The 144179-nt window shown below is 38.0% G+C and overlaps 3 protein-coding genes across 5 annotated transcripts; 2 read left to right on the top strand and 1 right to left on the bottom strand.

Moving 5' to 3' along the window:
* Positions 1-65653: 65653 nt before the first annotated feature.
* On the bottom strand, positions 65654-69867 carry SERP1 (stress associated endoplasmic reticulum protein 1). The gene is made up of 3 exons (XM_043595137.1): positions 69204-69867; positions 68847-68922; positions 65654-67650 (listed from the first exon to the last, which is right to left on the bottom strand). Exons 1-3 carry the CDS (start codon positions 69285-69287, stop codon positions 67610-67612), a joined length of 201 nt encoding a protein of 66 aa, XP_043451072.1. The 5' UTR covers positions 69288-69867; the 3' UTR covers positions 65654-67609.
* A 12-nt stretch (positions 69868-69879) lies between these two features.
* EIF2A (eukaryotic translation initiation factor 2A) lies at positions 69880-101779 on the top strand. Of its 3 annotated transcripts, none has more exons than XM_043595134.1 (14): positions 69880-70015; positions 79980-80049; positions 83826-83900; positions 87011-87129; positions 88131-88230; positions 88587-88669; positions 90235-90308; positions 90445-90589; positions 90783-90899; positions 93226-93797; positions 97426-97539; positions 98804-98932; positions 99730-99795; positions 100397-101779. In XM_043595134.1, the coding sequence occupies exons 1-14, from the start codon at positions 69964-69966 to the stop codon at positions 100460-100462; spliced, it is 1782 nt and encodes a 593-aa protein (XP_043451069.1). In that variant the 5' UTR covers positions 69880-69963; the 3' UTR covers positions 100463-101779. The 3 variants fall into 3 exon arrangements, with proteins under 3 accessions (XP_043451069.1, XP_043451070.1, XP_043451071.1); XM_043595135.1 differs by lacking the exon at positions 69880-70015 and adding an exon at positions 80822-81047 and having other exon boundaries at positions 79995-80049; XM_043595136.1 differs by lacking the exons at positions 69880-70015; positions 79980-80049 and having other exon boundaries at positions 83820-83900; positions 87039-87129.
* Positions 101780-114034: 12255 nt separating this feature from the next.
* Positions 114035-137154, top strand: SELENOT (selenoprotein T). Its single transcript, XM_043595133.1, has 6 exons — positions 114035-114376; positions 131029-131139; positions 131713-131839; positions 133859-133946; positions 135730-135883; positions 136406-137154. Exons 1-5 carry the CDS (start codon positions 114240-114242, stop codon positions 135852-135854), a joined length of 588 nt encoding a protein of 195 aa, XP_043451068.1. The 5' UTR covers positions 114035-114239; the 3' UTR covers positions 135855-135883; positions 136406-137154.
* The last annotated feature ends 7025 nt before the right edge of the window (positions 137155-144179 follow it).

Below are 144179 nucleotides of genomic sequence, written 5' to 3'. Positions count from 1 at the left end.
AGGCTTCTTTCTTCCCTGTAAGTCCCCTGCCTACGCAAAATAATCTCTTCTCCCACCCCTTCCTGCCTCAAGCCTAGTAACCCATGTTTCTATCTTCTAGCAATACTAACCTAATGGCTTATTATTTAGTGACATATATTTGCACCCTTTCAACATTCTAGGATGCAACTCTGTTACATGTACTTCTATGCCAAGTCACAGAATTTCTATAGCGAGATCTGTTCTTTGAATGTATGTATTCCTTTGTCAATGGAGAATATCACTGTACAAGTGCTATTTAATGATTTCCTTAGTGGGCTACAGTTGGTATGGCATGCTATGTTCACAGATGAAAAATGGTAAGTGAGGCACATACACAAAGCAAGCTACAGGTCATAGACATTTTTTTTTTTTTTTTTTAACAATCATCATAAATAAAAGTAAGACAGCCTTTCAGGATTGGTAATGGTAAAGTAAAAAGTTGGTATTTTGCACTGATACAGTCTACTTGGTCATAAAATTTGTTCAACATAATGAGTTAGCTTTATTATTTTTTTCTTCTCCTTACCAGGAAAACTGATAGATTAGGCAGTTTTGAGAATTCTTCCATGATGTGTTGTCATAGATTGAGCTATAAAACAGCATCTAACTTTATGGACTAAGACATTGCCCACAGAAGCCAAAGTTATCCCTTTGAAAGAAGGAAGAAAGAGGTGTGGTAACTTAGATCATAAAAATAACTGAATTTTAAAACAAGGCAAATGCCACACTTCTACTTACCCATATAAAAAGTTTTTACCTTTTCATTTTTCTATATAACAACTGTAAAGTAGTCTTGCCTACTGCAATCCAACTGTTTTCCAGATCACAGTTCTTATCCTCATTTCACAGGCAAGCAACGCATCTAGAGATAGGTCATACCTGAGGAAGTCCATGGACAACAAGGGAATATTTTCCCCACACTTGGCGTGAAATAATTTATCAGGTCAGTGTCTTATTCCAGTATTTCTACTAAAGAAGATAACATATAATTTAATCAGAAAAAAGGACTATGTGTAACTTTGTCAATCCCCTAAAGGTTTTGTTTTTGAGAAGTTTGGGTTTTATTTTTTGTTTTATAGAAACACCGTTGGAATGCACTTTAGTTCTATTTCAATTCAGGTGCTGCACCCTGTAATAGATGTTTGCAGATAGATAAATGGGACATGATTTGTGCACTCCAGGAGCTATGGTCCATGTAGAAGTAAAAACTAAAGTGCCATTGTTTATTCAAAGTGTATGTCATAGTTTGTGAACGTCATATAATCTGTTGAATGAAAGGTTCATGTAAATCAACAATAATATTGCCCTGCCACATGACATTGCCAGGAAGCAACTTTACATCACCAAAAAGCTTTAACATCAAACAGTACTTTTAGAAAGAGGGGACTTGGTGAAAAGCCTCCTATCTCTATAATTGAGCCTGTGAGGTGTCCCCTAAAAAAAAGGAACTAATCTGAGAGAGAAGTTTACACATTTTTTAATACTCTTAAGTTTGTAGATAACGGAACTGATTTAAATCAAACTTAACTAGAATAGAATTTGTGTGTCAATGAGTTATATTATCTATTGTCTTATAAGCAACACACTCATTATCTTGGCTGACAAAACCAGCTACCATTCAGTGAACCAAGTTAAGAATAACTCAGGTGCCTGATGCCAAAAATAAATCTGATAGAGCTGGAATCCAGAAACAACTATGTATTGAGTAAATGATAAAAGTAACATTTCAAATTAGTAGGAAAAGAATGGATTATTCAACGAATAATATTGAGACAACATAACCATTTGGGGAGAGAAAATAGATCTCTAGCTCACAAAAATTAATTCCAGCTAGACAAGCTAGACAAGTCTATTGCTTTTTGGTCACATATCCCTTGTAGAAATCTCTCTGAAAATTCAGATAAGCAAAAAGTTTTCTAAGATTATGAAGAGATGCCCAAACTCAGCAAAATAAGGGAAATGCACAATAAAAAGAAGCTATCTCAGATCTAGTTGGCAAATATTTAAAATCTCTATAAATCACAAGCCTGCAAGAGTGTGGGAAAACAGATAAATTGGCACAGCTACCTTTAAAGGCAGTCGACTGGTATCCATTAAAATGTAAAATTCACATGCCCTGTCGCTCAACATTTCCAGTTTATAATGAAACACACTCCCATTCTGTGTTCACAGGGTGGCCTGTACAAAGATGTCACTTGTAACTTTGTAATAGAATAAAATTGGAAAAAACAAAATACCCATCAAGAGGCTGGAACAGTATAAAATACTGGGCATCAATAAAAAAAAAAGAGCAAGATTCATACACCTACTGACATGGAAAGATCTCTTAGATACAATACATTTTTTTCAAAGTTTGGGGAAAAAACGGATAACACATGCAATACATATGATACCATTGATTTTAAAACACATACCACATCTATTCACACACACAAATACTGTATAGTGTACTTCCTAAGTACCTATTTGTATATTATAAAAATGTATAGAGAAGGTCTGGAAGGATACTAACCAAACTGTTAATAGTAGTTTGGTGGAGTGCATTAGCTTTAACTGTAATATTCAATGTTTTTGAGTATGCATTCATGTATTGTTTGTGTAATGACAAATTAATAAATTAGAAATAAAATTAAATAGAAAGTGTTTCCTTCTTGTCTCTTCTGCTAATGTCCTCCCTGGTGCCCTGGGTCTCACCGTTTTCAGCCTTCTCCCCTCCCCCTTTCCCTCTCTATTTTTCTTCTCCTTCACCCTCTCCTCGGACTTCATCACATCAGCCAGTGTTTATACAGGCTTAATATGTAAATAAATGATAAATGAGTAAGCCTCCACCTGCTTTTTCAGCTGCCTATTCTGCCTTTCCACTTCTTCCACTTCCACTCGCTGCTTGTCGCTCACAGTCTGACCTGGTAGGAGTTCTCCCTGTGCCCCAAAACCATTTTTCACAAGGTCACCAATGATCACTGTATTGCTAATTCCTTCCAGTAAGTTTCGTTTCTTACCTTATTGAACTGTTTTACCTAATTTTAGTTTATTATCATTTGTTTAGCAAAAAGGTTTCTACCTCTTCATTTCCCTCCTTTTCATTTTTTTAGGGGCTACTCTTGTTAAAAATATATATATATGTATATATATGGCGGAATTTACAGCCTTGTGTTTACAATATACATATATATATGGCTGAATTTCCTAGTTTTCTTTTAATAGATTAATCCATTTTTTTATATTATTATTACAGGCATATTTGATGTATTTCTGCCATCTTATTTTATGTTTTCTCTTTAGAATCCCTTCTAGGTTTCCCCCCACTTTCTCCCTTTTCCTGGCTTTTATTCAATTGATTGTTTTCTTATTCATATTTTACCCTTCTGATTGTTGGGATGTTATACATCCCACATCTGTTCTTCCAGTTGTTTATCTTCTAAATTTTTTTTATCATTTTGCTGTGGAAATTTCTAGTCATACACAAAAGTACACAGTATAAGGGACTTCTGTGTATCTATCACCCAGCTTAAACAATTATCCACTTGTGACCAATCTTGTATTATTTATACTCGCACCGGTTTTTCCCAACATCCTCTGGATTCTTTTGAAAGAAATTCAAGATATCATAGCACCTTCTCCATTCCTATTATATTTCAGCACGTATTTCTAAAAGATAGGAATTCTTTAAAAACCAGCCATAATACTACTTTAAAAAATAACCATAATTCCTTAATATCATTAAAAATCTAGTTTATGTCTACATTCCCCTGCTTGTCTTAAAATTTTTTATAGTGCATTTGTTTGAAATCCGATCAAAATAACGTCCATACAGTGCAACTGGTTGGTATGCCTCTGAAGTCTCTTTTCATCTATAAACTCTCTAACCCCCTCTTTTTTCCCTTGAATTCTTTAAAAATTAGGGTTGTTTGTCCTGTAGCTTTTCCAAAGTCTGAACTTTCCTGGTTGTGTTCTTGTGGAATCATCTGTCCCCTAGAGTTCCTGTAAATTAGTTAGCTCTAGAAGCTTAATCATTTTCAGGTTCATATTTTGTCCAGATTAATTCGTAAGTGATGGTGTATGTTTCCATCACATGTTGCCTGGTTGTCCCTATTTTGGGATTTGGGCAGCAGTTAATAATCACTGTCTAGACTCATTAGCCTATAAATTCTATCATTCCTTCTCACTCATTAGTGAAATTACTTCTCTAAAGAGGAACTCGCCCTTATCATCTGTTCAGTTACCTTGAGGTACAGTTCATATGAGGAAGGCAGGGACTTAATTCTTTCCTTTCATATCTCGATTTTCAAAATAATAAGCTGAATTCCTACAAAGGAATAAAAATAAATGAAGAGTGATTAAGGAAGATTTTCTCTGATATTTATTCCAAGAAGAGGGAGGGGAATGAAGTAAGTTGATTTAGGATGCTGTATTTCAGTGTTAGTAGGGAGAGGCCAGGAAACAATGACTCCCAAAAAGTTGGTAGATAGACTTGTCTGTTTACAGCTGAGTCTGGGCGTAACTTCTGAGTCAAGAGTACCTTGAGGGAATGTGGGGAGGAAGCCATACTCCAGGCACAGTGGAGGCTGGCTGGGAGCAGCATCAGCAGACAGGAAAATCAGGACAGGGAACCCTGAGAAACCAGAGAATGAAGAGTTACACAAATGAACAGTGGACTTTTGTGTGCCCACTTTCTACCACATGGATAGTGGAGATACTACCCTTCCAAATCAGGAGGTTTCCTAAGAAACACAGCATGGGATGAGTGATAATTAGCTTATGTAGCATTATGTCTAAGCAATGCAATAAAGATCAGCAACACTGGTACCCATGTGTCCTATTGCCTTTGTTAACCATGTCTTGACTCTCCATGGGAATCAGCTTATCGTTTTAATGGTATTGCTCTGGACACAAGAAGAGGTTTCAGTGTTGGGACATCAGCTTAAGAATCTAGGTGGTTGACACAAGAACCTAGGTCTGTATGGCCTCCTAGGGACCACTCCTCCATCCACCTTTCTCAGGCCCATTGTCCCATTCTTCTCCATTCTATCCTGCCCCCAGTTGACTGTCCATGTTAAGCACTCACTGAGAAAAATTGAAAAGAAGCTCCTGGTCAGGAATACCAGCCTCTTTTTATTTTTTTAAATGCTTATTTATTTATTTATTTATTTTGAGAGAGAAAGAGAGAGGGAGAGAGAGACACACACAGAGAGAGAGAGAGAGACAGCGAGAGCATGCATGCAAGTGAGGGAGGGCCAGAGAGAGGGAGACAAAGGGTCCCAAGCAGGCTCTGCACTGTCAGCACAGAGTCCCACGAGGGGCTCCAACACACAAACCATGAGATCATGACCTGAACTGAAATCAAGAGTCAGATGCTCAACTGACTGAGCCACCCAAGTGCCCCTCTCAGCCTCTTTTTAAATGGGACTCTTGAAGGCTACCCTGTCCTGTTCTCCAGACAGAACCCATCCCTGTTCAGCATTAGGTAATGGCCATGATGACAGCTGACTCATCTGGGAGTGCAGCTTTCTTGGAAGTTTCCTTTCTCAGATAATCACACCTTGCGAGAAAAAGCAACTGGTTAATACAAGCTTCTACCCCTGAATATTCCAAAATGTTGGCTCAAGGTAGACAGTCTTAGAAGGAGGACAAGAAAGGACATTGTGGTCCTGGGACCAGTCTGTGGGACTTAAAATGAACTATCTAGGAAATGTGGCACAGAACGTTGCCAATGCCTAGAGCCAGAAGCTGAGTGGTGTGAAACTAAATGAGAATCCCCCTTTGCCCTTTGATAGCTGGGAAACTTCAAACCAGGTCTCCCTCAAAGGTAGTTCTGTGAGAACAGAGACTTCTTTTTTATTCACAGTTGTATTCCTGGTACTTAGTACTGTTATAAAATGGATGAAGGGATGGATGGATGGATGGATGGAGGGTTCACACTTATGTTACACATACTTTATTCTTGAGTTTTCTCAACTGTAAATGTAACCTGAGATAACCATATCATAGCCTTCTTGTGAGGATTAAACAAGATAAAGCATGTATATCACTTAACTGGGATCTGGCCCACTGCATGCATGCAGTAAATGCTTGCTCTTGGTTTTCTTTGTACCTCTTTCTGGGCATGATTGAGGCCATGCTCTTTCCTCATCACTTTTTGACAAAAAGGTCTAGGAAAAGACGGGGTGATTTTTAAGGCATGGGAATACCACCTATGATAATTCAAGTCACCTCCAAAATCAGGTCACCTCCCCTCCCCCCCCTTAACCCATCCTCACAACTATCCTCTGATAAGGTTTGGAAAAGCAAGTATTTTTGCTCATTTGACGGATAAGGAAACAGGTTTAGAGAATCCTGAGAGCTTGTAATCTGCCAAAAACCTCAGATCTGATTAGTGGTAGAACTAGATTCCAGGCTGTGGGGTGCCATATCCCGTTTTTCTCCCTGTTGTACTCAAATGGGTTAGAGGTCACAAGAAAAAAGGAATTCCTTTTCTGGAACAAATTAAATTGAAGCTGTACACAAATTATTCCTATTCATTGATTCATCTATTTTATTTCATTGAGGCAGCTCTGTGATTCAAAAGATGGCCATATGGGATGGGTGAAGTGAGGACAATATGTGACAATATATCCTCCTTGGAATGAAGAAAGGTGAGGTAAGACTCCATTCATAGAATACCAACCAGACTGCATTCAGTTTACTGATATCTGATTTCTGCAACCTCAGTGCAGGGGAGGAGTGCTTTTTGTTTGTTAGAAATGTGCATTCCCTTAAGTACCACATGATCATTGAAAGATTCCAATAAAGAAGATTTTTGTGTTTTGTTTTTTTTTTTTAGAGAGGCAAACCCTCTCCTACCTACTCATTCTCAACCCTGCTCTGCAATCTCTGCTAACAGTTTTCTCTCCATATAATTCAGATATACATGCACACATACATTGTGTGGGTTTTTTTATTTAATTGGTATCATACCAAACATATTCTTCTTCAACTTGCTTTCTATAAATCTACGATAATCAATGGACATCCTTGTGTAACAGCACAGAGCTCATCTTTATTCATTTAAATGGTTGTGTAGTGGGGCACCTGGGTGGCTCAGTCGGTTGAGCGTCCGACTTTGGCTCAGGTCATGATCTCACAGCCTGTGGGTTCAAGCCCCGCATCGGGCTCTGTGCTGACAGCTCAGAGCCTGGATCCTGCTTCGGATTCTGTGTCTCCCTCGCTCTCTGCCCCTCCCCCACTCATGCTCTGTCTCTATCTCAAAAATAAACATTTAAAAATTCTAAAAAAATAAAAATAAAAAAATAAATGGTTGTGTAGTATTCTATAATAAACCATACCATAACACTTCCCTATTAATAGACGATTGGCACTTGATTTTTTCCTATAACCAAAATTGCTTATTCATATACCTTTGTCCAATTGCGTGAGAATTTCCCCAGGGTAAGAACGGTATTAGCCAACATTTCTTGAGTCCTTTGTCTTCACGCCATGTAGATAGGAAAAGAGGATGGTTGAGCTGTGGGTATGAAGTCATTTCACTATATAAAAGTGGAGAGCTAAGGCGCACACAAAGTAAAACCAGAATTTGGTCTTTTTGAGGTTTTTGGTTTTGTTTTGCAACTACATAAGCATGCACTTGTGTTACTACTCTACAGTTCTTGGCTTCTCAGGAATCCTTTCCTGTTGACACTATGTCACCTTCTAAAAAGTCTTCTAAAATACTTGCCTGGGATTTATTACAGGCTGATAATGGGAGAATACTTGTCATTTGTTCTATCTAATTTCTTCTTGTTTGGGCTGTACATCTGCATGCTACATAAAATCATGTAGAGGGGCGCCTGGGTGGCTCAGTCGGTTAAGCGTCTGACTTCGGGTCAGGTCATGATCTCGCGGTCCGTGAGTTCGAGCCCCGCGTCAGGCTCTGTGCTGACAGCTCAGAGCCTGGAGCCTGTTTCAGATTCTGTGTCTCCCTCTCTCTGACCCTCCCCCGTTCATGCTCTGTCTCTCTCTGTCTCAAAAATAAATAAAGGTTAAAAAAAAAAATCATGTAGAATTAAAACAATGAGATAAATTTTAACCTGTGAAAAGCAAAGAATTTTATATACAGTAATCTTCAAACCTAGCAAAAATGTGCTAAATAATCACCTTCATTTATTTGTGATGGGAGTCCTTCACAATTATTTCTAAATTATTTTAATTATTTATTATTTTAATAATTCAAAATTATTTTAATTTTTTAAATCAAGATACAAGTGACATATAACATTATATTGGTTTCAGGTATATGATATAATGATTCAGTATCTGTATATATTGAAAAATAATCATCACAATAAGTGTAGTTAACATTTGTCACCTTAGTTACACATATTTTTCTTGTGCTAACTTTTAAGATCTACTCTCTTAGTAACTCTCAAATGTGCAATACAGTATTATTAGCTGTAGTTATCTAATATGTAATTAGAACAAATTTTCAGTTCCCCAGCTCCAAAACCCAAATTATATTTATCTTCCAAATATATTAGTATTCTAATGATAAGATATCAAAATGTTACATTTCTTTTATTTGAACCCCATGTACTCCTTTATCCCACTTAGCTCAGATAATCACACACACTTAGCTATAAAACTACCTGCCTTGGGGGGAAAAATTGAGTGGGATAAAAAAGGAAAAATGGTTAAAGTCTAGGGGTTCCAAGGAAACTATCCAAAGCAGGGAACCATTATTTTAAATAACCTCTTATTTTAATATCTTTTAATCCACTTTATTGAGGTTTAATCTGTACGGTAAAATGCATCGTTTTAAATAAGTTGTTTGATGAGTTTTGACAAAGGTGCAAGTCATGTAACCACAACCACAGTCAAGACGAAGAACCATCTATCACCTCAAAAATTTCCTCCTGCCCCTCTGCAGTTGAGTCCTACCTGTCCCCTGCCCTAAGCTGGCTTTTTGGACACTTTAGATTTCCCCTTTCTTGAATTTCATATACATAGGATCATGCCAAATTAATCTTTTGGACTTGGCTTCTTGTGCCCAGTGCAATGTTTTTAGAGATTCATACATGTTGCTCCATCAGTAATTTATTTCTTTGTACTTCTGAGTGGTATTCCACTGTGGGATGTTCCACGATTTATCCATTTAATGTTGAATATTTGGAATATTTCCTATTGGGGGCGATTATGAATAAAGCTGCATGAAAATTCATGAACAAGTCTTTCAATGGACATATTTTTTTTAAGTTATTCATTTATTTTTGAGAGAGAGGTTGTGTGTGTGTGTGTGTGTGTGTGTGTGAGAGAGAGAGAGAGAGAGAGAGAGAGGCGGGCAGAGAGAAAGAGGGAGAGAGAGAATCCCAAGTAGGTTCTGCACTGTCAGCACAGAGCCCAACACAGGGCTCGATCTTAGGAACTGTGACATCATGACCGGAGTAAATTCCAGAGTTGGACACTTAACTCACTAAGCCACTCAGGCAGCCCTGGATGAATATATTGTTTTCATTTCTCTTGGGTAAATGCCTAGGAATGGTTCCTATGGTAAATTTTTAGTCAACTTGATTTTTTAAGCTGCTGAAATGTTTTCCAAAATGTTTATATATTATACTTTCTCACCGAGGGTTCCAGTTGCTGCACATCCTTGCCAGGACTTGGTATTACTACTCTTTAATTTTAGACTTCAAAGGAGTAAGTAGCGGTGTTTCATTGTGATTTTAAGTTGCATTTCCCTTATAACTAATGATGTTGATTGAGCATCTTTTCATGTGCTTGTTGGCCAATGATATATCTTCTTTCATGAAGTATGAAAGATTCTTCAAATCTTTTGCCCATTTTTAATTAGGTTGTTTGATTTTTTTTTATTATCTAATCGTACGATGTCTTTGTATATGCTGTATACAATCTGTTATCACATACAGGTATTGCAAATATTTTCTTGCAATCTGTGACTTGCATTCTGTGAGCAGAATGCTTTAATTTGATGGAGTACAATTTACCAAAACTTTTATGTTTCCCCTTCTTGGAGTCTAATCTAAAAAGAAATACTTGCCTATCCCAAGGTCATGAAGATTTTCTCCCTGTTCTCTTCTAGAAATGTTATATATTTAGCTTTTACATTTAGACCTATGATCCATTTTGAGTTAATTTTTGTATATAGTATGAGGTAAGAGGTTGAATTCATCCTTTTGGTATATGGATCCACTTGAAAATATTATCCTTTCCCTATTGAATCACCTTGGCACTTTTGTCAAAAATTGATTGACAATAGATGAAAAAACCTTACACTGTAAATGTAACCTCTATTTCTATCAATTCTGCTCCATGATCTGCATGTCTCTCCTTGTTCCAATACTACACTGTCTTGATTTCTGCAGCTTTATATTTCTGTAGCTTAATAGCAAGTTTTGAAATAGAATAGTTTAAGTCCTCAAATTTGTTTTTCTTCCTCAAAATTGTTTTGCCTATCTTGTGGTCTTTGCATTTCTATTTAAAATATAGGATCCGCAGGGCACCTGGGTAGCTCAGTCAGTTAAGTGTCCTACTTCAGCTCAGGTCATAATCTCACTGTTTGTGAGTTTGAGCCCCGCATCAGGCTCTGTACTGACACCTCAGAGCCTGGAGCCTGCTTTGGATTCTGTGTCTGCCTCTCTCTCTGCCCCTCCCCTAGTCATGCTCTGTCTCTTCCTCTCTCTCAAAAATAAATAAATGTAAAAAAAATTAAAAAGTTAATTAATTAAAGAAAAGAAAATATACAATCCAGTTGTCAGTTTCTAAAAAAAAAAGTTCTGGTAAAACTTTGATAGGGATTGTGTTATATCTATAGATCAATTTGGAAAGAATTGCCATCTGAATAATATGTAGTCTTCTAATCTATGAACATTTCTCTCCATTGATTTAGATTTTTAATTCTCTCACCAATGTTTTATAATTTTCAGTATACAATTCATGCACTTCCCTTGTTAAACTTATTCCTAATCATTTTATTCTTTCTGAGATGTTGTTGTGAGTGGAATTTTTTTCAAGATCATTTTCAAATTGTGCTTTACTAGTATATAGAAATGCAATTAATTTTCATTTATTGATCTTATATTCTGTAACCTTACTGAGTTCATCTATTATTAGTTCAGCCAGTGTGTGTGTGTGTGTGTGTGTGTGTGTGTGTTTGGGAGGGGTAGTGTGTTTCTTAGGATTTTCTACATACAGGATTATGTCATCTATGAACACAGTTTTACTTTTTTATTCCCATTAGGAATATCTTTAGTTAATTAATTAATATTATTAATTAATGTTATTTTCTTTACCACACTGACCAGAACTTGTAGTAAAATGTTGAACAAGACTTCTTTTCTTTGTTTCCAATCTTAGCAGAAAATCATTCAGTTTTTTAGCATTAAGTATATTGTTAACTGCAGGGGTTTTTTTTTAAAGATTATTTTTATCCTGTATTTTTATATTTTATCTTTTAAAAAATTATCAAAGTGAAAAACCCTTTATATTTATGTACTTATTTTTCTCCTGATTAAGGGTCATGTTTTCCTGCTTTTTCACATGCCTAGTAATATTTGACCAGATGCTAGGCATCGTAAGCTTTTCATTCTTGACTCCTAGATTTTGTTGACTTCCTTAAAAGAGTGTCAGACTTTGTTCTGACAGTTAAGCAAATTGAAAATAAGCTTGATCTTTTTTAGGCTGATTTTCGAGCTTTTTAAAGGACAGGCCTAGAGTAGCCTTAACTCTGGAACTAGTTTAGCCCCACTTCTAAGGTATGACCCTGTGATCTCTGGAGAGGGCCCAGATGTTCAATGAGGATTTTATACTGTAGCTGGCTGGAATTCAGAATGAGTTCTCAGATATTCATCTTTCAGCTCCATGGTGACTCTTTGCCTGGTCTTGTGTAATTTTGCTCTACATGTGTGCAATTTGGGATTGAGCAATATACTCAATAGGACCTCTATTCAATTTTCTGGACCTGTAGCTCCATTTAGCTCCCTTGTTTTCAGCACTTTGCTCTATTTCCACCTCCTCAGCTTTTCTAGACTCCAATCTCAGTCTTCTCGGTTCACTCATACTTTTGTGCCCTATTTGAGTTCTCCCTTCCTGTGCAGTGGTCTGGAAATTTCCTCTATGTAGAAAGTTAGGGCGACCATGGTACTCACCTCATTTATTTTCCTTTTGTCAGGGGTCACAGGTCTGAAATCTTTTGTCTAGTATTTGGGAACAGTTGTTTCATCTATATTACGTCTTGTTTTCTACTTGTTTATGACAGAAGGTTAAATCTGATCTTAGTTAATCTGCCATTGCCACAGGTAGAAATTCAAATTTTTTTAATATTGAAAATTTACAAACTTATCCAAAACTAAAACCTGCCTAGGCCTGTGACTCAAATTTATCAGCTATCAAGATGAATAAGTTCTGAGAACCTAATAATCTACAGCACGGTGACTATAGTTAATAATACAGTATTGTATACAGTATTATATACAGTATCTGCTGAGAGCAGATCTTAACCATGCTCACCACAAGAAAGGAAGGAAGGAGGGAGGGAAGGAAGGAAGGAAGGAAAGAAGGAAGGAAAGAAGGAAGGAAGGAGAAGAAGAAGAAGAAGAGGAAGAAGGAGAAGAAGAAAAAGAAGGAGAAGGAGGAGGAAGGGAGGAAGGAAGGAAAGAAGGAAGGAAGATTCACTATGTAAGGTGATGGATATGTTAATTATCTTGATCTTGGTAATCATTCCACAATTTATAGGTATATCAAATCATCGTGTTACACAAATATATACAATTACATATATGTTATATGTACAAAATATGTGTACATATATGTATATAAATGTTAATTATTCCTCAATGAAGTTTGGTAAATAAGTCATAAAATGTATCAGTTATCAAGATTTTGCCTTCCATTCTATAGTGGACTGAATGGTGGCCCTCAGAAGATATGCCCACATCCTAATCCCCAACCTGTGGTTAATGTTGTCTCAAATGGCAAAAGAGTGCATTATATAGCAAATGGTGTGATTAAGTTAAGGATACTGAGAGAAGGCGCATATTCTGAATTATCCAGGTGGACTCGAAATGCTATCACGTGTATCCTTGTAAGAAAGAGACAGAGGAAGTCGTGACATAGAAGAGGCTGGAATATAACCATGGAGGCAAAGGTTAAGGTGATGTAGCCACAGGCCAAGGAATACCTGGGGTCAGCAGAAGCTGGAAGAGACAAGGAATGAATTTTCCCCTAGAGTCTTTGGAGGAAATCTAGCCCTACCAATACCTTATTTGGACTTTTGGCCTCCAAGGCTGAAAGAAAATAAATTTCTGTTGTTTTAAGCCACTCAGTTTGTGGTAATTTGTTATGGCAGCCACAGGAAACTAATGCGCATTCCTTTTACTTTTGTTTCCTTGCTGAAGTATTTTAAAGCAAATCTTAGCGCAAATGTTATTATTTAATCTTTTCTTCTCTCCTCCCTTCCCCACCTCCTGTAAATTGGAGTTAATTCTAGAGGCTTGCTTAGATTCAAGTTACACATTATTGGCAAGAAGCTTCCTATATGGTGTTCTGTGCCTCATAGGGATCATGTTAGCAGGCACGCAGTATCCGATTTGTTACTTAATGCATTTTCAATGAGGCCCAGCTTTCGAATAATTTACAAATCCCTGCTTAAAGACAATGTCCAAACTAATTTCAAACCCACATTTAAAATGTGTCTTCTAATGCAGCCACAAAATTAGTGTTTCAAATAATACTTGGTCTGAACATATTTTGCGGCTCCTGTTCACACTTCACAAAATCATCTCCAGCCTTTCTTGCTTCTAATTCCAGATTAAATGCCTCCAAATATTTGTCTCCAGCTATCATTTAATAACTACCCAAGCTGCTGGGGCTCCTGGGTGGTTCAGTCGCTTAAGCATCTGACTTCGGCTCAGGTCATGATCTCGCAGTTTGTGGGTTCAAGTCCTGCATCGGGGTCTGTGCTGACAGCTCAGAGCCTGGAGCCTGCTTTGGATTCTGTGTCTCCCTCTCTCTCTCTGCCCCTTCACTGCTCATGCTCTGTCTCTTCCTCTCAAAAATAAATAAACATTAAAAATAATAGCTGCTCAAGATGCAAGGCACTCCAGAAGGGTCAAGCAAAACAAGAATAAAATAGATAACTATTAAATAACTCCATTTTTCTAAGAGTCCCACTGCAATTTTCAAGCATGGGATCTTCACTTTTCCTCCTGAATTATATCATAATGAAACCACAGAAACCGTATTTCTTTTTTCTGGTCACTGTCTCTCTCCTGGGCACTTCCGTTTTGCTTCAAAACTCCCTGGATTCTCCCTGGAAACTGAATATCCAAGAGTTTCTTCTTTCTCTAACCTTCCCTCTAGAATGCTTCACTGCCAACCACCAACCTAACATGGGGGGTCCACAGTTTGTTCTCTCCTCCAATACCTGAGGACCAGGTGTGATTATTTCACAACAGAAGTTCTTTTGTGTTAGAAGGAAAGTGTCCTGGATGAAAAAGTCATGGGGATGAAAGGTGCAGCATATAGTCACTGGCATTGTAACAGCGTTGTATGGTGACAGATGGTAGCTGCACTTGTGGAGAGCATGGTGTAGTGTATAGACTTGTTGAATTGCTACGTTGTCGTGCACCAGAAACCGATGTAACATGTGTGTCAAACTATAGTCAAATGAAAAAAAAAAAGAAAGTGTGCTGAACTAAAAGTCAAAGAGCGTAGAGGTCCAAGACCCGGTCCTGGCTCTGTGTGGCTTTTCACAGAGGGGAAGGGGAAGTCAAAGGGGAAGTCACCACATGAGGGAGGGTAGCCTTTCCCACCATGTGGGATGACTTCAGGTACTGAAGAAAAGTAATATTGAGCCACACAGAAAGCCATTCAAATTTCAATTCACTTCTCATTTGCATGATGAGGTCACCTCAAGTTTGCGTTGTTCTGCCTTCGACGTCTCTTTTAGCATTAGCTATTCTTTTTGTGTGTGGTAAAATACACACTATAAAGCTGGCCGTGTTAACCATTGCAACTGTGACAGAAATGACATTCACACTGCTTGCTACAATCACCACCATCCATCCCCAGAACCGTTTTCATCTTGAAAAACTGAAACTCTGTTCCCATTGAACAGTAACTCCCCATTCTTCCCTCCCCTCTACCCCTGGCCACCACCAGTGTACTTTCTGTCCCCATGAATTTGACTAATTTAAGTACTCCATGTAAGTGGACATAATGGTATTTGTGGCATTAGCCTAATGCCCTCAAAGTTCACTCAGGTTGTAGCCTGCGTCAGCATTTCTTCTTAACTATGAATAATATCCCGTTGTATGCGTATACCGTATTTTGCTTATCCTTTCGTCCATCAGTGGATACAGTGGATACATCCAGTATCCAGATACTCCAGCCGCTTCCGGTTTTTGTCTATTGCGAATAACACTGCTATGAACGTGGTCATGACACTGACTATTCTTTCCTTTTAATAAATAGATGGTGAGGCTCAGGCCTGTTTTCAGTAGGCTTCTAAGCATCTCGCTGGAATTTAATACCGTTTAAGAGCATTGTCTTGTCTTTATTGTGTTCGTTTTTTCTGGTTTTATTTTTATGGCATGTGTATTAGTTTATAAGGGCTGCCATAACAACGAACCACAAACTGGGTGACTAGAAAAAAAATTAATTGCTTTACAGTTTTGGAGGCTAGAAATCCAGAATCCAGGTGTTGGCGTAGCCATGCTCCATCTGGGACTCTGGGTAAAATTCTTCCTTGCCTTTTAACAGCTTCTTGTAGTGACCCAGAAATCCTTGACATTCCCTGGTTTACAGCTGCATCAGCCTGGCCTCTGCTTCCCACAGCACATGGCCATCTTCACATTGTCTTCCTCTCATGCATGTCTGTGTGTCCAAATTTCCCCTTTTTATAAAGGATACCATCAGACTGGATTAGGACGCCACCCTAACTACCCCATTTTAACTTGATTATCTCTCTAATGATCCTATTTCTAAATAATGTGATATTCTGAGGAAATAGGGGTTAGAGCTTCATTATATCTTTGGGAGGATGGCCACAATTTAATCCATAACAGCAAGCAATATTGGTGATATAACAACAGAATCTAAATCTCATAGTGATCAGATATCCGTTATTTACTAAAGATGAACAAGCTCTCCTTTAAGAGGCAGAAAATGCATGTGATGGCTTTTCTCTTGAATTTCCATTTTCCATTTCACTCCCCCCACAAAATTATAACCTAATGCTGTGGTTTTTAACTGCTGGTGATTTTGTGCCACAAGGGACTTTTGGCAATATCTAGACACAGTTTTGGTTGTCATCACTTAGGAAGTTAGGGGATATGCGACTGGTGTCTAGTTGGTAGAGGCCAGAAATGCTGCTATTTATTCTTAAGAGCACAGGAGAGCAAGCCCCGAAACAACAGCAGACAATTAACTGCCCCATAATGTATTGTGGTTAAGAAACCCTGGCTCCATGTAATATACTGTTAAGCCTGAAAGTCTTTGTAACTCTGCTTAATGCAATAAAAATATGCTTATAAGAATTAAAATACATTGTTGCTATAGGCTGAATATTTGTGTCCCCCTAAAATTCATATTTGCAACCCTAACTCCAGTGTGTTGGCAATTGGCCTTTGGGAAGTGATTAGGTCATAAGAGTGGAACCCTCATGAATGGGATTCATATTCTTTTGAAAAAATATTTCAGACAGATTTCTCATCCCTTCCACAATGTAAGGAGACAATAAGAAGATGGCCGTCTATGAACCAGGAAGGGGGTCATCACCAGACTCTCTCAATCTGCCAGCACCTTGATCTTGGACTTCCCAGCCTCCAGCACTGTGAGAAACAAATTTCTGTTGTTTGTAAGCCATCTAGTCTAAGGTATTTTTGTTCTGCAGGCTGAACAGACTAAAACAATTTTTATTACACATGACCATAGATTTCTATGTGTTAAATTTTTTTCTATTATTAGTATATCATTATATCAGTAAACAATTGATATAAAAAAACAAAAATATTGAAAAATCATGATTAATTTAGACTTAAAAAGCTCTACTGGGAACTCTTACCTTAATAAGAGAAATATGGCTGAGAATTTTTAAATTGATTAATGTATCCATGGATGAATATTGTTTTCTTGTTGAATGAGACAGATTTAGCATTAACTCCACTTTTCTTTTTCATTTTTATAGATGTCAGCTCTGACAAACCTTGTTGACATAAATAGATGGGAATGGGAGTTTTATTATGGCAACATCGATCCTTGAATTCATGAATTCTATCCCCAAATCCACATAGTGATCTCTCCTCAGACATTATTTCTAGTGATCAACATGTTGAAAATTCAATTAGGTCTTTCTTCAATTTTGTCGAAATAAAAACTGAGAAACTCCTGGTTGCAAAAGGACTTGTTACCCAACCAATACCTAAACCGATGTTTCAGATTGTCTGTTTAGACCCCAGAGGTTTTTATTCCCCAGAGCAAGGCCATGGCAGAGTAAGAATGGGACAGGGAAGAAAGAGGAGGAAAGATCATGTTCTCAGACTTGTGTTTGTAAAGAATACCTGTGGAAGTTGAGGATCTGGAAATTAATTGCCTTAAAACTATCATTGCTTCGTTCCCTTTGTAAAGTCTTCACTTACCACTTTGAAGTCCTAATATAAGTCACTAATATAAGATGTCTTTTAAAAATATGCTTATGTAAAACACACACACGCAAAAATGAATCAACTTAAAAATATATCTTAACCACAAAATGAATCTGTAGTACATGCAATGAAAATTTTAGTGGTGAGCAAATGACTGAAGCATAGGGAATCGTGCCATGGTGGATAAAGCACAGACTTTGACATCAAATAAGTACAAATTTGAATTTTAGAGACCTCACACAAGTCACTTTACCACTCCGAGCCTCAGTTTCCTTGTCTGTAAAATGGCAACGATACCTCTCTCATAGGTTGTTTCTAAGGGCTGAATAAAATGCTACATAGAAAAATGTTCTGTAGCCTATAAAAGAAAGTTATAAAGCCTGTTTAAAGTGATTTTAGAGTGTTTCCTCTCCTCCCCACCATCAATATTAATTGAATTAATAACAAACATCTCAGTAGAGGCGCATCCGCCCTTGAGCCTGAGTCCTGGGCTGAGTAATCCAGATTCAAGAGTTGGATTCTAATGTCAGAAAAAAAATGACCCAAAAGTTAAATCCATGGTTTCTTATTAGCATTTTTAAGACATTTATTTATTTGTTTGTTTATTTATTTATTTATTTATTTTGAAAGAGAGAGCATACAAGTGTGGGTGGGGCAGAGAGAGAATTCCCAGCAGACTCCTCACTGTCAGCACAGAGCATGATGTGGGGTTCCATCTTTTGAACCGTGAGATCATTACCTGAACCGAAATCAAGAGACTCATGTTTAACCCACTGAGCTACTGAGGGGCCCCTTTTCCCTTGCTAAATATAACAATTGTGTCCTTAAACCATAAAGCTTCAGTGAATACTAAGGTTGCAGGAGAAATATACTTCAGGTGTAAGTGCATGTCTGGGAAGCTCATACATCTAACCATCCCTTTACGCCTTCTGTCCCGGGTGACAATTGCTCGCTCCATGCCAGGTGTCTCATCTCACAGCTGCCATGCACATTTGAGGTTATTATGTGATGTTTATGATATTAAGCACATGTAATATACAGAATTGTTCCTCATGGACTGAAGGCTGAAAGGAGAAAGTTTCCAATGAAAAACAGTCTTGTGGCTCCAAAGCTTTGCGCAAATTAAAAGAGCAAAATGTTTGAATATGTCTAACATACAAATGAATGCGTGTACCCATAAGTTTCTAGAAAAATCAGCAGAGAGCTATTAAACGGGAAATAATTAAGGATTTTCAGAGCATCTAAATCAAGATACACAGAGACTATAAAATGTACTGTTTATGAACTTCTTTCCTTGGTTACAATGTTCTTATATTTAAAAATGGGATATTTTTTGTTTATTTAGTTTTAATTTAAAAGATGGGACTTTTAAAAATGTTGTGCTGTGAGACAACATATTAGCAACAGATCTGATATTTTACCACATAAAAGATCTTGTTTTAAGTGCATTTATTTTGAGAGAGAGGGGAGAGAGAGAGCTTGAGTGGAGGAAGGGCAGTGAGAGAGGGAGAGAGAGAGAAAATGCCAAGCACGCTCCTCACTATCAGCACAGAGCCCAATGAGGGGCCGGAACTCATGAACCGTGAGATCATGACCTGAGCCAAAACCAAGAGTCAGAGGCTTAACTGAAAGCCACCCAGGCGCCCCAACCACATATAAGATCTTTACCCCCAAACAATACTGCAGCTATTAAGCTATAGGGTAAAATAATCCCAAAATGCTATTTTTAAGTTTTTTATGTCACATTTTATAACAATATATAAAATGCAAACATTTTACTTAATCTTAGTATGCATTATTCTTAGCAAAATGCAATGATTTAATTTGTTTCCACTCGTATTATTCTTCCTGTTGGAAACTTTTTTCATGCAATAAGTAATTTATATCATTTCTTGCAATTTTAATGTGTTCAGGAGACATTGTTTAAGCTGCCTTCTTTAATCCAAGCCCATGTTGTCTCCCTTGAGTTCTTGTGGATATTCAATCAAAATACATTCTAATTTTAAAAGTGTTCTGAGGTCAGATAAGTTCAATGTATGTTAAATTAAACATTTAAGATCTGCTGGTGTTCAAAATATTTGGCTAGATATGGAATGGCACAGAAATATTAACAATCGTCTCCTGAAAAACTATAGAATATCATTAATATTAATTTTGTTTTTAAAGGTAATATGTATGTATATTAAAAAATCAGAAAATATCCTCCAAATTGTTAGCAATAGTTACTTGGGGTTTTGAAGCTGAGAATGAGAGGGGTGTGAAAGAATTTTCAGATTTTTATACACATTTTTATTAAATTTATTTATTCATTCATTCATTCATCTGTCCATTCATTCATTCATGTATGTGTATTTTTTTAAATTTTTTTCTAATGTTATTTATTTTTGAGAGACAGAGCATGAGCGGGGGAAGGGCAGAGAGAGAGGGAGACACAGAATCCGAAGCAGGCTCGAGACTCTGAGCTGTTAGCACAGAGCCCGCCGTGGGGCTTAAACTCACAAATCATGAGATCATGACCTGAGCCCAAGTCGGATGCTTAACCAACTGAGCCACCCAGGCACCCCTATCTTATTTTTGAGAGAGAGTGCAAGCAGGGGAGGGGCAGAGAGAGAGGGGACAGGGGATCAGAAGTGGGCTATGCGCTGCCACCAACAGCAACGAGCCCCCAACATCAGGCTTGAACTCATGAACCACAAATCATAACCTGAGACAAAGTGAGACATTCAACAAACGGAGCCACCCAGGCGCCCCTATTGAATTTATTTATAATGTGCATTCTTCTTCTAACTTACAAAGATTTTATTTTTAATTATAATCAACTGTGAATGGAGTTTTAGCAGTAACAAAACTAAGTCAATTGTGATACTTTTGAAAGCAGGGTCTCTACCCCACCAATGTATTTGAAATCTTGCCTGATTCAGCCATGAAGTGCTGAATGCCTCATTCAGCCATGAGACCATCTCCTCCAGGATCTACCCCAAATTCAGAATCCAGGAACTGCCCGCATCCCCAAGGGTTAAATACTGTAGGCATTCAAGGCTCATAGAATTAGAACTTTGTTAGCATCTACTGTGTGTTTCCGCCAAAGTGCCATACAGAACTCCAGAGCAAGATTTTCAGAAGTGAATCTCAGCTTCCACTCACTCAAAATGAAAGAAAGATCATTTCATTCAACTTAAAAATGTTTAGATAATTCTTAACTTCTAGGGTTCTGGTTTGAATTGCTTATTTTCCCACTTTAGATTTGGTTTCTTTAAAACACTGTTTCTGCTCTGTAAAATCGGTTCTACAGACTCTCTGTTCTCCACGTTTCTTGGTAAAGTGCCTCCCAAACTTGTTTGATCACAAGAATCACCTGAGATGTTTGTTAAAAATAAGATTCCAAGGTCCCATCCCAGACTTGCTTGGTTAGGAACTCGGAGGTAATTGTAAATCACCCAGGTGATTTTTATGATCAGGTAAATGTGAAAAACATTGCCTTAGTTAAATGAATATCTAACCGAGTCTTAAACTTTTGCAACCAGGTGAGTCCCAGAAATGCTCTAGGCCAGTGGCTCTCAACCTTAGAACCTCAGAAGCACCCGGAGCATTTGTTAAACCACAATGGCTGAGGTCCGTTCCCACTTTCTGATACAGTAAATCTGGGATGGGACTGAAGAATTTGCCTTCCTAATAAATTCCAATATGATGCTGCTGCTGGCCCACGGATGACTCTTTGAGAACCACTCAAGTCCAGTTGCTTTCCACCTTTTTAACCACAAGCCACAACAGGAGAAACATTTTACATTGGAACCCATACACATGTTCTTCTGAAAAGTTTCACAGAACAATACTGAATTCCTGCTATGAGTAATGCACTCTGATATTTTATATCTTATTTTATTCCACTCCTTAAAAATCCACTAAATTGGGGGTGCCTGAGTGGCTCAGTCGGTTAAGTGTCTGACTTCAGCTCGGGTCATGATCTCACAGTTCATGAGTTTGAGCCCTACGTCTGTGCTGAGCTGTCAGCACAGAGCCTGGAACCTGCTTTGGATTCTGTGTCTCCCTTTCTCTCTGCCCCTCCCCTGTTTGTGCTCTTTCTCTCTCAAAACTAAATAAATAAACAAGTAAAATAAAATAAAAAATCCACTAAATTGATTGTACATTCCAACAATAGTTTGCAATCAGCAATTTGAAAAAACAATACTAAATCTTACCTAATCTTTGAAAGGTTTAGATCAGTAATCACACTTTTTTGATCACATGCTTTAAGAATAAAACATTTTTGAACAGGCACTCCCAAAATTTGTACATTTATGAATTATATACTTGTACTTTCATGACCCATATATAAAATATTAGTGAAGCTTAATATTTTTCTTTACATTTGAGGTGGTAAAAATGTAAATAAAGGTTATAACACTTCTTCTGGCTCTCTAGTATATCACCTTTGCACATGCTCCGTCTTGAGACTCAGACACCCAGAAACTCCCAAGGCCACACACCCGGCTTCCAGTGAGGCAATTTTTTGTTAAAAGCTCTTTCTTAAAAAGTAGGTAAAAACTTGTTAAATAGCAAGACAGTGTTGGCTTTCTTTTTTGCTCCATTTTTAAAGCTCTCCACGTGATATAGGAAAAAAATGTGAAAACCATCCCATTTTTGTGAAAAGGCTACCATCTTTCATATGATGTAGTTTCACAAAAACATCAAATATGATAAATGGTGGTGATTCACAGTACCTGTGAGATGGGCTTTTCTAAAACAGACTGGTCCCACTATCTCCCCTATTTTCTAGTTACAATGACAACTGTGGCAGACAGTTTGCTAGACATTTCATCTGAATGAACAATGAGACCCTCGTGGAGAAGTTTTGCCCATAGCTGGAATCTGCCCCTAATTTTATTGAGTCCAGTTCCTAGTAAATAAGGAGAAGTAAGCTACAGACACTGAGCCATTTCCCCCTCTTTGTGGTGAGTTGTAGTGACTGAAACTTTTAGATCCCTTAAGAGGCAGGAAGCAAGGTCTGCTGTTAGAACTACGTTCCCAGAAGGGAAATTTTATCTTTGTTCCTGTCATAGACCATCTTCACAAGGCTCTAATTAGGTAGCGTGTAACCCACTATGGTTCTCACACGCATGTGCCATCGATTTGATTGGCAATAAGTTTCAGAATAATGATATGGCCACTAGAATTAATTATAACTTTCAAGTATGATGGAATGAGCAACCCCTAACTTAAAAAAAAAAAAGAAAGATAGACATAAAACCACCTGACTGCTGAGAATAGTAAATATCTCACCCCTTTAGACACTTCTAAAGTTACAAAGAGGGAACTTAAAAAAAAAAAAAAACTCAAGAGAATTCTTTACATGAGGTGGGTAAATCTTTCAAGTTCAGTGGAAAAAAAACTCTTCACTTAAAAACTAAACTTTGAAGTTTGCAAATAAAAGCAGACCCGATTCCCAGTTCAGAAAGGAGATGCTTGAAAGTTAATCAGCCTTTGAAAGAGCTCTGTGGGATTGCTGACCCGGATACCCTCCGTGCACCGGGACTAGAAGAAGGATCAAAAAGGTGCTGGCCCCAAGACAGACAGTGGGACTAGGCTCCCATTCTGTGTTTCAGCTCAGCCTTCAGCCCCTCAGTGTTTCACTCTGTGTAGCCTGTGTCTGCCTCTCTTTCTTCCTCTTTCTCTTCTTTTTCTGCTGTTTTATTTCTACTTCATCTCACCCATCCTCCAACTGGCCATAATGTAGCCCAGAAATATAAATATGTATACTCTTGTTAAACTTAGTTAAAATATAAATGTTTCCCAATGTCAATTTTTAAAGTCATGGATTGAACACCTGATGATTCTCTTCGAAAAATTATGTGTGTTATGAATTTGCATGTGGTCTTTGATCTGTGAGGTTGTATTCCCTAAGAGACGATGGCTTAATCACAAGAGGAGAAAATTTTCTGTGCCCTAATTTAAATTTCAGAATCACTCACATCCCCTATAGAGCAGAAGACACGGGGAATTGGTTTTGTTTTGTCTCCACCTGGTGGTTGGAAATCAGAACACAAGTCATTAATGGAACTGGAAAAAATAAGTCGTTTCAATTCCTTTTTTAAGTATATGAAATCAAATTCTGTAAGTAGAAAATGTTTTCAAACTGGAAAAAAATCGATTGTTATGAAACCTAAGAAAGACTGATATATTCCTTTCTTTCTTTAATTTCATTCTTTATAGGAACCAAGAACGGAGAAGTCTTCTTAATTTTCAAAAGTCTTATGTTACTTTCTACCAGAATCTGATATTCTCTCAAACCACCTATATCTTCATCTAAAAAGTGCCCCTGATGCAGTTATGTTTTTTAATGGAGATTCAAAATTTGTAACTGAAAAACACACAGCATTGAAAGTCCTACTGTTGTATGAGTCTCTGTTGTTGTTGTTCTTGTTGTTGTTGTTAAAAACACAAACAAATGAACAAATCCAGCCCCACAGAACACCATCAATTTTTGAATGCAGTGAACATATACTGCAGAGTGAGAATCATGCTGATTTCCCCCTCATCCCTTTATTCTTTTCTTCTGATACTGCATTATTTTCTTTCATTCTACAGATATGTTGAATGAATACTATGTTATATATAGGCCTTATATCTATATGAGGGTCTATAGAACCTTCTCATAGAACCTTATAATACTCCCTCATATCACAAATATAAATGAATAATTAATTGTCTAATTACATTCAATTCTTATAACTCTTCATAGTTAGGGTCTATGAGTACTGAATTAGTGAGCACTGACCGCTGTTCCTAGGGGAAGTAAAGAGTTAGGTTCCTGCAAGACTCTGGCCACATTTTCATCAACTGATCAATTTATAAGATTGTTTTCTGTGTGTTTCCTTTCAAGACACCTTTTTTTTTTATTTTTTTTTTAATGTTTATTTATTTTTGAGACAGAGAGAGACAGAGCATGAATGGAAGAGGGTCAGAGAGAGGGAGACACAGAATCCGAAAGAGGCTCCAGGCTCCAAGCTGTCAGCACAGAGCCCGACGCGGGGCTCGAACTCACGGACCACGAGATCACGACCTGAGCCGAAGTCGGCCGCTTAACCACTGAGCCACCCAGGCACCCCTCAAGACCCTTTATTTAATGTGCATCGTCGATTCACCAATATTGAACCCACGGGCAACTCCTGCCTGAGTGAAGTCCATCTAACACACGCATTTTCTCCACAGGGCACATCACAGCCTTCTTACGCTTAGGAGCACTAGACAGCACCTCAGCACTGCACTTGAGGTCCACTTTTTTTTTTTTTTGAAGTACACTTTAAACAGCAAAGTCACCCACGAAAAGCACAAAAATGCAAAAATAGTGGCACTAACAGACCATGAAGAAGACACTTGTTTAGAGAATGGGAACTGAAACAAGGCAGCAGTCACCTTGTTCGACTTCAACTGGGAAAATATGTGACACACAACACAAATGTTTTGATGCTCTGCCTACGTCTATTCATAACCATGAAAGTATGGGAAGTACTGATTTGGGGGTTACAGATAGATTTTAGGAAGTAGGCTGTTATGGACTAAACTGAGACATCCCCAAATTTATAGGATGAAGGCCAAACTCCCAGTGTGACTATATTTAGAGATAGGGCCTTTAAGAAGGTAATTCAGATTAATGAGGTCATAAGGGTGGGGCCCTAACCCAATAGGACTGGTGTCCTTATGAGAAGAGGAAGAGATACCTTCTCTCTGTGTTTGCAGGTACATAGAGAAAGGTCATGTGAGGGGACATAATGAGAAATCAGTCTGCAAGCAATGAAAAGTGACTTGGCCAGAAACGGAATTTACCTGCACTCTGATTCCGAACTTGTCGCCTCCAGAACTGTGAGAAAATACGTTTCTATTTAGACCACCCATCTGTAGTATTTTGTTATGGCCCTTGCAGACCATCCATAGACAAATTTGCAAATACAGAATCCATGAGGTTTGACCCTTTCTGAGGACTCTCTTTATTTCTGAGAATTGATTATATATATATTTTTTTAATGTCAGCCTCCCTGCTGAACTGTAAGCCACGTGAAGACAGGAACTGTGGATCTGCCTCGTCACTGTGATTTCCTCAAAGCACAGTGCCTCACCTGTAGTAGATACAGAAAAACTATCATGAACAAATAAGTGCCAGGTACTATAGTTTCATTTCCAATGTCTTTCCTTGCCTTCCTATTGTTCTTGTTATTTTAATATACTATCATATTTTTCATTTTCCTACTTTTTTCATATTTTATTATGGTAGAGAAACCAGAACAGGTCATACAGACTGATGGCATCCTGTGTTCGTTTTATTCCAGGCAGCAGCTGTGACATGGTTGTCATTGACGATGCATTAATGAACTTGGTCATGGCTGTCTATGTTATCTTCCCTTCTGTTGAGTTGCGTGCATTGTCCTATTGGATGCGTTAAGCTTTATTGCCTTTTAAAATGTCTTCAGAATGCTTACACTGTGATTCAATATTGAAACACAAAGTCTTCGTATACAAAGGAAGGGCCGGTAGTGAAGTTGTGGGACTTAAGTTTGATATTTTTGTAAAGCAAATATTTGTTTTTGGACGCATTCCTGCAGCTCTATATTTTCTTGCCAAGCAACAAACGCTTTACGAGGACCTAAGAACGGAAGATAATCCGTGAGCAGATGAAGAGGAGTTACATTCTGTTAAGGAATTCCCTGTCAGGATTGCTTGTCACCTTGTTACCCAACAATTGGTGTACAACCAGCAGCGTCAGCAGCATCTGGGAGCCTATGAGAAATACAAAATGTCAGCTCCATCCCAGATCTACTGTATCAGAATCTGCATTTTAACACGACTCCCAGGTGATTCATGTGCCCAGGCAAGTTTGGGAGGCGCTGGCATAGCACAGGCCAGGCTGTGCACCTGAAAGAACTTGGAGATCTTGCCAAATCCCGCTGACTAGAGGAAAGAATTGTCAAAGTAATGAGAGATTCGTGTGACCAATTATTGCATAAGGACTTCAGCTGTGCCACAGTTTAATCGGCAGCATTCATTTTCGTTCTCAGTGATTCATAAAACAACGGTCCATCCTACAATCGGCGGCATCTTCGATTTGATGGAATTACAGTAGTACTGGTTCAAGACCTTATTTTTGCTCTAAATTATCGTGGTCACAGGTGTGGAGACCCAAGAGGAGCTAATTTGTCACACTTTACAGTCACGCAAGCACCAAACTCTCAAATCAATAATGTTTTTCAGTTTCAGCTCCTGGAAAAGCCCCGATTAAAGCATGGGGGGGGGGGGGGGGAGCAGAGAGAGAGCGCGCGCGACAAAGGGCCATTCTCTGGGAAGACAAAAGGTCATACGCCACATCTTCAGAAGTGATCGAAGCACATGAAAGTAATGTTTCTGTGACTAAAGATTGTTGGGGATTTGAAAAAAAAAAAAGGAAATATGCACGAACAGTCTTCATTTTGAGAGGTGAGTCTTTTTAAAATTTTCATTTAGAAAATGTTATGATATTCCTCATTCATTCTTCCCTCTGGTCCACAAGGGGGGATGGTAAGTAAAATGAACAGAAATTCATTGGGCAGAAATGCAATAATTGGCTTAATATTAACAATGGCTGTTTTTCTTAACAATTTCTGAGTTTCTTAACAATTTCAAACATAAGTAAATACAAAATGTATGCAAATGTACTCATTTCAAGCCCTCAGATACTTTACTTGATGTTATAGAGGTTAATTTAAAGCTGGGGGCTCTGAAACTGACAACCAAGGTTCATAGCCCAGCACCAGCACTTTCTCACTGTGTGACTTGGGGAAAGTTAGTTAACCTATCTATGATTCAGTTTCCTCATTTGAAAATAGAAAAAATAAAAGTTGTTGTTAAGACAAATGAGTAAAGCCCGTAGAATAGTGTCTCATATATACTAAGTGGCCAATAACTATGAGATGTGGTTTTTCTGATAATATTGTTAGCCTTGAGCCTTTCTTCTCAAAGTATGGCCCCTAGACTAACAGCATTAACATCACCTGGGAATTTGTCAGAAATGCAAATTCCCCAGCCCAACTCAGAAACTCAATCAGAAACTCCAGGAGCAGGGCCTGGCATTCCTTTGTTTCAACCTGACCTTCTGGCTAAAATTTGAGAACAGATGCCGCGGGGGATGAGCCCTTTAATAGTGATGATCTGAAGTTTAGGTTGCTAGCTCTTCAGCTTCCTGCTTTTTAGCTGTTTAGCAACATGGAAAGAGCCAGCCGAGACACCAAGTCAATTTTTAATCTTGTTCAGGCCTACTCTCAAGGCTTGATAACACCGCACTTCAATTAGAATGAGCAAGTGATTGAAAGGCAGAGTGTAGTAGAGATCAGGCTGCATGAAGAAGAGAAGCTGAGTCAACAGGAAACCAAAGTCCCCAAAGTACTTAAAGCTCAGCTAAAAGAGAAGATCGGATGGTAAGATTATAATAATAACATGTGCGTACGAGGCACCTACCGCAGTGAATGGTCACGTAAGAAGGCAAAATGAGCCAGAGCAAAGATGAAATGGCCAGAAATGTCAAGGCAGCTAAATTGGGAAATACAACACCTCACTGGCTCGCAGTGAGACACTGAGGCCTCCTGTGGATTTTGTCTAGTTATTCTCTGGGGACAGGTGCCTTTAAAATCTAGGTTATTGATGATCAAGACACTGACAGGGTCTGTGGCGAACTACTAAGCCTTCTGCATTTGGTACCTTCTGGGGTTGGATTCCTTTCTGGAAATTTGTAGCTAGTTTCCTTGGTTATTGGACTGGGGTTGCTCAGGCCTTGGCTTGCATTCTTTTTAATGCATCTGATTTTTATTTGCTCCCCTTATCAACGATGAAGGATGGCCACTGGAAGTGCTTTACAGTAGCAAAATATTGTTTACTGAACTCCAGACGTAGTTGAGAAATTGATTAGAAACTCAAAAACTCCTCAGAGGATTTTTAAGATGCTTGCCTGACTGAATTGATCACACAACGCTTTGCAAACATGTGGTATTACATAAAATCTCAACTAGAAAGAAATAGTACCTCTAGTAAGTGTCCGTGTGGGATGCTGCTCTTTATCCTGTTCTCAGCTGATGACCTGTCTCAGCTTAGCCAAGTGGTTCATATTTAGTTAAACAGTAAGCACAGAAGAAGTGGGGACTTTACAAGGTTGGTAACACAGATGATCAGAGGGTCATAAAGTCTAACCCAATGTACTGGTATGGAAAGGCTTCTAAGACAGAAGAGCTGCTTCGAACAAATACACAAATAACTGCAATGGCCTATAATCCCTTTTCTGTTTATTTTCCTTCAAATATATCTTGTCCCCAAACACAAAAATATTCCTTAAAGCGAAAATAAATCCAAAAAGTCAAAAGGTAGAAACGACTCAAGTGCCAATCACTGGATAAGTAGATAAACTAAATGTGATATAGGCACACAATAGAACATTATTCAGCCTTAAAAAGGAAGGAGAGGGGCACCTGGGTGGCTCAGTCAGTTGAGCATCTGACTTCGGCTCGCGTCATGATCTCATGGTTTGTGGGTTCAAGCCCAGCATCGGGCTCTGTGCTGACAGCTCAGAGCCTGGAGCCTGCTTTGGATTCTGTGCCTCCCTCTCTCTCTCTGCCCCTCCCCCGTTCACACTCTGTCTCTCGCTCTCCCTCAAAAATAAATAAATCATAAAAGAAAAAAAGGAAGGAGATTCTGACACATGCTATAGTATGGATGATCCTTGAGGACTTGTGCTAAATAAGCCAATCACAAAAAAGGCAAATGCTATGTGATTCCACTTATATGAGGAATCTAAAGTTGTCAAATTCATAAAAACAAAGTAGAGTAGGGGTTGCCAAGGTCTGAGAAGATGAGAAAATGAGGGGTTATTGCTTAATAACCCAAATTGTAAAAATTCTGGAGATCCGTTTCATAGCAATGTGAATGTCCTTAATACTACTAAACTGTGCGCTTAAAAATGGCTTAGATAGTGAATTTATGCCATGTGTTCTTTACTACAATAAAAAGAAAAGTAGGCTTCCCCTGGGAAAAAATGGCTAAAATGGTAAATTATATGTATTTTACCACAATTAAAAATAAAAACAAAAGGTAGAAAATAATAGAAATAGGGGCGCCTGGGTGGCACAGTCGGTTAAGCGTCCGACTTCAGCCAGGTCACGATCTCGCGGCCCGTGAGTTCAAGCCCCGCGTCGGGCTCTGGGCTGATGGCTCAGAGCCTGGAGCCTGTTTCCGATTCTGTGTCTCCCTCTCTCTCTGCCCCTCGCCCGTTCATGCTCTGTCTCTCTCTGTCCCAAAAATAAATAAACGTTGAAAAAAAAAATCTTTAAAAAAAAAAAAGAAAGAAAATAATAGAAATAATCCAAAAGGTCAAAGTGCCACCTAAGAACGCTGTACATTTTCTTCATACCTGGATCCCCAAAGAGTCCTATGAGACAGTGGCTTTTAATGAAATAATGAGAAAAAAAAACCTGAAGCTGAGAAAGAGTGGTTAATCTGACTGAGGTCACCTAAAATATAACGAACCTCCCTCAGCAACTGCTTTCGTAAATGCTGAACTAAACAACACTCTGGTTTTTTGTTTTTTTTCTTTTTGCTTATTGATTTTGAGAGAGAGCAAGGGGGGGAGGGGCAGAGAGAGGGCGAATCCCAGCAGGCTCCGCGCTGTCAGCACAGAACCCTATGCTCTTCCAATGGAAAAAGAGACAAGTTTAAAAAGAAAAATGTCCATGTCCATTCAGGGACACCACTGCTGCCCTGCAGACAGGGAGCTGCTGTGCCTCTCACCCTGCATACAGCTACAGTGTGGACGTGTGGACACGTGTGCAAGAGCATCCGGAGGAATGGCGAACAGCTGCCGCCTATTTGATCTGAGAAAGGAACAGAAGGGGTGAGTTCAAATTTCATCAGAGAGATTTGGGGTGAATGTTTACAAGAAATTTCTGTCTCCAGAATTAACCAGTGAAAGGTTCCAGAGGGAGGTGGTGGAATTCTCCAGAACAGAGTTTTGGCAATGTTGGTGCAACCTCATGCCAGGTGAAAAGGGAAAAAGTGCTCATCAAGGGCTCTTTTAGCTCTATTAATTCTTTTGTTAACTAAGATGATTCACCTCCTCCCGGGCTTAGGGCTTACGGTGAGGTCAGCAAGAGCCCCTGTAGTTACCAATCTACCTGCTAACAGGGAAGAAGAGATAAAATCAGGGTCATGAAAAACAACTAGTGTGTGTGTGTGTGTGTGTGTGTGTGTGTTACACAAGAGTGGAGCCAGGCCTAAGACTAGGCTAGAGTAAAAATGCGTTTAATTTCCCCATCTTGACTTTAGGTTTTATGTATATCCATAGTTCCAAATTTCCTACAATGAACACGTATTACCACTGTGCTGAGGAAAAAAAGACCTCCTTCCCCATCTGCAGCAATGCTCGTCTTATCGTTAATAAGGAAGCAGAGGTTAACCTGACCCCTGTCAAAGTTGACGACAAGTCCTAGACTATTTTGTATCCTTCCCATTGTCAAAATTATTTTAATGCCATGTTAAATAAACATAAGGCTAAATCTCTACTTCATACCATGTATGAAGATCAATTTCAGTTACATTAAAAAATAAGTGTTTAAAAACACACATAAAGAATACTAAGAAAAACACAGTAATATTTGTAAACCTTTTTTAACATGGCACCAATACCAAAAATCATACAGAAATAACTGGCACATCTATACTCATAAAAATGAAAAGCCACTGGGGCACCTGGGTGGCTCGGTTAGTTAAGTACCCAACTCCTGATTCCAGCTCAGGTCATGATCACACACAGTGTCTGGGTGTGTGGATTCGAGCCCTGCATAGGGCCCAGTGCTGACAGTGCAGGGCCTGCTTGGGATTCTTTCTCTCCCTCTCTCTGCCCCTCCCCTGCTCACACACTCTTTCTCTCAAAATAAATACACGTAAAAGAAAAGCCACCCAGATAAACAGTGATTCTGGAAAACTATTCCTTAAAAATATGAAAATATTACAGATAATGGGACAATGTCTTTAATAATAAGGACAACTTAAAGTCAATTTAAAAATCAAATTTTTGTTTGAAAAAAATGAAAAGGCAAAGGACCTACACAGAAAAATCACATAACACAGATGCCAAAGCTATGAAAATTTGCCTTAACATTAGTAGTAGTAAAAAACCAGAACATTAAAATAAAACTATTTTTCACATCTTATGTTGGCAGATCTTAAAACCCTTTTCTTCCATCCTACAAATTAAATTCCCACCAAAGCCTACAAAGCCATGAATCAGGGCAATTCCCACATTTGTCAAAGTCTGGGAACCATTGCCCACAGCCATTGCCTAACAGGCATACAGGGAAACCAGGAAGCAGCTAGTTTTGACTGCAAAGGTGAGGGAGTCATTCTGTTAGCCAGTGGTTTAATGAAGCACCATCCCGTAGAGTAATTGGAATCCTCATATAATGTTGGTGGGAGTCTTCATGACTAGAAGCACTTCGAAAACTATTTGACAAAGTCTACGGAAGCTAAACTTACACATACCCTATGACTCAGCATTTCTTCTTCTTGGCATGTCCACAACCAGGTATACTTAATGTGAGCACTTAATGTGTACCCAGGTTCAGCAAAAGTACGAAAATGTTCATAATTTCAACAGCCCTTCATGATAGAAACGCTCAACAAGCTAGGAATAGAAGGGAACTTCCTCAACCTGATTAAAGATATCTACAAAACATTCACAGCTATATTCTTTTTTTTTTTTTATGTTTATTTATTTTCGAAAGAGAAACAGAATGCATGCAAGGGAGGGGCAGAGAGAGAGAGACACACACACAGAATCTGAATCAGGCTCTAGGCTCCAAGCTGTCATCACAGAGCCTGAAACAGGGCTCAAACTCGTAAACCGTGAGATCATGTCCTGAGCTGAAGTCAGACGCTTAACCGACTGAGCCACCCAGGTGTCCCTTCACGGCTATATTCTTAATGGTGAACAGCTGAATGCTTTTCTCCTAAGATCAGGAAGACACAGATGTCTACCCTCAACACTTCTGTTCAACACTTTATTGTCTGGACCATTCTAGCCAGCCCAGGTAAGCAAGAAAATGAAATTAAAAGGCATACAGGTTGGAAAGAAGTAGAATTACCTCTACTTGCAGATGACATGATCTTGTATGTGGAAAATCCTAAGGACCCTACTAAATTATTAGAATTAATAAACAAGTCCAGTAAAGTACAGGACACAAAAATCCATATAAAAAATTATATTTCTATACAGTTGCAGTGAGCCAACAGAAAATGAAAAGAGCAATTTTATTTATCATAGCATCAAAAAGAAAAAAAAAATGCTTATGAATAGATTTAACAAAGGGGCACCTGGGTGGCTCAGTCAGTTAAGTGTCTGATTCTTGGTGTCAGCTCAGGTCGTGATCTCACATTTTGTGACTTTTGAGCCGTGCTGACAGCACAGAGTCTGCTTGGGATTCTGTCTCTCCCTTTCTCTATCCCTTCCTCCCTTGCTCTCTCTCTCCCTCAAAATAAACAAACTTAGGGCGCCTGGGTGGCTCAGTCAGTTAAGCATCCAACTTCAGCTCAGGTCACGATCTCGTGGTCCGTGAGTTCGAGCCCCGTGTCAGGCTCTGGGCTGATGGCTCAGAGCCTGGAGCCTGCTTCCGATTCTGTGTCTCCCTCTCTCTCTGCCCCCCCCCCCCCCCCGTTCATGCTCTCTCTCTGTCCCCAAAATAAATAAACATTAAAAAAAACAATAAACAAACTTAAATAAAAAGAAGAAATTTAACAAAAATGCAAAACATACTTTGAAAACTAGAAAACACTATAGAGAGAAATGACGGAGAGCCTAATTAAACCCACTTAAAGATATCATATTTTCATGTATCAGAAGACTTAATATTGTTAAAATGGCAGCATTCTCCAAATTGATCTACAGATTCAATGCAATCACTATCAAAATACTAAGTGACTTCTTTGCAAAAATTAAAAATTCATATGGAATTGCAAAGGACCAACAATAACCAAAACACTCTTAAGAAAAACAAAGTTGGACAACTCAAACTGATACATTTCAAACCTTACAACAAAGCTGCAGTAATCAATACTGTGTGGTATTGGCATAGATTAGATGTAGTAGGTGAACAGAATAGAGTTGAGAGTCCAGTAATAGACCCTCATGATTGTAGTCAATTGGATTTTGACAAGGGTGCCAAAAAGACTAACTAGGAAAAGAATAGGCTTCAAGAAATGATTCCAGGACATGTGGGTATCCACATACATAAGAATGAAGTCTGATCCCCTACCTCACAACATCAGCAAAAATTAACTTGGGGCACCTAAGTGGCTCAGTCAGTTAAGTGTCCAACTCTTGATTTCGGTCATGACCTCATGGTACATGATATCAAGCCCCATGTTGGGCTCTGCACTATCAGCAGATTCTCTCTCTACCCCTTTCTTCCCCTCCCAGCCTTGTGCTCTGTCTCAAAATAAGTAAGTAAACATTTAAAACAAATTAACTCAAAAATGGCTCAAAGACCTACGTGTAAGAGCCAACACTGTAAACTTCTTAAAATAAAACATCAGCATAAATCTTTTTGACTGGTTTCTTAGATACAACACCAAAAGCATAAGCAGCAAAGGAAAAAATAGACAAGGTAGGCACCATTAAAATTAAACACTTTTGTGCTTCGAAGGACACTATCAAGAAAGTGAAAAAAAAAAATCCATAGAGTGAGGCAAAATTTTGGCAAATCATAAATCTGATAAGAGACTTCTATATAGAACATACAAGAAACAATTACAACTCAGTAATCAAAGGGCAAACAACAATTTTTTTTTTTAGTAGGCAAAGGATCTGAATAGACATTTCTCCAAGGAATATATAGAAATGGCTAACCAGCCCACGAAAGGATGCTCAGTATTATTAGCCATCAGGGAAATGTCAGTTAAGACCAGAATGAGATAGTACTTCATACCCACGAGGCTGGCTAGAATCAAAAAGACAAATAGTAACTAGGGCTGCTGAAGAGGTAGAGGAACTGGAACCCTCAAACACTGCTAGTGGGAATGTAAAATGATGTGGCTGCTTTAAAAACAGTCTGGTGCTCACCAAACTCCACACCCGAAAAACAAATAACCCAGTGAAGAAATGGGCAGAAAACATGAATAGACACTTCTCTAAAGAAGACATCTGGATGGCCAACAGGCACATGAAAAGATGTTCAGCGTCGCTCCTTATCAGGGAAATACAAATCAAAACCACACTCAGGCATCACCTCACGCCAGTCAGAGTGGCCAAAATGAACAAATCAGGAGACTATAGATGCTGGAGAGGATGTGGAGAAACGGGAACCCTCTTGCACTGTTGGTGGGAATGCAAATTGGTGCAGCCGCTCTGGAAAGCAGTGTGGAGGTTCCTCAGAAAATTAAAAATAGACCTAGCCTATGACCCAGCAATAGCACTGCTAGGAATTTATCCAAGGGATACAGGAGTACTGATGCATAGGGGCACTTGTACCCCAATGTTCATAGCAGCACTCTCAACAATAGCCAAATTATGGAAAGAGCCTAAATGTCCATCAACTGATGAATGACTAAAGAAATTGTGGTTTATATACACAATGGACTACTACGTGGCAATGAGACAAAATGAAATATGGCCTTTTGTAGCAACGTGGATGGAACTGGAGAGTGTGATGCTAAGTGAAATAAGCCATACAGAGAAAGACAGATACCATATGGTTTCACTCTTATGTGGATCCTGAGAAACTTAACAGGAACCCATGGGGGAGGGGAAGAAAAAAAAAAAAAGAAAGAAAAAAGAGGTTAGAATGGGAGAGAGCCAAAGCATAAGAGACTGTTAAAAACTGAGAACAAACTGAGGGTTGATGGGGGGTGGGAGGGAGGAGAGGGTGAGTGATGGGTATTGAGGAGGGCACCTTTTGGGATGAGCACTGGGTGTTGTATGGAAACCAATTTGACAATAAATTTCATATATTAAAAAAATAAATAAAAAAAAATAAAAAAAAAAAATAAAAAACAGTCTGGCAATTCTTGAAACACTTAAACATAGTTACCGTATGATCCAGCAATTCCATTCCTCAGGATGTACCCAAGAAAAAGAAAAACATATGTCCACTAACCATACAAAAACTTCTACACAAATGTTCATAGCAGCATTATTCATAAAGGCCAAGAAGAGATGGAAATCAACTGGTGAATGAATGGAAAAATACAATGTGATATAGCCATACAATGGAAAAGTTGGGTCAATACAAAGAAATGAAGTATTGATATATGCTACAACATGGCTGAACCCCAAAAACATGCTAAGTGAAAGAAACCGGTCACAAAGGGGCCACATAGGGTGATGTCATTTGAATGAAATGTTAGGAACAACCCAGCTGCTCTCAAGAGATATCAATGGTTTTTCACTCCTTTCAAGTCTTTTCGTATTTCAGAGCTCAGGTAGTGAATGAAATTTTGGAATTGCCTTCTGCAAGGCCAAGCCATTCTGTTTCCTCTCAATCAGATCTCACTCCTTTGCTGCTTACCCTATTCCCCCACATTTGCTCTTTTCCTCCACCTGCAGAAGAGGTCAAACACTGTATGTTTTTGTCCACTTCAGGACTAGAGTCGGGCATGGGGTTCTGATTCTCAAGCTGCTCAGGAGGCAAAAGCAAAGGTATCCGAGAGAACCCGAGGCGGGAAATAGAGTACACTGGGGTTTCAACGAATGCCCTGCATTATAGAACCAGAAGTGGTCCCCACTCAGCTTTAGAATATCCTTCCTTAGATGCCAGAATTTATCTAAGATGGTGTTTTCTCTGGCTAAGGCCTCCTTCTTCTTCCAATGGAAGGCTTACCAGGAAGGGGGTTGGGAAGAGGCAAGCTGGAGAAGCATGGGCACATGAGGCCTCATTACAGAATCAGATGATTAATGTACCTTTGCTGTGTTTGGGTTTTCCCCTCATTATTCCCTAATCACGCCTCTTTGTCACATCCTAGATGTCACACCTGCACATCCTCACTAAGAGACAGCATGGAATTAATCCCAGCTCTGTGACTAAGACCGTAAAACACACACACACACACACACACACACACACACACACACACAGTACTCCTCTGTATTTACCTCACAGGACTGCTGCTAAAAGACCCAAATACATACTTTTGAAAATTTCATGGCACCTGGGTGGCTCAGTCTATTAAGTGTCCAACTCTTTGTTTTGGCTCAGGTCACAATCTCATGGTTTATGAGTTCGAGCCCCACATTGGGCTCTGTGCTGACAGTGTGGAGCCTGCTTGAGATTCTCTCTCTCCCTCTCCACCCTCCCCTTCTCACTCTCTCAAAAATAAATGAATAAACTTAAAATTTTTTTTTAAAAAAGAAAATTTACATTAACAGAAATCTGACCAGATAATTACGTGAAAACTTTATAAATTGATAGAGGTTACATAAATGATCCTTTTAATTATATTATGGAAATGTTGTAATGTTGTGGTCCTTTATAAAGTCAGTGAAAGCATTGGGACAACTTCCTCCAAAATGGGTCTTCGAAAGGAATCTAACAAACTCCAAATGTTCCCCATTCTTAAATCTGAAAATAAACCAAGCCAAATCTAGAGGACAGTAATGTTGGCTAACACTGACATCATGCCACATTAGACAGTGGCAGTGGTCAAGATGTTTGATAACAAAGTATCTGAAAAACACTTTCTACTGGCCAATTACCAAAGTATTCCCCTGGGGCCTGCAACATCAGCCCAACTTGGGAATTTGTTAGAAAATGCAAATTGTCAGGCCCCAACCCAAACATCTTGGAATCAGAAGATCTGGGGGTGGGGCCCAGCAATCCGTGTTTTAAGAGCCCTCCAGATGATTCTGGAACACCCTTCGGTTTGAGAACCACTGCTGTACCCACTTACCTATTTTTGTAGGCAAGGCCTTTAGAGATGATCAAACATGTCACACACCTGGTTTCCGCTCACCAACACTGGACACAGCCCCTCAAACTATCTCTCCTCACTCACTGCCGAAGTTATCTGCTTTGCAGTTTGAATCTCCGATTGCAAACTCTGGCTTATTTTATGTTCTACCACCTTAATTCAGACCCTCAGTCCTGGGGTGGAGGGAGATACCATCTTGGTTGCCTGGGGGCCTGTCTCCTCCCTGAGCCATGCAGCTCGTGGGAAGCATCTAGGGAACTGGAAATAGGCCTCACTGTCAGCCCCTCACCACCCCGCTGACATCCTCAGGGGCAGTGGGTCTGTGGGGGCTCTCAGCCTTTACCCCTTGCAAAGGGTTGGGCAGTCTCCACAGGGTCTCTTCCAGCCCCAGGGAACCCCGGGAGCTGTATTTCTTGGCTCTCCCACCTGTCTCAACGCCTGGCTTCATTGCTTCTTTTGCAAAAGACCGGAAGAATATTTGACTTCTGGTTGCTTCTGCATTTAATCCTGCAAGTATCCCTGAAACCTCCAAACCCTAAGGATTTGAAATTTAGAGAGGACAAAGACAACTTAAAAATTCTGTAAGCTATCTTGCCATAGGTATTTCTAACTATCACTGAAATAACCTGATATGTATTGTTTATCACACTTCAAGGTTATGTATAAGGGCAAAATGTGAAAGATTGCCCTTAAGTCATAATGGCAATAACAAGCATATGCATATTTTTTTCTTATGCTTTACTTTGGCTTTTTAAAATTATCTGGTTATTATTATGGTTGTCAAAATATAAACAATTTTTAAAAATACACAAATGACCCTATTATGATTTAAAAAAAAAAACAAGTTAATAGTATCCAAATTTCTTTCCCATTTTAGTATGGATATATCAGTACACATGTTATTTTACATTCTGACCTTCTCATTTATTCAGGATTTCAATGTTACCATATAAATGTTATCAAATTAATTTACAAGGTCTGCGTGAAATTAATTAAAATATGCACAGATCCTACAACCTCAGAATTCTACTTCGCACAAGTGTTTGGAACAAACTTAACAGCCTTTTCTATCTTGTAAAGTTTTCATTGCTCGCCCCACTTAAGAAAACAGAATGCTAGGGCACCTGGGATGGCTCAGTTGGTTGAGCTTCCGTCTTTGGCTCGTGTCATGATCTCACAGTTCGTGAGTTCAAGTCCCATGTCAGGCTCTGTGCTGTCAGCATAGAGCCTGCTTTGGGTCCTCTGTCCCCCTCTCTCTGCCCCTTCCCCACTTGTGCTGTCCCCAACATAAATAAATATGAAAGAAAGAAGAAAGAAAGAAAGAAAGAAAGAAAGAAAGAAAGAAAGAAAGAAAGAAAGAAAAAAGAAAACAGAATGCTTCTGCATTTTATCCCATCCTCTTAATCTCTTCTACTTGAAACACCAGTTGCCTCTGTCAGGGGCCTCCCTGTGCAGGACACTGCTGTTGCCTCACAGACAAAGGCATAAAGTCAGTGAAAACCAATGCCAGCTGTTTGCCTATTGCTAGAGAAAGGGGTCATCTTTCCTGACTTTTATCGCCCTCTACCCCCCACAAAGACTTTTCATCCCCCTAACTTCTTTAGAGTTCCTAGGGCTGGGCATGCAGGGCTGTCCCCAAAGGGCTTTCAGCCCTACGGTAACACTCTAGGAGCCAAATTGGCTTCATCTTCCCTCCTTGAAACAGAAACCATAAGGTCCAACCCTGAAATATAAAGGAAAACCCTGAATGCAATTTCATCTCTCAAATTCCTGTAGTGGTTTTCAACATATGCTTCACAAGGAATGGTCTGGGGTGGTAGGTGGGGGAGAATGGACTGTCTGTCCCTAGAACCTAAAATAGTTGTACCCTGTGAGTATTCTACCAATCAGCAACTGCTTCTCCTGCTACCATCATCCGCTACTCTTCTGTAAATAAAGAGTCTGATACATTAAATTCCCGAGGGTCGATCAAATGTTTATTTGCTCAATAAATAATCAAATGTTTATTTATGGCCCCTTATATTTTCTCAGAAATTTCAGGAGAACATGGAGGAAATATTAAAGTAATTCTTTTTCTTTCGCTATCCCTGACTCCCACCCTCAGGTTAGGCTCCACCAACTGAGCAACAGATTGAAGAGAAAATACTGTGGTTTTGGTTTTGTTTTTTTTTTTTTTTCATTATGAAGATAAATAAATCATTACCAAGGTAAGATCTTCTCTGCGAAATTACTATGAAATCCAAGGTTGTGTTTAAAAACTTTATTCATGACATTCATTAAAGAACAGTGAGGCAGGCTTTATTCAGGACCATTTCTATAGGTGTAGGTACCACTGAGATGGGGTTTTGCAGTGGGGGGAGAGAGATTAAGCTCAACTCCAAATACAATAAGGAAAAGTGGGAATTTATAGCCAAGGATGGGGTGGGGGTCAGTGAGTGGAAAATTACTAAGAGGAAACATCAGTGGTAAAGAAGATTCGGGCTAAGCTGACTTGGTAGGATTCTTGCTGAAGGCAGGCAGGGTAATCAGACGTCACCTAGGGGGTGATGGAGACCAAGGAACCCAACCAAATATTGAGGACAGGGGATTCAGGCAAACTTGCTTGGCAGGATTCTTGCTACAATTGAACAATGAAAAGGCAAGTACAGAAGCCCAAGAGTTTAAAAGAGATGTCTGAGTCAGTCCGAGCTGCTACAACAAAAAATATCACAGACTAGGACTTAAACAACATTTATTCCCCACAGTTCTGGAATCTGGGAAGCCCAAGATAAAGGTACCAGCAGATTTGATGTCTGATGAAAGCCCAGTTTCTCATTCATAGATGGCCATCTTCCTGCTGTGTCCTCACAAGGTGGAAGAGGTGAGGGGACTCTCTGGGCCACTTTTATAAGGGCACAAATCCCATTCACAAGAGCACTACCCTCATGTCCCAATCATTTTTACCTCCCAAAGGCTCCACCTCCTAATATCATTACCTTGGGGGTTGGAATTTCAACATAGGAATTGGGGAGGACACATTTAGTCCACAACAACAGAGTTCAGAGGAGACTGATTAAAGTTTGGTCAAAGGGAGACTGTCAGTCCTAAGAATATTTGAAAACAGCAAAAAAGATTATTGGGATTCTTCAATGTAAAACTAAGCACTATTTAGAGCCCACTTTTTCAGGTATCTTACTTTAGCCTTTCACTGCGTGTCAGCTATTTTATAGCTCTGTAAACTGTGGATGAATGATAGCATGCAAAGTATGTCTTGTCCATAGACATGCAAATATATTCTGTCCGAGGATGTTTGGGATTGACTTCCCTCCTCCCCATGGAAAAAGCCAGTTTTCTTGTTCATTCATAAATTCATTTCAACATGTCTTTATTCCATATAAATTTGTGATCCTTTGACTTCCCCTTTGGATTAGTTAATGTTGTACTGGCTCCTTCATTAACAATGAGTTAAATAAGTCTTTAATACATGTTCATATTATATCTGTATGTTCATATTATATCTGTATGAAAGTTCTGACTTTAGCTTTTCAAAAAATCATCCTTTAACAAGGTCAAGCATCCCAAGTCCAATAAGAGGCCTAGAAAAATCTACCCTCCCATTCAAAGAATTGCTAAATCAAATATAAAAATAATCCCCTCAAGAGAATAAATTCACAGGCTATAAGGGACTTGGTTTCACAAGGGGTAAGGAGGTGGAGGTAAGGTCTACAGCCTCAGTGAAAGAGTAGATCAGAATGCAATGTGTTCTCCAAGACAGGAAGATGTCTAGTCTGTTCTAGACTCATAGAAAACACAGCCGCAACTAAAGCTCAGTTTGCTGGAAAAAATTGTTAAAGCATGAGAAATTATTCCACCATGAGTGACAATCAGTGAATGTAAGTACCAGAACTTAAGATAACTAAAAAGACAAACTGAAGGAGAATAAAATAATTATCTTTGAAGTGATTAAAAATATTTTTAAATAATCAAAACTAAATAAAATAAGACCTTATTTTTAAAAAATTTTTTTAATGTTTATTTATTTTTGAGAGAGAGACCGAGTGTGAGTGGAGGAGGGGCAGAGAGAGGGGGCAGACAGAATCCAAAGCAGGCTCCAGGCTCTGAGCTGTCAGCACAGAGCCCAAGGCTCAAACCCACTAACCATGAGATCATGACCTGAGCTGAAGTCAGATGCTTAACCGACTGGCCCACCCAGGCACCCCAAGTATATGAATGTTTTAAATAAATTCTATACCATGTAATTATCATGGATTATATATAAACCTCTGCTTTTGACTACTCTGTGTACTGATCAGAGTCCTTGTGTATACTGTCTTTACTTTGCTGTCTTCTTTAGACTCTGATAAAATTTAAAGGAGGCAGAAATCTGCATTTGAGATCACAATGCATGGCTCTTTTCTTCATAGTTTAGTAGCTTGTGGCTTTTTTTCTTTTTTTACTGATTTTGATATCACACACATTTTTTCATAATCTTATTTTGCCATCATAAAGAAATCAACAAAAGCTATTTCCAAAAACAGTTTTGAGAAGTTGGGTTTGAATTGGCAAGTTTTGTAGTTGCAGAAATCGAGCACTGGGTGGCACCCAATCATCAAAAATATTAATGTATTGGTTTATTTATTTATTTTTACTTACTGTGAAATGAAAAATTTCACAAAAGGAACTGTCTTTTTAACCTTTTATTAAATATGGAGTTTTTTTTTTTAATTTTTTTTTCAACGTTTATTTATTTTTGGGACAGAGAGAGACAGAGCATGAGCGGGGGAGGGGCAGAGAGAGAGGGAGACACAGAATCGGAAACAGGTTCCAGGCTCTGAGCCATCAGCCCAGAGTCCGACGCGGGGCTCGAACTCACGGACCGCAAGATCGTGACCTGGCTGAAGTCGGGCGCTCAACCGACTGCGCCACCCAGGCGCCAAATATGGAGTTTTAAAATTCTTCCTTTGGAAATAATTTCAAAGTTATAAATATTCCGAAATAAAAATACTACCCCAAGTACACATATGTCCTTCACCCTGATTTACCTGTTGTTAGCATTTTATACCATTCACTTTCTTTTCCTTTAAAAACAATTTTTATTATTATTTTAAATCCAGTCTAGTTAACATACAGTGTTATATTAGTTTCAGGTGTATGATATAGTGATTCAACAATTTTATGCATTACTCAGTGCTCATCATGATAAGTGTATGCTTCAATCTCTATCACCTATTTCACCTATCCCCCCTCCCACCTCCCCTCTGCTAACCATCAGTTTGCTCTCTATAGTTAGGGATTTGTTTCTTCATTTGTCTCCCTTTTTTTCTTTTGCTCATTTGTTTTGTTTCTTGAATTCTGCATATGAGTGACATCATGTGGTATTTATCTTTCTCTGACTGACTTATTGTGCTTAGCATTATACTTTCTAGATCCCGTCATGTTGTTGCAAATGAAAAGATTTCATTCTTTTTTATAGCTGAATTACATTCCATTGTATCTATATGCCACTTCTTCTTTATCCATTCGTCTATCATTAGACACTTGGGCTGCTTCCATAATTTAGCTATTGTAAATAATGTTGCAGTAAACATAGGGGTGCATATATCCTTTCAAATTAGTGTTTTGTATTCTTTAGGTAAATAATTTTAATGCAATTGCTGGATCATAGGGTAGTTCTATTTTCACTTTTTTGAGGAACGTCCATACTGTTTTCCACAATGGTTGTACCAGTTTGCTTTCCTACCAACAGCACAAGAGGGTTCCTTTCTCTCCACATCCCCACCAACATTTGTTTTCTCTTGCATACCATTCATTTTCATCATTCCCTCTCTTCCTTTTCTTCTAACAGATCTATGTATCTATAGTTAGTTTCCTGAACCATCAGCAGATAAGTTACATACATCATGAATCTTTACCCGTAAATATTTTAGTGCATATTTCCTAATAACAGGAATATTCAAAAGAGTCTCTTTGATTGTATTTATAGGAAATTTTTACAGTACAAAAGATTACAATAAAAATGTTATTTTTTTCAAAAGCCTCATACACTGTGAAATACCATCTTGTGTGCTTTATATACACTTAAATTATGACTTAAAAATGAAAATAATTTCAAATTTGTTTCTACAAAATAAGCTTTTCTCCAACTTTCCCTAAACTGGAAGAGAAGGAAGGAACTACAGCTTAATGAAAAGATGGTCTCCAATTTCTGAAATAAAAAAGCCACAGGTAAAAATTATAACAAAGAAAATGTTGTGCTTTTAAGATATATTTTGCCCTTAAAAAGCCCCAGCAACCTGAAATCTCCATAAATCCAACAGAAGGTAGGAATGGAAACTAAAAGTAAGCAAAATAAAATAGTGATGATTATGATCATCATCATAACAAGTTAAAACATGACCAAAATCCAAGTATATGCTATTTAAACTAGACACAAAACATAATGTCATAGAAAGATTGAACATAAAGGGACAGAAAAATACACTACAGGGGTGCCTAGGTGGCTCAGTCAGTTAAGCACCCGACTCTTGACTTCAGCTCAGGTCATGATCTCGTGGTCTGAGGGTTTGAGCCTGGCATCAGGCTCTGTGCTATCAGCTGCTTGGGATTCTCTCTCTCTCTCTCTCTCTCTCTCTCTCTTTCTCTCTATTTCTACTCCTCCCCCACTCACATATACACTAGCTTTCTCAAAATAAACAAACATTTAAAAAAGGAGGTTAAAAAATTAATAAAACTATATTTAAACAGCATAATTAACAATTTTACCAAAGGAGCAAACAGAACTGACACCAAAAATTCGAGAATACACATTGTTATTTTCAGTCATATATACCACATTATAGAAGGTAACTACATAGGGATACTGGCTAGGAATATAAAATAGAATGGAAGGGAATTCAGTAGTATCTGACTGCATATATTCTTTGACACAAACTTCTCACTTCTAAGAATTTATTTCAAAAATTTATTTGCAGGTCGGAAAGCTGGGGAGATGGCAGAGTAAGAGGACCCTAAGCTCACCTCATCCCACAGACACAACTAGATAGCACTCACATCAGCGTAAATAACACAGAAAATGGGCCGAAGACTGGAAGAACAGACTTTGCAACTAAAGGTAGGGAAGAGGCCATACTGAAGAAGGTAAGAAGAGTGAAGGTGTGGTTTGTGAGTGAAAGAAACCATGGCCATTTATGGCTGGACAGAGCTGGGTCTCAGAGAAGGGCAAGAAACAGACTGTCATGCTGGGGAGCCTGCACAAGGAAGATGAATCCCCATAACATTTGGCCAAACTTAGCAAGTTCTTACGACTAACAGAACTTAAATACTGGAATTTTAAAAATTACTGAGCTTGGGGGGAGCCTGGAGGGTGTTAGGAAGCTGAGTCTCCACCTGCATGGAGACAGCACCAGAGCCAGTGAAAATACAGCATAGAAGGAACAGTTTGAAAAACACCTGTGGCAGGGGTGCCTGGGTGGCTTAGTCAGTTAAGCATCCGACTTCAGCTCAGGTCATGATCAGCTCAGGTCATGGTTTGTGAGTTCAAGCCCCGAGTTGGGATCTGTGCTGATGGCTCAGAGCTTGGAGCCTGGTTTGGATTCTGTGTCTCTCTGTCTCTCTGCCCCTCCCCTGCTCACTCTCTGTCTCTGTTTCTCAAAAATAAATAAACTTTAAAAAAAGAAAAAGAAAAGAAAAAGACCTGTGGCATATGGGAGGGAGAGTGATGTACTCATTGCAGAGCATGGCCCTGAGAATCAGGGATCACAAGGAGACCCCTCTGGGAACAAAGAAACTGGCAAATGTCATTTCCTCCCTCTGCCCTTCAACATGAGCACAGGGCCACCGGTGGGAACCAGTTGAGCATCAACATTCGCTGCCCAACTTGCTTATACCAAGCTCTGTCCCCCTGCACTTTGGCACGTCTGCCCTTACCAGTCGTGCTTGCCTCAGTCCCAGCACTGCAGGCCACCTCCCCCCAGAAGACTGGCACAAACTTCACCAGCACTGTGTCTTCTGATGTCTTGTGCATGGCCTCTCTTCTGGCAGCAGTGGTGGCAGGTTTCATTTCACAAGCACACGAGTGCACACCTTGTTAAAATGTGCCCTACCTGGCAGGGACCAAACACTGCCCACAACAGGCAAAGACAGCCTCTGCCGATGACTGGACTGAAGGAAAAAGAGGGTAGGACTCAACAGCAGAGTACACACAACACACATAGGACACACTCCCTAAAGTGCCACGTCCTGGGGAACAGGAGACACTGCACTACACGACTCTATAGTATCTCTTTTTCATAAGGCCATTACCTTCGAGAGCAAGAGACATAGCTAACTTTCTTAACACAGAGAAAGAGACATAGAGAGGTAGAGAAAATGAAAAGACAGAGGAATATGTCCAAAATGAAATAAGAGGACCAAATCATAGCAAGAGACCTAAGTGAAACAGATATAAATAATGTGTCCCACAGAGAATTTAAAGGAATGATCATAAAGATACTCACAGGACTTGAGGAAAGAGTGGAGGACATTAGTGAGACCCTTAACAAAGAGATAAAAAAAGAACCAATCTGTGATGAGAAACACAATAAGTGAAATTAAAAATACATCTGATGGAATAAATAGCAGGCTAGAGGAAGTAGAGAAACAAATTGAGACCTAGAAGACAGAGTGATGGAAAGTAACCAAGCTGAGCAAATGAAAGAAAAAAAATTATAAAAATTGAGAATAGTCTTAGGAAATTCAGTGACTCCATCAAATGTAATAATATTCATATCATGGGGATCACAGAAGAAGAGAGACAAAAGGGAGCCAAAAACTTATTTGAAGAAATACTAGCTGAAAACTTCCCTAATCTGGGGAAGGAAACAGATATCCAGATCCAGGAGGCACAAGGATTCCCTCCACTCCCAAATCAACCCAAGGTCTATACCAACACATAGTAATTAAAATGCAAAAAGCAGAGATAAAGAAATAAATTTTAAAGCAGCAAGAGAAAAGAAGCTAGTTACATACAAGGGGAAACCCCATAAGGCTATCAGAGGATTTTTCAGCAGAAACCTTGCAAGCCTGAAGGAAGTGACATGATATATTCAAAGTGCTGAAAGAGAAAAATATGTAGCCATAATACTCTATCCAGAAAGCTTATCATTCAGAAGAGAAGGCGAGATAGAGTTTCTCAAACAAAACCTAAAGGAGTTCATGACCATTAAACCAGCCCTACAAGAAAAATTAAAGGTGATCCTTTAAGTGGAAAAGAGAGACCATAAGTGAGAGTATTAAAGGAAAAAGCATAAAAACAGTAAAAAAAAAAAAATAAGTATTTCTGTAAAAGTCAGTCAAGGAATTCATAAAATAGAAGGATATAAAATATGACACCATATACCTAAAACATGGGAGGGGAGAGGAGTAAAGAATGGATTCAAACTTAAGCAACTATCAACTTAATATACATTGCTATATGCAGAAGATGTTATATACAAACCTAATGGTAACAACAAACCAAAAACCAGTAACAGATATTCAAACAATAAAAAGAAAAGAATCCAAGTATATCACTAATGAAAACCAACAGACCACAAGAAAGAAAAAAAAAAAAAACAAGAGAAGGAAGTATCAGGGGAAAATTGCAAAACCAACCACAAAACAAGTAACAAAATGGCAATAAATACATACCTATCAATAATTACTTTGAATGCAAATGGAATAAATGCTCCAATCAAGACATAGTATGACAGAGTGGATTAAGAAACAAGACCGATCTATATGCTGCCTACAAGAGACTCACTTCAGACCTAAAGACATCTGCAGACTGAAAGTGAAGGGATGGAGATACATTTATCATGTAAATGGATATCAAAATAAAGCCAGAGTAGCAATCCTTACATAGAACAAAATAGACTTTTTTTTTTTTAACATTTATTTATTTTTGAGACAGAGAGAGACAGAGCATGAATGGGGGAGGTTCAGAGAGAGGGAGACACAGAATCCGAAACAGGCTCCAGGCTCTAAGCTGTCAGCACAGAGCCCGACGCGGGGCTCGAACTCACGGACCATGAGATCATGACCCGAGCCGAAGCCAGCCGCTCAACCGACTGAGCCAACAGGAGCCCCCAAAATAGACTTTAAAACAAAGACTGTAACAAGAGATAAAGAAGGGCACTATACAATAATATAGAGGATAGCCTAACAAGAAGATATTTATGCACCCAACATGAGAGCACTCAAATACATAAAAGAGTTAATAACAAACATAAAGGAATTAATCAGTGGTAAAACAATAATAGTTGTAGGGGACTTTAACACCTCACTTACATCAATGGACACATCATTCAAACAGAAAATCAACAAGGAAACAATGGCTTTGAATGACACACTGGATCAGATGGATTTAACAGACATATTCAGAACATTCTACCCTAAAACAGTAGAGTACACATCCTTTTCAAGTGCACATAGAACATTCTCCAGAACAGATCACGTATTAGGCCACAAAACAAGCCTCAACAAACTAAAAAAGATTGAAGTCATACCATGTGTCTCTTCTGACCACAATATATGAAACTAGAAATAAATCATAAGAAAAAATCGGGAAAGGGGCACCTGGGTGGCTCAATCATTTAAGCATCCAACTCTTAATTTCAGCTTATGTCATGATCTCATGGTTCATGAGTTCGAGCATCACAACAGGCTCTGTGCATACAGCAAAGAGCCTGCTTGCAATTCTCTCTCTGCTCCTCCCCCACTGTCTAAAATAAATGAACATTTTTAAAAAAGAAAATAAAGAAAAAATCTGGAAAGAGCAAAAATACATGGAGGTTAAGTAACATGTTACTAAATAATGAATGGATGGGCAAGCCAAAATATCAAAGAAGAAATTTAAAATATACATGAAAACAAATGAAAATGAAAACACATAGGTCCAAAGCTTCTTGATGCAGCAAAAGTGGTTCTAGGAGGGAAGTTTATAACAACACAAGCCTACCTCAAGAAGCAAGAAAAATCTCAAATAAACAATCTAATCTTACACCTAAAGAAGCTAGGGAAAAAAAAAGAACAAACAAAACCAAAGCCAGCAGAAGAAAGGAAATAATAAATATTAGACAGAAATAAATGATATAGAAACTAAAAAAAAAAAAAGAAGAACAGATCAATGAAACCAGGAGCTAGTTTTTTGAAAAGATCAACAAAATCGATGAACTTCTAGTCAGACTCATCAGAAACAAAAAGTGACAGAGACAGAGAGAGAGAGCCAAATAAAATCACAAATGAGAGGGGAGAAATAAAAAAAACAATAAATACTACAGACATAAAAACAATTGTAACAGAATATTATGAAAAACTATATGCCAACAAATTGGACAACCTAGAGAAATGGATAAATTCCTAGAAACATATAACCTACCAAAACTGAAACAAGAAGAAATAGAAAATTTGAAGAGACAGGTTACCAGCAATGAAATTGAATAAGTAATAATAATAATGATGATGATGATAATAATAATAAAACCTCCCAACAAACAAGCTTTGCAGGTGCATTTTACCAAACATTTAAAGAAGAGTTAATATCTGTTCTTCTCATACTATTCCAAAAAATAAAAGAGGAAGGAAAGCTTCCAAATTTATTCTGTGAGGCCAGTATCACCTTGATACCAAAACCAGATAAAGAACCACAAAAAAAGGAGAACTACAGACCAATATCTCTGATGAACGTAGATGCAAAAATCCTCAACAAAATACTAGTAAATTGAATCCAACAATACATATTAAAAATTATTTCACCACAGTCAAGTGGGATTTATTCTCAGGATGCAAGTGTGGTTCAATATTTGCAAGTCATTGTGATACAGCACATCAATAAGAGAAAGGATAAAACCCTATGATCATTTCAATAGATGCAGAAAAAGCCTTTGACATAGTGCAACATCCATCAGGATAAAACCCTAAACAAAGCAGGTCTAGAGGGAACATACCTCAACATAATAAAGGCTATATGTGAAAAACCCACAGCAATCATCACACTCAATGGGGGAAAAACAGAGCTTTTTCCCTAAGGTCAGGATCAAGACGAAGATGTCCCCTCTCACCATTTTTATTCAAGATAGCACTGGAAGTTCTAGCCACAGCAATTAGACAACAAAAAGAAATAAAAGGCATCCAAATTGTTAAGGAAGAATTAAAGCTTTCACTATTTGCAGATGACGTGATACTATATATAGAAAACCCTAAAAACCCCACCCAAAAACCACTAGAACTGATAAATGAATGCAGTAAAGTCACAGGATACAAAATTAATGTACAGAAATCTGTTGCATTTCTGTACCCTAATAATGAAGCGGAATACAATGAAATTAAGAAAACAACCCCATTTATAATTGTACCAAAAACAATAAAATATGTATGAATAAACTTAACCAAAGAGATGAAAGACCTGTACGGTGGAAACTATAAAACACTGATAAAGAAATTGAAGATGACTCAAAGAAATGGAAAAACATTCCATGCTCATGGATTGGAAGAACAAATATTGTTACAATGTCTATACTACCCAAATTAGTCTATGCATTTAATGCAATACTTATCAAAATATCCACAGCATTTTTCACAGAGCTGGATCATACAATCCTAAGATTTGTACACAACTGCAAAAGACCACGAATAGCCAAAGCAAGCTTGAGAAAGAGAAACAAACCAATAAAACTAGTGGTATTACAATTCCAGGCTTCAAGTATATTACAAAGCTGTAATAATCAAAACAGTATGGCACTGACCTAAAAATAAACACATTGATCAATGGAACAGAACAGAAAACCCAGGAATAAATCCATCATTATATGTCAATTAATCTCTGACAAAGGAGGAAATAATATATAATGGGAAAGACAGTCTCTTCAATAAACTGTGTTGGGAAAACTAAACAGCCACATGCAAAAGAATGAAGCTGGACCACTTTCTTACACCAGACACAAAAATAAACTCAAAATGGACTAAAGATCAAAATATAAAATCTGAAACCATACAGATCCCAGAAGAGGGCACAGGGAGTAATTTCTTTGACATTGGCTGTAGCAGCATTTTTCTAGATATGTCTCCCAAGGCAAGGGAAATAAAAGCAAAAATAAACTGTTAGGACTACATCAAAATAAAAAGCTTCTGAACATAGGGCACCTGAGTGGCTCAGTCGACTGAGTCTCCAACCCTTGATTTCAGCTCAGGTCATGATCCCAGGATCTTGGGATCAAGCCCTGCACCAGGCTCCACTGAGCATGGAGCCTGCTTTGGATTCTCTTTCTCTCTCCCCTTCTCCCCCACTCTCATGCACTTGCTCTCTCCTTAAAATAAAATAAGAAATCTTCTGAACGGTGAAGGAAACAGCAAAACTAAAAGGCAATCTAGTGAATGGGAGAAGATATTTACAAATAACATCCAATAAAGCATTGGTATCCAAAATCTCTAAAGAACTTAAAACATTCAACACCCAAAAAACAAATAACCCAATTAAAATTGGGCAGAAGACATGAATAGACATTTCTCTAAAGACATACAGTTGGCCAAGAGACAAATGAAAAGACGTTCAACATCACTCATCATCAGAGAAATGCAAATCAAAAGTACAATGAGGTAGCACCTCATACCTGTCAGAATGGCTAAAATCAAAAACACAAGAAACAACAAGTGTTGGCAAAGACATGGAGAAAAAGGAAAGCTCTTGCACTGTTGGTGGGAATGCTGATACAGCCACTGTGGCATGGAAAACAATATGGAGGAAAACAATATGGAGGTTCCTCAAAAAGTTAAAAATAGAGCTACCCCATGATCTAGCAATTGCAGTACTAAATATTTACCCAAAGAATACAAAAATATTAATTCAAAGGGATACACACACACACTGATATTTATAGTAGCATTATCTACAGTAGCCAAATTATGGAAGCAGCCCAAGTGTCCATTGATTGATGAATGGATAACGAAGATGTAGTAGATAGATACACTGAGATATTATTCAGCCATAAAAAGAATGAAATCTTGCCAATTTGCAATAACATAGATGGAGCTAGAGAGTATTATGCTAAGCAAAATAAGTCAAAAACAAATACCATATGATGTCACTCATATGTAGAATTCAAGAAACAAAACAAGCAAGGGAAGAAAAGAGAGAGAGGCAAACCAAGAAATAGACTCTTAACTATAGAGAACAAACTATGGTCGCCAGAGCAGAGGTGGGAGAGGGGATGGGTAAGATAAGTGATGGAGTTAAAGACTACACTTATCATGACGAGCACTGGGTAATGTATACAATTGTTGACTCACTATATTGTACACCTGAAACTAGTATAACACTGTATGTTAACTATACTGGGATTAAAATTAAAAACAATGAAAAAATAAATTTGCAAAAAACATATCCATAAGGCAATTTATTCCAGTTCAGTTTGTAATAGCAAGAGAATGTAAAACAAATATCCATGAATAGGTTACTGGCTGAAGTTAAATAAATCACGGCACATCCTGATCATTCAGCTGTAAAATGAAGTGAGGAATATCTCTACATATGGATAGGGACTGATGCCCAACATGTGTATTATTTTAATTTAATTTAATTTTTTTAGTTTATTTATTTTGAGAGAGAGAGAGCAGGGGAGGGGCAGATAAGGAAGGAGAGAGAGAATCCCAAGCAGGCTCCGTGCTGTCAGCGCAGAGCCCAACACAGGGCTTGATCCCACAAACGGTGAGATCATGACCTGAGCTGAAACCAAGAGTTGGACGCTTAACCAACTGAGCCACCCAGGCACCCCCCACCCCGGCCCCAGCACATGTATTTTTTATTTTGTTTTCCTGGATATATTTTAAATGAAAAGAGGAAAGTGAAGAAAAGTGTATGTGCACGAACTACCATTTATCTAAGAAAGTGGTTGTGATATATCTCTAGATAAGATAGATGGACAAAAGAACTAATGGAATAAAACAAAAACTCTTTTTAAAAGGTTGTTTATACTCCTAGGCATACACCCAAGAGAAAAGAACACCCATATGCCCACACATAAACTTGAATATGAATGTTCATAGCAGAATTATTCATAATAGCCAAAAATAGAAACAACCCAACTCTCCATCAACTGATGAATGAATAAACAAACTGCATTACCTGCATACAATGGAATGTTATTCAGCCGTGAAGAAGAAACTCTGAATACATTATGCTAAGTGAGATAAGTCTCTCACAAAAGGCGACATACCATATTATTCCACTCTTATGAAAAGTTCAGAATAGACAAACTCACAAAGAAACAAAGTAGATTGGTGGTTGCCAGGGCTGGGAGGAGTAGGGAATTGGGGGTGACTGCTAACAGAGGTTTCTTTTGGAAGAGATGAAATATTCTGAAATAAGATAGTAACTGCTGCGTAACTTTTAAAATGTACTAAAAACCACTGAATTTGTGCTCCTTAAAAGGGTAAATGTTAAAGTATGTTAATTATATGTCAATAAAAAAAATTTAACTTTATCAATAGAGGCAACACAGTGGAAAGAGCAGTAATCGGAATGGATTTCTCTGAATATATCTTCTTCAGTGGATTTAAGTTTAGAATTGTGTGAATATGTTACATAGTTGTACAACCAATTTGAAAAAAATTAAAAAGCAACCCTTAAGGGTGTACTTCTGGCATGGCAATGTTAGGACCTCTGTGTTCCCTCTCCACAGTGAAATTGGTGAAAATCACTTCTAAATATTCATTCTCTAGAAATGCTCTTCAGGCCATATAGCAAATGAAGAAACATTTATTCAAGAAAACCTATCAAAACTTAGTAAGAACAATGAGAATTGGTGGCATCTGACCCACGACCCTCTCCCTCTCCTTCCCGACTCGACGTGATAAAAACCCCACTCCAGACAGATGCAGTCAGGAACATAGGGTTCCCTTCTTTCACCCAGCTCCCACTTGTGGGACAGAGACTCTATGCTGGGTCTGGCACACCGAAAGTACTGGGATCTGATTCACCCCGCCCCAGTTCATTCATAAAGCAGAGTTTCCAGGCCCAGACAAGGAAGCCAAGAATACCAATGGTTACAGAACAGAGATGAAAGAAATAAAGAATACAAAAATAATAGAGAAAATTAATAAACCGAAAAGTTGGTGATTTGAAAAGAACAGCAAAGTTGACAAACCTGTAGCTTGATTGATCAAGGAAAAGAGAGAGAAGGTTCAGATAAAAGGGGGGGACATTACTACTCACCTTACAGAAATAAAAGGATTCTAAAAGAATATGATAAACACTTACATGCTAATAAATTAGATAACTTAGATAAAATGGACAATTTCCTAAAAAGACACAGACTGAATCAAGAAAAAAATAGAAAATCTGAATAGCCTTAAATCAGTAAACAGATTGAATTTGTCATTTTAAAACTATCTGCAAAGAAAGGTCCAGACCCAGATGACTTCACTGGTGACTTCCTTTTTTCTCCCCCAGTTTTATTGAGATGCAATTGACATATAAGATTATGTAAGTTAAAGGTATACAACATAATGATTTGAGGTAGGTACATACTGCAAAATGATTACCATTCACTGGAGAATTCTACCAAATATTTAAAGAATAATAAACAATTCTTCATAAACTCTTCCACGAAATAGAAGAGGGAAGAACTGTTCCCATTTTATCTTCTGAGGCTGCTATTACCCTGATACCAAGACCAGACAAATACATCTCAAAAAATGAAAACCATACCAAGATCTCTTATGGACATCAGTGCAGAAAATTTTTTTAAATGTTTATTTGTTTTTGAGAGAGACAGGGAGCACCAGCAAGTTAGGGGTGGGGGGGGGGGGGGGTAGGGGCGGGACACAGAGGATCTAAAGCAGTCTCTCTGCTGACAGCAGCTAGCCCGAAAAGGGGGTCAAACTCATGAACTGCAAGTTCATGACCTGAGCCAGAGTCACGCACTTAACCAACTGAGCCACCCAGTCACCCCTCAATGCAATGCAGAAATTTTTAACAAAATAGTAGCAAACTAAAATCTCTACCTGAAAAAGTCATCTGCAAAAAACCCACAGCTAACATCCTACTTAATGGTGAAAGGCTGAATGCCTTCCTCCTAAGATCAGGAATAAGACAAAGATATCTGCTGTTGCCACTTCTAGTCAATATTATATTAGAGGTTCCAGCCAGAGTAATTAATTAGTCAAGAAAAAGAAATTAAAGGCATACAGATTGGAAAAGAAAGAGTAAAACTATCTCTATTTGCATAATCTTGTATGTAGAAAATCCTAAGGAATCTACTAAAAACTATTGGGACCAATGAATGTGTTCAGTAAGATTGTAGGGCACAAAGTCAACATAAAGACACAAATTGTACTTTTATATAGTAGCATTGAGCAAATAAAAAATGAAACTTAGAAAACAGTTCCATTTATGATGAAATCAAAAAGAATAATACTTAGGAATAAATTTAACAAAAGTTTAAAACATATACTCTGAAAACTACAAATCATTGTTGAAAGAAATGTAATTACTGTATATAGAAAGATATCCCATGTTTACAGATTGGAAGGCTTGATATTGTTAAAATGACAATGCTCCCCAAATTGATCTACAGATTCAACATCATACCTACCTGAATGTAAGCTGGCTTCTTTGTAGAAATTGACAAGCAGACCCTAAAATTCATATGGAAACTTAAGGGAACCAAAGTTGGCAAAATAATCTTGAAAAAGAACAAAGTTGGATGACTCACCTCCTGATTTCAAAACTTACTACAAAGCAAGAGTGATCAAGACATTGTGTTACTGACATAAATCTAGCCAAATAGATCAGTGGAATAGGATTGAAAGTCCAGAAATAAACTCATGTAGAGTCAATTGAGTTTTCAACAATGATGCCAAGACAATTCAAAGGGGAAACAGTAGCCTTTTCAACAAATGGTGCTGGGACAACTGGATAGCCACACACAAAAGAATAAAATTAGACACTTTCCTTATACCATATACAAAAAATTAATTCAAAATTGATCAAAGACCTAAATGTAAAAGCCAAAACTATGACACCTGAAGGAAAAAACAGGGATAAATCTTCATGACCTTAGATCTGGGGATTCTTGGATATGACAACAAAAGTACAAGCAACTAAAGAAATAGATAAATTGAGCTTCATCTAAATTGAAAATTTTGTGCTTCAAAAGACTCAAGAAAGTTAAAAAGACAACACATTGATTGGGAGAATATATTTGCAAATCATAATCATATATACCTGATAAGGGACTTGTATCTAGAATTACACAAAGACCTCTTACAACTCAATAACAAGAAATAAATAACTCAGTTTTTAAATGGACAAAAGAGATCTTACATTGAGTGTTCTTATTAAATTTAACTAAGCAAAGGATCTCCAAAAATATTTCACTAAAGAAGATACACACATGGTTAATAAACATATGAAAATCATCAGCCATCAGGGAAATGCATATCAAAGCCACGATGAGCTACCTCTTCATACCCACCAGGATGGCTAGAATAAAAAAGACAATAATAACAAAGGATGCTGACATCCTTTGACAAGTGTTGACAAGGATATAGAGAAATTAGAACCCTCCTACACTGCTGGAATATAAAATGGGGCAGCCACTTTGGAAAACAATCCAATGGTCCTCAAAAAAGTTAAAACATCGAGTTCCCATTTGACCAAGCAATTCTACTCCTAAGTATCTATCTAAGAGAAATGTAAGTATATGTCCACACAACAACTTGTACACAAATGTACAGTAGCAGCATTATTCCTAATAATCAAAGGTGGAAAAAAACCTCAATCTCCACTAAATGATCCACCAAATCTGGTATATCCATATAATGGAATATTATTTAGCCATAAAAAATGAAATGCTGTTACACACTACAATATGGATGAAGCTAGCCACAAAATACCACATATTAAATGATTCCATTTGTATTAAATGTCCAGAATAGGTCAATAGAGAGAGAGAAAATAAGTTAGTTGTTGCATTAGGCTGTGGAGTGGGGGTGGGGGAGAATAGTTGAGTGTTCATAGCCAAAAAGTACTAGATTTCTTTTGAGGTTATGCAAACGTGACTGTAGGTGATCATCACACAACTCTGAATATACTGAAAACCATTTAAATGCATACTTTAAAGGGGTGAATTGTATAGCATGTGATTCATATCTCAATAAAGCTGGGTTTTTTTGTTTTTTTTTTTAATTTTTTTTTTCAACGTTTATTTATTTTTGGGACAGAGAGAGACAGAGCATGAACGGGGGAGGGGCAGAGAGAGAGGGAGACACAGAATCGGAAACAGGCTCCAGGCTCTGAGCCATCAGCCCAGAGCCCGACGCGGGGCTCGAACTCCGGGACCGCGAGATCGTGACCTGGCTGAAGTCGGACGCTTAAACCGACTGCGCCACCCAGGCACCCCTCAATAAAGCTGTTTAAAAAAAAAATCCTGAAAATCAAAGTCAAATGGAACAAATGATCCTAACTCAATATCAAGTTAGTGGCATCATCACACAGAGAAATTTCAGATGATTTAGAAGCTTCTAATTTGGTTCTGTATCCCTCATGAAATATCGCCTAAGGACAAAAAGAACTGCAAAGAAAACTGTTTTCAATAACCATACTGTTAATAAAATGGTTATTATATTTTGAAACTATTATATATTTAGTAGGATAAAACAACTAAATAATTGCATTAATGTTGTTAGGAACCAAGATTTTCAAACTTAAGGAAAAAAAGGATACAAATACAAAATTCAAGAAACAAGTGAAAACCTGTCATCTTAAGTTTAAACGGGAAACACCAATATAAAATCATGATGTACTTTCCCTTAAAAATACATATTTTGGGGGCACCTGGGTGGCTCGGTCAGTTAAACATCTGACCCTTGATTTCAGGTCATGATCTCATGGTTTGTGGGTTCAAGCCCCATATCAAACTCTGGACTGAAAGTGTAGAGCCTGCTTGGGATTCTCCCTCTCCCACTCTCTCTGCCCCTCCCCCGTTCATGTGTGCATGCTCCCTCTCTCTCTCTCTCTCAAAATAAATAAATAAACTTTAAAAAATACAACATAAAAATACATATTTTTTTAGTTTTGTTCACTAAAAGTCTTAGAGGCAATGACAACACAGGTGTAATAAGCTCCTGTAGAATTCAGGTTGTAATCTCTAAATACCATATCCTGGTAAAAAGAGCCATGGCTGATGGTTCCAAGTCTAGGGAAAGAGATATCTCAGGTGAATTTGGGGCATCTTGTTGTACCAGTCTCTTTTCTGTGTGCTTTACCTGTATTTGTTCATTTAATTCATTTGTAATTGAAAAAGCAGAATTAAACAGATTGCCCAAGGTCACATAGGTACAGAGTGTAAAAAAAAGATACAAATTCAGGCTTCAGAGCCAGCACTTGAAAAGTGGCTCAACCTTGCTAGTAATCAGAGAGAGGCATATTAAAACAGCAGCGAGACAAGTTTACCCTCTTATTAGAAGGGCAAAAGCTAATGTCTCATCAAATAAAACTTTAGTGAACTCTCAAGGAAATAAAAACTCTTACACATTGCTGATGGAAACTCAGAATCTTTTCTAGATAGTTAATTTACCATCCCTAATACATTTGAACATGCACCTGCCTCACGCTCAGATGTTCTACTTCTAGACTAGATTCTCTATATATTTATACAAGGAAAAATGTATAAACATCCACTTCCATTACAGCCCAGAGTACAACAGTGAGCCAGCAGAAACAGCCTCAGCATCTCTCTAGAGTCGAGATGCAAAAGTGTGGCTTATTCATAAAGAGTATACTCCATACAGCAATTAAAATGAATGAACCAGATACACTGGAGAAACCTCAAAATTATGTGGAGTGAAAAGTAAAATTGCATATAAAATGTATGGTTTGACACTACCTGTGTCAATCTTAAAAGTTCACAAAGCAAGAGTATGTATTATTTGTGAATTTGTATATGTGTAGTAAAGGTACAAAAATGTCTAGGAGCTCCTGGGCGGCTCTATCGGGTAAGCGTTAGACTGTGGCTCAGGTCATGATCTCACAGCCCGTGGGTTCGAGCCCCGCGTTGGGCTCTGCTCTGACGGCTTAGAGCCTGGATCCCGCTTTGGATTCTGTGTCTCCCTCTCTCTCTGTCCCTCCCTCACTTGTGTTCTGTCTTTCTCTTAAAAATAAATAAACATTAAAAAAATTTTTTAGGGGCGCCTGGGTGGCGCAGTCGGTTAAGCGTCCGACTTCAGCCAGGTCACGATCTCGCGGTCCGTGAGTTTGAGCCCCGCGTCGGGCTCTGGGCTGATGGCTCAGAGCCTGGAGCCTGTTTCCGATTCTGTGTCTCCCTCTCTCTCTGCCCCTCCCCCGTTCATGCTCTGTCTCTCTCTGTCCCAAAAATAAATAAACGTTGAAAAAAAAAATTTTTTTTTTAAATTTTTTTAATGATTTTGAATGGCTTAAACTGACTTCAGAAGGCAAAAAAGGGGTATCTTTGTCATATCCTTAACATTTTAATTATATTTCAAAAAAAGAGATTTAAAGCAAAGATGGCAACATTTTAACAATTGTTAAATATTGGCATATTGGTGGTAGCATGTAGGCATCTCATATATTTTGTGTATATATCCAAAGTACAATATCCTATAGGAGGCACAAGTAAAAAAAGGCTCATTAAAAAAAGAAAAAAAGATGGGGGTGAAGGCTAAAGTACAATGTGGTAGCAGCTTGGACTAGATTCTAAAACAGAAAAGGGACATAGTGGGAAAACTGGTGAAATCCAAAGAGTTGCAATTTAGTTAATAGTATTGCTTCAGTGTTAATTTCTTAGTTTTAACAAGTGTATCATGGTTATGTAAGATATTTACAATAGGGGAAGCTGAGTGAAGGGCGTAAAGGAAATTTCTGTACTATATTTGTAACTTTCCTGTAAAAATGTAGATTTATTTTTTTTTTTCATTTGACTTATTTATTTTGAGAGAGACAGAGACAGCATGAGTAGGGGAGGGGCAGAGAGAGAGGGAGAGAGAGGGAATCCCAAGCAGGCTCCTTGCTGTTAGCGAATCACGAAACCATGAGATCATGACCTGAGCTGAAACCAAGAGTGGGACGTTCAACTGACTGAGCTACCAAGGTGCCCTAAATTTCTTTTTTTTTTAATGTTCATTTATTTATTTTGAGAGAGAGAGAGAGAGAGAGCGCACAAGCAGGGGAGGGGCAGTGAGGGAGAGAGAGAGAGAGAGGGAGATGGGGGGGAGGGAGAGAGAGAATCCTAAGCAACTTTATGCTCAGAATGGAGCCCAATGCAGGGGTTAATCCCACAACCATGGGATCATGACTTGAGCCAAAATCGAGAGTTGGACACTCAACTGAGAGCCACCCAGGCTACCCTAAGTTTATCTTTAAAATAAGTGAAGGTAGGGACATCTGGGTGGCTTAGCTGGCTAAGTGCCTGACTTTGGCTCAGGTCATGATCTCATGGTTCGTGAGTTCAAGCCCCATGTCAGGCTCTGTGCTGACAGCTCAGAGCCCGGAGCCTGTGTTGGGTTCTGTGTTCCCCTCTCTCCCCGCCCCTTCCCACTCCCACTCTCTCTCTCAGAAATAAATAAACATTAAAAAATATTTTAAAATATTTTCTTAATGAGTGAAGGTATCAAATCAAAGTCCATATATCTTTTTCTAAACGTTTTTCTGTTTTCTCTTTACATGGATTCAAGTCTTTTTTAAGACAAATTTCAGAGTCTATATATTTACCAAGCGCCCTTTTCACACTGGAGGTAGCATTACCTGCAAGTGTGCCCTCTGTACTTCCCCAGAAATGGCAATTTTGATGTGGGATGATAAAAGGGATGTCACAAGAGCCTCAAAAGCAGGGATACCTGTGTGGACAAGCGGTCTTTGAGACCAGGGTACATTCTGGATTCTCTTCAAGTTTCCAAATGCGATCGATCTTATTGCATTCCTAATTAGCTGGATAGGATTCACAGTCCCATAAGTTTTAAGAGACTGTTCAGAAGGCAGAACTTTGGGAAAGTAAAATTATAGTTCAAAATGCATAAATAGCAAGTGATCCTAAGAAACAGGTGATTTCCTGCCAAGTCAAATACAGAGGCTACTGTTACTTTCTGTTTTCAGTGAGGAAGGCCCCTCACCCTATCAGAGATGGCTTCTGTTTGCAGTTCACAAAGCTAGTGAATCTTATTTACATAGAGTATTTTAGCTTTTCAAAGTGCTTTTGCTATCATGAGGTTTCATAACAGTTGCATGAAACGGGAGGGTTAAGTGGTTCCTTTTCGGTAGGCAAAGAGAACAAAGCCCAAGGAGATTGGGTATTTGTTTATGGCCAGGGAACCAGAACTCTGAGATCTCTTCAACACTTGTCAAAGTTTAATTTGTATATGAATTTCCCAAGGATCCTGTGACAATGAAAATTCTGATTCAGTGGGCCTTGGGTGGGGCCCAAGAGTCTGTATTCCTAATAGGCTTCCAGGTTTCTGTGGGTCCCCCTGCCACATTGTGAGTAATAGATTAGACCATTGACCTAGGCTGGCTATTAAACTCTGCTGGTCCACTTTCCTTGTGTGTACTTGGAAAGTGCAGATGGACTTGCACATAATGTTCAGCAAAGAAAGGGATCTGGCCTTGAAAAGCATTCTTTTTTTTTTTTTTTTTTAGATTTTATTTTTAAGTAATTTCTACACCCAGTGTGGGGCTTGAACCCACAACCCCATGATCAAGAGTTGCACAGTCCACTGACAGAGCCAGCTTTTCCCTTGAAAAGCAATCTGATGCTGTTCTCAGTCAAGCAGAAATGACTATTACACCTCCCTTCTCCATGTAATCCACCTGTAATTAACAGGAGGTTGTGTATAAGTAACTAGGACTGGAGCTAGGTAGAAATATGCTTGGATACTGCCAGGGTTTCTTTATCTTTGTCATTTGGGCTTTGTCAGAAATTATAATCTGTCTGAACCCCAGATGCATTCGTGCCTTGGCATCTACAGTTGTTCATTAAATGGTGCAAGTGTCAGGCAGAAAACAAACTCGCAGCGTCTTTGTGGTTCACCCTGGTCCCATGGCACAACTGGGTGTCAAGAGTTAAGTGGTTGTCCAGAGCTCCACATGGCTGCATGGATGGCCTTTTCCCAGATGGGCCCCGAGAGTTTCCTTTGCCCAATGGATGAGATCTGGTTTGGTGACCACATGACATCATAAATGCTAGTCTGTGTGGTGTGGCCTTGCTGGAGGGAATTTCCTTGCGAAGAGAACAAGCTATCCCTTTCATGGACTGGATCTGGTTTGGGAGAAGCAAAGCCTTCTGGGTTTGTGGTCTGATTTGGAGAAAGGCGCACCTCCTGTGACATCCTTGTTCCTTCCTATGCTCTGGGATGGGGCCCAGGACAGAGGGCAGCTGACAGCCCCTAGGCACCTTCTCTGAACAGCATGGTTGTCTGACTCTTTCCTTATAACTGGACAGACTGGTGTGGTGAGGTGTCAGCTTTCTTTATACAGCACTTTTTATGGTTTTCTCAAGGACAGTCATAACGAGCGGTTCTCAAATATGCCCGAAGGACAAATACCACTGTTGACTTATTTCTAAATATCAAGCGTATCCTGAGTCCGTTTCAAAGGTGGACTGTACTCTGGTGCTAAGCCCAGCCGTTAAGCAGAGGTGGCCAAGACTGGAAGTAGTTGGGGTGACTTGTATCAGGAAGATTATTTCACAAGACATGTTCTTACTTTAAAGATTATTCTGATATGATAGGGCCTCCAGTGCTCTCTTTTATCACTCACCTAAGGGGCACCTGGGTGGCTCAGTTGGTTATGCATTCGACTTTGGCTCAGGTCATGATCTCACAGTTCATGAGTTCGAGCCCCCCATTAGGCTCTGGGCTGACAGCTCAGAGCCTGGAGCCTGCTTCCGATTCTGTCTCCCTCTCTCTCAAGAATAAACAAACACTTGGGGGCGCCTGGGTGGTGCAGTCGGTTTAGCGTCCGACTTCAGCCAGGTCACGATCTCGCGGTCTGTGAGTTCAGGCCCCGCGTCAGGCTCTGGGCTGATGGCTCGGAGCCTGGAGCCTGTTTCCGATTCTGTGTCTCCCTCTCTCTCTGCCCCTCCCCCGTTCATGCTCTGCCTCTCTCTGTCCCAAAAATAAATAAACTTTGAAAAAAAAATATGAAATAAAAAAAAGAATAAACAAACACTAAAAAAAATTTTTTTTAAATGTTGAACTCCCTCTATGTGTGTAAAGTTGCATATTCACCTTGAGGGTGGTGATGGGAGATGAAAAAAGAATGAAAAAGAAATAAAAATATTGTTTCTCTTAAGGATTCTATATTCTAGCTGAGAAACTAAGCAAACAAAACTAATAAACATGGCAACATAATAAATGCTAACTGGTTTAGAGTCAACAATCCCAAAGAAAGTGTTTCTAATTTCCATAAGAGAAGACCTCATGGTGGGGGAAGGGGGGGGGAATTTAAGCTAGACTTTGTGAAGAATAGGTAGTATTGTAATGTAGGGGAAATGAGCAAAAACAGAGCACAAGGTATTTGAAAAATGAAAGCAGACTTTGGGGGTTAACTTGGCAATGGAGAGAAGTGGGAGAGTGAGGGGGCCAAAGCTGAAAAGGTAGATTGGACCATGTTGTGAAGTCTCCCGAAAATCAGAGCTTAAAGAGTTATTTGATTCCACTGGCAGTGGGAAGCCATTGAAGTTTAGTAAATATTCAGATTTTGCCTTCACAGTACACTTATGGGGTTTTCTGAGATTAACATGTAATCTAAAATAAAATAAGATATTCCTAAAGAATCAGAATTACTTTCTAATCCTTGTTCTGCTATTGATTCATTATTGGTGATGGGAAAGAGAACTTCTCTAGGCCATAATTTCCTCAAATGTAAGATAAAGGGGCTACTAATCAAGATAATTTCTAAAGTTCCTTTCTGGCTCTAAAATCAATTATTTTCATTCTCCTGGTCCAGACTTTCTTCACAAGAGTGAGAAAAGAAGAAAAACCTGTTACTAAAGCTTTTAATGACCTTGAAATCATAGTTTTATTTAAATTTGCAGATTTTTTCTATCTACATCCCAAAGTAGAAGTTTGTACATGGTAAAAAAAAAAAAAAAAAAAAAAAAGTCACACATGGTTTATTCACTGAAATTTTGTAATAAAAAGAATCTATGGAGGGCACATGACTGCATTTATTTTTCGCTACCAGACTATCAAGTAAGATTTTTCAACATCACAGATGAAAATTTTAAAACAAAATACAGAATATATAGCAAAATATTTGTTAAAAATGTACTCTTGAATATGTTACAGTGGATAACATTACTGATTTGATCTATTTTTGTGCTATACAGGAAACATCATAGTAAAATTGTCACTTAAATTCATTTTCAAAAGAAATTGCATCTATAAAAGGACAAGTTTTTTTTCTTCTTTGAACTGGCAACATGCAAAAACATTTTTTTTTCATTAAGATTTTTTTTCTAAATGCAGAAGTAAAGAGCTCATGAAAACAGAAGTGCTCTGTATAGACGTTTTGCAATCATTCCTATGGTTTCTCTAGGGTACAGTTGAGTCTGGAAACCTTGGTTCTAGTTTCTGCTCTGCCTCAGCTAGCTTTGTGAGAGCAGACACCATTTATCTGGTTTTACTTTTCCTTTGAAATACCACAATTACGGTTTTCACTTTGTCTTTTCTCCCACTACTGGACTGAAAAACACCTGAGTGCTGGGACTGTTTTCACAGCTCTAACTCGATATCTGGCACATAAGTTACTCAATATTCATTGAATAAATGCGATTGGACTAAATTGTTCATGTCCTTTCCATATTTATGATTCTGTAATATCCAAGTCCTGACAGTTGAGTTTTCCCCTTCAGCTTGACTTCTAGCCTTTTACTGCTCATTCGTACTGCTCATTCGTACATTTTCAAATTAGGACATTTTTCTCCTAATTCAACTTGAAGATAAAGCAGTACAAGTAGCTACCGTGGGATGAAGTTTAGGTAGGAAAGGGTTCTCTAAGGGAGTTACAAAGAATTTGCTGTTGAACCCAACCCCTGCTTCTTGAAGTTCTGGTTTGCATCTAAAACAGTAAGTTAAAGGTAGGTAAAGACAAATCAAATTTCAAAAGAATTTCTAATTAGAAAATTTGATGTTCTAAATTTCAGATGCTCTAAGAGCAATAAAATTTTGATGAACCTCCCAAGAGCGTAATCCACCTCTACAGGGTCCTCCTTTATGCCAGCAAAACACCACAAACCTCAGTAAGAGCGACCACCCTGCAGTTGAGCACACACACTTCTTCCAAGTAAGTCAAAGCCCATTACAAAACATCCTGTTACAATGAAAATCTTTCCACATTCTGGAAGCCCACTTGGTTATTCTGAGCAACATTACATACAACCCAACAGATACAGTGAAATCCTGAACAACTCCTTGAAATGTTATACCTAAGTTACAAAGCGTAATTGGACACAATGTAGACAACCCCCAACAAAGCATCATCATACTATGTTCAACACTGGATGACACCAAATTCAATTGGGAAAGGGAGATCAAAAGAACTGTGATTTTTCCTTGAATGAGACTTCTTGAATGATAATGAGATGAGGGTAAATCTTAGGTGGAGAAGTATTTAATTCATTGTGCTTTTCATGTTTTCCTTTTTTTAAAATTTACTTTTATTTTGAGGGCAGGCCAGCGCAAGTGTGCAAGCAGGGAAGGGGGTAGAGAGAGAGGGAAAGAGAGAATCCCCAGCAGGCTTTGCATTGTCGGTATGGAGCCCAAGACAGGGCTGGATCTCATGAACCATAAGATAATGACCTGAGCTGCTATCAAGAGTCAGCCGCTTAATTCACCAAGCCACTCAGGCACCCCTATACTTTTAATGTTTTTCTTGCTACCTATTTCCAGTTATAAATTTTTAATCTGAGTCTCTGGGTGCCAGTTCTTTTAACTCAAGTACAACATAATACTAGGCATTCTTTAATTTTCTATTAACTATAAAAAGTACACTCAGATAAGAAATCTGTAAAATCATTTCCTTTCAGAAGGAATCAAATATTCTGGGAACTTTATTTTTAAAGGATAAATCAAGACATAGCTTTCATTGACCCAAACATGCATAATCCATCCTTAATATAAAATGTACTCAATTAGGAAATCACACATGAAATACAAAAGGAATGCAACTTTACATATGTAAAATGATTGCTAGCTGTAGCAATTTAACAGTCAAATCAATAAAGACATTGTACAACTTAAAAAAAAAAAAAAAACCCTAACATCTTAAAGCCAATTATTTATAGTAAACCAAGGGAAATTTTTATACGGAATGGTTTGACTCAAAGCAAAGAATAAGGCACCTGCTATAAATTTAGAACAGTAACTTTCATTTTTAAAGTTATAATAAAATAGAATTAGTCAATCAAGACACTTGCTTCATAGGGAAACAAGTGTTTATTTCCTGGGTGAGAAAGGCAGGTAACTGCAGATAAAAACCTGCTGGCCCAAGGTCAGCTGATTCCTTCCTTTCCTGTTTTAGAGTAGTCAAGTTCCTAAGCATCCTTAACTACTCCTCTCCCTCACTCGTCCCCTATATTGAGGGGGATCAGAAACTCTGAGGTTCACAATGTGTATGACTAGGTAGATTTCCCTTCTGTTCCTCTTAAAACAGCTTATTTTAAAAGAGATATCCTGAGGCAATTAACGAAGCAAACAAGCAGCTTTCTTTCCAATTCATTGATACATAGACACCTCTCAGGCTTTTTTTTTTTAATCAAGTTATGGCTAAGTAAACAGCCAAAACTTACAATTTTCAACAGTATCCGAAAACCTAAAACCTGCCTTCTCACCCTTACCATTAGTAAAAAGAAACTCTGATCAATCATAACCTATAAAATTATACCACAAAGGGAAGACTAAAGACTGATCCTTATCAGCAAATCCATTTAATTCCAGACGGCACTTTAGTCTGATGTATCTAGTGCCCTACCAAAATTTTAATCATAAACCCAGAAGATTATTTCCAAACTAAGTAACTTTTCAGTTGATGTGCCTTTTTGGTATTAAAAGTGCTATTAACGTGCTAAGATGTCTTATGGCACATTAGACTCATCAGGATGTCCTGATGAAACATCCATTTTTAGTAGTATTTTTCCCCAAAATACTGTCTAGCATAGTAGTCCCCTTTGATATATTAATGATGGTAAAATCAATGGTGACATAAACAAACTTTCCCTGACTTTACTCCACATGGTAACTTTTAGTGAAACTGAAGTTACTGAGTAAGTTACAAAATGCTCAACCAAGTTTTCTTATGGCATTTTACATTAGTATAACTACTCATGCAAAATCCAAGGTAGTGTAATAGAAATAATATTGTTAAAATAGATATTGTAGCTATAAGCATCTTCTTTTATATTAGGCATTTAGAAGCTTTTAAAAAATTTTAGGTGCTAAAGATTATGGGAAAACGAGGCTAACTGTGTAGTTGTTCCATTTATAAGCACTTTATTACAGGACAGTGACATTACCCTATATGGGAGTGTGCTTTCAATTCAAGATACAGTAATAAAGTGCCTAACTATATAAAAACCATGACTCCAAATTTTAAATTAAAACTAATTGCATATACACATTAGGGTTAACAAAATCTAGACTCTGTCTACATAGATTTAATCTAATTATCTATCTATACTGGATAGGGTTTTAACAACCACATTAAGAAAACTTACTCTTTACTGACTGAATAAGTAGGGTCCACTACTATAGCTTAACAATCAAATTTTATTGCTTTATTCATGTGGTGCTTTTGCAAGGCACTGTGGTATGGACTAGAAAACTTGGAATGACTCATGGAGAAACCTTGGAATGACAAATGAAGGATGATATGAAAAGTCATTCTGAGGCAGGATGCTTTACTGAATTGTTTTTAACCAGGGTATCAAACATCAGGAATGAGTTCAAGTTAAAATTCACAGGAGAATGGAAACATCTTAAGGTCAGTCACTTCACATGCCCATCCTGATACTTTGAATAATCTGGAAAATTGCTGCAAAAAGAAAGAACAAATGTTTTAGTAAGCATGCTTTGAATAAAATAGGAATGACAACTGACAAATATTTATTAAGGTACTTCATGAGAATCCAAGAGCACCCTTAAAATTACTTGCAAATGCTAGGTAACTTCATTGAGGAAGTGAAGACAAGCCTACCCTAATAAACCAATTCAATGTCCATAAGTTATTTTTTTCAGCTTTTCTGAATTCTACGTCTAACCGTCCAAGAGATTTTGCAATACACAATCATTTTAGAAAAAGCTTAAAGCACCAAAGCAAACAGGTTTTTCTAGCATAGAATTATTTTGATTTATCCCCAAAATATTAAGTGTCCTTCTAAGGCCTGGCCTATAATATAACCATGCTTCCTCATTCTCACAAAGCTGAAATTGAATAATCTTTAGGTTACATAAATTGCTTGGCTCTTGGCCAACTAGTAAGTTTAGGAAGCAGGCGAAATGAAACGTTTAAGAGAAACCTCAGTAACTTTAGAATGTCAGAATATAAAAAACAGAAACAATATAAACAGTTTGCATATTGGAATAATAAATGAAAAGAAGAAAAATATTCTGTAATCCATTTGCAGAGGCAGGAATCTATTACTTTAATAGTAGGCTGACCTGATAACTTATTTTTCCTCCCATATGTCAAACGTTTCTTTAATTAATCTAAAAACATTTGTCTCCTACACTAAGTTACCAATCAGGTACATTTCCTCTATACCCAACCAATTCTTCGCACGAGCTTTACTTTACAAAATATAACCAATTTTGCCATAAAAACATTAATTTTGGGACACGTTAAATTCAGTTCAACGTCCACATATACATCATGTTCGTAAGTGTTTTGCAAATATATTCATAATATGCTTGCAAAACATTCTAAATTCTCATTCCGTGAGGTTTTTTTGTTTTGGTCTAAATTTCTTCCAACTTGATCATTACTAACTGAAGAGCTGACCTCCTTTTCTGATCTCCTGTGAGCACAAATCAAGCTATGAGAAGTTTCTGGAGCACCACCCTCTGTGCATATGTGGGACAAGTAATTCGGTTCAGACGAGAGACACTTATGTGGAGCTCCCAGCAGGTGGGTTGAGAACTACGCGGGTAGGATTCACCACTGATGGGTCACCACGTCATCCCAAACCCGACATCCAATGCCCTACCCGATGGTAGCCCCAAAACACTTACCAGAACCACAAACGACAAAAATGAAGAGAGCCAATAACCAGGGTCCTACAGACGCCTTCTCTTCGGGAGCATTTCTCTGCAAAAACGGAAAGTCCCATTTCAAATGCAAAAACCCAATCCGATCCCGGGCTCCTGCAGCCTACACCGCGGGCCAGGTTTCCAGGTCCCCTCACAGGTTTGCCCTCCGTTCCCGAACCGCCTAGCTTCAAGCACCCACCTACCCGAACCACCCTCCCCCCTGCCCCGCCCCGCCAACTTAGCGTCCAGCTCGTGGCCTCGGGCCTGGGGAGAACTCGATCCTAGGACCCGGGCCTGAACCCCGGCTGCGGGACGGACGGGCGCCTGCTCTTTCCTTACCGAAGTCTTGGCGACGTTGCCCCGCTGGGTGATGTTCTTGCTGTGCTTCTCGTTGGCCATACGGATTCGCTGCTTGGCGACCATCTTCACGGCGCCACCACCTGCCTCAGCCACCCCTTAGACTCGCTAGCTCGCCTCCCCTCGGGCCGCTGCGACGCTCTGGTCCCGGTGCCTGCGCTGCCGGAGCTAGAAGGCTCTCAGGCGGGGCGCTAGCTCCGGCCGCTGGGCCTGAGCGAGGCGAACTCGGGTGCCGAGCGCTAGCGGGGCGTCGGGCCGCCGACTGACTGACGACGCCGGACTAGCCGGCCGAGAAGCGGGCACGCGGGACGACAAGCAGGCCGCCGGGATATTCTCGCGCCGCCGCTCTGGCCGCCGCCGGGAGCGTGGAGTGAAAGAGGAAGGAAACGCAACGCAACAACCGAGCAGCGCTGCCCGTAGCCTCGAACTACTTCGGGTTCGGCTGCCAACGTCAGCACTGGACGGACTCCGCCCCGCGGAAGTGCGGACTCCGCCTGCTGTAAAAGAGGGAGAGGGGAGGGCAAAGGCTGGCGCACGAGCACTAGTCCCGCCCCGCGGTGCTCTTTAAAGTGTCTCCCCAGAGCTGCGCGTGCGCGTCCAGACTCCTTTTTCTACTGCCGTCTCCCACCGGAAGTGAATTGGCCCCGAGGCTCGTGATACCGGAAACAGCTACGCGCTGTCTCCACGCCTGTGGAGACGTGTAGGGGCCGGGTTTGGCCCTCGTGAACTCTGACCCCAGCGCATGGGTTTCTCTTTCCGGGACAAGATGGCGCCGTCCACGCCACTACTGACAGGTGAGTCCTGAACGAGTAAGAGACTTTTTCAGAGCATTTTCCTCTTGTGTCTTTGCTCTTGGGGATTACCCGAGAAGCACTGGCGTCTGCTCCACCTTTCCTTGTGGACTATGGAAGAGCCAGAGGGTCTTGTGGGTTGCTTGGTGTAGCGTGGCAATCGGAAGTGAGGCCCCAGCCTCTGGGCTTCAGTATTCCCCTCCCTTTTGCCCGTCCATCATTCCTCCCTGTCGCTTCAGATTCCACTGGAGTTGCGGACGAGAGATAAGAACAGAAAGTGCTGGTTGAATTTGTTACTCCGGGTCTGCAAACACGGGTTTTATACGTACTCTGATATGGTGACAGATCTTGTTGACAGAAGTCATTGAGTTCTGTAATAAAGAACAAACATAAACAAACGGCTAGAATGCGCACACACATTAAATACACCTGAATTTAAGTAGTACCAAATTCTGTGCTCTTTGCTTTAATGAAATTAGTAGGATCAAATAGAGTGGAGGTTTAAAGTGATGAAAGTGTGGTCTGGGGTCGTGGCAGTGAGCATTATGGAAATGATGGCAACGTTTGATGTTGAAGTGTTTATGAGTATTTTAGAATCTGATTATTACCGGATTCCTGAGATTTTGGATTGGAGGCAGAGTTTACAATTTTATAAAAGATAGTTAACTTAGTCTGGGACTGTGTCCGGGAAGACTCTGAGTTAGGGTAATGGCTGGGATTCTCATATGAGTATCAAATAGAGGGGAATTGGGAGAGAAAAGAACAGAGGCTTTGATTAAGCCATGGATAGCTTATAGAGAAGGAGAAACACCATTAACAGAAAGGTCGTTTACTTTTGAGGAAGGGGGTTATGTCCCCAAACTTGAAAGGAACATTAGAAAGCTTTTGCACTTTTTGCCATTCTACATTTTAAGATCTTTGCTATTAAGCACCATGACCGCTCATATCAATCTGGCTACCGCAGTTCAGTCATCAAATATTTATCAAATAATGAGTATAATTTGTAAGATAATATGCCAGACAGATACTATTTAAAAGGCATAATTACATAACTAAATGAATTTTTTCCTCTGGCTTCTTAAAAGTAACTAGTATGTTATTCACAGTTTTGGAACACTGAATGCTTATTTGTACTCTAAAAAAAACCAGTACATTTAAAAATCTGATAAATTTTCTATCTGAAAGTAATGTAATATTGTGTGTTAATTATATACAAGTAAAAAATTTAACTTGAAAAAAATCTTTACAGGGGCTGCTCAGTGTTTACAGGGTAAATTCCATCCTGTTTAGCATAGCATGTGGAACCCTTCATAATCCTTGAAAAGCTCTTTGCATTCATTTCTTTGCTCCCCACCCTATTGTGCTCCATCAATATTGGACTGCTTACAAAACCCTTGAAAAATCTACTTCAGTCTAGGACTCCTGGTCCTCTTGATTTGGCTTACTTTTATCTTTTAAAATTCATTTCTGGGGCGCCTGTGTGGCTCTGTCAGTTGAACGTCTGACTTGGAGTCAGGTCATGATCTTGGGGATTCGTAAGTTCAAGCACCCCATTGGGCTCGCTGCTGTCAGCACAGAGCCTGCTTTGGATACTCTTGTCCTCACTCTTCTCAGACGATCAGTCACTCCCAGGCTATTTTTGTACTTCATATATACTTGAATTTTTTTTTTTTTCACGTATCGCATAGGTTAATTAATTATCTAGTTGTTTAGATGCTTTTCTGCCTTTCTAGACTAAACTCCTTGGTGGCAGGGCACAGTTTTCCTCATCTCCGTCTTCTCAACACGAGGTACAGTGTGTACTAAACAATAGACATTCTAAATGTTTGATGGAGAAATAAATTAATGAAGCATAACCACTTCATTTATAGTCATATTAACAAAGTGAAAGTTTTCTTACAATGCTTAAAATTAAGGACTTGGTAAGAACTTAAAGGTTAGCTAGTCAGTCTATCTCTCATAGTTTCATATTCATAGAAGCCCTGAAAGATTAGGTGGTCAGATTCACATTGCAAATTGGCAGAATTAGAATTATATTGAATCATTCAACTCCGTGGTCCATTCTTCTTTTATTTGAACACACTAATTGTTAGTATAGGTATTTCAATCAATAATAGATTTTTATTTCCAAAAATTTTTTTTAAACTTAGACTTACAGGATTTTGGAGTTTGGAATAATTTGGACATTGTCCAGTAAGTTTTGTCAGTTGCAAATTTTTTTTTAAATTTTTTTTACATTTATTTATTTGAGAGAGACAGAGCACAAGTGGGGGAGGGTCAGAGAGAGAATGAGACACAGAATCCAAAGCAGGCTCCAGGCTCTGAGCTGTCAGCACAGAGCCTGATGTGGGGCTCAAAGTCACAAACCGTGAGATCATGACCTGAGCTGAAGTCGGATGCCCAAACAACTGAGCCACCCGGGCACCCCTGTCAGTCTTAACTTTTCACTGAAAATGACAAAAAGCCAGAGTAGGTGATAAAGGGAGTTTCCTTTTTTTTGAAACTCATGTAATTGTAAAGCTTCAGTACTGCTACACCCAGGTACTCACTTGACTCCAAAAATGCTTTTCTTTATCCCTAGGCACTTGCTTTCTTTTCAATTAAATTAATTCTTAGGCTGGGGCGCCTGGGTGGCGCAGTCGGTTAAGCGTCCGACTTCAGCCAGGTCACGATCTCGCGGTCCGTGAGTTCGAGCCCCGCGTCAGGCTCTGGGCTGATGGCTCAGAGCCTGGAGCCTGTTTCCGATTCTGTGTCTCCCTCTCTCTCTGCCCCTCCTCCGTTCATGCCCTGTCTCTCTCTGTCCCAAAAATAAATAAACGTTGAAAAAAAAATTTAAAAAAAAAAATAAATTCATTCTTAGGCTAACATTCTCCAGCTTTACACTCAACTAGCTCACAACCCCAAAGGAAAGCACATTTTTTTGCTAGTCTCAATGCTGGCTGTTTTTGGCTTGGCTTGGCTGGATCTTGTTCATCTTTGAATCAATATTTAATCAAATCACCAGGACCAAATTATAGTCTCACTCTTGGATAGTTCCCCCTGGAAAATTAGAGTCTCCTAGAAGGTAGGACCTGTGTCCATGCCAGGCATGTAAAACAGTGGCCCTTACATGAAACCCATATGTCTAATCAGCTTGTCTGGTTGAGGCCACCATTGAGATAATTGATTCAAAATGGAATCATTTTCCTACACTGATAGGTACTTCAGTGAATGTAAGGGTTGGAAAAAGTATCCCATTGTAATGATCACCATATCCCTGGTACGGGATCCTTGTTGTTGAAGCCTAGTAGTTTTCTCATATTGAGTCAGGCCTAGAGCAATAAATGGCATATGAGTATCTATAAAGGCTAGTAATCTTTAAAGTTTTTATTTATTTATTTTGAGAGAGAGTGAGCAGGGGAAGGGCAGAGAGAGAGGAGGAGAAAGGATCCCAAGCAGGCCCCGTGCTGTGCAGAGCCTAATGCAGGATCTAACTAAAGAACGGTGAGATCATGACCTGAGTTGAAACCAAGAGTCAGACACTTAGCTGACTGAGCCACCCAGGCACCCCAAGGCTAGTAATTTTTTAAGATACTATTTAAGGGCAACATTTAATGTGATTGTTTTAAAATAGTTTTTCTTTGTGAAACTCTGGCATTTATTTGTTGCTTTACTGAAAAGAACTGTTCATATTCTAGATTTTTCTTTCTAATAGAACATATTTCCAGATCCCCTTTGATTAACAGGGGAAAGTCATTAAAAACAAGGGATCATATCAACTCTCAGTACACTATATTAAGCTATCTCTACATTGTATTCACTGTTTCATATTTAGTCACTTCTAATTAAAATGAATTTCTCATTAGAAAGTAATATGTAGAAAAATTGTTTTAGTTACTGAAAAGAACTTTTGAATCCATATTTATTTTGCCTTTATTAACTCAAAATACAGTTTATGTTGTTAAGAATCTGATTTTGTGTGTCTTCTAATAAACTTTGTATACCCATTTATTCTTGTAGAAGTTACTCAAACTGATTAAATCCAGTAAAATATCTTAGTGGTTCCAAAACGTCTTGCAACACTTTCTCCTAGTTCTGCTTCTGTGTAAGGAGGTGTGAAATGAATATAAATATAAGTAGGGATTTACATGTGCAAACAAGACTGTAGTGACTCATTAAGATTTTTATGATGAATTCAATTGATAATTAGTTCCCCTAAAATAGACATATCTATTATAAAGCATCATGTACAAAGAAGGGTTGTCTAATTGAATGGGGACCAACAGTATCACCAGTTTTCAAGTAGCCCTGGTTTGTACTTTTGTCTCATGGAATTTGTTTTTACCTTAGTACATAAGTCGTGGTCTCTTCAATTTTTTATTTTAATGTAACACTTTTGCCTGGTATTCGCAAGCAAATCCATTCTTGAGAAATGTTGGAAAACGTTTTTTCCAAACTTTTGATTGGTTTAATTTCTTGCCATATTGTGAACGAGCACTACCAAAAATGATGGTCTTATAAAATACCTTATATCTTGATATAGTTTAAGACTTACAAGAAGTTGCAAAACAGTAAAAGGAGTTCCCCTGTATCCTTCACTTAGCTTTGTATACTATCTTACATAACCATACTACGTTATCAAAACTAGGAAATTAGTGCTGGCACAGTAGTATTTACTAACTTAAAATCCTTATTTGGATTTCACCAGTTTGTGCGCGTATATCACACTAAGAAATTTTGTCACATATATAGATTTCTGTAACCGCCACTATCGGAATATAGAACTACTCTATCATAAAGAAGATGCTACCCTTTTATAGTCAGAATCTCCTTCGAGCTCTAAACTTTGGCAACCACTGATCTGTCCTTTATCATGATAATTTTGTCATTTCAAGAGTGTTAAATAAATGGAATCATAGGACATGAAGCCTGCGGATTTGTGTTTTAAAACTGTTTTGGAGACACCTGGATGGTTCATCTGGTTCAGCATCTGACTCTTGATTTCAGCTTAGGTCATGATCTCACTGTTTCATAAGTTTGAGCCCCATGTAGGGCTCTGTGCTGACAGTGTGGAGTCTGCTTGAGATTCTCCCTCTTTTTCCGCCCCTTCCCCACTCTGACTCTGTCTCTCCCAAAATAAATAAACTTAAAAAAAAGAAGAAAACTGTTCTTTATTTAGAATGTGAACATGTGCATGTTGAAAGCACTTGATTAATTTGACTCAAGATTTTGCTTCTCCAGAAACATAACTAAAACCAGGAAGTAAAAACCACATGAGACTGCATGCTACTTGAGCAGGAAAGAGTGACACTTTTCACACTGACATTTCTGTCAAGCGTTGCCTTTTAAGATTTTGAGTTAACAATCTATATGAAAGAATGTGGATTAAGTAGTTTTTGTTCCTTGCTCCTGTTCCTGTCTTAGTCCATTCAAGCTACAATAGCAAAAATACCCTAGAGTGGTTGGCTTAAACACTTATTTCCCACACTTCTGGAGTCTGGGAAGTCCAAGATCAAGATACTGGCAGATTTGGTGTCTGGCGAGAGCCTACTTCCTGGTTCATAGATAGCCATTGTCTGCTGGGCAGAAAGGGCAAAAGAGCTCTCTGGGATCTCTTTCATAAGGGTGCTAATCCCATTCATGAGGGCTCTGTTGTCCTGACCTAATTACCTTCCAAAGGCCTACCTCCAAGTACCATTACTTTAAGGATTAAGATTCAACATATGAATGAGGGGGGTGGTAATCATTCAGTCTATAGTAGATCCTTTGGGGTTTTCCACCTGTCTTAGTTTGGTATGTAGGTATGAAATAGAAATTTTAGAAAAGGAAAACCTTGTACTGATTGCCCTGAATACCCTGAAAATTCCCACTGCTACCTTCATGGGTTTGGCAATATAGTTGCCACCCTAGTCCAATTGACCCTTGAGTAACATGGGTTTGCACCATGCAGGTCCACTTAAACATTATTTTTATTTTTACTTATTTTTAATGTTTATTTATTTATTTTTGAGAGAGAGCAAGCACAAGCAGGAAAGGGGCAGAAAGAGAGGGAGACACAGAATCTGAAGCAGGCTCTAGGCTCCGAGCTGTCAGCATTGAGCCTAATGCAGGACTTGAACCCACGAACCATGAGATCATGACCTGAGCCAAAGTCAGGCGCTTAACTAACTGAGCCACCCAGGCACCTCTGCTTATGATTTTCTTAATAACACTTTCTTTTCTGTAGCTTACTTACTGTATTGTAAGAATATAGTATATATGCATATATAACAAAATATGTGTTAATTGACCATTTATGTTATCAGTAAGACTTCTGGTCAGCTATAGGCTATTAATAGTTAAATATTTTGGAGAGTCAGGTTATTCACAGATTTTCAGTTGTGCGATATTCAATACCCCTAACCCCTGTGTTGTCCAAGGGTCAACTGTATAATGTACAAAAACTTTGAATTTTACCCCTAAGTAAACATTGTGGTTGTTGATAACAGCAAAGTCAACAAATACAGAGGACCAAGGTCACTAGTTGCAAGTTCATGAGAACACAAAAAGCTGAGATGAGTTCGATAAAGCTTTTTTTTTTTTTTTTTTTCTTTTTTCTTTTTTGCCAGTCACCTCAGGCATATTTTCTAAGGGCCGGCAGTTAAGGCAATAGAACATGGTTTGATTGCATCATCATATAGCACATTCTCTAATTACACTTCAGCTTCAGTGGGACTTCACTGATGATATGCTGTTTTATTTTCCTAGGCCTATATGTGAGTTCTGTAAGAGGGTCCTTAATGTGTTAAGGTGCCACAGCAGCTTGTGGGAGGACTTCATTAGGCTGACAAAGTTTTATGTAACCCTTATAATAAAGTGTAATCTGGTAACTAACTCCCGAGTTTGGTAAAATCATTTTTGATTAATTCCTCAAATAAAGATTTATCAAAACCATTATTATAGTATTAAGAAAAGAATGGTCTGTTTTCTTCTAAATCAGAATGTCATACATGATACTGCAGCAGATGATTTGGTAATGAGAAATAGCATCGTTTTGCCTGTGTAGTATATTGGTGCTGCATTTGATCTTAACCAAAAAACCGAGAAGCAAGTGAGAATTTTCATGTTAAAGGATTATACTTCATAGATTTAAAATCTTGTAGGAAAACATTTTCTGGCACAAAATTTTCTAATGTCATTAGAGATTTTTAAAATAGATAATGTCAGTGTTTCATTCAAGGCATAGCCACAGACTGAGCTCCTTTGACATCATTACCTTGAGTGCAGTGAGGGATTCATTTTTTTAAATCCCTAATACCTAGCCCATAGAACTGTGAAGGGGCCAAATCCTATAGAAGTTTATAGGCCGTAGTATAAGGAGTTTAGATTTTAATATATGCACAGGCACCTGGATGGGTCAGTTGGTTAAGTGTCTGACTCTTGGTTTCAGCCCAGGTCATGATCTCATGGTTTGTGGGATCGAGCCCTTGTCAGGCTCTGTGCTGACAGCACGGAGTCTGCTTGGGATTCTCTCTCCCTGTCTCTGCCCCTCCGCGACTCTAGAGCACGCGTACACACGCTCTCTCAAAATAAATAAACTTAAAAAAGATTGTGATACATGCAGAACACTTTGCTAGAATTCATTCCATTCAAGGCCAAAGGACCTATAACAGTTTGACAGTTCAGTCAGGTGCTCTGCATATGAAGAAACATGGTAGCTACTTGTATACTTTTGGATCTCTAACTAGAAACTTCATTTAGTTGTATGTTTGCTTATTTTCCATCCCTCCATTAGAATGGAGGCTCCAGGAAGACATCAATTTTTGTCTTGTTCATCAGTGGTTCTTTTCCTTCCATGCTAACTTTATTTACTTTGGGTCTATAAATTATATTACTTTCAGTATCTGAAAATTGAGCTAGTAATTCTCAGGTAGAAAATCAGTGTTTATGAGAACTGTCCCTTGACAAGGGAGCTGAGAGTGGCCCCTATTTACCAACTTTGCTGCCTTCTCAGTAAAGAGAGGAAGGGGATATTTGTGAACAGCTGGCAGAAAAGGAAGCAGATATAATTATAACCATGAACCTCAGTAAAAGTTTTTCTGCTCTTCATCTCTTAAACTGTTGCTGCTAGCAAGAATTTTAGCTGATAAAATAGTAACTCATCACCAAGCCCTGCTAATTTTATCTCCTAAAATTAAACACACTCGTTCTCCATTTCCACTGCCCACCCCAGTCCAAGTTTCTATGCTCTCCTGTAGGATTCCTGCAGAACTGTCTTGAATAGTCTTTTCTTATCCACTCTTAACTCTCTTCCAGTTTATTCTCTACCTTGTACCAGATTGACCTTTACACAATGCAAATGTGTTTCTCAAAATTTGCCTAAAACCCTTCTGAAGTTCCCCACCATTTTTTTTTAAATGTTTATTTATTTTTGAAAGAGGGAGAGACAGAGAGCAAGTGAGGGAGGGGCAGAGAGAGAGGGAGACACAGAATCCCAAGCAGGCTCCAGGCTCTGAGCTGTCAGCACAGAGCCCAACGTGGGGCCCATGAACCGCGAGATCATGACCTGAGCCAAAGTCGGACGCTTAACCGACTGAGCCACCCAGACACCCCATGAAGTTCCCCACCATTCTTAGGCTACAGACCAACATTGCCTAGCTTAGGCCATAAGATCCTGCTTGGTCTGAACCCTGTTTTCCTCTCCAGCTCCAGTTCCTTCCATAAAGGCCCTCTTTCCATTTCTGTGTTGCTCTGTCATCTCTCTTGCCATGGAGGTTTTGCACTTGTTACTGTTGTCTTTGCTTGTTAACTGCCATTCATCCCTCACATCTCAGCACACAAATCCTGTGCTCAAGGACACTTTCCCTAACTTTCCATTTTTAGATCAAAACTCACCTATTAATCACTGGATTAGCCCCATATATCTTTACTTTGTAGCACTAAGCACACTTACAGAATTCCATGTATTTGACTATTTGGTTAATAAGCTCAGCAACAAGTCTGATTTTCCTCCCTATTGTATCTCCAGTACTCAACAGAGGGTCTGGGAGGCAGTTTTTATTTTTTACTCATTAAGCATTTGTTGAATGAACGAATCGATTTATTTGATTCAGCTTTAGAAACTTCTAATTCGGCCATTTAAAAATATATAATTAATTGTATAGATGTTCTTAATCTTGGACTTTATTCCCACTTAATTGTTTAGGATATTACTGTCCTTGGGAACTTCGTAATGAATGTGTCTCATCCCACTTGTTCTCTTAGTTTGAGAATTGTATTAATAATGCCTAGTTTTCTTTAAGAACTTTGAATATATTCTATATTTTTAGGTTATTGTTTTGCATAAAGCACACAGCCACCCTGTGTTCTAATATTTCCTCTCTTTCAGGTTGCAGACTGCCAACTCTTTATTGTATCTTTATACGGCAGAAGGAAAGCTGGCTAGGTCTGGGACTGTTCTTCTAAGGGCACTAATCCCACTCATGAGGGCCCTGCCCTCATGATCTAATTATTTCTCGAAGTCCCCAATTCCAAATACTATCACATTGGGATTAGAGTTTCAACATGAGGAGTTGGGGGAGACATAAACATTCCATGACATTACCTATTGGTTTCCCAGCAATAGGGTTACATAATTTCATGCAATAGGGTTAAGAAAAATTTACCTTTGTAATGCCAACATTGCATTGTATAGTTTTATGAAATGTTTAATAGCTTCATTGATACTTTGACTGAAAGCTTTTTGTTTTTTAAAATATTTGTGGGGTGCCTGGATGGCTCAGTCGGTTGAGCGTCCAGCTTTGGGTCAGGTTGTGATCTTGTGGTTCGTGAATTGGGCTTGCTGCTGTCAGTGCAGAGCCTGCTTCGGATCCTCTGTCCCTCTCTCTCTGCCCTTCCTCTGCTCGTGCTTTCTCTCTCAGAAAGAAAAGAAATAAAATATAAAATAAAATATTTGTGATTACTGAGTATTTATTAACAAACTAATGGTGGTTCTGTTTTGTTTTTTTAGTCCGAGGATCAGAAGGACTTTACATGGTAAATGGACCACCACATTTTACAGAAAGCACATTGTTTCCAAGGTATGGTTTATTTTGTTAAGTGATGTTATAGGGAACTATATAATAATTCTAAATTATTTTTGTTGTTGTTATATTCTGAACAAGAAAGAAAGAGCAGATAAGCGAGTTTCCTGGGGTATGTTATATAATATTAACAGAAGATGGAAAGAATGTATGTCCTCTATCAAGAAAAATGATCAATCTTTAGATTTGAAACTAATAGCTTCAGCATGTTTAAAAGAAAAAGTGTAGACACGAGTATAATTGTGTTGAAGCCTTTGACTTAGAAGAATTTTATCTTAGGGGTTGAAGAAAAACTTGCAAATGTGATAGTCAAACCTCTGCCTACAGTCTTCGTAAAATCAGAGAATGACAAACGTATAAGAAAGGAAGGAAATACGATCGATAGATGTAGATATATTTTTTTCTTAAAAAGAATAAAAAGGCTAAACCCAAAACAAATAAAAGTATTAAGTTGGTGGCATAACTATATGATGACATTCAAAATTCTTAAATGCATTCAGTAGCTTTATTGGCAACAGAAAATTGATATTGTCGTTTTAAGTCTATTACAGGATAAAACAATTATATTAACATCCTCAGAAACCAAGATTTTCAGCCTGAGGGTGAAGGGATAGACTTGCATATGTCAGTATGAACTCATGATTTCTTTTCATAAAAACGCTTGTATTTTTTAGTAATGTCCACTGAAAAAGGTTAAGGGGCGGTGATAAGGTAGTAGCAGTGAATACCCCTGTCTCACAGATTATGATCTCTAAACACCATTCTTCAGCAACAGGAACTCGTTCCTTGAAGAAGCAACTGATTCCAGGTCTAGTACAGAAGACAGTACGAGTTGAGCTAGAGACATTTTGGTCCAGAAAGCAAGAAAGCTATAAAAGACTACCAGGGCTTTGTTGAAGAGTCACAAGAGTCAACTTCAGGGCATTCACAGCAACTTAAGATGAGGCAATTTGAGCATTGGAAAGAATCATGACTAAAAGGATTGAGACATTCAAGTATGTAAACACTCGCCCCCAAATTCCTCTCTCTCCAAATCTTATTGGTCAGCATTGGAGGTTGATGGGGTCCTTGCGCATTATTTTGAAAATTGACAAATCAAGAGAAGAAATCACGCATTTATTTTGTCTTTCCCATACAGACGGTTTTTCAAAGTATCCAAATTGTTGATGAGGAAAACTTATTTAGAGGAGAATTCCAGTGGATAAATACAGAAGTAACATTGGGGTTAGATAATCATTGTAATCTTAAAGAAATCTTGTGTCAGTTCTCAGACTTTAGCATACATCAGAGTGATCTGAAGAGCTTGTTAAAACACAGATTGCTGTTTCCTCTCCAGATATTCTGACTCATTAGATCTGGGGTGGGGCCCAAGAACTAGAATGTTTAACAGTTCCCCAGTAATGCCAAAGCTGCAAGTTTAGAGACCCTGCTTTGAGAACCACTGATCTGGGCAAATGATCATCAAAAGATGCTGAGCCTATTAGAAGAACTATGGATGGGGAACTTTATAATCAGGCTGACATCACCTAAGTCTGTTGAGCAATTTTTTACTAGACCCAGTTCTTTAGAACCATGATACAGGAAGTATCAAGACTAGCTATATTGCCATCATCTTGAACCAGTGTAACATCTCAGTCCCTGATTCAGCTTACTGAATCAGAATCTGTGTTTTAACCAGACCCTCAGGTGATTTGTATGCATATTAATATTTGAAAAGCACTACTCTAGCAAACAAGTCTGTGTCAGAGCTTTTGTGCTGCAAGCACTTCAGTGGGGTGTACAATCCCAAGGCAGCAGGAATGAGGGGTAAACGGAATAAGGCAAGGAAGAAGTGAAAGTAAATCTAACGTGGAGTGCACTGAGCTGACCACAGATTCATAAAGTATAGCCAGGTTTCTTGGTCATGCAGAATGTCTCCGGAGAGGCTGTAAGGAACCACTGTGCCTCAGAACAGTCGTGGAGAGGAAGGGTAAGAAATGTATGTACAGCCAGAGCCTTTTTTGGTCTATTCAGGTTGAATCTAAATGTCACCTCCTCTTCCTGCTGCTGCAGTAGGCATAGTGGAAGCCGTGCTGAAATGTGGCCCTCACTCCTAGAGAGTCTGAGACAACCAGTGGTGTTAGGGCATGAGGTGGCCAGGTTTCTTCATTGAATAGCTGATGACTGGGAGCAGGAAAGGTAGGGTGAATCTGAGGAGGCACTTGAAGAGTCCAGTACAGCCTCAGCATCACTAAGGGTAGAACAAGGAGACATTATGTACCCCCTGGTGGGTAGTAATGGGAACTACATGATACTTAACTTCTAGGAAGGTCCAAAACCAAAACCAAAACAAACAAAAAACAAACCTATGGCCAGTCAAGCTTTTAGATGAGTGGGTCTCAAATTTGGCCACACATTAGGATGACCCGAGGAGCTTTTCAAAACCTAGATATCCAAGGACTGGGTATTAAATGATAGTAAGGATTATTGTTATTATTTATGTGAGACGAAGTGGCATGGTGGCAAAGTCAGCTGATTAATGAATTGATTTTAGTTTGAGGGAAGGACTATATTGGTGAGCCATATGATCTTGTCCAAAGCTCATTCAACATTCTTACCATGAATTTAGAGGATAGCTAAGAATGAAGTTTTATAATTTATACATTACATAAGTCTGTAAGAAATGACTAATGTTTTGTAAGAGAAAATGAAGATGTAAATAGATCTCAGTAGGCTGAACTAATTAATAGGCCAAAGCCTGGGTGGAATTAATAAGGATAACTGCACATTCTGCCCTTAGGTTCAGAAATAAGTTGCGGTACAAGTGTAGGATGGGGGACATCTTGGTCTAGTTGTTTATGTGAAAAGAGGGCAAAAAAAGATATTTCAGTAACTACAAGCTGAGTACAAGCTACCATTATTATGTGATGCAGAAACACAAAGGTCATCTTCGGATGAATTAATGTAAAGATACTATCCAGTTTAAGGGGGACGTACTGGTCAGTTCTCAGTGCTTGTTACATAATAGTTCAGATGTTCATTAGCTATGAAGTTCTGGTTTTATGTGACTACACTTACGGACATTTACATGTTCCCACATACACATTTCTGTTTGGGTGTTGATTGTCACTGCGAGATGTACTCGTAGTAGCCTTCTCCTGTATCTTGAGAGATACAGTACTTAGAGTACTGACCACTGGATAGAATATTGGCCAATATTGCCAAGAAGTCTGATTTCCCCAGGTCTGTTTTTGTAGAGAATCCTGCATCCACACTTATTTAATGTGAAGATCCTCTTACCGTTGTTATACTTTCTGTCTCTGCACATCAGAAATCGATGGAAGATCTTTTTCCTTCAAATCCAGGACACTTCTTGTCTACTTCAGGATATTGTAGCCACACTTGTTTTGTTATGCAGGTGGTCTGGGACATTCTTCACAAAGTCTCTATATTGAAATCCGTCAGCCCTCAAGATCACGGTTGATAGCTCGTAACTTCCATGTTCACCTACATTATTGGGTTTTTCACACAAACCAGTTATTCACCTAAAAGGGCTCTGTTTTCTCCTTAAGATTGATCTGTTGTTGTAACATCGATTTCCACCTTACTTTGCAGTGGTTGTTGGTACTGCGTTTTAAGAGATAAGGTATTTTGGTGGACTAAAGCATTATGGAATTACTTTCTTAAATTTATGTAAGCTCATAATCATTAAATTAGTGATAAGATTATAAATTTTAATCAGATTTTTTAAAAAGTATTCATGCTTATTAAACTGTTTTTCTTGTCATTTTCAGGGAATCTGGGAAAAATTGCAAAGTCTATACCTTTAGTAAGGATGGCACCTTGTTTGCCTGGGGCAACGGAGAAAAGTTAGTGTTTATTTATATAACATATTTTATGTGTCATCAGTTTAAACATAACTGGCATTATTTGAATAACACATGTTTGGGTGTCATTAATAAAGTCCATCTTTTAATGTCATGATGTAGTTAGGTATTGTCTGAAATGCAGCTTCCATAGAACACCTCCAAAGTTGTTAGCTTCTGTTTATATGCCATGACTTGACTTATCTAGTTTCTTAGAATTAAAAAGTAATGTGTGGTAAGGGGCAATTAATTTAATGCTAGAGAAGCTGAAAGGTTTTTTTACATTGTGCTCTAAGTTATCAGTTAGGATTTCTTAAGTTCTGTGCTAACACTTAGAGAATAACTCTCTTTGCTTATTTACCTTAGATTTAGATACTTTATTATATCTTTGGTATTAAATTAGTAGCAACTGCTTGCTTATTACTGTGAGTTTTATTGTATATAAAAGTATTATTTAAATATTTTATAAATTATTCAAAAGTATGTCTAGGATAGTCTATATTACATAAGATAATCAGATCACAAAATTGGTTTTGCAAAAAAAATAAGTATTTTGATTAAGTACTCATAATTGTATTAAGAAAGCCACTCATTTTTAATTTTTCTGTAGGCACTACATTTCAGGCAAAGAACCAGGAAAATGCCTGAATATTTGTAATTTGGTTTAAAGTTATTTTTGTTGTTTCTTATCAGATGTAATATGTTAGGTTTTTTAAAAGGGAAAAATGCATACATTAATACAAAAAGTACATTTTATTTAAAAAAAATTTTTTTTAACGTTTTATTTAATTTTGAGACAGGGAGAGACAGAGCATGAACAGGGGAGGGTCAGAGAGAGGGAAACACAGAATCTGAAACAGGCTCCAGGCTCTGAGCTGTCAGCACAGAGCCCGACGCGGGGCTCGAACTCACGGACCGCGAGATCATGACCTGAGCCGAAGTTGGTCGCTTAACTGACTGAGCCACCCAGGTGCCCCCAAAAAGTACATTTTAAATGTTGGTTTTTACACAGTGGTAATATAATCTGAAGTCTTTCAACTGTCAGGTCAGATTGGATTAAACACGTGATTTTTTTAAATTAATGCTAAAAACATTGTGCTGAATTAGATGATTCACTTTTTATGACTGTAAGTACCTGTCAGAATTAGCTTTTGTAATTTTATGTTAATCAGTTTTTGACTTCTTTTTTTTAAGTTTTTGAATCCAATAAGCATACTACTACTCATAAAGTATTAGGAATATAATCGTATTGGGTCCTTATCCACAATGTTAACAGTCTTAATCTCAGTCTCAAAGAACATACTCTCAAATTTTCTTATTTTTGGTGTAACTGATTGTGGGTATTTGACTTTTATTTTTTAAAATTTATCTTGTAATTTATACTATGAGTAATGAGCTCATAGAAATTCACTATTTAATGGGACATACCATACTTCTTGTCTATTATCTTTTTGAAGTATCCCTTATTTTGCTAGCTTAGAGTTTGTTGAATAAGCCTGTTTTTACCTTCACAGTTATTAATTATTTTTTATACTTTGTATCCTTATTTGGCTTTCTATTGGATTCAACTCTGAACCTTTTTTTGTTTTTTTAAGCTTGTTTATTTTGAGAGAGAAAGAAGAGATGGCATGAAAGCTGGGCGGAGGCAGAAAGAGAGAGAATGAGAATCCCAATGGGGCTCTGTGCTGATAGCGCCCCTGATCTTATGAACTGTGAGATCATGACCTGAGCCAAAATCGAGTCTGACAGTTAACCGACTGAGCCCCACCCAGGTGCCCCTGAACCCTTTGTTGTGCCCATTTGTTGTGTCCATCTTTTTAATAGATATTTTCTATACCTGGTTCTAGCATTTATTTCCTTAAACTGCTATGGCCACAACAACATACAATGTTCCTGAGGTCAAGAGAAACAGATGTAGTGTATTGATTGTGGCTTTGCTGAGGTCATAGTTAATTAATCAAAAACTATAACAGATTTTTCTTTAAATATGTGAGGTTTTTAGTTAAAATAAATACTCTTTATTTTTAACTAAGAATAACTCTTAAAGGCTATCAAAAACCAAAAAAAAGAAAGTTTCATGTAATTCTAAAATACGTAATTTACAGTAAGTTTTAAAGAATCTTGTATATTTGTGTGTGTGTGTGTGTGTGTGTGTGTGTGGTGTTTAAACAATATGCAGTAATCGTTCACTCTTAGCAATTTCTGCTTATCCTAAACCAGTGTCCCAAACTTGAATAGAACAAAGTAACTTTAAACAATTTTTTTTTTTTTTTTAGCAATTTCTAAAATAAGATGGAATATATTTTTCCCCCCAAAGAGTACATAAGACAAGTCAGGCAAAACTGGTTTTAGAACTTGGGAAACTTTAGAACTTGGCTCTGGCATTTATCAGTCGTATGATCTTGGACAAATCATAAATCATTTACTTTTTCTAAGCTTCACTTTTAACATTTGTAAAATGGAGATGATAATACCTATTTTACAAATCTCTTGTGAGGATTAAATGAGAAAATGTACATAAAGTGGTCAGAGCAAAACATGGTTCATAGAAAGCATCCAAAAAATGGAAACTGCTTTTATTATACAATTGCTGTAATTTTCATCATTATCGTATTATGATGATTCATAGTTTTACCTTTATCTTTTGAAGATGGCTTCTGATATTTTGATAGACATCGAAAGCGTCCTTATTGATCTCACAACTGCTACAGCTTCCATTTAGTCAAATTGAAAAATATACTTTTGGCCTAGCACTTCTATTTTGCTTTAGTCTAATACACCTCAGCTTATATGTAGGTTAGCTCTGCGTCCACTTAAAGGCCTGTTGTTTTCTTTTCAGCTAAAAGTAGAATCATGTGTTATATCCTTCTGCTAATTCTGTATTCCCCAGTACCAGCCTTACATAGGGGCCTTTTGGCAAAACATACACTTGGTTTTTGTTGTTGTTTTTAAGGTGTTTATTGGATGTTTTCTAGAACTTACCTGAAAATTGATTTTTATGAAAACAACCACTTTACAGTGATCTGTATTTGAAAAGAGGTATGAATGTTTTGGATAGTGCTGGCTATTTTAAAACAGTGTTTCATTGCTGAAGTAATTTCTTTTGAAACCAGAATAAATATTATCAATGTCACTAACAAGGGACTACGGCACTCCTTCGACCTCCCAAAGGCAGTTTGCCTTGAGTTCTCGCCAAAAAACACTGTCCTGGCAACATGGCAGCCTTACACTAGTAAGTATTTTCCAATTGTAAGAATATTGACAAGATCAGTTCAATTCAGGGGAGAAAAAGAGACAGTTTACAACCTTTTAAGAAAGCAATTAATCTTTAGATAGTAAGTAGTGTTTGTGAAAATCTTTACTCAACAATGAATCTTGTATTCCCCCAATACAATGTACTTTAAGTAATTTCAAGGTACAGTAAGTTAGTGAAAAGGTTTATCGTGAGATAGAGGAAAAGAAAAAGCTCAAGGGGAATTTTAGAAAGTGAATCATCAGTGGTTACTTATGGAGAAGATCTCAAAAATTAAGAATAATAATGACCTTTAAATGGAAAACATTTTAAATAATCATTGTAAATCAAAGAGGAAGTTCAATAGACGCAACATGTAAGAAATGTGTAAGATATGACAAAGAATAGGAAGATGGTGTGCCATTTTTTTTTAACACATTTAACGATATGATGGTATGTTGTATGAACATTTTATACAGCTGCACTTCATAGATGAATAAGAAAACACTCGGGGTATAGGGGCTTTTAAAAAAATGTTTTAATAGTGTGGGCATTGTTGAGTTAAATATATGATAATAGTTCGTTGTTTGGTTATAAACCTTCTAGCTTGCTTCTTCCAAGAGGCAGACTTGAATGAATCTTTTTTTTCCAAGTAAATAAATGGGAAATTGAGACTCATGAATAGTTTGTGTAACTTTGTGTGTGTGTGAAATAGAGACACACGATTGATTTCATAATAAGATAATTTAATCCATTTAACATGTCACGCTTAATAAACAAATCTTTTAAGTATTCTTAAAATCTATAGTAATCAACTCATTTCAGAAATGCTGAACTTTTGTCATGGCTTTAGGAATAGAGATTAAACCCAAAAGGGAAAGTTGATTTAAAGCAACTCTTTTACTTGATCTTTATAATCTTGTTCAAAGTTGTTTTAAGAATAAATTCTTTTTACTAACGTTAGGAGACAATTATTGCAAAGACATCTGTGTTTCTTTTAGCTTCTAAAGATGGCACAGCTGGGGTACCCAACCTACAACTTTACGATGTGAAAACTGGTACATGTTTGAAGTCTTTCATTCAGAAAAAAATGCAAAATTGGTAAATAAATGCTTTAAAATGCTAATTATTTACAAAATGTTCTAAATATCTTCATTGTATAATTGTTTCTCAGGTACTAGTTTAGAAAATAACTTGTTAGACTAAAATCTAGATCTTTAAAGATCTGGAATTTGTGGGAATGTAATAGAGTAAAAACTTGATCTTTCTTTTGTTTAATATTTGGATGAAAACGAACAATACCTTTCTTTTACAAATGCTTAACTGAAACTATTAGGAACTGACTTGACATCATATTTATAAGTATTTTTCTTAAATAGTAAGCGTATCACAAACTTTAACAGGTTAACATGTGAGGTTACACGTGTCTAAATTTTTTTCATATTCTTTCAACGTAGGTGTCCATCATGGTCAGAAGATGAAACTATCTGTGCCCGAAATGTTAACAATGAAGTTCACTTCTTTGAAAACAACAATTTTAGTATGGAAAGATTTGTGAAATCAATTTATCACTTACTATAAATGTATATACAGTTTTGTTGCCTTATATGGCATCATAGGGTTTTCCTAAATACTGTTAATATGTTAATTGCTGTTTTATTAATTCATTTGAATAACTCTTGTAAATCTAAATACTGAAGAAATTCTAACAAAGATTTGTTTTTATAATAAGTTTTTATTTAATAATTGCTATTAAGGCATTTGCATACCTCTTTCAGAGTTTAGTTACTATTGAAATTCTTTGATACAAATTTTTTAAATGTCTTATTGTGTGGAATTTCAAACATAAAAGTAGACACCTAGTCCCAGTTACTTTCAGCCCATTGCCAATCCTACCTCATCCACACATCTCTCCACCTAACATCTCTCTTACTGTGCTAAAGCAAATCCTAGGCATCATATAATTTTACCTGTACATCTCAGTATGTATCTCTGAAGACTAGGGCTTTTTAATTGTTTAATAGCCACAATACCATTATCACAGATATAAAGTATCTGGTCAGTGTTCAAATTTCTGATAATTGCAAATGTTTTAATTTTTTGTTATTGTTTTGTTTAAAGCTATTGATTTATTTATTTAGAGGGAGAGAGTGTGTGTGAGCAGGGGAGAGGTAGAGGAGAGGGAGAGAGAGAATCTTAGGTTTCTTTCTTTTTCTTTTCCTTTTTCTTTTTCTTTTTTAAGTTTATTTACTTATTTTTGAGAGAGAGAAAGAGATAATTCCAAGCAGGCGCTGCACTGTCAGTGCCGAGCCTGATGCAGGGCTCGAACTCATGAACTGTGAGCTCATGATCTGAGCTGAAATCAAGAGTTGGATGCTTAGCCAACAGAGCCACCCAGGCACCCCTCTTTTAAGTTTCTTTTAAGCTATAGGCTCCCTGTCCATCTTTTTTACCCCCACCTTGAGATTTTTTATTTAAGAAACAAGGTTACTTGTCATATATTTTCTCATAGTTGAATTTTGCTATTGTATCTTGTCCTGTAGTTTAACATGTTCATCTGTCCCCTAAATAGCTATTTGCATCTAGAACTGGTCAGCTTCAGATTCTCTTTTTTGGGGAGATGAGGACAAGTCTGACTCACAAGCAGTATTCAGTTCTTTTATCAAGAAGCACATAGTGTCTTCTTGTCTGTAATTTTGTAGGATTAGCTGATCTGTTATTTCATGACTGGTTGCACATTGATTTTCCTCCTCCCTACCCTCTCATTTATAAGCTATACTACTTCTATAAAGAGAAATTCCCCCATCTACTATTTGATTACCTAGTGGCACCATTTATATAAGAAAGAGCACTGTGTTCTTATAATCAATCAGTGGGATTAGATGTATAATCTCATTACTTGCCCAAGGTCACCCAGCCACTAAATGACTGGGTAGAAATTAAAATGTAGGTCTGTGTTGTTCCCACTCCACATGAGTCTACTCATGAGACTACAATGAGCAGTATTACTATATCATTACATTAATCGTTTATAATACATGCAGAATTTATCATGTTCCTATTAGTTTCATTCTTCCAACACCATTTGCTTTTTGTTTTTTTTAGACACAATTGCAAACAAATTGCATTTGCAAAAAATTAATGATTTTGTGTTATCACCTGGACCCCAACCATACAAGGTAATGTCTATGTCTTTGTTCATATGGAATTTTAGGAAATTAAACCTTTTCCTAGTGCTTAGTGACTATAAAAACATGTCCATCTTAGTTTATATGCCTCAGAAAATTAAGTGACGATGATATATGTGTATTTCAGGTGGCTGTCTATGTTCCAGGAAGTAAGGGTGCACCTTCATTTGTTAGATTATATCAGTACCCCAATTTTGATGGACCTCATGCAGCCTTAGCTAATAAAAGTTTCTTTAAAGCTGATAAAGTTACAATGCTATGGAATAAAAAAGGTATGATAAATACATTTTATCTCATTTATCAAGTATTCATTGAGGCTTATATTCCTATATGTATATAGAAAAAAAGAATATCAATGCTTATTTAATGAAAATTTACATGTGCTGTGTTACATTTAAAAATTTTTTCTTATCAGCATCAGGTTAAATTGTGTTTTAAATCTAATGAAAGTTTTTTCCGTTCTAGCTACTGCTGTGTTAGTAATAGCTAGTACAGACGTTGACAAGACAGGGGCGTCCTACTACGGGGAACAAACGCTGCACTACATTGCAGTGAACGGAGAAAGCGCTGTCGTGCAGCTACGTGAGTATTCCCATAGTCTTCTTATGCTAAAACAATGGAAAAAATACTGGGCCATAAAGATGATGCAATCTAAATTCTTGTTCAAGTGATAAAACTCACATATTTTAATAACCTTTCAGGTAAAATTCCTCTTGATTAATAAACTTAAAGTCATCCCCAGACATACATTATTTTGACAGAATCCAATTAATTTAGTTATGCCAGCACTTTAGTGGGGAACTTGCTGAGTGAGGTTAATTTCATTGCAGTAGCTCTTTGGGGACTTATTTAACTTATAATGACAGGGAGTTGGTCTTGTGAGTGTAGCACTCCTTCAGAACTGAGTGTGAGGAATGTCACCATTTTATCTTTTGTTTTGATGAGCTAAATTAACTGTAGAATAAGACAGTTTTAAAACTCTGGCAACTCCCTGGATTTTCATTTTGAATTGAACATGTAGGAGTAGGATAAACTTCCTTACAAAAAACTATGTATTCCCTCTGAAGTCAGAAAGGAAACAAGGGTGTCCTCTTTCCGCTATAATTTAACATCCTGAAAGACCTTGTCAGTGTAACATATCAAAAGAATAAATGTACACTTTTGAAAGAGGAAAAACAGAATCATCTCTGTATGTATAGATGAAGTCACAGTATAAATAGCCACTTAAAAAACATAATAGAAGGAAATGCATAACAACAAAAGGCAAGAAATCTATAGGACTAATAGGAAGAAAACTTTAAAACTTCTAAGGGACAAAATGTGACCTTTATAAGGAGAATTTTATAAAGATGTCATTTCTCCAAATTAACCTAAAAATTAAAATGCCGGTAGGTTTTTATAAACTAGGTAAACTGGTTCTAAAGTTGATTTTTTTCTAATCTTAAAAAAGTGAAAAAAGATTTTCTTTTTTTTTTTTTTTTTTTTTTCAACGTTTTATTTATTTTTGGGACAGAGAGAGACAGAGCATGAACAGGGGAGGGGCAGAGAGAGAGGGAGACACAGAATCAGAAACAGGCTCCAGGCTCTGAGCCATCAGCCCAGAGCCCGACGCGGGGCTCGAACTCACGGACCGCAAGATCGTGACCTGGCTGAAGTCGGACGCTTAACCGACTGCGCCACCCAGGCGCCCCGAAAAAAGATTTTCTAACAAGGCAGAACTAATAAAGGAAAAGTGATTAATTTGAATATATAAAATACAGAGTTTTACATCGGAGGAAGAAAATTCCATAAAATAAGCCAAACAAAAGATTGGGGAAAATTTATTTAGATGGAAAAGGGATGAGTATGAGAAAGGTGAATTTTGTTGCTATAACAAATCAATAAAAGGCCAATAATTGGGGAGAAAAATAGGCATGGGACAGTAAAAAATAGTCCACAAAACCAGAAATAAGATTGTGTAAGTATATTAAAATGTGCTCAGTTTATAATAAAAGAACAGAAAGGAAGGCAAGACAATTTTTGTCTCAGCAGCTTGACAAAGATAAAAGTATGAAACTACACAGTGTGAATGAGAATGAGGAGAAAATCTGTACTCTCACACTGTTGAGGCTCCTGGCTAACTCAGGCAGAGGAGCATGTGACTCTTGTTCTTGGGGTTGTGAGTTCGAGCCCCACATTGGGTGTAGAGATTACTAAAAAAATAAGTAAATAAACTTCAAAAAAAACCTGTTGATAATATAAAATGGTACAGCTTCTCTGAAGGGCAGTCTGGTAGCACATTATCAACTAAATGTATGTACCTTTGAGCAGCCAGTTTCACTCCTATAGATGTGTTTGTGTACACTCACAGTTGAGAATATATAGGAATACAGTACCATTGGAAAAGAGTGAGGCAGATCTTAGTGTGCTTATATGGAAACATCTCCAAGATAGAATACTAACTGTAACAACAAAGAACTGTGTGTGTGTGTGTGTATGGTTAAGAGAGATGCTTAATTTCAACAAAACTATTCTGAAAGTATATACAGGGAACAGAGGGTTGCCTTTGTGTGGGGGAACTTATTGTGTGGTGTATCATTTTATATAATGTGTATTTTTATTCCTGTGTGCCCACATTACCTCTCCCAGTGAAAACTAGTTTGGTAATAATAATAATAACGTGTGTCTTTGCCAAAATGTTTAAACGAAATTTAGATTCCCTAGAGGTTCTTAAATAAATTTATGGTTATACATCAATATCCATAGTATATCATATAAAAATATTTTAATTGTAATGTATCTTGAAATTGTTGGATTTTTTTTTTACTGTTTGACATGTTTATGAGTATTATACAATTGTAATTCACTAATAAATATTGTACTCATGTTATTCTTTATTGCTAATTTCGGTTTTATATTCTTTTTCTAGCAAAAAATGGCCCCATTTATGATGTCGTTTGGAATTCTAGTTCTACTGAGTTTTGTGCTGTTTATGGTTTTATGCCTGCCAAAGCGACAATTTTCAACTTGAAATGTGATCCTGTTTTTGACTTCGGAACTGGTCCTCGTAATGCAGCCTACTATAGCCCGCATGGACATATATTAGTACTAGCTGGGTTTGGAAATCTGAGGGGACAAATGGAAGTGTGGGATGTTAAAAACTACAAACTTATTTCTAAACCAGTGGCCTCTGATTCTACATATTTTGCTTGGTGCCCTGATGGTGAGCATATTTTAACAGCCACATGTGCTCCCAGGTTACGTGTCAATAATGGGTACAAGATTTGGCATTATACTGGCTCTGTCTTGCACAAGCATGATGTGCCATCAAATGCAGAATTATGGCAGGTTTCTTGGCAGCCATTTTTAGATGGAATATTTCCAGCAAAAACGATAACTTACCAAGCAGTTCCAAGTGACGTACCCAGTGAAGAACCTAAAGTTGCAACAGCTTATAGACCTCCAGCTTTAAGAAATAAACCAATCACCAATTCCAAACTAGTAAGTAAAGTTTTTTACTACTTTGGTAGGAAAAGGTTTTTTAGTGTGTGGAATTCTCGAGACCTTTTTCTCATGTATGTTCTTGTGTTACTTAGCACCTGATTAGAATATAAACTCTAGAAATCATGGAGGACCTACCACTGAAGATGGGGAACAGCTGACATTGTTAACAGAGTAGTCCATTTAAAACTGTTCACATTTTACATTTGTGAGAAAGATAATGGAGTATGACATGCTGCCTTTGTAGACATCATGGGCTCAAATTCACATGCCTGTCAGGCTAGGCTGGTAATGTAAGGCTTTGGTGACTGGGAGAGAATGGGGGAAGGAAGAGATCATGCCCTCTTTAAAGGCCATAGCAACCGCACAGCAGTAGCTGATTGTTTCCATAGGAGATTTAGGCCCAGTTTGCCAAAATGATTTTTCAAGACAAAACCAGTCTGGATGCTTATGTAAAATTGCTCGATTTTTAAAACGCTGTTGGTCAAACAAAACATGTTTATTTTCCTTAGGCTGTCATTTCCCATCTGTATTGTAAAGTTATGACGAGAGCATTGGTCACATTCTGATCTTTAAAATGTGAGCATTTCAGAGCTCAGGGGAAACATTTATTAGTGATCTGAGTCTCTGTGATGATGTTAAGAAATAAAGTTGTTCTATAAGAATGAACAACAATATTATTGGTGTTATAAAGGTGGCCATACAGTAGGTGTAAACTGGTTCAAGTAAATGAGGATATTCAGTCACTTAATTATTAGCCACTCAGGGAAGTCAACACTTGTTCAAAGGATAAATATTCCTATGCCTCCCTTGTACCACTCCTAACCCTCTCAAAAACAAAAACAGAGGAACCCTTCCTCCTCCACAAAATCTAGCAGTGGTCTGTAATGACTTCATTGAAATGTTTTGTTTAACATTTCTGTTGTATCATTTACTACAAACATAAAAACTTATGAACAAATTAAGCCCATTTATGATATTTGTATATAGATTAAAACAGAAAGGATATAGTAGATTTTGGATTGTCTTCCCTCTGTATTGAAATTTTCCTTACCTAAGATAAAAACAGAAGTGACCTCAACATATCTGGCTTTCTAAATATCTGTAAGCACAAGAGGGCTAAATTCCGAATCACTGTATATTTTTATTCTCTGATCCATAAAACTCATTTGTTTTGATAGGGGGAGGAAGAGAAAGATATACTTTGAAAATAGTGATAAAACTTAGTAAGAACATTTAAAACCAAAATTGTTTTACCATTTAAGATTTCCACTAAATTTTTGCTTTTGTACATAACATGATGATTATGTGATTTTATCAAATGATTTTAAATGGAGGAACCACAGGCTAATGAGAATTTTTTGTTTGTATCAAATTCTAGAAATGAGCTAAATGGCCAAAAAAAAAAAAAATACTGCTAAGAAATTAGTAGAAACAAAGACATTCTAGTAAATAACTTCACAAAGGAGGATGGTTATGTATCACAAAGGGAAAAAAATGATGAGATTCTCTCTCTGAAGAAAAAACTTTTTTTATAAATAAAAACTCACCTATAAATTATACTTAAGTATTTCTTGGCTTCCAAAATCACCCTTCAGTGTTGTAATGTGTTCATTAAAACAGTCCCATTATCGGGGCGCCTGGGTGGCGCAGTCGGTTAAGCGTCCGACTTCAGCCAGGTCACGATCTCGCGGTCCGTGAGTTCGAGCCCCGCGTCGGGCTCTGGGCTGATGGCTCAGAGCCTGGAGCCTGTTTCCGATTCTGTGTCTCCCTCTCTCTCTGCCCCTCGCCCGTTCATGCTCTGTCTCTCTCTGTCCCAAAAATAAATAAACGTTGAAAAAAAATTTTAAAAAAACAAACAAACAAAAAAAAAACAGTCCCATTATAATTGACATAGATGAAAAAAATATATTAATACGGATGAAATTGTATACGATAGGCACAGTACTAAAGCCAGAAAAGCTCATGATCCGTAGTAGCTGTGTGGATATTTTTTTCTTTTTGTCTAAAACGAAAGCCTGTCGATGGCTACGTTATGTTCATAACGTAGAAGAGCCTTGTAACTTATCCTATGTGGATAAGAGCCTTGTGGAAAGCCTTGTAACTTATCCTTTCTTACATCATTTGTAATTGCTTTGTCATTTCCCTGCAGTTCTCATGAATAGAAACTTTTTTATCCAAAGCAAAGTACTATAGGAGAGCCCACTATTGAGAGAATTTTGATGTGTAAAACAAATGTTCGACAAATAAAGCCATGTCTCAACTAACATCGTATGCTGTGTAGATAAGAAAGTGAAAGAGACGTGCCATCAAATTTTGTTCTACAATTGTGGGTTCTCATATATTCAGTTGCTTCAGGTAGAACATGTATGCACATACAACTTTGATGTCCAGTTACAGTTCATGCAGTTAAGATGAAGTCACGGTATGATTTCTTATTTATTCCTCCGTCATCTTAAATGTTTGACCCTGCCCATTTCCTTATAGCACTTTTAAGTACAACCTGGACCTGAGAGCTAGTCCTTAAGAACCTTCATGGAGATCTGGTTCTTTTGATGTGCTGAGAATGATAAGAGTCCAAGAGACAGTTACCACTAAGATAACGGCAGTTTAGAGGGAAATCACTGAGTAGATGAACCTGATAAGAAGTTGTAGTACTGTCATGTATCCTGTATGTTGCCTGAAGCAGCTCCGGAGATAACGTAAACCTGTATGTGTGTATTCTTTTATTGAAATTAACTGACATGTGAAATAGTAAGATATTTAAAGTGTCTGTCATGGTGATTTGTTAGATGTATTCACTGTGAAAGGATTTCTCCCATCTAGTTAATTAATGAATCTCTCACCTCACTGTGGGGGGTGTGTGTGTGTGGTGAGAACATTTGAGTTTCCACAAATTTCAATTATCAACCATAGTCACTGTGTTTTATATTAGAACCTCCTTGATCCACTCCTTAATTCACCCTCTTTCTGTTGTAGAATATAGTTGATGGATGGTTATATAAATATCTCATGATGGAAATGATGATGTGTTTTTACTGTATAGTGTGACAGGTCATTGAGTTTTTTGTATGCCTCTTCATTATGTTAATACTGGATTTATAAGTATGCGGTTAGTCACCCCTCTTGTTTTGTTTTCTTCTAGTCTGTTTTAGTTTTTCAATTTGCTTTTATTTTTAATCTTCTAATCTCTGATTTTGCATATAAAGATCTAGCAAGTAATTCTTTGTGCAGAGAAAACAAATGAGGCAACTAGGTTTCTGTTGGCAGCAGTCCGATCCAAAAAGACTCCGGAAGGAGCTACCGTTAGTATCTACTTTCAGAAGAATCATGTGTCATAGTGGTACTAAGAAAAGTTCCATTGTTGAAGCCAAACTGAAGTGAATTTTGCCAGATCTTGTATAAATGAAAGACACCATATATCAATTAATAGGAAGATCCTTATTAAATCCATCCTGACAGTTGGAGTGTGCCTGTTACTAATAAGAATTTTGAAATATTCCTTGCCAGTGATTATAAAACAAATTTAATAAGTTTATTCCACACTAGCAAAATTATATGATTTGTGATACCTGTTTTTAAAAACATGGACTGCATTTCACAGTCATTTATTTTACATTTTCCACAGCATGAGGAGGAACCACCTCAGAATATGAAACCACAAGCAGGAAATGATAAGCCATTATCAAAAACAGCCCTGAAAAATCAAAGGAAGCATGAGGCTAAGAAAGCTGCAAAACAGGTATTTGGGGCACTAATCTTTTCAAAACAAAACAAACAAAACAAGTTAAATTAGCTTAGTTTAAGCCTCAAAGTTTAAAGATTCTAGTCCTCAAGACTTGACTATTCGTTATAAAATGTAGTTGGAGTTAGATATAAATAGCCAGAATGTCTTTCTTTTTGTGTTTGCCTGTGAATTTCTGAATAGTTCCATAAAATAAAATGAGGAAGCGAGGAAACGACCTGATCTTAAAACCTGAAACCCTGATAGGATTGTGTAGTAATGTTACTCGTTGTAGACCCTTTTGGTGGAGCCTGTGTGAAGTGGTGCAGTTTGCTCCCTGAAAGCATACGTTTGTTAAGAGAGATCAGAAATGACACGATTCTAAAGCCACTTTGTCTCTCAGTATTACATTACTATAGGAAATTATTCAGCTGGGAATCTCAACACCAGAAGTACCCAAAACGGTGGATTGTTATATGATTTTATAGTTGAAAAAACACAGCAGTGTAATAATTGACAGATTATGATTGTGTGTGTCTTACAGTGATGGTGAGATCAGCTAAGCTAGGAGTATCTGTTCGTGAAGTCATGGCGATCATAGTTTTGAGATTCGGACAATGAGGTCTTGCTGGCAATGCTTGAATTTTGTCAGCTCTAGGTTGCTTATGTGTTTTGACAGGCAATTACTATTTTAAGGTATAGAATTGCATTATGCAGCCATAGTCTGCTAAAATCTGAGCTTCAAAAAAAATCAGTGTGCTCTTCTGTAGTTAATATACTTCATCTCCAGAAATATCTTTTTTTTTAAATATAACTTTTTATTTAAGTGTATTTATTTTGAGAGAGAGAGAAAGAGGGACCGAGTGTGCATGCTCATGAGCATGGGAGCGGGGCAGGGGGCAGGGAGGAGCCAAGAAAAAGGGAGAGAGAAAATTCCAGGTAGGCTCTGCACTAACAGTGCTCAACATGGGTCTCAAATTATTATGCTACTTTAAATTTTAGATCTAGCAAAGTAGTCTCTATGACAATTACATAGTAAAAACCTTCTGGGTGTCTTCTTTATACTGTGATTTTTTTTTTTTAAGCTGCATTGTATCTTTCTGTTATGGGACAATGTGGCATATTTCATGAGACCTTCAATTCAGATCAATGACATAAAATGTAGTATAAAAGATAAAATCACATTTTGGCTTTAGCATTTTATATACCAAGGCTCTGTTGGTTGACGTACTTTAATGTTTTGATTTTAGAAAAATTGATTTTTTGAAAATATTTCCTGCAGGAAGCAAGGAATGAAAAGAGTCCCGATTTGGCACCTACTCCTGCCCCACAGAGCACACCACGAAATACTATCTCGCAGTCAACCTCTGGAGACCCTGAAGTAGACAAAAAAATCAAGAACCTAAAGAAAGTAAGAGACTTAAGTAAAAAACAGATGTGTTTATTAAAAGACATACATGAGAAATATATAAAGATAGGCATCTAAGAAGTTAGAAGCAGCTCTGATTATTGCTTTCTCACTATGAAATACTATAATTTAGGAATGGCACTGGTTTTAGTTCTATTCATAAATGTCTAAAGGCTGTAAGTCTTTTTATTATTGATTTTTGGAGCAGTAAAAAAAAAAAGGTCCATTTGTACAGAAATATGCTGAACTGTTTTATACTCAGTATTTCATTAGACATTTACGAGATCAGTGGGAACAGCTGTTTATCCCAGTTTTAAAGGTGAAGAAATGGAGACAAAAAGAAGTTTATTAATTTGCCAAATTGCAGCCAGTTTGTGGTGATGGCCCTGGTATAAAATCGGGTTTCTGGAGCCTGCCCAGGCTGCATTATGAAGGGTCTCTTAAAGCCACAGACATTGTCTAGGTACAGTGGAGTGCTAGAGAAAACAGTGAAGTTAGTGATATATTTACCTACGAATACATGTATGTGTATACATACACGTACATATATAATACCATTACTTGAAAACTTGAAAATTTGCCAAATGCCGTGTTCTTAACATGTTTAGTTTTACATCTAAGTTTAAAAAAAGAGTTTACCTTAGCATTTTACCAGACTATCCTTGATCCAAAGGTGAGATAATTGATTCTCCTTACTCAGTTTTCCCATGTATGTGATTGAGGTGATACTAAAAAAATTTGCATTCTGAAGTTACTTATTCTTCCTTCCTCTTGACTCATAATATATTTGATGTTTGCAGAAACTGAAAGCAATCGAACAACTGAAAGAACAAGCCGCAGCTGGAAAACAGCTAGAAAAAAATCAGGTCATTTTTACGTGTTTCATTCGCGCGTGTAGTCACTACCACTCTTCCCTTTTTATTATACACAATCATTTAATCAAGTAAGAGCACATGAGTTTAAAAACTTCTTTTGAAAACCATATATTTTGTAAAACCCTTTTATACTTAAACGGAGAAGCACAGGGGAAGACCGGATGTAGACCATGGTAAATGAGAGAATCGTGATTTCTAAGAGGCATAGTAAGGCCATTGCTGCTGAAAATAAAGGCCATGTATTACAGTAGATAAACACAAGATTCTCTTCCTTCCTATATCTCAGGTTGCACTGCCCTGTTTTTATTCCTTTCTCGCCTTCTGAGGGATGCCGAAGTATAGAATGAAAATTTATTGGACCCTCAGAGTTGCAGTAAGGTGGCATTTGTGCTTTGCCCCCTTGATTTATACCACGCAACAAATTAAAGCTTGTTACTCTGTATTTTTAAATCTGTATTTACCAGTGGGTCTGTTAAAATGTCAGAAATACACCTTTTACAAATTTTTTCTGCTTTGTTGTTTTGGGTAAAGATCCAATAATTACTTTATTTCATTTCCTATTTAATAACTTTGTTGTTTGAAACTTTTCTAGTTGGAGAAGATTCAGAAAGAGAAAGCCCTTCTCCAGGAGCTGGAAGATTTGGAATTGGGTATTTAAACATTCACAGAAAGCCAATTGTTACCAGAAATCAGTGCAAACACATTTTCTGATAAACCCATTGGTGTACATGAAATACCCATGTACCCACATTTAATGTTCATCTATAATTTTAACCATTTATCCAAGATTCTGCATATGTATAAAATTATTTAATAATGTCTATTAAATTGATTTTTACATCCTGCATCCTATGCCATGTCAACCCATGATGTAGAAAAGAAATACATGAATTTCTTTAGTAAGCCTGACAGATTGAAAGACGATGTCATTGCTTTTTTTAGTAGAGGATAGTATTTACCATATATGTGAATAAAAACAATTTAAATTTAATCATTGTTGGCTTTGTTATAAGTTGCTAAGTTAACAGATCCTTTATTAATTTACAAGACAAGTTTGGGAAATTTTTCCTTTGAATATGTAATATGGCTTTTTTCTTATCCTAAAGCATTCTTATACTGTCCAAACTTGAAAGAAAAGCCTTAAATATCAGATTTTACTAAATATATTAAATTGATTATATTATTTGTAGTATTTGGAATAGTTTTTCTGGTTAGTTCTAAAATACAGACTTTAAAAGTGGAAAATAGTAAAACATTTTATTTTGGTATTTCAAATAATAAATCTAGTGATTTAATGATGAGGTAAATAGTTTCCAAACATGAACTATGATTATTTTGTTGTAGTCGAGTCTTGATTGTTTTGATTGTTTATTCATATGATGAAAAAAGAAGATGTAATGATAATGCCAGACGCTCATCTATCAAAACTAATTTATATTTGGTTTCAGAGTCTATTGCAATTAATTTTTTTAATCAGGTTTACATTTGAAATTACTTTTCTTTTTTTAAGCTTGATTACTTTAAGTAATCTCTACACCCAACATGGGGCTGGCATTCACAACCCCCAAAGATCAAGAGTTTCACACCTTTCCAGTGAGCCACCCCAACATTTGAAATTACTTTTCATTTGCATTGATGACCCGTTTTCCAAGAGGTAATATTTAAACTGATAGGTAAAAGAATCCAGAAACACCTTGAGAAACAAAAACAGATAACTGAGTTTACTGACACCCCAGAACTTCTAATAAGATTTGGTAAAGACCTAATTCATTAAAATTTGAGTGTTATTTTAAATATTTGGAGAGAGAGAGAGAGAGTGTATGTGAGTGAGTGAGTGAGTGAGTGTGTGAACGCACATACATATAATTGCTTTCAACATTAATTCATTTCTGATAATAAAAACTTAAGCAGATAGATTACTTTTACAGTGTATTACCTTAAAAATCGTTTTTCTAATAAAATATTAACTAATGCATCCTGAGACAGTGTGATTTTTTTTTGACCTGGCAGTCTATTTTTAAAAAATTAATTACCCATTTACTGGGGCGCCTGGGTGGCTCAGTAGGTTAAGCGTCTGACTTCGGTTCAGGTCATGATCTCACAGTCCATGAGTTCAAGCCCCGCGTCAGGCTCTGTGCTGACAGCTCAGAGCCTGGAGCCTGCTTTGGATTCTGTGTCTCTCTCTCTCTCTCTCTCTCTCTCTCTCTCTCTCTGACCCTCCCCTGCTCATGCTCTGTCTCTCTCTGTCTCAAAAATAAATAAAAACATTAAAAAAATTAATTACCCATTTATAACACAATTTACGGTAACCATTAATAATTATCTTTAAAATGTTTATCTCAGAGGTAGTATCTTTGACTTTTGTTTTAGTCAGATGCTTTTAAATTGTTCCAGGCTAACTGTTCTTACCAAAATTCTTAGGCTCATTTTTTAGAATTGTCTTTATTTCTGTAGTCATCTAATCCATTCAACTTTTTCCAAGGAAATGTTTCATTTCTGAGCACATGTCAATATAAAAATCACTAATAGGTTCTTTGACTACACATTTTGTTTGATTTTTAGTTTAAACATTATCCTCTGGGAGTAAGAGTAAGGTGATGGGAAAATAAGGGTAAGGTTATAAAAGTCTGCTTGAAAATGAGATTTTAAATACATTGGTATTCATTATAAAGGAAAATCTGTAAATCCTTGATTCTCATAAAAGTCTCCCTTGCTCAGAGTGTCTCAAAAATGCATTTGGCATTTGCCATAAACATCTCTGGAGAGCATTATAATCTTGAGGGGAAGCACTTCAGTAGACACAAAGGCCCTCCTTATCTTTTCATGAGTTAAGCAAGCTTCCCAGTGAGGGAAGAGAAAAAGAGCAAAACCCAACACCATCACTTGAAAAAAAGGAATTCTTTTCTCAGAAAAGAAATAGATAATCTGCGTCAAAACATGCTCTGTATGTTACCAAAAAAGTAATACTGAATATTGTCAAACTAACACTATATTTTCCATGTACATTTAAAAATACGTGAACTTAATAGAAAAAGTCTAGCGTAAACTGAGGACATTGACTATGAGGATGGAGGGCGGTCAGAAGGAATGTTAGCCTTATTTGCTGTGCTTACTTTTTTTATATAAAGGAGATTATAGTTTTGTACAGTTAAAAAATCATAATCAGCTGAGACTAGACTTCAGAATAAGAAATAAGAACTGTTCTTGCAGTTCAGTTTGTGAGTGCCATACACCTTTCATTTCTAAGATGCGGACTCAGTGTTAAGGAGGTTGAGTGGAATTCATTTACTCTTTGGTAGCATATCTGATTTCCAAGGGAGCATGAGAGGGAAGTAAATGTCTGCAAAACTGTGTGATGTTTAGGACAGTGAAAAATTTTAATAAGAAAATGGAACGCTATGCAACCTTATGAAAATGATGCTGCAGCCCATAGCTTCACAACTACAGCCCGTGGGCTAAATCCCGTGCAGCACAGCGTAGTTTGTGCATTTTTAAATGATTGGAAAATCACAAGATAATTTGGTGACGTGAAAATTACATGAAATTTAGATTTCTGTATCCTTAAAGTTTTTTCAGAATACAGCCATATATGCTTTCATGCTACAACTGCAGTTGAGTAGGTGGAACAGACTGTATGGCTCGCAGAGTCTAAAACATTTCTCCTCTGGCCCTTTCTAAAAAAGTTTGCTGACTTCTACTTTACAAGAATACAGAATAAATGAAAATAATCATAGTGCAGCATACAGTTATTTTGCTTCTTATAGTTTCCACTATATAAATTCCCAGCAGTGGCCTTGCTGGGTCACATCATATTTAAAAACTTAAATGCCCCCTTATTGTTTTTTTCTTCACCAATCTCACCTCTTTGGGTTTTTTTAAGTCAATCTGTGTTCATCTTGGGCATTGCTATCTCTCTGAGACTATTGTTTTTATTTGATGAAAGTATGATCGAGTTACTTGAGTGAATATCATGAATGATTGCAAATTGGCATCTTAACACCTAATTGTTTTTTAAGAAACAAGACAATGGGCCAGATTGATTTTGATGAGGATCGAACCATTTAAACCTTTATTATTCAAAGGGTTAATGAAAAGACTTCATGGGCCACCAATCTGCTTCAGATAAACTGTTATATTACTTTTTAAAACTAAATACTTCCTGAATTTATACACCCTTGGCAAGTAAAAATATGTATAAATTCCAAAAGAAATTTCATATCAGAAAGTCTGTGAAACGTGAAAAAAGTATGTTGAGTTTTCCCAAAGTAAATTGTAAGGTAAACATTTTAATCTTGGTCCCTTCGCTGTCTAGGTACCTAAAGACACGTCTATTGACAACCATAGTCCTGCTGAGACTTTCTAACCGCTCCATCGCATGAGGGGTCAGCCACAGGCCCCAGCAACATTACCAACCACTGTACAGGGACAACCTAGCCACATTAGAGTCAGTAAGGTTAGGTGTCAGGCATGGCAGCCCTGCTGCAGTTGTGGGGACCTATTTGCACTGAAGGCTTCTTAACAGAAATGACTGCCTACTCAAATTAGCTGCTCGATTTGCTGTCTCACCGTGCATTCCTTCCCTTTCTATTGCTCTACCTGGTTCCTGGAGCCTGCCTGGGGCTCGGACAGCTCCTGTCTTTACTTCACCTTTTTCTTGGTATGTTGCGGAGATGACAGGTAAGCCAAATAGTATTTCTAGAGTTTTTACAGTTTCTAGGCATTGCCATCTTTCCGGTGTTACTGCTTTACCCCTTTCCTGGCATTTCTCAAGGAGAGTGGCAAATTCGGTGCTTTATTTTTCTCTCTTGAGTTAGGAGTCAGAAAAGCACACTTCTAAAAGTTTTTATGTTGTGTGTAATATCTTTATCTTTTAGGTGCATTTGAAAATTCGTTTTAGCTAAAACAATTCCTGATGTGGCCACTAGAGGGTCCCCCAAATCAGAGCACTGTGTATGGAAATTAAAGAATTAGAAATTTAACAACAATCTGGAAAATATGTTCACTCACTTAAAAGTTGCAATCTTGTAGACTGGTTTGACAGAGAAAAAGATACACAGGAGATGCACAGAGCAAGAAGGAAAATGGAGTTGTGAAGGAATGACATTGGAATTGGGTCAGAGCCGTCACACCCAAGAAACCTCTTAGTTTCTTATTTGAGCTGAGGGATGGAGGGATAGTGAGCACACTAGGAAGAGGAAATAAGTACTGTGTAACCCTGAAATGGTTGCAAATCAAATCAAATATGACTTTGGAATACCTTCAGAAATCTCGTAGGAATTTAATGCCTTTTCAAAGAAAAGGGAGCTGTATTCTTAGAGTCCCAAAAGACTTAGCAAAACAGAGCTGCTTACATTTTACACTCTGAGGCAAAATTCCTTCCAGGCACACTTTTGTTTATTTTTCTTTTTTTGTTTTTGTTTTGTTTTTTATTTATTTTTAATTTACATCCAAGTTAGCATACAGTGCAACAATGATTTCAGGAGTAGATTCCTTAGTGCCCCTTACCCATTTGGCCTATCCCCCCTCCCACAACCCCCCCCCCCCCGTAACCCTCTGTTCTCCATATTTAAGAGTCTCTTATGTCTTGTCCCCCTCCCTCTTTTTATATTATTTTTGCTTCCCTTCCCTTATGTTCATCTGTTTTGTCTCTTAAAGTCCTCATATAAGTGAAGTCATGATATTTGTCTTTTGACTGACTAATTTTGCTTAGCATAATACCCTCTAGTTCCCCCAAGTAGTTGCAAATGGCAATATTTCATTCTTTCTGATTGCCAAATAATACTCCATTGTATATGTATACCACATCTTTTTTTAAAAAAATTTTTAATGTTTATTTATTATTGAGAGACAGAGAGACAGAGCATGAGCATGGGAGGAGCAGAGAGAGGAGATGACAGAATTCGAAGCAGGCTTCAGGCTCCGAGTCATCAGCACAGAGCCTGACACGGGGCTCGAACCCACAAACCGCGAGATCACAACCTGAGCCGAATCCAGATGCTTAACCCACTGAGCCACCCACGCGCCTCTATACCACATCTTCTTTATCCATTCATTGATTGGTGGTCATTTGAGCTCTTTCCATACTTTGGCTATTGTTGATAGTGCTGCTCTAGACATTGGGGTGCATGTGGCCCTTTGAAACAGCACACCTGTATCCCTTGGATGAATACCTGGTAGTGCAATTGCTGGGTCCTAGGGTAGTTCTATTTTTAATTTTTTGAGGCACCTCCATACTGTTTTCCAGAGTGGCTGCACCAGTTTGCATTCCCACCAGCAATGCAAAAGAGGTCCTCTTTCTCTGCATCCTTGCCAACACCTGTCATTGCCTGAGTTGTTACTGTTAGCCATTCTGACCGGTGTGAGGTGGTATCTCATTGTGGTTTTGACTTGTATTTCCCAGATGATGAGTGATGTTGAGCACTTTTTCATGTGTCGGTTGGCCATCTGGATGTCTTATTTGGAGAAGTGTCTATTCGTGTCTTTTGCCCATTTCTTCATTAGGTTATTTGTTTTTGGGGTGTTGAGTTTGATAAGTTCTTTATAAATTTTGGATACTAACCTTTTATCTGATATGTCATTTGCAAATATCTTCTCCCATTCTTTAGGTCACCTTTCAGTTTTGCTGATTGTTTCCTTCGCCATGCAGAAGCTTTTTATTTTGATGAGGTCCCAATAGTTCATTTTTGCTTTTGTTTCCCTTGCCTCCAGAGACGTGTTGAGTAAGAAGTTGCTGTGGACAACGTCAAAGAGGTTTTTGCCTACTTTCTCCTCAAGGATTTTGATGACTTCCCGAGTTTTATTTTTCTATGTTCAATTGAAGCTAAACAGGTCAAATCCTAGAATTGTGACATCACCAGAGACAATCTTTTATGGTGCCCAGCCTGTTTTGTTTTTGCATCCTTCCTTCACCCCATTAGACATCTGGCACCCACTTAAAGGACCTGAAGTTTCTAGCTTGTGCTTCCTCTCCCAATCCCTTACTCGTATAATGGAGACAATCCACGCATATATATTATTTTTGAAATAATATGTTTGGATTTTAAATACTGGCAATGAAAGACTTTCTCAAGGAATTTAGATAGAGTTTGGTAATATTGGTGATGGTGAAGAAGTGATACTCCCAGGGCATAGAAGTAATGGACCCCAGTGCAAAATAAAAATGTATTCTTCATTCAAAAATAAGAATTACAAGACTGTGACGGTAAAGTGTTAAGCCAAGTGCAGTCCCCCCAGTTTTTTAAGTAAAGTTCTGCCCCCAGCGTGGGATGAACTTAACAACCCTAAGATCAAGAGACACATGCCCTACCGACTGAGCCAGCCAGGTGCCCCATGTACAGGCCCTTGTAAGCACTGAGTCCTGTGAAATGGACTCACCCATGAAGCCAGCCTTGCATAGAAGCTACTGGAATTCCAACTCTGTCTGATCTGAAGTGTCTACTCTGTTCACAAATATCCTCCTGCTCCCTGAAGGAGGAAGAGGTAATGTCTGGCCCTAGCAAGAGTGCTATGGTATTTGGATTGACAGCTGTCGAAGAAAGGAAGATTTTTTTGGAAACATTTTTTAGAACAGTTTTAGGTTCACATCAAAATTGTGCTGAAGGTACAGAGATTTCCCACATACACCCTGCCCCCACACATCCATAGCCGCCCCCACTGTTAACATCCCCCACCAGAGTAGTATACTTGTTACAAATGATGAATACGTTGACACATGATCACCCAAAGTCCACAGTTTACGTGAGGTTTCCCTCTTGGTGTTGTGCATTCTATGGGTTTGGACAAATGTATAATGACATGATCCATCATTATAGTCTCATACAGAATTTCACTGTTCTAAAAGTCTTCTGTGCTCTGCCTATGCATCTCCCCACTCACGCACCTGACAATTGGTGATCCTACTGTCTCCATACTTTTGACTTTTCCAGAATGCCATATATTGGAATCATACAGTATACAGCCTTTTTAGATTGGCTTAATTCCCTCAGTAATATGCATTGAAGGTTCCTCCATGTTTTTCATGGCTTGATAGTTACTGCTGAATAATATTCAACTCTCTGGATGTACCACAGTTTATTTATCCATTCACCTACTGGAGAACATCTTGGTTACCTCCCAAGTTTTAGCAATTGTGAATAAATTTGCTATAAACATTAGCATGCAGGTTTTGTGTGGACCTAAGTTTTATCCTAGGCCTCTTGCTATCACCCCTCCCTGGTACTGAGGACTGGCCTTGATTCCCAACTTGCTGGCCTGAACAGCTTGCTAGCCAGGATTATTGCAACCATCTAATGGCCTCCCAGACACTGATAGTCTATTATCTGAACTTCCATGTAATGTCTGTGAATACTTCTTTTTTTTTTAATGTTCATTTACTTAATGTCTGTATTTTTAAATGTTTTATTTATTGGGCGTGCTCACGCGAGTAGGGGAAGGGCAGATAGGGAGAGAATCTCAAGCAGGCTCTGTGCCACCAGTGCCGGAGCCCAAAGCGGGGCTCAAACTAACGAACCATGAGATCATGGCCTGAGCCAAAGCCGAGGTGGATGCTTAACTGACTCAGCCACCCAGGCAGTCCTGTCTATATTTCTATGGTTAAGACTTGAGGTTAGAAAATCTGAGCCAGGCTTAAGGAGAGAAAGAAGATACATGGCTCTCAGAGTTCTTGACTTGCAAGCAAGAGGAATGGACTCTAACTTAGGGGGAAGTAAATAGTGGCAAAGTATGTAATAACTCACAGATTCAAGTGAAAAAACATAGAATGAGGCCCTGGAGGTGAGAGAAACCTGAATAGTTTGGGGTCTAGAACTGTTCTCAGGGCTCTGTTATCAGAATTAATCAACTTCAGTAGTTTTGGGCTTTGGATATTGGCACAGCTCTGGCTGGGAAAGCTTTGGGGCATCTTAATTGACAAGACTGTATACAGTGGGGTCAAGCTAGTCCCCTGAAGAGAAACAAGTACTTTTACCAGAAGAAGTGGAGTCAATGTTGGGGAGCACTTCAACAATATATCCACTTTATTAATATTATGAAGAAGCCCCCACAAGATAACTTGGTGATCAAGTAAATTTTGTACAGGGTACTTTATTTCTTACTTACCTTTGACCTTGAAATGGATACATTTGGTCCAAATACTGTTTCTCCATACAAGCTATGTTCTCTAGCTATTTTTTTTTAAGTTTATTCATTTATTTTGAGAAACACAGAGACAGTGCGATTTGGGAGTGGGGGGGTGGGGGGAGGGGGGAGATAGAGAATCCCAAGCAGGCTCTGTGCTGTCAGCACAGAGCCCAATGCAAGGCACAAACTCACTAAACAGATAATGACCTGAGCTGAACCAAGGTTTGGATGCTTAAACAACTGAGCCACCGAGGCACCCCCTGCAGCTAATGTTTTTAAATTCAATTTTAGCTGGTTATATTAATTTACCTTGCATCTAATGCTTTTAATTGAGGCCTCAGGAATTTGATATATTAACCATACATTTGGCTGCCACATGCATTTAAATGATTCCCAAATACGTATGTGCACATTCTCTCCAGTCCTGTGCTACCAGTTACCTCCAGCATGATTTTACTTGGACATTCAGCCAAAAGTTGAAATTTAACATGTTGACAACCAAATTCTTTTACTGCTTGCCAATTTCCCCATTACTATTCATTGCAATAAAAGCTCAAGTAACTTCCATGCTCAGAGCAATTTTCTGGGCTCTCTGAGGAATTGAAGACATGTAAGACCTCACTTTGAACTCTTAAGAGACCTCAAGTCTAATGCACTAGACTTGGCTGCATGGTGGATTCATGGTGGATTCTTCCCTGAAGAAACTTAAATATACGGATGCTCAGGCCCCATCCTAGACCAACTAAATCAAGAGCACCTGAGGGGCATCTGGGTGGCTCAACTGGTTAAACATCCGATCCTTGATTTGGGCTCAGGTCATGATCTCACAGTTTGTGAGATCCAGCCACTGTACTGACAGTGCAGAGCCTGCTTGGGATTGTCTCTCTCTGCCTCTGTCTGCCCCTCCCCTGCTTGCACGCGCTCTCTCTCTCTCTCTTTCTCTCAAAATAAATAAATAAACATTAAAAAAAGAAAGAAAAGAACCTGAGCTAGAGATGTAATTATTGAATCTTCACTGTCTTAGCTTGGGCTGCTATAACAACATACCGTAGACTGGGGTAAACAGCTGATATTTATTTCTTAGAGTTCTGGAGGCTGGGAAGTCTAAGATCAAGGTGCCAGCAGACTTGGTTCTTGATAAGGACCCTCTTCTGGGCTAGCAGACCACAGCCATCTTACTAAGTGCTCACATGACCCCTTTTTGTGTGTGCATGTCGCGGGGGGGGGGGGGGGTCCCACTGTCATGACCCAACCTAAACCTGGTTACCTTGCAAAGGCTCCACCTTCAAATACCATTACTTTGGGGGTTAGGACTTCCATATATAAATTTTAGGAGGAACACTGAACATTTGGTCCATAATATTTACTCTAGACCACACGTTGGCAGTCAATCACCAAATAAGCCAATATTTCCTCTGGAAAAAATCTCTTCCTTTTTCTTGACATTTATCATCCCCTATTCAAAGCCCTTACTACTTTAGAGAAACAATAATAACTATCACTACCTGAGGAACCAGGCTACAGATTTTACATATATCGTTGTATTTGCTCTAATCCTTATTAAAACTGTAGGGAAACACACAACGATACAGTTAGCAAGAGAAAAGGAGGATCAGGCTCCAAAACCAGCGACGGCCATCACCTTTATGCTCTACTTTCTCCATCCTTTCTTTTTTCCAGTCCATCTTGTACTAAATCCCCCAAATGATGTTCCTCAGAAACCTGCAGTGCTTTCCTACTCTGCTGAAGAACCTGTATTACCTGCGGCTGCTGAATTTGCTCTCTGGTTTTCAGTGTGGCTTTCAAGGGCATCAATCTTCAGACCCTTCCTCATACTTAGGCTACTTGTTTGAAATAGAAGAGTAAGAAAAATTCATAACTTGAACTACCAGCCTCTGAGAATAAATGGAGTACATTATTAATACCAACTCATTCATATATTATGGACTCATTGGTCCTACATGCAGATCCATATAATGCCTGCCTCCCACTCCAAGTACAGCCTAGGCCCCAAGTGATGTCTGACTTATGTTTGGTAAAGGAATTCACTCTTATCAGGTGTTGCCATTTCCCTCACTCACACCACAGGTCTTCTAATGAACATGGCCTCTGCTCTGCTCTGCTGGACACCACGCCCCCTGCTGGCACACCTAGGCTACTCCACTGTGCCCGAGTTTGTCAATATCTGGGCACATTCAGCATAGCACACCCCTGATGTGCTAAAGCCCTTAAGGTGCCTTTAGTCTGTGTCCCTGGATAAGATGGAGAATGCCTCTCTTCTGTGCATTACATTCTTTTGTTGGAGAACTTCTGGGGTTCCAATGTTGCGCTTCATTTTAAGACTCTTCCGCCTGTCAATTTTTTTAGTCTAGTTGAGTTGGGATGAGGAGGCAATATGAGTGCCAGTCACTATGCTCGAGTTGGGATCATCTTTCCTCCAGAGACCACTGCTCTGTTGCAGACTGGGCTCTTGTTCTTTGGCCTCTTCTCTTAAAATGCATGTTTTTCGGGAGCATTCGTTCCATGTTCCCCCAACCTCCACCCAGGTATACATCTGTCTGCCCACCACACCCACCTATCTGAGCTGGAAACCTTCTAGGCTTAATGAGAGTCCCCACTTACCTAATTTGCATATATTTTTTTAAGTTTTACTTTTATTTAAGTAGATCTCTATACCCAATGTGGGGCGCAAACTCACAACCCCGAGATCGAGAGTCACATGCTCTTCTGACTGAGCCAGCCAGGTGCCTCTACTTTTGAACATCTTATTGGTCCCATTTGAAATATTTTCTTACCCAATAATGATCTTCATTATGACCAAGAACCCACCAAGTCTAATTATTCCTTGTGCCCTGGTTTTGCACTATTCCTGGTGGTTTACAGTAACTGTTCTGTGGTAACTTTCTCACTGTTGTAGATGACTCCCTCCCTTTTAGACATTTCTTACTTCAATCTATTCACATACAGTTATTACATCAGTCTTCTGAAGATAATTCTTTGATAATGCCAGCAATCTTTAATTGCTCCCATTATTTATTATTTATTTGTTTTTTTGAAATTTATAGTTTGAGAGAGAGAGAGAATCCCAAGCAGGCTTTACGCTGTCAGCACAGAACCCAATGCAGGGCTGGATCTCACAAACCATGAGATCATGACCTGACCCCAAACCAAGAGTCAGATGCTTAACCCACTGAGCCACTCAGTTGCCCCAAGGAAATTTCCTTCTAAGTCACTGAGAATTTTTATAAGTGAATTGAATTTTTACCAAATTCTATTGAAATGATCATATGATGTATCTTCTCTAATCCATTATTGCAAAGGATTCCAATAGATTTCTTAATTAAAAAAAAATTTTGTACTCTGAAATTGTCTCCACTTTCTCGCGATTTATTTCTTAACACATGAATTTAAATCTATTTCTTTCTCCTATTGCAAAATTTCCATTCTCATTGATACCAATATAATCACTCACTTGTTTTTTCCACATTACATGCAACAGTCTTAGAATCATAATATGAACAAAATAGTATCACCATCAATGTGATTACTGAAAAAAGTTTATGATTTTGTTTTTGCAGTTCCTTTTGTCCTAAGATATATAAAATTCACAATTGTCACTTAAAGCCTGAGTAAGCTGAAATTGACAGCTGTGAAATGTTTTCAGACTTTCATTGCACCCTTAGATTAAAAAAATTTTTTGATCTTGTGCTACATTTGAGCTATTGGATATAAGAAACTATGGGCACACATTTATTGAGAACTTCCTATTTCACTGTTTCTCAAACTCATATTTGACGTATTTCATTAATGAAATGTCTGGGATAAATGATCCAGAATGACCCATATTTATGAATACTGAGACTTTAAAAAGTATGACCACGAGACTGTTATGCTAAGTGAAATAAGTCATGCAGAGAAAGACAGATACCATATGTTTTCACTCTTATGTGGATCCTGAGAAACTTAATAGAAGACCATGGGGGAGGGGAAGGAAGGAAAAAAAAAAGAGAGGGAGAGAGCAAAACCATAAAAGACTCTTAAAAACTGAGAATAAACTGGGGGTTGATGGGAGGTGGGAGGCAGAGGAGGTGGGGGATGGGCACTGAGGATGTCACCTGTTGGGATGAGCACTGGGTGTTGTACGGAAACCAATTTGACAATAAATTTCTTATTAAAAACTAAATAAATAAAATAAAAAGTATGACCAAATTTTCCATTGCTACCCCAACAATTTTCCCCAAATCATCCAATCAAAGAACATATACTATAATAGAGTCTTTCTAAGACCATTTTTCTGAGACTCCCCTTAGCTCCCCGTGGTGTGTGTTCCCTTTTGCTGCAATAAATGGTAAATGGAACTTCTCAATTCCTGGTATATTTTTGGTTTTAAACGTCTGACAGAAACTAAAAAATGTATCAGCCAATGGCAATGGATTATATTTTGGTCCTGATTTTAGGAAAATTAATATCTATTAAGACAGAAGAAATTTGAACACTGGATATTTGGTATTAAGGAATTGCTTTTTTTTTTTTTTTAGGTTAAATAACGTTATTGTGGTCAGTGTTTTTCTTTTTTCCCCCAAAGACTAGTTGTTGTTGTTTTTTTCCTAGAGATACATGCTTAAATACCTACAAATGAAATAAATACTATGTCTGATATTTGCATCCCTGGGGGAAGAAGAGGTTAGAGCTATAGACAATCGAGACTGTCAAAATGTCACCAGTTGTTAAAGGTTGTTAATGAGTAAGGTAATTATTCTACTCCTCTACATGATGGAAATTTTACAAAAGTCTTAAAAAAAAATTTTTTTTTTTAGGAGTGTGCAATATTGTAAGATCAAAGAAAAAGCCATGGCATGGCACCCCAAGGGTGAAGCATTAACTGTTCAGAAAGCTCGGGCTTTCTCTTTTATCCTCCACACCAGAATTGAGGCTGCTAAATAGGTGCTCCTAAGAGTCTCAGGCAGATTAATGTCTGAATTAAGTGAAATTGTATGTAGAACCCACACGTGCAGGGAGCTATGATTAACAGGCCCCTTTGACATCATCCCATCAGCTACTTCGTTCCCTCCCTACTCATCGAACTCCATCCCCGAGTCTCAGCACACATCCAAGATGGTGGGTCATGACAGTGAAACAGGTCAGCGATGCCTCCCAGAGCGTGAGTTGGCGCCGCGCTGCGCAGGCGCATTTCTGCTTCCCTCCCCGACCTTGGCGGATCGCGCCTGCGCGGTGGGGAGCTGCTCGCGGCTCCCGCTCGGCCTTGGGCTGGCTGCAGTCTCAGTTTGAGGGCGGCCGAAGTGGCTGGCTCGATTAAGATGAGGTTTCTGCTAGTTCTCCTGGTGGCGGCGTCGGCGGTGATCCGGAGCGATGCCTCGGCCAACCTGGGCGGCGTGCCTAGCAAAAGATTAAAGATGCAGTACGCCACGGGGCCGCTGCTCAAGTTCCAGATTTGGTGAGTATGTGCGCCGGGCCCCGGCAGTGCCGCCGCGCCTCTGCTCGGCCTCTGTCGCCAGGCGAGGCCCCGGCTCTGCGGCCTAGCGGGCTGAACCTCCCCCTTGGCCCGGAAGAACGGCGCCAGCAGCCTTCCGCAGCTTGCCTTCTCAGAGGGCCTTCCTGGGACTGTCAGGCTGCCCTTCTTTTCTCCAAGTATAACCGCTCACTTCGCTCAGTTCTTTTTTGCCTCCTAGAATGGTGGGAGTGGGGAAGGAGGGCAAGGGAAGGTTAAATACTGAAAGGCGAAGAGGTGGGGACAGTTGTCAGTACGGAGGACCGGTTGGCGGCGTCACGCCATGGCCACCCTGGCTGCTTGCGGAGGTGGGCACGAGTTGGCGCAGCGTCGGTGGAGGAGCTCCAGCGTTTGCCACCCGGTTCCCTTTTCCTCTCCCCTTTCTCGGGGTTCTGCCGGGCGCCGTCGCTGCGCCGCTGGGCGAAGGTTAATTCGGGTCGTTGGAGGAGACCCACGAGGGATAGACGCCTTTTCTGCTGGACCTTCCCCGGTCGATTGTTGAGTGAGGGAGTGGGGATTCTGACAGCCGGAGGACGAGGAGAGGTCCTGGGAGGCCGATTTCTCAGTTTGCAATTTCCAAAAGGTCTTTGAAAAGGAGCACGTTGCTCTTCTGACAACGGTCACTCCCAAACAACTCTTATCTTTCTCCCCCATTCCTCTACACCCCCCTCCCTGGAGCATGTCTTTCTACGTTTCTATCTTATGCATTCAGATAAATAGAAAAACAAAACAAAACAAAAAAAAAAACAAACGAAAGCAAAAACAAAACCCTGAACCAGAAAAAAAAAACCTGGCATTTGTCGACGTTGTTCTTTCTGTGATTTTGTTGTTACCTAGTTAAGTTAGAACTTGAGCAATAATGCATGTAATAAGGTAACTGGGTTGGGGGAGACTGAAAGGCTAAACTAAAATAGTAAAATTGTAGAAATTAGAATCCTGTATCACAAAAGATTGTATTTTCTTCAGGATAGGATGGTTAGGTAAGTAAATTTTCAGAGTCATGGTACTTTGGAGTGTTGGTGTTGGCCATAATGCAGTTAAAATTGGCTTTTTAAAACTTTATTAATATAAGTGTATTAAAGGCTTAGATTTTCTGCTTACCCAGCCGTTTTTTTGTTTGTTTGTTTTTTGTTTTTTGGTTTTTTTTGCTTAATCTTTAAAGAGTACGCAAATACTTAAAATTTTAAAATTCAGTTTAAGTGACCCATAGAGTCCGAAAGTGAGATGTTGAGACTTTATTTTGGAGTGAAAACTATAAAAACCTAGCAGTTTCTTGATTAAAAACAACAACAAACTCCTTGAACTGTTTACCGTGTGGCCAGCATATATCATTTTCTGTAACGTACTGTAAAAACTGTAAATGGAAGTTTTGGCTTGACCATTCCAACTTTTTCCATAATTTTTAAAAATTAGAGAGTGGCAGTCATTTTTACTATCTGTAATTATTGTTAAGGATTAAGTGTGAAACTTTGGATGTAAGTAGTTTAAAAAAGAGTGCAGTTTCCAAGTTATGTAAATTTTCTCTTTCCTACTTTTGCATCTCTTGGTTTCACTTGTACTTTTCCAAAATACTCTTCTTTTACAATTGCTTCTGTTGGGATACTTGTCATAATAATTTTAAATTTTTTTTTTTAATGTTTATTTATTTTTGAGACAGAGAGAGACACAGCATGAGCAAGGAAGGGGCAGAGAGAGAGGGAGACACAGAATGTGAACCAGGCTCCAGGCTCTGAGCTGTCAGCACAGAGCCCGACGCGGGGCTCGAACTCACGAACGGTGAGATCGTGACCTGAGCTGAAGTCGGACGCCCAACCGACTGAGCCACCCACGCGCCCCTTTGTCACAATAATTTAACAAGTGCACCTTCCACTGAGGATGTTCATAGCAAAGTTTTCAAAATGTTCTGGGAAGGGCATCCAGTTCTTCCTCTCAACTTTTTAAAAATTTTAGGTACTTCATTTGAATTTGTGATGCATAATTTTTTTCATTCTTTTTCTTTCTTTTAAAGTACAAACTTGTCCCAAAAGTCTAATAAGAGTTTTCTTTTTCAGTAACCCAGAGCATGTTATGTATGGAAATCAGTTTTGTTTGGTTTTAGTCATACATGGGAAACAATTTTATTAGTATGCCCTCCATATACAGGTAAATTAGCTTGTTGTTTGTTACTTTTTCCCCAAGAGGTTAATCTGTGTATAGTAAATTGAATATTGGGTTTCTTGTTTTGGCAGAATCTCTTGGACATTCATTTGCAGTTTTGGGAGAGGAGAGGAAGCTAAAACGATTGAGGCTAAATCTGTGAAAATTCTTTGAATTCTCCTTGAAATTTAAGTGCTGTAAAAGGCAATTTTTCACTAATTACCACTATTAACAAAGGAGAGAACTATTTTTACCTTACTTTCAATTGCTTTTGTCCTCCTTTATATTTATTATGAGTACTCTCTCTTTTTTTATTTTTTTAACTTTTTTTTTTTAATTTTTTTTCAACGTTTATTTATTTTTGGGACAGAGAGAGACGGAGCATGAACGGGGGAGGGGCAGAGAGAGAGGGAGACACAGAATCAGAAACAGGCTCCAGGCTCTGAGCCATTAGCCCAGAGCCCGACTCGGGGCTCGAATTCACGGACCGCGAGATCGTGACCTGGCTGAAGTCGGTCGCTCAACCGACTGCGCCACCCAGGCGCCCCATGAGTACTCTCTCTTTAACTGTAGCTCAGTATATCATCCGTTAATTGTACCACTTTTATAATTGCTAAAGAACAAAACAGCACAACACATAAGTGAAATTAAAGGGAGAGAGATCAGTGTGCGGAATAGCTTAAAACAAAGTTTACTATTCTACATTCATGTACTTTTTCAGTAAATATTCATTCAAGACTTGTTTGTACCAGGGCTAAAGATACCATGGTGAACAATATAGATGTGATCCCTCATGAAACTTCCAGAAATGCGCAGTATTACTTTATATACATAAGTCTTCAGTTTATGTTAATTGACGGAGTGACAGAATTAGATAAGTTTGATGACAACTCATTTCTTATTTTGGGAGAAAACTTAACTTGCTTATTTGGATGTTTAAACATTGAACGTAAAAAAAGAAAGTTCTCTAATCAGAGCTTAAAGTTCCCTTGTAACATTTTCCTTTCTTGTGACTTTTATGAATAAATGCATTCTGTATGTGAATGTATTCTGACAGGTACCGTTTGGCATGATGTTTTTATATGCATGCTTTATTTTTTTCATATTTGAGATTTAACATGTAGTCAGACCTACAGCATTTAATCACTTGTAATTTAAAGAGCTTACTGGCTACAACTCTTTACAGTTAATACTTATCTGAGTATTTGACAACTGATTCACTAAGAATAGTAGATTAAATAAAGCTGAGATTTCAAAATGTAAGCAGAGTGCAGCAGAATTTTCTAATTTTGGTTAATTTAAGAATCCACTGCTATAATTTTAGGACAACCAACACAAAGTATTTTTTAGAGGTAAATGAAACAACTACTACAAGAACAGATTTGTATTTAAATTTATACCAACTCAGCCTTTGCTTTCATGGTATGGAGGCAAGAAAATAAAGCCCTAAGACTGATTTGGATATTGATACTTACTAAGATTAGTAAAAGGCTGAATTGAAGAAATCGGAGAAATTGTGAGTCCTACAGATCGTGAGTTACCATGGACCTAATATTTGCATATTCAACAAATATTTGAGCACCTCCTCTGTGCAGGCACTTTGTTGCTGGGAATTCGGTTTTCTCATAGACATCTTAGGCAAGAATGGAAGGCAGTCATTAATCCATGGACAACACATAAAATTCTAATTGTGCTAACTGCTATAAAGGAATAGTTGTGTGAGACAGCTAGTCAGAGGATCAGGGAAGGTTTTCATGAGGAAACCTACTTTGAACTGAGATCTAAAGGGTAAGATTTATTGCCAGAGAGCTTTCAAGCAATGGGAATAACAGGTTCACTGGCTTTGTAGTAAAGAGAACATAATTGCTTGAAGCCAAGGCTGCTGACCTCAAAGACCAAAAAGAAGGTGGCACAAACCCAGGAAGGTCTGGCAGGCCATGTTAAGAAAAGCTCAGGATCATTGTGGAAAAGACATTATAGGGGACAAAGAATAAGTATGGGGAAACCATTTAAGGGGACTGTTGGGAGTTGCCCAGGTGAGAGATGATGGAGCTTGGAATACAATGGTGGTGGTAGAAATAGAATGTAAAGGGACAGGTTAAGATCTTTACGAGATGCAGTTTTTCATGATAAGTTACATATTTGGGGGGAAGGAGAGGATGCATGGAGTGAGAGGTGTCAAAGATGGCTCCCGAGTTCTGGCGTGGTACTATGCCATTCACTAGAATGTTAAAGGAGACCAATTTCATGGGTGTGTGTGTGTGTGTGTGTGTGTGTGAGAGAGAGAGAGAGAGAGAGAGAGAGAGAGAGAGAGAGAAGGAAAGGGAGGAACCCTGAATTTTTAAAATACAATAATGGGAATATCCTACAAAGAAATTTCATCTCCCCAAAATAGCCATAGTAACTGAAACTAAAAACTTAAATACCAGTTACTGTATTTCACCAAACCTAAGATGTGATGGATTATAAGTTACACATTATTTTATATACCACTCAGAAGGAAAAAAAAAATACTGCCATTTAAACTGGGACACAGTAATGACTATAAGATAAATCCTGATTTTTAAAAAGATGCTAAATAGGAGAAGTGTACTTCTTGGAATCAATGAAATAAATGAGTAAGTTGATCCAGATAGTAGAGAACTAATGGAGTGTGATTAGAGAAAAACGAAATGCTGGCTGCCACACCTACCACTATAATAGATTTTTAAAGTTTTCCGTAATTATGTAGAACTTAGTCACCATTTTGTTTTTGTTTTTGTTTTACTATTTAAACAACAAACAACTGCAGTATCTAAATGAATAATGTACACATAATAGTTGTCTCTACTTAATGAGCAAAGAAAGGGGCACTTGGCTGGCTCAGTCAGTAGAGCATGTGACTCTTGATCTCAGGGTGGTGAGTTCAAACTCCACATTGGATGTGGAGCCTGTTTAAAATAATAATCATAATAATGAACAAAGTACTTCAGTCCAAAGCTTTTAGAAGTAGGTAAAATATGAGTGGTTTTAAAGGTTTTATCTCCTCTTAAAGAAAATGGAAACATTGTTTCCTTACCATTTGCCATTAAGGTAAGTGGTGGAAATCAAATTGAATGTGTCATTTGGAAACACCAAGTTAACCTTATAAATTTTGAATAGTATAGTTACTGGGAAACTGCATTTATTGGACTGATGCTTTGGAGGCCCAGGTTCTAAGTTGATCTGCCTCTTCTGAATGACTTTCTGGAAATTACTGAATCTCTTTAGCTCTCAATTTTTTCATCTCTAACATGAAGTTATTGGTTGCATGCCAAGTAACGTTTAAAATTCTGTTACTCTGTTTTATATGTTAGGAAGCTTCATGGCAAAAAATGAAAGCATACATACGTGTTTCATTTCTGCCTTTGTCACTGAAGAGTGTAGTTGGAACTTCCTGGTTCATCTGATTGTCACCTTTTCTGCTTTCCAAAAAGGGAAATCAAATCCTGTTTTCACATGACTTACCTTGATGGGGGTGCCGCCTGGGATTGGTGAGGAAGAAATCTTGCCATGTGGGTTTTGCAAGAACTGCTCATAATCAGCTCCTTGTTTTTTATGCCCCTTTTTTTCATGCCACTGTTTTCCCCTTTTGTCCAGTATTTAGGGAGATAAGAATTAGTTTTTTACAATAATGTTTGAAAACCTATAGTCTGGTGGGAGAGACAGACATGTTAAACAGTATTACAGTAGAGCTTTCTGTTCAGTGTTCTAAAAGAGGTCATAATAGAGGGCTTTAAAAACCTAGTGGAAAGAAGGATTATCTATTCAAGGAGAGTTGGAAGGCTTTGAGAGGAGGATATGAAATCTAGAGGGGTATGGGGAAACCACCAGGAGATGTAGAGAAAGAGCTTTATAGAAGTAAGGAAGGTCATATGTAAATGGAGCCTGAGTCAGCACAAAGCGGGGAGAGGGGACAGGAAATAAAGGAGGCAGATAATCAATTAAAAAGTCTTAGTACAGTGTAAATGCTACCATTTATCAAGTTTTATTATTGTAATATATTATTTTCATCGTCTTTTATTGTGATGAGAACTTTGGTAAGTAAATCTTTGAAAACTTGAAGACTTTGATCTTTTACAAAATGAAATTAACTTTCTGGCTATAAACATAATACATGTTTCTTGTAAAAATAATAAGTGTAGGGGAGGAAGAATTCTTCCTCTACCCTTCTAGGTTCTTTTGGCTGGTCTCTTCATCAAAATGACTTAAAAGATGAACAGGAGAAAAACATTTAATTACATGCTTATGAGAGCCCCATAAAAAATATGAGATGCAAGAACAAGTGGGGCAATTGAGGCTTATACAGTATCCTCAGCTAAGCCTGGGGCTTCAAAGGCGGGGAGAGACACAGGACAATAAGAAGAGCAGATGTTTGGTAATTAGATGTTTGCCTTGCCACAGATAAAAAGTTACCTCTGATAACAGCTTTCTGTCTGGTTCAGGCACCTTATCTAAATTCTTTCAGGTAGTTAAGGGAGCAGTAAGTTGGGGGTTTTTTTGTTTGTTTTTTGTTTTGTTTTGTTTTGAGTCTGCCTGGTGTAGATTACCTTCAGCTCAAAATAAGCCACATGCCAAAGTGGCATATTTTGGGATCACATAATTTGCTCTCCCCTCAGAAGTACATATAAGAAAGCAAAAAATACTTGTAGCTCTCTATTAATATTTGAAGAGACTCAAGACGACTCTGCACACAATACTGTATTATGTAATTCTACAAAAAATGAGTTCATAGTCATAGGCTTTTTTTTTTTTTTAATTTGCCTTCTCCTTCATCACTTATCATTTGCTGTCAGTAAATAGGGAGATGCATCAGCAGGCACAGTATTACATAAGATGAGTGTTCTTTAAATTATCTAACTAGTGCCTTATTGGTTAACACATAGGTTGATCCCAGTTTTTCACAAAATTACTTTGCTAAGATGAATATCCTTGAATATGTTGTGTACTGGTCCAATAATTTCTATAAACTAAATCCACAGAAATAAAGTATTATGATTATGTTAAAGGGTATCACATTTACATTTTGACATAGTTAAACTAGCTAATATTCCTGCTAGAAGAGCTTGAAGTAGTAGGTTGGATTTTTTTTTTTTTTTAATTCAATTTAGTTAACATACAGTGTAGTTTTGGCTTCAGGAGTAGAACCCAGTGATTCATCTCTTACAGATGACACCCAGTGCTCCTCCTGAAAAGTGCCCTCCTTAATGCCTGTCACCCATTTAAGCCACCCCGCAATCCCCCCATTCCAGCAAGTAGATTGGGTTTTTTAAAATTTCTAGCTTATTGCACTTTAATTTTTTTTAATGTTTATTTATTTTTGAGAGAGAGAGAGAAAGACACAGTGTGAGCAGGGGAGGGGCAGAGAGAGAGGGAGACACAGAATCCTAAACAGCTCCAGGCTCTGAGCTGTCAGCAGAGCTGGATACGAACGGTGAGATCATGACCTGAGCCGAAGTTGGATGTTGACCCGACTGAACTACTCAGGTGCCCCTAGTTTATCGCACTTTAATCAGAGAATATGACATTTGCTATTTCTACTTCCTAGGCATTCTTTGTGACCTAACATGGTCATTGGTTGCAAATGTTCTTTGGGCTATCGGGGATTTTTTTACTATTGAAAATGAAACCTGATGTAGCTGTGAAATCTGTTAATGATAATATTCAGATCTTCTGTAATTTTTGTTGATTATTTATCTTCTATCACTTATTCAGTTTTCTACCCATTATATATATATATATATATATATATATATATATATATATATTTTAGGGCCTCAAAATATTTAATTCTGCTTTTTGGTTTTGGGATTTCTTATAGTGCTTCCTTACCTCTTCTCATCCTTCTGCTTCTTGCAGAAGAATATTTTTGGATATAGGCTCTTATTTTGAATCTTTTCTATTTGCTATTTCTGCTTTTTTGTTTTATGACACTTTTCTCGTAGTCCCTTAGGTGTTTTTGTTTTGTTTTGTTTTTTCTGTTTGTCCTCCCTGTTTCTCAAAAGAGAAACAGCTTCAGATATTACCAGTTGTTGAAGTGTATCTTCTCCAGTAGACTATTAACGAGTTCACTTTTTCTTCTTTATTAGAATGTTGCCAGCCAAAAAAGGCATAATTTTTGTCTGCCTTGGGTTCTATCTCTTATTGTGTGTCTTCAGTTAATATTTATTGAAAAAGTGAGTACAACCTTTTATAGTCAGTCCACTGTGGTTGGCCCTGAGATAACCTGACTGCCCCTCTCCCCCCTCCCTGCCTTTATATTCCTAACTGGAATGTAGATTGATATCACCTAATAGTGTTCATTTCTAGTAGGTTTTTACCTGGTTAGCCTCTGTTCCAGCTTGGTAGCTGTTGGGCATAGAATGTAATACATGTAAAACTTCAGTTTTGAACGTACCCTTATCAGTAATGTTCTTGGTCTGGCCTCTATGCCTCTACTGGTGGGGCCAAACTTCCAGAATTCATTATACTACTGCAAGTCTTCTTTCTGCTGCTCTGATATCCAACACACCCTTTTTGATTATTACAACTTATTGTCCTGTTGGTGGTTTTCTTTCTATGATTCCTGGCTTTTTTATTGAGTTTATTCTACTGTGATGTGAAATCAGTCTACAACCAGCAGGTTAATGCACAGGTCAAATAGGAAAGCAATAAAGCAGCCCAGAGACTTCTTTAGTTTGGCCATTGAACTAGCACAGAACACGATATATTTTTTTTGCCAGTTTCTCTGACAACTGATAAAAAATAAACTGAGAATGTATTTTGTGGCATGTGAATCATATCTCTAATTAAAAAATGTATTGAAAAGAATAAAAGTTTGATATATATAAAGTATTTTAAGATGCGACAAAGAATTTCTATTTATTTATTGAGTGCTTTTTATTGAGTGACTACATACTGTATAAATCAGTTTATAAAAAGTGTTTTCCAGAGTAAACAGAAAATTCCTTCCCCAGGAAGAGCTGAGGAACTAAGCAGTTTATAAATTCTTGGTGGAATAGTCTGCAGCAGCAGAATTCCTGAAATGTTACGTCAGTGGTATAAAGAAACTAGAAGCTAATGACCTCAAGAATAAAACAAAAGAAGGAAGAGAACAGAAAAAGATAATTAATCACATTTTAGGTTTGTCAAATCTTTGGAATAAACTCAGTAAAGAAGCCAGGAATCTTAGAAGTCACGTTAGTCATATTTTGTGTGTGCGTTTTTACTGTGGTGGCCACTGTAGTGTTCTAAGAGTAAGGTAGCCGGAAGGGAAATCACTTGATTTCGTACAATACTGATCCTTAATCTGATACTTCTTTGGTGCCGCTTCTGCCTCATCTTAAAAAACTGAACAAGTTCTGGGCCACATTTTGGTCTTCAGAGTGTATAAGCACTCCTGTTTGCAATTTTTTAAAAACATTTATGACTTTAGTCTGTTTTTCACTCCCTGAATACCTTGTTTCTTGTGTAGTTCCTAGAACACCTTGCAGATTTCATTCCTTAAAGCACTTAGAGCAGGTGATGCACCAGACACGTGTTTATATTATAGCACTTCATCTACTAAATAGAACAAGGAGAAATAAAGATTACATACATGTAAAGACACAGCTTTCAATCATCAGTGAGCTGTTGGACTGAGCAATGCTATAGACAAATCAGAGAGCACAGTATTTACAAAATATCTTCCTGATTTTATTGGTGCACTCTGGGAGAAATTTAGTTGAAATTCTTGGGATGCAAGTAGCAGAAACCTTTTTGAACTGGTTTGAACAATATGTTTGAAAATGCATTTTAAAATTGTTAGAAGAATAGTCCGTGAACCTAAAGGCAAGGATGCAGCAGGGCCTCAAGACAGGCTAGAATAGAAAACTGGAAAGTCTGAGATGTCATTCAATCTTCCCTGGCTCACGTGTCCTTTTTTCTCAAGAAAAGGTACTTTATTTTTCTCTGGTTCTCTGAAGACTGACTTATCAGTCCTTTGGAAAGATTAAATGTGTTAAATGTTCACCTTTGGGGAGATAGTCACTTTTTAAATCCCATTTCTTTGTTTTTAGTCAGGGAATTCAAGCCTTCCTCTGACAGGTTTGCATTTTTCTGGACTGTCAACAATGGCAGGCGTTGGTTTCATTATGTAAACAGGATCCAGTCCTATGTATGGGTGAGAAGACTGTTGGAGAGGAGGTTATTATTTTTTTTAATTTAATGTTTATTTATTTTTGAGAGAGAAACAGAGCATAAGTGGGGGAGGAGCAGAGAGCAAGGGAGACACAGAATCCAAAGCAGGTTCCAGGCTCTGAGCTGTCAGCACAGAGCCCAATGCGGGTTCGAACTCACAAGCCATGAGATCATGACCTGAGCCCAAGTCAGACCCCCAACCCGACTGAGCCACCCAGGTGTCCCGAGGAGATTATTGTAAATAAAAGGGGAAGGTTTATTCAAGAGATGCTAAAAATAGAAAGAAATCCTCAGTATTTATTTCATAAATATCTGAGATTTTGCCCTGTTTCATTTTTAAAATATTTTTTAAAGTTCATTTAATTTTGAGAGAGAGTGTGTGCACAAGCAAGCTGGAAAGGGGCAGAGAGAGAAGGAGAGAACAAGAATCCCAAGCAGGCTCCATGCTGTCAGTGCAGAGCCCGACACAGGGCTCAAACCCACAAACCATGGGATCATGACCTGAGCTGAAATCAAGTGATGGACTCAAGTTTGATATAAGCAAGCATTTGACTACAGTTAGGGGCAGACATAATACAGAAAGGGGAAAATTGGGGTGGTTGCCATCATGAGTCAGGACACTGTAAACATGATAGACTTAGTAAAGCACAGAATCTATTTGAAGTAGCACAGACAAGGCATTTTCCTTTATTTCCTAAATATCCTTTCTGTCCATTACATGTAGATCATCTCATTTGTATGCAAGTTTTTTCTTTTAGAAAAGTACCGTGAAAACGTATTTTAAATTAGGCAATTGCACAAGTCGACTCTGTATAGTGATTACTAGAGATTTGCAAAGTGATTAGGAATTAACGTTAAGATTTCAAAGTTTAAGTCTACTTCTTAGGGACTTTTGGTCCTGGGGCAGGAGGAAGAGACATCGGCGGCAGCATATATTTAGCATGTTCACATATTTATGTATTAGAGGTTTACTGAAAGTCAGAGTCTTACTCATGGATGCAGAAAGAATGGAATAAGTTGAGAGAGCTGGGTGTGGTAGTAGAAGTGGAATGAGAACTGGCTCCTTACCATGTGTGCCTTTAATTTAACATTTTGCCCACCTCGATAAACACTAGTTATATTTTGTTTTGGAAAACATCTGTCAGCAGTGGAGATAGCTATTTCAAAACAAAAATTCTTTGGGGGGAAACAGTTATACAGGGAAAAGTTTCTTTAGTTTTTCTTCACAATTCTGGACACAAATATAGGGAGGAAAGTTTACTTAGACGTAAGGAAACTCATCTAAAAAATATGTTGTGTCAATTTTGTAAACTTCATTTTTCAGAAATAAAATAGGTACAGGTTTTTTTGTTGTTGAGGTATAATTGACATAATGTGTTAGTTTCAGTTGTTCAACATAAAGATTCCTTATTTGTATGTATTGCAGAATGATTACCGCAGTAAGTCTAGTTAAAGCAGTCACCATATGTAGTTATAATTTTTTTTCTTGTGATGACAACTTATACGATCCTCTCTCCTGGCTACTTTCAAATATTCCGTACACTAATACTAACTATAGTCACTATGCTGTACATTACATCCTCATGACTTCAGGATTTTATAACTGGAAATTTGAAGAAAGGTACAATTTTAAAGTCTGTTTTGGGTTTCAAGAATATGAGCTGATTCTATCTGGATTTTGATCTGGAGGTCTGAGACTATGCCGAAGACTTGAGACTGGAGGAACCAAGGATAGAATTAGGCTTCTGAGCACAGTAGCCAGAAAAGTAGGTGACTAGGAGGAATCTGACCAGAGGTGTTGCCTGCATGTAAATATACCTCTCTAGCTAGGCCTCTTTGGGCTTCCCTTGGCAAAGGATTGGAACTCCAGAGCAAACACGAGGGACTTCTTGGGGCCCACAGGTTTTTAGCTCTCCCAGAGGGAGAATCTATAGGTCTTCCTCATGGAAGAACCTCAGAGATCTCTGTCACCAGGAGTTCGACTCTATGGGTATTTGCTAGTGGCATTGTCACCAAAGGGAATTATTTCCTGGACTTAGGGAAAGATAGCTCTTGCATCACCTAAATGTTCTATTGGGGTCTAGAGGAAGGGGCTAGGATCTTAAATCACAAAGTCTGTGTTCTAGTCTCTCAGCCCTGACTAAGAGCAGGGACCGTATCTGTGTCCCTCATCACTACATACCCAGTGCCTAATATAGTGCGTGACTTGTAGTAGGCATTCAATAAGTATTTGAGTGAGTGAATTAATAAGTATATGGATGTATAACTGTGGAAAAGTCACTTCATCTCTCTGAGCTTCCTCTTTTCCCCTTTGTCTATTAAAAAAGAAGTTTGAACTCAATTAACTTTGTCTCTAGCTCTCAAAATATTTCATTAAAAGTTAAGAGAATATCATTTTAGATAATTAACTCCATTGTAAATACTGATGCAAACTTGAGAGCCATTGACATCAGGGGGCATATCTTGGTTTCAAGGTAGTTAGGCATATAGGTGAGCTAGATTATTTTTGTAATATTCTCAAAACAAAAGCACCATTAAAAATTTCTTGTAGAGAAAGCAGTTGTGACAAAATACTACTATTTGGTGAATTTAACAACAGTAATAATAAAATATTAGATAAGGTAATTGTTTAGTAAACATAAAGTATGTTTACTAAGTTCTTTGAACTCTAGCTGTGGAAATTTGTCTCCCTTTGCAAAAATTTCATACTTTTTAGGGACTTAATTTCTTGTGAAATTTTTATTCTGAAGGTAGAGGAAGTATTAATTGTAAAGCAAACAGGTGAATTTCTGTTTGTTTGTTTTTCCTGAAAAATGAGTTTTCTTAAATTGAGATCTAGTGTTTGGACTGTTATGCCCTGTCACATATCATCCTGATGCCTGTGGTGGTGGTTGGTATGTTTTTCCTTGATAACAGTGTGATTGACAAAGCTGGCACCTTACATTTTACTTTACTGTCACTTAATTACTGATTCTGCTTCCTCTGTACTTTCACTGCTTTATATTTGTGTGTTCCTTAACTTAGAATTTAATGTACCTAAATGCTTAACAATCCTACCTGAGTTTGTAAGCTCTTCTGTTGATTTGGCGGTACCGCCTCCTGTTTTTCTCTCAGCTTTATTGAACTATGATTGACAAATAGAAATTATGTATAATTAAGGTGATAATTTCATATACATGTATATTGTGAAATGATTACTACAATAAGGTTAGTTAACACATCCATCACTTCATATAATTACCTTTATTAGGTGAGAACATATATTTATTCCCTTAGCAGCTTACAAGTATACAATACAGTCTTGTTAACTATAGTCACGTTGCTGTAAATTAGATCCCTAGAATTTATTTGTTTTGCGACTGGAAGTTTGTATCCTCCGACCAACATCTCCCCATTTTGCCTATTCCACAGCCCCTGGCAACCACCAGCCTCCATGTCTCTGAGCTTGGCTTTTTTAGATTCCGTGCAAAAATGAGATTATACAATTTGTGTTTCTCTTTCTGACTTACTTCACTTAGCATAATGCCCTCAAGTTTCATCCATGTTGTTGCGAATGGTAGAAGTTTTTTTTTTTTTTTTTTCTGAATAGTATTCCCCTGTGTATTTATACCACATTTTCTTATCCATTCATCTGTCCATGGACACTTAAGTTGTTTTCGTGTCTTGACTATTTTTTTTTAAGTTTATTTATTTTGTGTGTGTGTGTGTGTGTGTGTGTGTGAGAGAGAGAGAGAGAGAGAGACAGAGAGAGAGAGAGAGAGAGAAAATTCCAAGCAGGCTCTGCACTGTCAGCACAGAGTCTGGCGTGGGGCTCAATCTCACTCATGAACTGTGAGATCGTGACCCAGGCTGAAATCAAGAGTCGGGTGTTTTAACTGACTGAGCCACCCAGGCGCCCCCATGTCTTGACTATTGTAAGTAATGCTAAAATGAACATGGGGGTGCAGATACCTCTTAAAGATAGTAGTACCTTTGGATATATGCCTAGAAGTGGAATTGCTAGGCCATATGGTAGTTCTGTGTTTAATTTTTTGAAGAACTTCCATACTGTTTTCCATAGTGGCAGCACCATTTACATTCCCATCAACGGTGCACAAGGATTCCCTTTTGTCCACCTCCTTGCCAACACTTACTATCTTTTGTCTTTTTGATAATAGGCATCCTAACAAGTGTGGGGTTATATCTCCTTATGGTTTTCATTTGCATTTCCCTGTTGATTAGTGATGTGGAGCACTTTTTAATTTATCTGTTGGCCATTAAAAAAAAATGTGTTTTTATTTTTTTATTTTTAGAGAGAGAAGGTGCACTTGAGTGCGGGAGGGGCAGAGAGAGGAGAGGGAGAATACCAAGCCCTTTCATGGGGCTCGATCTCACAAACTGTGAGATGACCTGAGCCGAAATCAAGAGTCCAACACTTAACTGACTGAGCTACTCAGGTGCCCCTCTGTTGGCCATTTTTATGTTGTCTTTGGTTCCCCATTTTTAATCAGATTATTGACTTTTGGCTATTGAGTTGTATGAGTTCCTTATATATTTTGGATATTAACCTCCTTTTTCAGATACCCGATTTGCAAATATTTTCTCCCGTTCTGTAGGTTGCTTATTCATTTTGTTGATAGTTTCCTTTGCTGTGCAGAAGCTTTTTAGTTTGATATAGGCCCCCACTTACTTATTTTTTGCTTTTTATACCTTAGCTTTTAGGGTCAAATCCAGAAAATCATTGCCAAGACCAATATCAAGGTGCTTACCAACTATGTTTTCTTCTAGGAGGTCTGTGGTTTCAGGTCTTATGTTCAAGTCCTTAATCCATTTTGAGTTGATTTTCATGTATGATGGAAGATAGTGGTTTCATTCTTTTCATGTTGCTGACAGTTTTCCTAATACCATTTGTTGAAGAGACTACCCTTTTTTCAGTGTTGGCTCCTTTATTGTAAATTAATTGACCATTTTTGTGTGGGTTTATTTCCGGGCTCTAGATTTTGTCCCATTGATCTATGTGTCTGTTTTTGTGCTACTACTATACATAGTTGATTACTATAGCTTTGTAATACAGTTTGAAATAAGGAAACATGGTGCCTCCAGCTTTGTTCTTTCTTCTCAAGATTGCTTTGGCTATTCTGGTTTTTTGCCTTTTTTTTTTTTTTTTTTTTGTGATTCCATACAAATTTTAGGATTGTTCTATTTCTGGAATTTTTATACAGTTGTATTGGATCTGTAGATTGCTTTTGGTATATGGACACTTTAACAATATGAATTTTTTTTTAATTTTTTTTTAACGTTTATTTTTGAGACAGAGAGAGACAACATGAACGGGGGAGGGTCAGAGAGAGGGAGACACAGAATCTGAAACAGGCTCCAGGCTCTGAGCTGTCAGCACAGAGCCCGACGCGGGGCTCGAACTCACGGACTGCGAGATCATGACCTGAGCCGAAGTCGGACGCTTAACCGACTGAGCTACCCAGGCGCCCCAACAATATGAATTTTGAACCCTGAAAATGAGATGTCTTTTGTTGTGTCTTTAATTTTTTTCATCAATGTCATAAAGTTTTCCTTTTGCCTGTAGATGCACTCTGGTGGCCTTTTTCCCTTTTTTTGCTGGGGAAGCCTGTCATATATCCACAGTTTAGTGTTCAGAAATTTTAATGGTGATATTGGATGCTGTTGACTTAATTGCTAGAGTAATGATATGGATTGCTGTCATATTGTTGAAAATTATCTTCCCAATCTTTGTTTTTCTTTGTAAAGTAGAAACAACTGTAGAGTAAGAAGGGATTTAAAAGTTCTTTAAGTTACTTTTATTGTGATTGAGCAGGCATGTTTGCCCAGTTAGGGGCAGAGTAGGAATAAGAGCCAAAGTTTCACGTCTCATGCCTTGGTATTTTGTAAGCTTTCTGTGTCCCAGTTTTGCAAGTCTCTATTTTAGATGTGTAAGAGTTGTTTTCATTTCAGTGTTTATACTTAATGATAGCTCCCCAAAAAGCAAGGTGATTTGAGAGCTCAAAATATGCTAACATATGTGAATAGATACTTGCTGCTGCCCAACAGTAACCCAAGTCTGTAATGTTTAATGTTCTAATAGATGGATATACATGGGGGAAGGTAACTTAAATATGTGAAATTTGTGAAAAAACCTCCATGTTGCCATCCTCCAACATCAATCATTATTACTTTGTCACTGTTCATTAGAAACACTTTTAATCCTGGCAATTTTTAGACTTTGTCTAAATGCAAAATAAGTGTAGGCATATTCTGAAGCACTTAATGGAAGCACTTTTATTTTTCTACAGTGTTTCCTGAGGTTATAGGCGGGTGTTTGAGGAGTACATGCGGGTTATAAGCCAGCGGTACCCAGACATCCGCATTGAAGGAGAAAATTACCTCCCTCAACCCATATATAGGTAAGTAAATTTCAGTAACTTAAAAGTAATTTTTTTAATGAATTTTTTTTTCACTTTGGTGAATAAACTTCTGTGAATTGGTTCAATTAATTGGTTATTATAACTTCTTAGTTGGTTATAATGTACAGAGAAACTCTTTTACAAATAGCAAGTTTATTTGATCCAAATTTAGAATTTTACTGAAAGAAGGAAAAGAGGAGGATTTTTTCAGAGGTGGCAATCTTTTAAAGATGTGTTTTCTTATATAATTTTTATTTTGGAAATAAATGAAGAACACCCAAATTTTTATACAAAGTCAATGGTGTAAAATTCCGTGCTGTTAATAGGATTTTTAAAGGCTAATGCTGTATAATTTTACAAGTTAATTTTTTATTCATTTAAAGGATATTTAGTTTTGTTTTAAAACTCCACAATGAACTTTAGTTACTATCTTTTTCACTAGTTGTAATTAGTAAGTTCCAGATTTGGTGTCTAGAAAATGTCTGTATACATATACTTGAGTTAGGAAGTTTTTGAATTAGGTGAGAAATTGTGGCTTCTGATGAATTTATATATATTTTTTTCTTTTGATAGACACATAGCATCTTTCCTGTCAGTCTTCAAACTAGTATTAATAGGCTTAATAATTGTTGGCAAGGATCCTTTTGCTTTCTTTGGCATGCAAGCTCCTAGCATCTGGCAGTGGGGCCAAGAAAATAAGGTATGTAACTTAATAGTTTGGTAGCTGTAGGTTTTTAGGTTGTCAATGGAAATATTTTACTGGATTGTTGTGTACTTGTTGCTGATTCACCTGTCCACGTGTATTATTTCAGCTTCAATCATTTTTTAATCTTTGGGCAAGACAACCGTTTTTGGACTTAGTTTTTTGTTTGTATTTGTTTTTCTTTTCTTGGCCTTCGTTTTTATGTTTATGTATTAAGAATGATTAGCTCTTATCTTTTTACTATTTTTTTTTTTAAGTTTATTTATTTTGATGGCGGGAGAGGGGAAGGGTCAGGGACAAAGAGAAGGACAGAGAAAATCCCAAGCAGGCTCCGCACTGTCAGCACAGAGCCCCACACAGGGTTCTAACTCAAGAACTGTGAGATCATGACCTCAGCTGAAATTGAGAGTCGGACGCCTAACAGGCTGAGCTACCCAGGCGCCACATCTTTTTACTATTTGAAGGATAGTGAGGTGTGACTTTAGTAGAACCTGGGCACAAAATAATTTAATACCTGATATTGATTATATAGATTAGGTCAAATCATATACAAAAAACATAATATACATAGAATGCAAGGCTTTTATACCAAACAATATGGGTATTAATGGGTTTATTCACATTAAAAATGGGATTTCTGCTGATTTGTTCTTATTAAAATTTTCTGTTTTTATTACTTGTCCTTTGACTCTTCTGTTCAATCAGTATAAATAGACATACAAATCTTGTGCTGTCTCTTCTCCTTTGTAGGGTCTTGCTGTAGCATACATTCTTTTTAGATATCTTTCATTTGTTTCACTTAAAATCATCTTTTTCTGGAGGGTCTTTCTGCTATGAGAAATACAGTTTTATTTCTCTCTTGGATGAGATTGCTTCTTAGGTTTCCTTCTGAGAAGTATTCTGGTTTCTGGTCTTGTTCTTTAGTTCTAGGCTGAAACTACTTTTAGTGGACTCCTACATAGCTATGCTTTTTTTTTTGTTTTTCCTTAGGAAAAAACTTATTTCCAGTAACAGGCAAGGCTTCTTAAAATAAACATCATCAGGTGCTACCTCTCACTGAACTGTGTCTCTACCCTGTTATTAGTAAGATTGCTATGCATAAGATTAAGAATTAGAAGTTAAGTACTCATGACGTTTTGTGTTACATTTATTAATTCTATTGATTCCATCTTTAGTGCATTTTACTTCTGAAGACGTATAACATTATTGATCTATGGAAGAGGAATATAGTTGCAAGCTGTAGTTTTCATGCAACTTCCTTGTGTATTGTTTGCATGAAAATAGACATTTCCAAATGCGAGAGTAACCTTTAAGAAATTAAAGCCTACCTAGTTCAAGTGGGACTGGGAGGAGAGCTCTTTCTCTTTTGCTATGAGCATTTTTATTAACTTTTTTTGAAACAACTTGCTGTGAATTGATATTGTCACTACATCCTACTTTTTAGTCAGGTGATTTTATTAAAACTTTTCTGTCCACCAAGGAACTTCTCTTTGGAAAGGGTATAGGTACGCATTCAAAAGGGAAGTGAATGTAATTCAATATGCAAGTGCTTTCTCTTACCAGTTTTTTTATTTGACTCAAAATGATTTGTTTGGAACGTGGACAGGTTGTATTGAATACGTGGAGTTGCTCTTTATTGCATCACTAGTCTCTTGTGAATTCATACCTTACATTATAAAAATGGTGAAATAAACCCTTCTTATGCTGGTATTCGTTTGTTTAACTTATTAAGGCTATTATGAGATCTCGAGAAATTCTGTCTCTGCATTATGAATATATATTCTTCAGTGTGTATACGGCTGTGAATGAATGCGTTTTTCTTATTCTGTATATGTTATCTGAACATATAGAAGAGCAATAATAGTCTGTATAGAAACTTTTAAAGTAGATTTAAAAACAATCATTACCAAATAAAAATGAGTCTGTATATTTAAAAGATTACTGTGTCTTCAGTTGTAATATTGTTTTGTCTTTAAAATAACTTTGCCTGTTGTACTTAATTATATTTTCTTTTAGGTCTATGCATGTATGATGGTTTTCTTCTTGAGCAACATGATTGAGAACCAGTGTATGTCAACAGGTGCATTTGAGATAACTTTGAATGGTGGGTTCTGAATAATTTGCATTTTGTAACACATTTTATTTTTTATTATTTTTATTATTTTTTTTTAATGTTTATTTATTTTTGAGACAATGCGAGAGACAGAGTGCAAGCAGCGGAGGGGCAGACAGAGGGAGACACAGAATCTGAAGTGGGCTCCAGGCTCTGAGCTGTCAGCCCAGAGCCCAATGCAGGTCTTGAACTCACGAATTGTGAGATCATGACCTGAGCCAAAGTCGGACGCTTAACCGACTGAGCCACTCAGGCGCCCCGAATTTTGTAACACATTTTAAATGATTTATAATGACCTTTAGGCTTTTCTGTTTTCCATAATATGCAAAATTATCACTTTCTATGGTCCTCATCTCCCCTGGCTTGAGAATTATATCCATATGATGACTCGTGAATGTACTCAACAGAGTTCTAGATCTTTCTTCTAGGTGCTATACTTGGGAATCTTAAACTACTACTCCCAATCTATTGATTGCCTCTGCTTCCTGCAATTCTTGTGTACTCCAATTTGCTCCTTCCATGGCATTTCTTGTTTATTTATAATGGCACCATTATCATTCTACCCAGTTACCCATGTCAGAATCCTAGGATAACCTCAGTTTCTCCCTTACTCTCCATATCTAATGGATTACTAAGTCTGATTCTTAATTCTGCCATCTACATTTCTCAAAAATCTACTTCTCTTTATCTTTATTACCACCACTCTAGTCCACGCCATAATTATTTTGTTACCCTCTAGTACATTCTCTAAACCAGAGGTTGTCATATATGACCTATGAGCTAACAGTAGTTTTTACACTTTTTTAGTGGTTCCAAAACATCAAAAGAATATTTTAGGGCACAAGGAAATTAAATGAAATTCAAAATTTAGTGTTTATTACCTAAAGTTTTGAGTTCCATCAAAAAATTTGTGGAAATTTAGTTCTCTGGTTACCTTTGTGATTTCTTGGATTTTGCCTCTTGATCTGTAAAGCCTAAAACATTTATTATCTGGCTTCTTACAAAAAAATCTGCTGATACCTGTTCCAAACAGTGGGGTGATTTTTTTTCTTTTTTTTTAATGCACATCATTTTCGTCTCATTGCTTTACTGCCTCAAATTCATTAAGTGGCTTTACTTTGTCCTCAAGATAAAGACCAGAACATTTAACATAGCCAAAAGGTCCTGCATGATGTAGACTAGGGATTAGCAAATCATGGCCATGTGCACTCTCTGTCCTGCTGCCTGCTTTTTAAATAAGATTCTATTGGAACACAACCATGCCCTTGTTTTGCCTGTTGCTTCTTTCAGACTACAATTAGAGTTGAGTAGCTGTGATAGACTATATGTCTTTGCAAGCCGAAAATGCTTGCTTCCTGGCTCTTTATAGTTTGTTGACTCTGATCTAGTCCCCATTCACCTATCCAGCCTCTCTTGTACCACCACTCTTCTCCTGTATTTCAGCTCTTACTTTTAATGATACCTTTCAATTTTAATAATACCTCTCACTTTTAATAATAATTGCAAAGGCTCCTTCGTAGCCTCCCCTGTGTCCCTCAGCATCTTCTGCTTTTAATTCTTAATACACAGTTGTGATTTGTAGCTATTTTGTATAGTACTTTCTGTATTTCCCCTACTGGAATGTAAACTATACAATGGTGTAATTACAGAAGTGTAATTCTGTGGTTCACTTCTGTATCCTCAGCTGTATATATAGACAATAAATATTTGTAGAATGAACACTTATTATAGACTCATCTTTAATTTTAGGGGGTGGTACTGTTTATTTTTATAGATGTGCCTGTGTGGTCCAAGCTGGAATCTGGTCACCTCCCATCCATGCAACAGCTTGTTCAAATTCTTGACAATGAAATGAAGCTCAATGTGCATATGGATTCAATCCCACATCACCGATCATAGCCCCACCTATCAGCACTGAAAACTCTTTTGTAAGTAGTTTAAAAATACAATAACTATTTATAGGTATCATTCTCATCACAAATCAGCAAGGTACTAGATATTCTAGTGTCTATTATCACTTGAGTTCCCAACTTAAGATTTAATAGATGGATGTTTTCTTTATTAAAATTAAGTGATCAAGAGCATTTTGGACCTGCCAAAACAAGGTAAGGTTGTGCTAATAATTTTATCTTCAAGGCTTAAAAGCTGGGCCTGTAACGTCATTTTTTGGACTCTGAACTCCTACTAATGGTCAGAATTGGTATATTACGCTAGAATATTTATATACATATCTTCCCTTTACCTGCAACTAACTAGTTGCTAAGAGTGTGCAGATTCTTTTAACATGGTCAAGATAGAAAAGTTATAAGCAAATGTGTGTGAACACAGAGAGGTGAATATTAGTTAACTTTTGCTTAGCAGAGTTGTTCTCTGTTCTCTTATTATTAATAAGTTGATTTTATAAGAGTGAAGTTTGAAATAAAATACTCTTTTTTGTCTATGTCTTTCAGACATTAAGGGATTTTTTGCAAGAGCAGCGTGACTGACATTATGAAGGCCTGTACTGAAGACAGCAAGCTGTTAGTACAGACCAGATGCTTTCTTGGCAGGCTCGTTGTACCTCTTGGAAAACCTCAATGCAAGACAGTTTTTCAGTGCTGGCACATTTTGGAATTCTGCACATTCGTGGAGTGCAATAATACTGTATAGCTTTTTTTTCTTCCCCAAATTCACTCAGTTAATAGTTTTTAAAAAATGTAGACATTACTACTTGTACCTTTTTTTTCCTTAGTCATACTCGGAAAAGTAGAAAATTGAGTTACAATTTGACTTTTTTTCAAAGATGTCTGTTAAATCTGTTGTGATTTTATATGAATTTTCCTTTTTTATAGTTTAAAATTGATCTTTTTGGGAATACAGCTGAAGTTCCCAAAAACTTTATAAGAGTTTATCAGGCATCTTTAATTTGGTCATGTCCAATTTATATAGTTTTCAAAACACTGCAGATTGTGAACAGTGCATTATATGAGATAATGGGGGGAAATCCTATATCTAGAGTACTCTACCAATTTGTGTGTGTATGTGCGTGTGTGCGTGTGTGATTACCAGAGAATTACTAAAAGACCAACTGCTTTTTAAATACTGTTATGTAGTTCAAGTGTCTTGCCTTGACCAATCTAATGAGTTGATTAACTGGGCCTTTATACCTAACTCAATAAAAAACTAAGCGGATGTAAGTTAAATAAAAAGTTTGAATTTATTGCCCAGCGTACCTATTAACCTTATATTTAAAATTGTCTTCCTCAATTTTTGTTATTTCATAAGGAACACACTTTAGATTCACACACAGTAATAAGTCATTTACCATTTTTAGGATAACTGAAACTCACTCATTTCAAAGTTCAGTTGAACCTCTTTACAACATTAATTTTAGGTGAATGGAGACTACTTGCCTAATAATTTAACTTGTTTACCATCATATATCAGAATTTTATTATATTTAAGGAACAAAATTGAAAAGTTTTTTATTCAGTGAATTTCATATCTTTCCAGAGTTCTAAAAAGATAGTTTTTTTTTTTTTAACAAAAAACGTAAACTGATGGACTGTAAAAGTAATTTAGTGGAAATAGGATCATAATGTATAAAAATAGTCCTATAGCAACAGTCTTAACATATTTTAGCTTCCATATGGGAATAGGAATGATAGGTCTAGATTTGTTACTAGAAATCAAGTGATTTGAGGAAAAATTATGAGCTAATTCAACATTTGGTCTACCGAACACTTAGCACAACCTTATACTTCATTTATCACTGGATATTTGTTGAACTGATGTCTGGTAATCATCATGATTTTACAGCCTCAAGGTGGAATATACTGTAATCTCTAGCTAACAGGAAGTTAGTCTGATAATTCACTTCAGGAAATTGATTTAATGGCTCATCCTTTTAATTAAGACTGCAGAACTGTTAACCTAAGTTCCTATAATGGCAAGAGTCAATACAATTTAAGCTGGAAGTTACTAAGAGGTTACTATTCAGGTGTAATAGTTTATCTTTGCCTAGGGCTTAAAACCTTGTTAACTTAATTAGTACTAGCCCAGACTTCCTGTCTCCTGTAAAGTGAACACAGTGCTCAGTGTGTTTAGGGTCTTTCCTCAGCTGATGGCCATTCCACTAGTGACAAGTTAACCTTTTGGCATTTAGACCTTCCAAACTCAAGCCTTGGGTATTCCCATGTATCTGACAGGTTAACCTTGAAGAACCTATGATTAAATTTTAACTTTTTTCATGTTTGTCTTGGGTGAATAACTTGTCTTTTGGAGAATAGCTTTAAGTGGCTTAGATGCTGATAAAACTCAGTGTCTTATTTTTTCGACACTCATCTCAATATTGTTTTATCTTTGACCGTATTTAAATCTAGAATTTAATAGTCTAGTGAAAAAATTAGTGGGAAGCATGAATATTGGAAAGGGGAAAGTTAAAAAGAAAGTATTTAGAATTAGTTTATTATATTTCTAACATTTCAGAGTTTATTAGTTGCTTACAAACTGGTGTGGCTGTGTTGTTTATAAATGTTTATGTACTATGTTAATTAGAAGACCATAGAACATTACAGCAGCTTGGCTAATGTTATTGGTGTGTTTACCACAGTTGCTCTTGTGGACGAAATTACTTGTTAGATTAATAAAAAAAAAATCTGTTGGCAAAATATGGCTTTATACCTCAGTATCAAGATATACAAAACATATACTTCAGAATATAAATACATTTTTTATGGCATTAACATTAATGACAGCAGTTGGTCAGCCTTTACCATTATCAAAATCCAGCAGGAGTCCAATGATGATTCTTTCTTATTTTGAATGTTACTAGTTTGGGACCTTGATTGGTTGGTATTTTATCAGTGTCATAATTTTAAATAATTCAGATTTTAAAACTAGCCTGCAGATTCCTAAAGCATGATTTGATGATATTCAATACTAAGGCTTTAAAAAAAATCTCTTGAGAGAAACGTGAGGGATTGTAAAGTTTAGTGGCTTACTACGATAGCATTGTGAAAATAAACTTACGTTGAGCTGATGTGAAAGGAACCCCTCTTTTGTGAAATTAAATCTATGCTAGGACACTTCACATAACAACTGTATTTAGGAAATTTTATTTTGTAAAAATTGTTGGTATCAAATAGCATGTTCTCTTTCTAATGCTTTTTTAACCCAGCCAGTGCTAACACTTCACCTCCTCCCTCTCGGTCTGGTACTCAAGTCTTCCTGCTCTTGGATTGTAAACTGCTTCTCAAGCCTTATGGTCCCTTTGTGTCTCAGTGTTGCTGAACTGACAACAGGTCTGTAGCGTGACTCTGTGCTGGGTTGGAGCAGAGAGCAGCAGTTTACGTCATTGTCCATCATTACCCACAACCTCCAGAATTTCTGAGAAAGTAAAAGTGACATTCCCAAATCTGGAGAAAAATAATATGAGGACGTCCCCTCTTGACCGATAGAGGCAATTTAATGATCTCACAAGAGGAAACAAAGTGCAGATATTTTTAAAAAATTCTGGTGAGCCTCTCCATTCCATGGTCCTGGGCTCTTTTTCCCTAAGCTTCAGAAAAGCGAATAGATGTGGACTTAGTTCCGAACTGTATCTTGAAGAAAAATATAAACTGGTCTCAGAGTGGGAAGAGTGTTAAGTTGCCTGCTCTCTATCAAAGCTTTTTAGAATGTTTTCTGTTGCCTGTGTTGAGCTTGAGCGAAATAAAAAGGAACATGATAACTATGTAAATATACTGCAGCATTAGTTTCAAAACTTTTTGTGTGCCTAAGGATCATTGGGACAAATTCCTGGATGCCATCCATAGAGATTCGAATTCAGTTGATCTGAGATGGGACCCAATAATTTGCATTTCAGACAGGCTTCCCGATAATGCTGGTGCTGTCTGTCTGTAGTCCACACTGAGGAGCACTGCACCATAGAGCAGAATGCAGAAGGCTTATGACTGAACCTGCAAGAAAGTGTACCACATGGAACAGAAGAAAATGTTGTCCATTTGCTTCATGTTTATAGAGTGACTCAATAAGAATTCAGTAAAATGGGAACTCAAAGAGGAAATAGAATGCGAGGAGCGGGAGAGTATGTTTCCAAGAAACATTGAGGGCTCAGTTGTCCCAAGTAATCTGTTTTATCTATGTGGCAAAGTTGTGTAGTTGTCCTTTGTTGGGTTCGTATTTTAAAACTTTTTAGGGGCACCTGGGTGGCCTCAGTCGGTTAAGCATCCAACTTTGGCTCAGATCATGATCTTGCGGTTCATGAGTTCAAGCCCCTCATTGGGCTCTGTGTGACAGCTCAGCGTGTGGTGCCTGCTTCGGATTCTGTGTGTCTCTCTCTCTGCCCTTCCTCTGCTCACGTTCTGTCTCAAAAATAAATAAACATTAAGAATTTTTTTTTAACTTTTTAGATAGATGTTTTAAAAGGAAATGTTAAATCTTTGGGTCTGTAATTGATTTTAATTGCCAGATTTTCTTAGTGCAAAAGAGGCAACATGCCTGCATTATGCTTACATTTAATAGTGACTACTGATCTTGATTTTTACATAAAACAAATCTATTTAAATTCTTACAATTCTGAGTAGAGAAAATGCATACTTTTAGTTTTATTGTAGTAATCAGAATAGAACTCTTAAAATCACGAGGGAAACCCAATCTGAATTAAGCCCCTCCACCAAAGCAAAGGATTTACTGGTTCATGTAAATGAAAAATCCAGTGTAGAGTTGGCCTCAGGGATTCAGATGTGATTATCAGAACTCTCTAATTTGGTCTCATTTCTCCATGAGCCTTCACCAAAACTGGGGAGAAGATTTTGTGGGATTGGGGAGGACGAGGGAGGAATGAGAGCACAGATAAAGTCTCAGAAGATTGCTCTGGTGCAGCTGGGGTCATGTTTGAATTTTGAAGCCACTCTAAAAATATTGTCCTCTGTTAACCCTTCCTTTCCTCTAATTAGTGACTTTTCTCCCTCCACTCAACCTCCTTCCTATTCAGGATTATAATTGCTTAAGACAAGTTTATGACTTTGTAGGTATAAGCTGCTCAGATTAAGTGCTTAGCTGTTTGGGAATTAATCTGGAATGGATAGAGCCAGCATTGAGTCGCTTGGCTCGGTTAATAAAGGTATTAGAGTCTCAGCAGCAGGTTGCTCGCTCTATTCCCTCAGGCCACTGGCAATGCTCATTTACTTTGTGTACTAGCAACTCTTAGCAGAGAAAAAAACAACTACTGCTCCTTTGTTTATTGTTACTCTTGAGTTGCTAAGAGCACATCTGTTTGCAGGTGAGTGTGCTGATGACATTTTCCCTTAAACATTCTTTTTCGAACTGTTAGAAAATCTACAGGATTTCATCTCTTAATAGGTCACAGAATTTAGAGATGAGACACTAAATGGTATAAAAATGTATGTTTAAACAATAGGCTACCTATTGTGATTCTCCCAGTAAAATTCTGTAATGTACAGATATGTGGAAATTTGGTATTGTGAAAGATTTTCAGATCTCTACCTCAATACTTCAAAGGAAGATGAAGAGAGGTTAAGTATCTCGGCCATGGTTCTTTAGCTTGAGATAGTCCTGCAACGAAAAGAAAAGGAACAACCCCCCTCTGCCCCCCAAGCTCCATCTTCGGTGAGGCCTGGGGAAGGACGGGAAGGACGAGAAAAAGCAAAGAGGGCTTTGTTAGAAATTGCCCCAGGTCAGAAGAGAAGAGACAGTAACAAAGCAAACTTCAAAATGTAATCTCCCTTTCGCTTCCCAACTGTTTCTTTTTTTTTTTTTTTTTTTTTTTGGGACAGAGAGAGACAGAGCATGAATGGGGGAGGGGCAGAGAGAGAGGGAGACACAGAATCGGAAACAGGCTCCAGGCTCCCAGCCATCAGCCCAGAGCCTGACGCGGGGCTCGAACTCACGGACTGTGAGATCGTGACCTGGCTGAAGTCGGACGCTTAACCGACTGCGCCACCCAGGTGCCCCATCACAACTGTTTCTTTACTTTTACTTCAGCTAGGATGCACCGGAATTTTCCAAATCACCCAAACCAATAAAAAGGCCAGGGAGTGCAGGAGACACCAGGAGGAAAGGCAAGTTTGCATGACAAATTCTTACGCTCACATAAACAGATGCAAGCCACAGATTGATTCAGCCTGTTTCCCCACCTTCCCTAAAAGTGGATTTATGAATTGCGGTTTTTCTGACCACTTACCCTCTTCACTGCTTATGTGATAATTGCAAAGCATATGGAGAGATTTCCATTTACGTGTCCTAGGCAAGGAGGTTACCTCCTCCATAAGATGAGTTTAAAAACACCACGCCTGCCTCTGAGCTGGAGTTTGGATCGTATGTTCTCTTCAAGTTCTTGGATTTTTAATTCACGAAAGATTCTGCATTCCACGAGAATTCTCCATTCTCAGTGCTTCTGCTGAGGAACAGGTCTGCCTGGGACTGGGGCTTGATGTGACCCCTTGCAAAACAATTTTGTTGACCTCTTTTAGTTTAAAATCCATGTGAAAGATTTCGTTTCACTCCAAGTTGTTGATGTTGGTTTTAACAAGAATATTTATTTTTAACTTCCTAAAGCTTCAAGCAAAATTCATCCCCTTAAAAAATTGTGTTTCTCCTGAGGCTGTGTGTAACTCCTCCATGGCATCTCATTTCTCTTGGGGGAGCGTGCGTGTGTGTACACATCATCCTAAGAAACAGAGTGAGCTACGTTAGAGGCTCGTTTCCTTTAAACTTCTATAAACTTTCTGTCCAGTCTGTAGTAAAGCGCCATGCTTAAGAATTACCATAGTGACTGAAGGAGTAGGTTCCAGGAAATTTGTACCCAGAAGACGCATGTGGAAAGATCCTGAGAAGCACAACTCCGAGTTATAAAATGTTGAAGAGAGTTACGATACCAAAAAGCTAAGTAAATACCGTACAGAGTAACGTAATGACAAACGTGCTGGAGGAAAAGCCTTTGAAAGCCTTGAGGGAGGCAAAAATGGTAGCCCAATAAGTGCTGCCTGTGAATGAGGAGGTGGATGAATGAATGGGTTTTGTTAAGGCAGTGGTTCTCGACTGTGGGGGTTTTACTCTCTAGGGAATGTTGGTGAGGAGATACTTTTGATGACCTACATGACTGGGAGGCAGGGTGTGCTGCTCCCGGCAGCCGTGAGCAGAGCCAGAGATGCCGCAGATTAACCCACAGTGTCCAAGGCAAGCTTCCACCACAAAGAGAATCTGGTCCAAAATGTCAGTAGGGCCGGTGTTGAGAACTCTGGGTTACAGTTAGGAGAGTGGGACAAGGGTGCTGGGAAATGCGAAGAAAAAGACTGAGCGACAGACTAGTCAGGAGACACACGCTCGGGGACATCCGGCTCGTGCAGAGTCACTCAGAATGGAGCCTCACAACCACAGCCTCCAGCTGGGACCTGGGAGGGGAAGTGCCTTAGCTCAGCCAGCCCCTTGGGGTGGGGGATGACAGCCCTTTTCTAACCGAGCCTGAAAGGGATTTGCTGTCAGCGAGGACTAGTGTGCTCTCAGAGCATCCCCTTTGCCTCTTTGAGATGTTTTCTGTGTTTACATTTAAAATTACCTTCACAGAGGAAGCCTTTCATTTCAATAATGAAATAAAGGCTAAATTGGAGGTGACAAACATTTTCATGGGAAAGACTGTCAAATGTAACAAGCCAACGAAGAAATTGCCCTTATTAAATCCTTTTTCTTTTTGAATAGGAAAAAATGTCACAGAACTTTGCTTACTGTTGGTAGTGGCCCACCCCGGAGGACAGAAGGGGGTACAGAAAGGCTTCAGTGTTTCCCATGGAAGTTCCTGTTTCCTTGGAATGTGTGCTAAAGCGAAGCTTTGAAATACATAACCTAAGGAGGTGGGGGGTGGGGGTGCCCGTGGGCGGGGAGATTGACTTTGGGGAGGTTTCCCCCTCCTCCTTCCTGAAGTATTTGCATTAATTAGTTGGATGGTAAGAAGTGATAACATTCCATACCACTGGAGTCCAGAAATGTTTTCCAATAATTACAATGTAGTTTAATCATCTGGGCCTCTACCTTTCCTTAGGCTGACTGAGGCGGGGGAAGTGGCTTTAGAGTCTACACTGAGAGCCAAGCAAATCCGCACTTGTAAGTCAATCCTATTCTTGGAATTTTCCTGCTTCAGAATCACACTTCCATTTAGTCCCTTAAAAGCTTTTTTTGGAGGGGTTTCTGTGTGTTTGGTAACGGGAAGGATAAAAGTTGTGAAGA

This window comes from Prionailurus bengalensis, chromosome C2 (assembly GCF_016509475.1).
Source record: "Prionailurus bengalensis isolate Pbe53 chromosome C2, Fcat_Pben_1.1_paternal_pri, whole genome shotgun sequence".
NCBI classification, from domain to species: Eukaryota; Metazoa; Chordata; class Mammalia; order Carnivora; family Felidae; genus Prionailurus; species Prionailurus bengalensis.
This window is presented reverse-complemented; position numbering and strand designations above follow the sequence as displayed.

Bases quoted from the DNA above. Each gene is read 5' to 3' on its own strand.
- SERP1 (XM_043595137.1), bottom strand. From the start codon at position 69,287: ATGGTCGCCAAGCAGCGAATCCGTATGGCCAACGAGAAGCACAGCAAG. The intron at 68,923-69,203 runs GTAAGGAAAGAG...CCGTTTTTGCAG, and splicing joins GCAACGTCGCCAAGACTTCG to AGAAATGCTCCCGAAGAGAA. The intron at 67,651-68,846 runs GTAAGTGTTTTG...TTCTTTTTGCAG, and splicing joins TTTTGTCGTTTGTGGTTCTG to CAATTTTCCAGATTATTCAA.
- EIF2A (XM_043595134.1), top strand. From the start codon at position 69,964: ATGGGTTTCTCTTTCCGGGACAAGATGGCGCCGTCCACGCCACTACTG. The intron at 87,130-88,130 runs GTAAGTATTTTC...TGTTTCTTTTAG, and splicing joins AACATGGCAGCCTTACACTA to CTTCTAAAGATGGCACAGCT. The intron at 90,309-90,444 runs GTAATGTCTATG...TGTGTATTTCAG, and splicing joins CTGGACCCCAACCATACAAG to GTGGCTGTCTATGTTCCAGG.